At 42.2% G+C, this 139899-nt stretch overlaps 2 protein-coding genes and 1 long non-coding RNA gene across 4 annotated transcripts; 2 read left to right on the top strand and 1 right to left on the bottom strand.

The window, feature by feature from the left end:
• Positions 1 to 20705: 20705 nt before the first annotated feature.
• On the bottom strand, positions 20706 to 55059 carry dtl (denticleless E3 ubiquitin protein ligase homolog). 2 transcript variants are annotated; one of them, XM_033025304.1, is made up of 15 exons: positions 54952 to 55059; positions 42767 to 42889; positions 40652 to 40750; positions 39242 to 39303; positions 39029 to 39149; positions 38877 to 38942; positions 35673 to 35788; positions 35496 to 35569; positions 34624 to 34727; positions 33535 to 33639; positions 31398 to 31510; positions 28585 to 28674; positions 26770 to 26884; positions 23634 to 24463; positions 20706 to 22546 (listed from the first exon to the last, which is right to left on the bottom strand). In XM_033025304.1, the coding sequence occupies exons 1-15, from the start codon at positions 55004 to 55006 to the stop codon at positions 22490 to 22492; spliced, it is 2130 nt and encodes a 709-aa protein (XP_032881195.1). In that variant the 5' UTR covers positions 55007 to 55059; the 3' UTR covers positions 20706 to 22489. The 2 variants fall into 2 exon arrangements, with proteins under 2 accessions (XP_032881195.1, XP_032881196.1); XM_033025305.1 differs by having other exon boundaries at positions 40652 to 40747.
• Positions 55060 to 55252: 193 nt separating this feature from the next.
• ints7 (integrator complex subunit 7) lies at positions 55253 to 117753 on the top strand. The gene is made up of 20 exons (XM_033025303.1): positions 55253 to 55404; positions 63058 to 63187; positions 63293 to 63439; positions 64086 to 64223; positions 64548 to 64594; positions 70075 to 70274; positions 72501 to 72623; positions 76151 to 76268; positions 78705 to 78836; positions 89031 to 89128; positions 95903 to 96142; positions 97294 to 97431; positions 100264 to 100470; positions 102615 to 102809; positions 105556 to 105659; positions 106676 to 106744; positions 113477 to 113609; positions 115235 to 115333; positions 116238 to 116423; positions 116930 to 117753. The coding sequence occupies exons 1-20, from the start codon at positions 55311 to 55313 to the stop codon at positions 117218 to 117220; spliced, it is 2889 nt and encodes a 962-aa protein (XP_032881194.1). The 5' UTR covers positions 55253 to 55310; the 3' UTR covers positions 117221 to 117753.
• Positions 117754 to 119793: 2040 nt separating this feature from the next.
• On the top strand, positions 119794 to 121792 carry LOC116975916. The gene is made up of 2 exons (XR_004412810.1): positions 119794 to 119834; positions 120028 to 121792. It is a non-coding gene; the product is annotated as an uncharacterized LOC116975916 (long non-coding RNA).
• The last annotated feature ends 18107 nt before the right edge of the window (positions 121793 to 139899 follow it).

Below are 139899 nucleotides of genomic sequence, written 5' to 3'. Positions count from 1 at the left end.
CCTGTCCCCTTCATCAATGCTGTTTGTTACATCTTCACAGAAATTTCATCAGTCACAATGTGATTGATTTTTTGTTTTGGCTTTCATCAGTGTGAGTAGACTGCTTGGATTTTCTAAATGGTTTTTCTATGATGACCTTAATAATGGATTTCAGCAGCTTCCTGTAATTGGTGTTAGGACAACTTTCTGTTGTCTCCCTTCTTTCTTGTCTTATAGTATAAAGTGACATCCTAGTTTTGTAATTATGTTGGATTTGACTCATAACCGTTTCAATTTTGCCAAGTCTTTTAATAAATTACATATTAAAAATGTAGCATTAACTTCAATGGCTTCAGTTCTCTATTATTTCAAACACTTATTTTGGATATACATATTTCCTGTTGCAGAAAGCAATGTGTTTGAAATAAGATTTCTTTAAACCAGAGAGAAAAAAAAAAATATTTTAGTGGCACACAGCCCTTCTTCACCCATTATTTATTTATTTATTTATTTTTTCCAGGCTCTAGCCTTCATTGTCAATCCCAGTATTTATTGTCTGTCTGCCCACCATACAAAGGATGTGATTATGTAGAGGAGATTCACCAAGAATTGGGGACTTTGGTTGTGGGTTGAGCTTTTATTTTTCCTCTGGAATGAAGCAGGGTGAAGGAGTGACCTGGTGGAGGTGTGTAATTATGAGAGGCACATACGATAGATAGGGCTATTTAAAAACAAGGAAATATAGATACCAAGCTTTAAGCACGAGTTATTGTCTAAGCAATGGAAACTGGAAATGCTTATTCTCAAAAAACAATATCATGGGGAATGGTTTTTATTAGGAATCTTTATCACATTCTGAATCAAAATATGAAAAGATCTTAAATTTAACTCTTTGAAGGTGGCAAGTATATATGTCGAATTGAATAACTTGAAATTTAAAAGAAGAGTAGATAGTTTTTGGTAAAGAAGGAAATGAGATGTATGAGACCCTAGATAGACCCAAAATGCTGGAGTAACTCAGCATCTCTGGAGAGAAGGGATGGGTGACGTTTCAGGTCGAGTTCCTTCTTCAGACCCTTATGACCATGGTTCAAAAAAAAGGACATCCACCTATTTGAAAAGGCAGAAAATGCTGGAAACAATAGATTATCTGCAGAAATAAACTTTTGGGGGAGGGGGGTTAATTTCATTTCTGAACTTTAGCCTTAATGTTAAAGTTTAGTACATCTCCATATATCGTTGCATCGGTTAGGAAAGGGAATCAAGAATTTACATTTCAGTATCAACCCTATCTATTTTTGGAAAATGGTCTGTTTCATTTTCTCATTGTTGTACTGCCAGAGCAAACTGATTTCTATGGAAGTGATGGGCTTTGATGTGTAATGCCGTATGCAAATACATAAGCTAAACACAAAGTGCTAGAGGAACTCAGCGAATCACGCAGCATCTGTGAAGGGAATGGATAGGTGATGTTTTGTGTCGGGACCCTTCTTCAGACTCTACAATACATAAATCTGATTATTTGCAAATATTACATTGAAACCAATGGCCCTAATTAAAAGGCACATTTATGGTGTCACAGTTATGTTGACCTGACAATTAAAAGTTGTGACAATTAAAAGTTCAACAAAGAGATAGAGGAAAATGTGCCTGTAATCTACCAACAGTGTGAAGCAGAGAAAGATAATTTTAATATCTTTCATATCAAATTTGAGTGCAGAAAAAATGTTAGAGGTTTTGTAGATTATGCAGGGCATAAATAAAATGAATAGCTGCAGTCTTTTTGTCAGGGTACAGGAATCTAAAATTAAAAGGCTTGGGTTTAAGGTGAGAGGGGACCTGGGGAGCTACCTTCAATGAGAAGGGGTGTGCTTGGGGGATGGGAGGGTTCTTGCATGGAATAATTAGTAGATGTAATGAATTGAACATGTACATTAATAGGAAAAGTTAGATGTGGGTCTGACACAGGCAAGTGAGACGAGCTTGGTTAAGCTACTTTTCAGCATGGATACGTTGGGCCGACCAAGAGTTCTGTATCTATGCTGTTTAGCTCGATGACCACATTGCTGTAAACAACATAATGTTAAGTTGAGTACATGCCAAAATACCGTCAAGGATCAAGAGTGTTTAATGGTCATATGCACTGGGAACAGAACAATGAAATCTTACTTGCTGCAGCTCTGCAGACACAGTAATGCAACAACATGGTAAATAAATAACAAAATAGAAAATAATTAATAGTATAGTAAAGTAATATTAGGTAACCAGACCATAATACTGCAAATTGAAGTATGTAGTGCAACCTAAACAAAGTCCATAGTAGTTCATTGCTGAGTTAAGGGCCTGTCCCACTGTACGAGGTAATTCAAGAGTTCTCCCGAGTTCTCCCCTGATTCGAGCTCGTGTAATGTACATAGGGGCTCGTATGAGTAAAAAGTAACAATATTTTTCATCACAAGTTTTTTTTAACTTGAGGACATCTTTCACAGTGTTGAAAAAACATCACGAGTTTACCGGATTTCCTGAGTACCTACCGTTACTCGTACGAGCAGCTACGTGACATCCATGAGCTCCTACGTACCCACTACTTACATTACACGAGCTCGAACTCGGGAGAACTCTTGAATTACCTCGTACAGTGGGACAGGCCCTTTAGGGTTGTGTGGGATTGTTCAAGAATCTGATGGTGGATGGGAAGAAGTTATGCTTGAATATGGTGGTCATGGTTTTCATGCTTCTGTACCTTCTTTGTAACAGTGAGCTGAGAGCATGATCAGGGTGGTGTGGGTCTCTGATATTGGCTGCTTTTTTGAGATCAGTACGTGATGGGACTGGGCGATTTCCACCACTTTCTGCAGCCTCTTTTGTTCTTGAACGTTCAAGTTACCAAACCAGGCTGTGATGCAGCCAGTCAGTATGCTCTCTACCGTATATATGTATAATTTCAATGGCGTATTCAATGTCTGCAGCTCCATGTATGCACCACCCTCTGGGGAAAAAGTTGCCTCTCGGCTCCCTTTTAAATCTTTACTCTCTCTCGTCTTAAACTATGCACTTTAATTTTAGATTCCCATACCCTGGGTTAAAGACTATGGCTATTCACATTATCTATACCCTTCAAGATTTTATTCAAATAATGTCCACTGGCAAAAAATAATCTTAATTCGACCACTGGAAGTAAACGCTCATGGTGATGGACTCTCAAAAGCCGAAGGAAAGCTACAATGTTCATATGCATGTCCAGAAAATAGTGCAAATGCTGTAAATCTAAAATAAAAACAAGAAAATACAAGGTATTTCAAAACTATGAACATTGAAGTAAATGTTGGGGGTGGGAGGGTGGGGCATTATTACGAAACTTTTTTAAAGAAGCTAACAAGCCTGTGAATAATGGTAAGCTAATGATAGACTGAATAATGGTAAAGCTAAATAAAGCAAAATAACCTTTCCCTTTTCTCATCATTCATAGGTCTACCATGGTTATTGAAGTTAACAGGGTCTTGGATTCTTTGGCACATTTGGTACCCGAAGCAAAATCTGACCAATTTTCCCTTCGTGATGCAGGACAAGGCTCTACTAGTGGAGTCCATGTGGAATTCAGCAGCAAGCTCACAAGCTGGTCTAAAATCATATTTTGGATCAAGGTATCAAAAGTAATAAAGGCAATTAATTTAATTACAATTTTGTAATTGTCTTCCATTCAAGTCATTTCTACTGAAAACAATTCTAATTCAATGGTACTTTAGTGATCTTTCAGCTTCAATATTCCTTTACACATCTGGAAGTGAAATGCTCGTGGAATGGTTTCTCAAGCTGAAGGAAGTCTACAATGTTATGGGCATATCCATAATAATAATAATAAATTTTATTTTTATAGCGCTTTTCTAAGACTCAAAGTCGCTTTACAATAGTAACAGACAATAGCAAACGGAGAAGCGGCGAACAAACAGCGCCAGCGTCCTCTCCGTGCAGCACATAAAGAAAGAATACAGACATAACAATAATAGACATTTAATCGGAATAACATATAATCGGAATATAACAAATAATAAAGACATCACAGAGACACAAATTAAAAACAGAATTCAATCCAAAAACAGAAAATCAAAAACACAGTGTGAAGAGAGAGCAGCGGCAACCAATTCGTGCCAGCGTCCACTCTCCCTTCACGGCAGCCATCTTGGACACAGACATACAAGACTACAGTTAGACAAAAAAATCATCCCCCCACAGTGGATAGCACTGTGGGGGAAGGCACAATGTCCAGTCCCCACCCCATGTTCATCCCAAAGTCAGGCCTATTGAGGCCACCGCAATTGCCTCTACGGAGGCCCAATGTCCCTGGCCGTTCTCACCGGGTGGTCTTGCCCCGGCGTCGGGAGAGTCCTTTCGGCGGCTGGGCCACTTGGAACGGCCGCTTTCTGGTTGGAGCCCGCAGCTGCCGAAGCCGACAAGGCCGCGCCGGTTTGGAGCTCCCAGGCTCCAGATGACAAAGTCGGCGCCGCCTCTCCGCAGCCCGCAGCCCGGAGTTGTTGCTCTCGGCGGTCCAGCTCGCCAGAGCTCCAGCGCGTCGCTCCAGCGCGGCGACCCAGGCAAGGCATCGCCCGCTCCGCTCCGCTCCAGCGCTCCAATGCTGTGCCGCCGCCGAGGCCGAGGTGCTGGGCGGTTCCCGCCAGGAAACGGCGCTCCAAGCCCGCAGGTAGGCCACGAGGACGGATCGACGGGCAGCCCGGAGAAGAAGCTGCCACACCGACCAGGTAGGGACCTAGAAATTAGGTTTACACCTACCCCCCACATTAAAAAGACCATATCCCCTACAAACAAAAAACAGGACTCAGTAAAAACTATAAAAAAAACGGATTTAAAACGGACGGCTGCTGGCTAGCAGCCGTTCACCAAGATGGCTCCTCCTCCTCCCGTATATCCATGATATACATATGCCCAATTCAGTAAAATCACACTATATATAAGCACAATCATAAATAAATATAAAAATGCCATGATTATAGCTTAAGGATAGTAGCCTTCTGAGGCAGTACAGTCATCACATTTTCACCAGCATCTTGTAACATTCAAGTTCTTGGTCTTAAAGGACTCTTGGTTCTGGCAGCAATGCTGGGTCAGTGTTGCAGGCATCAGCCTGGCCTGGCAATGTTGTCCCATCGTCCACCACTGTGCCACTGTAGGCCTTGTCTGATCTGTGCGCACCTCCTCTGGAGCCCCCCGTGGTACCTAATCCATACGATTCCCTCAGCTGCTGCATGGCCCCCGGCGGCCCAACTCGTGGGCACATCGACCCATGAATGCACTGCCCCTCGCCTCCCACAGCCACCACTCAGCCTCCATATGCTGGGGTGCCTCCTGCAGTCAACCTCAATACGCTCACCGTGCCTCTGAGGGCACAGGAGGTGAGCACACAGCTTGCTCATGGGCACTGTTCCTCTTCTCTTCATTCAGGAATGCTTCTGGAAGATGGTACATCAGACTACTTGCACAGGAAGGCCAGTCTGAAACCATGCCTGCACTAGGCTTCTTTCTTTCTTTCCCACTCCACCGAGGATCTCTAGATCGCTCTCCAAAGACCTGCCGAACTCAATCGAGCACCGGCAGCGGTGTTCTGTGGTCTGTTCTTTAGATTTGAACACTCGTAAGTCCTGAGGCATGTGTATTTTCCATGGATATGCCCATGAACATTGTAGCTTTCTTTCATCTTCAATATTCCTTTACACATCTGGAAGTGAAATGCTCGTGGAATGGTTTCTCAAGGTGAAGGAAGTCTACAATGTTATGGGCATATCCATGATATACATTTGCCCATTGACCTATGAGTGTCCAAATCCTATGAGCAGACCATAGACCATTGGACCTCTGTCCCTATCTGTCTCCCCATTTCTTCTTTCCGAGTCTTGCAAAGCTATTTTCCTCCCCACTCAGAAATGTTTTAAATTGGGTCTCACTGCAATAATTTGCACTTGTATCTCATATTTAAAATCCCATGGTTAACAAAGAAACATTTTCAAACATTTGTCATTCTGCCATGTAATATGGCAGATATCTAAATCCTTGAACAAAGAGATCTGAGTGAAGAAGCTTCAAGGGAAAAGGGATGAGTTCCACTGAAAGATCTTCACAGTTGAATGCTTTGGCATTTGAATACCTGAATGCTAACAGAGAAATAAAAAAACCCAATAAGAATTGTAAGTAAGAGACCAGAAATGGAAGAATGGGGATACCTTGAAGGTTTGAAGCCACGAGGTTTGAAAAAGGGATGAGAATTTCAAAAGCAACATGTTCCTTAGCAGAAACCAATAGAGAAAGCAGAGGGCAAGTAGACAGATAGATGGTGAGAGAGAGAGAGAGAGAGGGAACAAAGATTGGCTTTTAAGCCCACTGAGTCTGAGCTGACCATCAACAGTCCTTTACTCAAATTGTTCATCAATTTTATTCAGATAAGATGTGGGCAGTGATGAACTCGATTTTGTACAGTGGAAGTGAGAATATGGAAGGTTAGTCCGGAGGGCATTGGAATGGTCAAGTGCAGAGATAACAAAGTCATGGGTGACAGCTTCAGCAACAGATGAGCAGAGCCTGGAGAGAATCAAGGAGTGTTGAAGGGATCTTCTTATCGAGTCCACACACAAGATTAGTTCAGCCAGAGCTGAACACACTTCTCGGTATCTGCATACAATGGTGTCTGTCTTGTCACTTCTTGTGCGTGGTGTTGGAAAGATTGGTGGAAACAGGGCCGCGACTTGAACGCTCTTTCCTTCACCCCGTGTTGAAGGGATGGAGGTAAGTGGTCTTAATGCTGGTATCAGCATGAAACCCAATAATGGATCAATGTTTGAACAATCTGATTCAGCCTCATGCAGTTTCCGGGGAGAGAGATGTGTGTGGCATGAACATGATGGCTGCAGTCTTTCCAATACTTAGCAGGAGGAAATCTTTACTGCTTCTTTAATGGGTATCGTACAAGCAGTTTAACAAGGTGTTAAAAGAGGTTGCGGTAGAATTGGGCGTCAATGCCTACGTGAAGTCTGATGTTTTAAATTATAACACTGATAATATTCATATTTCAGTTTACTCTGCATACCTCCTCTGGTGCCAATTATCTAGTTACTTGATAATACTTGAAAAGAAACAACGCCCGATGTTTGAATAGTTCTGATGACAGGTCATTGAGTTGAGGGTCAATTTTGTTTCCATTTCCACAGATGTTGGACTGGCTCAGTATTTCCAGTGTTTCTGTTTTGTACGTTTATATATATAATTTTTATGAACAATGCCACGTTGGTGTTGTCTAATATTGGTAGCCAAATTGGAAGCAATCAAGTTATAGATTTACTGACCATTGGAGTTTAAAGGTCAATAGTTACAGTGCCATAAATTCATCAGGTACATTCTAGCAATGGGACAAAAGATTTTAAACAAAAGTTAAAAAAAAAAAAAGGAACTTGTTGGTATTCATTGAGGAATTGAATTAAGTTGTGAATTATATATAACAAGAAGCAATGAAGGAAGTCATTGGATATTGATGGTAACTATAAAGAGAAGAAAAAATTGTGGAAGTAACTAGCTTTTCTCAATGGATTGGGATAACGACCGTAAAATAGATTATAATTTTATTTTACCAACGGAAAATTGTTTCATCAGCATTCTTTTTTTACATGCATTGCTGGAGAACAGCAGCTCATCACTTGTATATAATAAAAATAATATATAGATTTTAATTTTATTTTCCAGCAACAAAGTGACATTTTAATGCACCCAGATATTTTGTACAAAATAGATATACAAAGGCCACATGTGATCCAACACAAGTTCTTGTCCCAGACCTCTTGACAGTTAAGTTATGGAGGAAAAAAAACACTTTTTAAAAGGGGACTGGTGATTGTGGACAATAGATATAAATGGAGAAATATTGGTTTGTTGGAGAGGGGCAGGGAAGCGCAGGGGAAGAGCAGAGGAAATGCAAACATTAGGCTGGAAATTATCACTCACTTAAAATGAAATTATGTTGAGTTTTAAAAGTGGCATTGATATTTGGAGGAAATGGATGGGGAAGCTTGGTCACTGAAGGGAGATAAAAGGAAACTGGAAATTCCAGTGACAATGAAGTTGTGTGGAATTAAAGGCAGGATTTTATCTGTGTTTTTTTTTTCTAAGTTCCATATCTGGACAGATTGACTGGGTGGCTGGTTACCAGGTAGGGAAATCAGTGGAAAGAAGCCACGATTATGGGCGGCACGGTGGCGCAGCGTTAGAGTTGCTGCCTTATTGTACTTGCAGCACCAGTGACCCGGGTTCGATCCGGACTACGGGTGCTGTCTGCATGGAGTTTGTACGTTCATCCCGTGACCGCGTAGGTTTTCTCCGAGATCTTTGGTTTCCTCCCACACTCCAAAGACGTGCATGTTTGGAGGTTAATTGGCTTGGTATATGTGTAAATTGTTCCTAGTGTGTGTAGGATAGTGTTAACGTGTGGGGATCGCTGGTAGGTGCGGACTCCTTGGGCTGAAATGCCTGTTTCCGCACGGCATCTCTAAAACTCTAAATTAGGGCTGTTGGAACTGTTAGCCACAATCAACAACAATTTGTATCTATATACCAGCAAACGCCATAAACATTTCAAATAACTTTACAGGAGCGTTACTGAACAAAATTTGACACCAACTATTACACCACTACAGTCCACTTCACCAAGCAGGACCATTTGCACCATCAGTTGAGTCTATTTCCATGACTTAAATTGCTGGCATCACTCCAACTTCTCTCCTGCCTCTTTTTCAGTTAACATTAATCCCCAGGTATTTAATTGGTAATGAAATTCTGTCATTAATATCTCTTACTCCCAAATTCCCTCTTGTTCCTTCACTCATCTGTATTCATATTATTCTCGTATGTATAGCACTAATACGAACTTGATGAGGATGCCATTTTAACAGAATAGTAGGAAGTGGACAATGGAAAAAGGACAGAAGGATGTCTGTGGGCAGATTTATTCCAAATTATGTCGGATAAATCCATATTAAATTGGGAAAGCAAATGTGACAATAACATTTCAATAATAATTCTGTGTAACTGATTTATAAAGGGGTTCAGAGCTAGAGTCAATCACCACCCCAATTCATTATTCTGGGGGGGGGTGGGGGAGAAAGAAAGGTATCTCCAATTGCTCTTTTCTTGTTTATTTCCTTTCCTTTTACACTTCTTTGATAGCTTGGGGGTCTTTTTCTTGCTTTCTATTATTCTCTTTCTTCATTCTCTTCTTTCTTCTCCTTTTTCCTTTTAATTTTTTAAAAAATGTAGGTTTCAATGGTAAAAATGAACCTGTACAATAATTGTATAACTGTTATGTCGATCGCCATATCCCTGTACAATTGCTTCTAATAAAATTAATTTTAAAGAAAACCCCAAAAAACTTCCTTAGCCATTTCTCAGCCTCAAATAGAGGCATTAACCACCATTAACCACCCTCCTGTCATCCAGCTCCTCACCGTGTGGTTTGGTAAAGATGGGAAGAAATAATGGGATTAGACAGGAAATCAAAAGGACAATGAGGTTATAGGATTATTGAGAGTAACAATCTAGTGGGAGAAGATGACAGAGATTGAAAGGGGTGAGGGAAGGAAATCAGATATGAAGAGGACAAGATCAGAAGGAAGGATGGTGAGAGAAGAGGATAACAAGAAATGCACAACTAGCACATCTAAACAGACTCCAATGCACTGAACATTGGTCACTCTGCAGCACTGCATGACAGAGGTGCATGTGAGTCTGACCATTTCTATTAACTTTTTGTCCCCCCCCCCCCCCCACCATGCTGCAAAGCCTACATTTTCTATAATGTGTATCCAAGATTTAATTAAAAAAGTTGGAGAGACAAGAAGCTGCTTGACCCACTGTTCTCCAACAGTTTGTTTTTTGATTTAGACAATATTTTGATGCTACCCTAATAGGACAATGTTTACTATATGATATTCTTTAGTCCCTTTTCTTTGAACTTTTATACCTTGGCCTACATTATGTAATTTGAATGTTTGAAACTACTGCAATACTCCATATATTATTTTTACAAAGAAATTGCCAAGGCTTGAGGGTCCGAGCTATAGGGAGAGGTTCGGAAGCCAATGGTTTTTATTCCTTGGCGCACAGGAAGCTGAGGGGGGTGATCTTATAGAGGTGAATTAAAATGAGGAGAATAGATGGGGTAAACACATACGGTACTGCCTTTTACCCAGAGTAGAGGAAGCAAGAACCAGAGGAACTCAAAGGAGAGAAGGGAATGATTTAATAAGAAGCAGAGGGGCAACATTTTCACATAGACGGTGGTGGATTTATGGAACAAAGTGCCAGCAGAGGTAGCTGAGACAGATACTATAACAACATTGAAAAGTCATTTGGACAGGTACATGGATATGAAGGGTTTAGAGGGATATGGCCCAAACACGGGCAGGTGGGACTAGTGTAATTGGGGCATTGTGGTCGGCATGGGTAACTTGGGCTGAAGGGCCTGTTTCTGTGCTATGACTATTAATTAAATAATAAACCATATTTAGCATAGTTTAATATACTGGTAGTAATACAAAATGTCATTGCACCTTATGTCACTTTATGCTCTTTGCATTAAATTATGTTAAAGGAATTTATTCTCTGTAATATCCTTTGCTATGGACTTCCTAAATTAAAGCAAGACTTTCAATACCACAGTAGATATTCCTGTCTGCAATATGATGTTTCTGATGCACTAAACACTTTGTTTATCATTAGAAAGAGGCAGTGTCTTTTCATTACACCATTTTGCTGGAGGATGAAAACCTGAGAAAGACATACATTTGGTATTAGAATACAAAGTGGAGCAATTCAGCGGATCAGGTAGCGTCTCTGGAATACATGGATAGGAGCGGTTTCAAGTTGGGATCCTTCTTCAGACTTATTTTGTGCTGCAGGATTAAATCACCACCCTTAAATTCTGCAGGATTGACTGTAGAATAATAAATATCCTTAGAAATCACTGCTATCCAAGCTGCTGGTTCAAGGTGCCTTTTCAGATGGCTAAATGCAATAAGGCTGGATTTTACAAGATTAGTGGTTAATCCAGCAAATTACAGCTAACCTAAACCGACACTATAGTGTGACTCTTTAAAACAAGTGGTGTCAAGCTACTTTATGTGGATTGAAGTGGTGAGAAATAGAATTAGTGGCATTGTTGTTAAGTTTCTGTCCTTTAGAGCCCACGTTCTGGAAGATTGATCAAGAGAGTCAAGAGTGTTTAATTGTCATATGTACCGAAAATAGAACAATGAAATTCTTACTTGCAGCAGCATAATAGGTCTATAAACACAGTGCTCATATTTAACACAATAAACAAAAGAAAGTTCAATAAATTAAAAAAAAAAAAACAATATTGGTGCAAAACAAAAACCTGAAGTCCCTCAAGCAACCAAGACAGTTTGTAGTTTAGTTGGTGTTGTTCAGAGACTCGAGTACAAATCCCTCCATGATCTAAAAATAAATGTGAAACTTTTATTTATTTTTATTTTTTTTAAAGGCTTCACAAGTTCCCAAGTTATAGTAGAATTAGGCCATTCCGCCCATCGAGTCTACTCCGCCACTCAATCATGGCTGATATCTGCCTCCTAATCCCATTCTCCAGCCTTCTCCCCATAACCCTTGACGCCCATTCTTATCAAGAATTTGTCTCTCTGCCTTAAAAAAAATCCACTGACTTGGCCTCTGCAGCCCTCTGTGGCAATGAGTTCCACAGATTAACTACCCTCTAACTAAAGAAGTTCCTCCTCACCTCCTTTCCTAAAGAGCGCCCTTTAATTCTGGGGTCATGACCTCTGGTCCTAGACTCTCTCACCAGTGGAAACATCCTTTCCACAACCACTCCTTCTATGCCTTTCATTATTCTGTAAGGGAACAATGAGGTCCCCCCTCAAACTTCTAAACTCCAGCGACTAGAGGTCCAGTGCTGTCAAATGCTCACCATGGCTTTTTCATTAACGTGAACCATGAAACTACTGTGTTGTTGCAACAACCCCTCTAGTTCCAGGAAGACAACTTGCTGCCCGAGCTTGGTCTAGCGTATTTGTGGTTGCAGATTTGCCAGCGTGTTGGCTCCTACCTGTCCACTTAGTTCAGGGGTCAATAAACACTGGTGATAGCAGCAACATCCACATCCTGTGGACAATTTATAATAAACATGTATGTTGGATTTTCTCAAATTGGGAAGGATGCCCAGAAATTTATTACAGTAGTTCCTGTAATGTAACCAAATCTCAGGTGGGATTCATGCAAGAAGGACAGATTACAACTGAACTGGAATGGCAGATTGATTAGTAGGACTGGATATTACAATCCCTAATGTTTTTCACTACAATTGACATTTGATATTCTTGGGGGTGACCACTAGGTGATTTTGCTACCAATCAGACACATCTTCAGTTGTGTACCTCAACGTCACTGGGTGTTTCGGCCTTTTATCACAAGATGCCCTCAGTCGGGACAGGCCCACCGCAGGGTGATCAGACCTGGGTGTGTGTCTTATGGTTAGTCTCTAGATGGTCACGTGGCAGCCCAGACAGCATCTTTACTCTTCAGCCACAGCCAGTGACTGCTCCATTCTGCTTTTCCTTCCATCTTCCTCTCTACCGCTGACTGTGGCTGGTTGGGCCCATGGACTTGGTGGGACAGCACTTGGTTGAGCTTCGCCTGGGGTGCTGATACCTTGTGGACTGTGGTGGTTAACCTGCCACTGGGCTTCACTCGACTGATTTGGCCTACCTCTTTCTATCGGTGGTAGGGAAATTATTGGAGAAGATTCTTGGAGATAGGACTTGTGCGCATTTGAAAAAACATGGATTTATTAAGTCTATTAAGGTTAGTCATTTATTAAGGATATTTTATTAAATAAAGTTATTTATTTAATAAATAAAGTTATTTATTAAAGATAATCAGTCTGGCTTTTTGCTGGTAGGTCACATTTTTACAAACAAATGATGAAGATGACTGTAGAAGGTAGAGTAGTGTACATCATCTACACAAACACATTGATGTGCAGAAGGATCTTAGGATGAAAGCCCATAGTTCCTAGCTCCTTGAAATTGGCAATACAAGTAGATAGAGTGGTAAAAAGAGCATACAGCATGCGCGATTGGTTCGGGCACTGAGTATAAAAGTTGGGAAGACTTGTTGCATTTGTATAGAACTTCAGTTAGGCCACATTTGTGATGCTGTGTCCACTTCCTGGTTACCACAAAACAGGCTTTAGAGAGATTCCAGAAACGGTTCACCTTGATTAAAGAGTATTAGCTACAAGGAGAGGTAGGACAAACTTGGATTGCTTTCACTGGAGCGTCAGAGTAATAGAAGTTCATGAAATTATGCGAGGACAGATTTTGTAGACAGTCAGAACCTTGCTCCCAGAGTAAAAATATGTTTAAAGTGAGAGGAGGAAAGTTTCGCTAAGATTTGCAATGTCGTTCTTTTTTACAGAGTAGTGCCTGGAATGCACTGCCAGAGGAGTTGGTGGAAGTAGATTTGATCGGAACATTTGAGACTTTTAGACTGGTAAATGAATGCGTAGGGACATGAACCATGTAAAGGCAGGTGGGATTAGTTTAATTTTGCATCCTGGTCGGCATGCACATTGTGGGTCAACAGTCGTGTTCCTATGCTGTAATGTTCCATGAGTTAATAGTTTCTACATAATATCAGGCCTTGTTTTATTTATGCAATCATTACTAATTTACTTGCACATCAGTACATCTACATAAAAATGGGGAAAACGTGTCACAATGCAATTACATTAAAATTATAACTCGCAGAGAATAGGTTTTTAACGCAAGTGTTGAGGATGCAATTTCAGCTGAAACTAAGATATGTAGATGGTGCTGGACTGCCTCAGGCAGATGTAAATGCAACAGAAAGAGATTATGATGGGTAAATGATGTTTAATTTGACTAAATGCAGTGTTATACATGAGAACAGAGTAAATACTCGACTTTCACTTGCACGTCAAATAACACTAAAGAGAACTGAGGAATAAATCCTTGGACATTTTAGGATGGATATCTCAAAGTTTCATTTATTGTCTCGTGTACCGAGGTACATGTTTTGTTGCGTGCTAACCAGTCAGCAGAAAGATAATACATGATTACCATCGATCCATTTACAGTTTAGATACATGATAAGGGAATAGCGTTTTGTGCAAGGTAAAGTCAGCAAAGTCCGATCAAGGATAGGCCGAGGGCCATCAAAGAGGTAGATCGTAGTTCAGCACTGCTTTCTGGTTGTGGTAGGGTGATTCAGTTGCTGATAACAGCTGGGGGAAAAACTGTCCCCGAATCTGGGGGTGTGCATTTTCACACCTATACCTTTTGCCTGATGGGAGAGCGGAGAAGAGGGAGTGGCCAGGGTGCGACTCATCCTTGATTGTGCTGCTGGCCTTGCCGAGGCAGCGTGAGGTATGAATGGAGTCAATAGAAGGGAGGTTGGTCTGGGCTGCGTCCACAATTTGCTGCAATTTCTTCAAGATTCAAGAAGTTTATTGCCATGTCAACAAGTTGATAGGAATGTGTCTTGGTTCGCTCTCAGACAGATACAATACAGTACAATACAACCACCACATACACCACAATAAATAATACAGACAATACCGTACGAAGGACAATATATACAGGAAGGACAGTACCCAGCAGCGTCATGTTAAGCGTAAGTGCAAGTGCAAAAGAAAGTGCAAAGTGATTAGTGCAAATTCAAATATCTGATGGCTTGGAGGTAGGTGCTGTCTCTGAAGCGAGATGTTTTACTTTTAATGCTTCTATATCTCCTTCCTGATGGGAGGAGATTAAAGAGGTAATGTGCCGGGTGAAAGTGGTCTGCTATGATTTTTTTGGCCTTTCTGGTGAGTCTTGTTGAGTAAAGTGATGTCTTGCTGTCTTAGATGGAGCTGTTCACAAATCAAGCTGTGATGTATCTTGATAAAAGTACATGAAGAATGCTGTAAATCAACAGCTACAACATAAATGACATTTGTGGTGTCAAATTGATTTTAAAGAGGTTTATCATTTTGTGCTTTACAATATCCTGGTCAGACTTAATTTGCTACATTGTTTTAGCTGTGATCTTTTCAAGTCGTGATGTTGAGGCTATAGAAATGGTACGGAGAGAATCACTAAAATGGAATAAAATATCCTTGTTATCAAGTTCACCTAAGAGTCAAAACTTTACACATTAGAGCTGTGTAGAGTAAGTTACTTGGATAAGGGGAAAAAAAAGACAATGTGCTGGAGTAACAGCGGGTCGGGCAACATCTCTGGAGAATGTAGATAGGTGATGTCCTGGGTCAGGACCCTTCTTCCGACTGAATAATGTTGGAGACGGGACAAGGAGTCATCGCTGAGAGGCCAGGACTCCTTATCAGAGGAACAGGCTCGGAGACAGAGGCGATGTTGAAGACTAAACATCATGGTGGAACACCTTGCAGTGTGGGTGTGAAGGTACAAAGGTAAGGCCTCTGCTGAGGACTGACCATATCAGAAGGAGGGAGGTTGGGAGAGAATGTGTGTGGGGGGGTGGGGGGAAGATATGGGAGGTTCAGGAATATTGGATCTGATTGTCATTTACAAGATGAAGAAAATAGATTGACTCATTTGGCATTAAAAATCACCATTGAACCATAAAATTGTCAAAAACAATTGAGGACTTGCCTGTGTTCTGTAAGATAATATTCCTGACTGAGACCATCCAAGAGCTGAGCACCAATGAGCTGGACTGTACCAGAAGTTCTGCATCAGAATCAGGACACTCATGCATGCCTTTACAAGCTCTGCTTACAAAACTAATTTGCAAAAACATAGCAATTTTAAAACATTATTATCAAAACCTTGCAGCAACTTAAATAATTGTAGATAACTTTAAAAAAATGACTGCAAACAATTTAAAAGTAACTTGCTTTCCCTCTTGCTGTTCCAAGATTTCCTAGAAAATAATGGGATCTCAGTGCAAGCTTGCTAGGGTAAGATTAGTTTAGTTTAGATACAATGTACAAACAGGTCCTTTGGCTCACCGAGTGTGCCGACCAGCAATCCCCGTACACGAACACTATCCTACACACTAGGGACAATTTAAATAAAGCCAATGAACTTACAAACCTTAATGTCCGTGGAGCGTGGATGGAAACTGTAGCACCCGGAGAAAACCCACGCGGTCACGGGGAGAATGTACAGACAGCACCCGTAGTCAGGATTGAACCTGGGTCACTGTCAGGCAGCAACTCTACTGCTGCTCCACCGTGTCACTCTATGTGATGGTGAATTCCAGCAAGATGCTACTTACTTACTGCAGACCGAATACAGCTGGGAAATTGCTATTGGAGTTCGGCTGTTAACTTGAATGTTCTGAACATGTGGATCCTGATCTTGGCCATATTTATGCTAGGCAATTATATCTTGTGCTTTCTTCCCATCCCCCACATTTGAAAGTGAGGACTCTATCGCGCTTTCCTCTTTTAAAAAAATTCCATAAACTTCTGACACCACCTTTTTAACACCACTTCGTATATCTTAATATCAATTCTTTTTTCTTGATGTGTTTCTGTGACATTCTTTAGGATCATAGACACAAAATGCTGGAGCAACACAAAGGCCAGGCAGCATCTCGGAGAAAAATATGTGACGTTTCGGGTCGAGACCCTTCTTCATTCTTTGGGATGTTTTTTCTTCATTAAAGCTGTTTGGTTGATGGACATTGTTGCTGTTACCATTGTTAATACCATTGTCCGTTGCTTCATTAGTTCCACAGCAGCCCGAGACAGCAGCACATCAATGAACAATCTGCTTCAATTGCAGCAGTTAGCCTGTGGAGCACCTCCAATAGCCTGTTCATAAACTTGCAGCCTACAATGTTCCTCCTGTCTTGAATTTCACAGTCGTTGTGTGTAAGTTTATCCTGTTTTATTTATTTATTTTTAAATGGAATTAGATGAGGGCTGGCATTTAAAGAATGTCTCCCAGGTAGCCAACAGATAGGTGTTCTGGCAATGACACCCTGTTAAAGTGGAAGAACAAGTTGTAAAAGTCAATTTGTAATTATCAATGGAGGTAGCAACGTAAGGCTTAGGATATTTTTAAGGTGGAATTACTCCAGCATTTTGTGTCTATCAATGTAAACCAGTGTCTGCAGTTCCTCCTACACACACGCACACTAGTCACCTTCTAATGATGGTAACCAGGGCATCAACTGTTTCAAAAGCACACTAGGTGAATCACAACCAAACAGAAGAAAAATCAACACACGCAGACCCCATACAACAAATGCTATTTCATCAGATTTTGCAAGCCCATAGTTTTAGTGCAAACAGTGTCAAAATCCATTAATGTGGGATGGAGAAGATTTTAAATGTATGCAGTAGATAGGTATGACATGTAACTTCACATCTCAGAGCACCTCAAACTGTCACGGCAGCATCATCATCTGCTGCTTTAAGGGGTCATGCAGCACAATGAAGGAAAAACTTAAACTTGCCACTTAAGATGGAAACGAGAGTTGAAAGATATAGTATGGGAAGAGCTGGTTTAGCAATTAGTCAAGAAGGAATATAATACGGGAAAATGAGAGTTTAAATCAATGAGAGAGGTCTCGACAGCAGATAGAAACTGCTCCTAATGCCATTAGTCAAGAATACATAGCATGGTTGATGAACAAAAAAAGACACGAGAAACACGTTTCAACTGTGGTTAAGGTCTGGAATGTAGTACCAAGTATTGGTTGTGGCAGCTTCATTTATAAATCCCATATGGGAGCTGAATTAGTAGCTGGAAAGAATTTGCAGGGAAGCTGAATCACCGTTCAATAAAACTGCTATATGGAGTATAAAATATAAAACAGATAATTTTGAGATGGGAATAACTAATTTTCCAAGAGCTGTTTATCCCCTTACTAAGGACACAATTTCAGCTGTTTGTTGTGCAACATGCCACTTATCAGCCTGAGCCTGTATATTGTTCAGGCATGAATTCTGCTTTATCTGAGGAATTGCAAATGGAACTGAATATTATGCAATCATCTGCAAAAAATCCACTTCTGAAGGGAAAGTCATTAAAAGGTGTAGCTGAAGATAGCTGTGTTGAGGCTGCTGTGCTTGGAGCTTCAGCAGCAGATGCTTGTGGGTCCATTTGTTTGGCTTCACACAACCACAATTATTTATTTTAATGTTTAAAAAGCATTAGTGTGTTTAAATTGGTTCACACGGCTCTCTTGGGATTTTTGTTTTGCTGTTAAGTTTGACTTTGGGTAATGGAAGTTTCCCCCAGATTGCTATTTACATGCTGCCATACTTAAATGTAACACAAGGAACAGTGGCACATAGAAATAAACTCTGTTCAAGCTTTGAGCACTTTGTTAGCTCACTAACTCGTTGTTTTTTAAAACAGTCAACTAGAAACTGTATTGGTTTTGTAATTCACTTGTACAAAGAACTAATTTACAGTAGTCAATAAACCTACCTAGCATATTTAAGATGTGGGAGGAAAATTGATCACCATTAGTTTTAGGTACAAAGAAAACAAAACAGGACTATTTCTGTAAAAGGGAATTTTCAGCCAATAATTCACAATAATTTTATCAGATGTGGTGCTATTCCAACAAAACAATGGTAACTGTATCTACGTTGTTTCTCAATGGCACCTATGGCACTTCCATCAAAGTTGCAAGATTTGCCAAAGTATTACTGCTTAAAACAGTCTTACAAAAGTGTTATCCATGCAAGATAGAATCAGTATTGGTTTCAGAGAAGCCAAATTTGCAGATGCTGGAAATCTGAAAAAAAAAGAAGAAAAAAAATCAGAAACTGCTGGAAATACTTTGGGCCATGTTGGATCTGTAGGAGAACAGTTCAAGACTCTTCATCAGACTGGAAACGTTATCAACTTCTCCTTTCATAGATGCTGTCAGCATTTTCTGATACCATCTCAACATTTTGTTTTTTCCTCCCATACCACCAGCTTTTTTTTTGATACGGTTCACTACTTAATAAACAGACAACTCACAAAAACGTTATGTAAACCAACTCAAGCTTTACTGATCATCAGCCGGTTGAAGTGACGGGGATACACCAGTTAAGTAAACAACAGATACTTGACTTCCCCGTGCTACTACTTCAATGAACAAAGATGTGCATGGTGTTTTATACTGTGTGTGTGTCCCTTATAGTCACATTCCAAAGATATTAGTCATGGTCAAGATGTAGCCAATATACATCACAACATGACGCATCTGAGCTTGTCTCTTATCAATTAGTAGACACATTTCAAAGACATCTAATCAGTTGGCACTTCCAGGACAAGACATTTCAATGGCATCGGTCACTGTCTCAATATACTTCACCTGAGACAAGCCTGGGCTTGTCTCTCTCGGAATACAAGCTACAACCTAGTCAAGTATTCCACCATGTATCTTTGATATATTTGAAAGCATTTAACTATCATTTTAAGCCAGGAAGACAGACGAAAAAAGGTGTGCATCCTTTTGTGGGAAATTACATGGGCAAAGGAAGGGATGTATGCGTGAGATTTTCCAGTGCATGAGTGGTACTCAATAGATTTTCTCCAAATGATTATGTAAACATCTAGACGTTGCAGGAGAGGGTATGATCCTGGTGGTGGGTGTTGTAAATTTGTAGCAATATTCATGTTAGTTACATTACCATGAATTCTGCCCCAATATTCAATGCAACAGTATTAAATTGTGGGAATTAATTGAACTTCAAATATAGTTTAAACCCAATGAAGGAGAGTTCAACCTTTCAGTTCCATTAATACATTTCTAAAGTTTGGAAATACTTATGTTCAGTTACCTTCACTTCACACCATCAGTACTATACTTTACAGATGACTGCAAAAGGAATGGTGTTTTGCAAGATTGTTCCAATTTTCTTTTGCAAGTGACATTTTGTCTAACCACAAATACCTTGATCCAGCACCCGTCAGATGTTCAATGACTGAAATCCAAATCTTAATTGTGACAGCTAATGATCTGAAGCCATGGCGGTTATAGTACCCAATAATTCACTCTTGTTCAATGTTGATAGCACAGAATAGACTAAAATTGATTTGATAACCCGATTGAGGGTGAAACGTGAGCAAGCTTCTACAGTTATTCTCTACTTTCACATACTTTGCTGTATGCAATGGCATCTGAAAAGTAGTTTGGCGCAGATTAAGTTTTGAGAAACAGAAATTGCTTTTAAACAGTGTTGATTGAGGGGAATTATTTGCCCTACATTCTGGCTGTAGATTGATTATGCATGTTAACCAATCACACATAGTTAGCATCATTAACCCCACCCCGCTATAACGTTTATATTATACTGGCACTACTCAGTTCGAGCAGCAGTTGCCATGTTCTTACATCTAACCATCCTTCATGCTGTTAAAGTTTAAGTGCTGATTATAGATGATTTTGGATCACATAGCGTGCCTGGAGATTGTCTACATGGTGTCAGAAGTGGGATTCGAACCCACGCCTCCAATTGGAGACCAGTGTAGGCATGCTTCATAAAAATAACTACCCAGTTCAATGAAGAACAGTTGTTATGCTATGCTTTGTTGGTTCTCAATCTGATTTGTCATACATTACCCATAATGTAGTTTAACCTTAGTTTTAAAATGGAAACAAAATGGTACAATTCAATCCAATTTTAGACGACAAAGAATTCAGGCTTATTCCTCTTGCAACCAAGTGATATTTTATTGTGTTAAATAAACATTTTACAATGGCAGAGCTATTGCCCACACTGCCAATGTCCATCCCTCAGAAAGCCCTTTGGCAAAACTAGATAACGGAACAGGATATGCATCTTACAATTCTCAGATTTTGTTGGGAGTTTTGTTCAAAACCAAATCTGCCTCCCAAATGGCCTTGATGTAATACTTACTTGGATAATGTTCAAACCTTTGTACGCCTGAATCGACCAAAAGGTACGTGGTGCAACTTTAATTTCCAAACTCATACAAAACTTGAAGTTGTAACTTCTGCGTAGACTGACCAGTATATTATTTCAAAGATAATTGTGTTGCAACTGTATTATTGCTTTAGCAATTTAACCGGCTGCAATTAAAGTGCAATAGTACCACAATAAATGCAGAAAACAAACCAGGAAAATGTCATAGAACAATTCACCTGACAAATAATGGGGCTTTACCATTGCAGAAGTGCTATCAGTTGAGAATGCAACAGTTCCATTCAGAAATCAAATAGACAAGTCTGGACAAAGGCTGAGAGATTCTATTAAGTGTAACCTGAACATTGCTTTAGATAACATTATATGTTGGCCTGTTATTTGGTTATATCTTATAGTTTTAGATTGGAAAACAAAACTGAGCTTTTTAGTTCTATTCATAACTATTACAATGAACAAAAGGCAGTCTCCAAACAATGTACAGATAGTTTTGCTTCAAATTATTCCTATGCTTCCATATGACACGGTAAATTGGTCTATGCTAGATATCTAAGCAACCCCATTTCCCCACTCATTTCCTCATGTCTTATCTCACACCTGCCCATTAACACCAGTTTTTCTAGTTATCTATAGCAGGAGTATTTTACAGCATTTAATAATCCACTGACCAGAACATCGGAGGAAACTAAAGAGATCACAGGAAGAATATGCAAACTCTAGACAGCAATGGCGATCAGAATTGAGGCCAGATCACTGGAGCTAGGAGACAGCTACATTACCCGCAGTGTGTCATGCAGGTTGGTATCAAAGCAAAGTAAGGTTTAGTCAACGCCAAGACAAAAAATAAATTGACACCAAATGTTATTGAAGTAGGTAAAATCTAGCATGGTAAGCAATACGATCAAAAACAACCAGTAACACAATTAATAAATATAGCTGTAATCTTGAGCATTTAAAAAATAGGGGGAGTAAAATCCTGTTAGAAGACAGTTTAAAGTTAGATAAAATTCAAATGGATCACGGGTTTTAACATGTAAAAAAAATCTTACAATGAACTAAGTGATTATTACTTCAATGCTCAAAACCATCGATTAGTTAAATTTAGGGGTACAGTTTGTAGTCTGCATTTTTTCCCTATGATTTGATCTCTTCACACTACACAGCGAGCTGGTGTTGATGCGGGAGCAGTTCTCAGTCCTGTATTTGCCTGCATAATAAGGTGTTGTTGGCAGCCCTGTACATCGCTCCACAAACTACAGATCCAATACAAAATGTTATTGCTGGTACATAAATTATCATTAGATGTTAAATTAGTTGGCTGGCAAACAAGAGGAAATATACGGTCGAACAATAGTCAAAAAAGGCATCACATTTAAAAAAACGTCCTAAGCCTATTTCACAAGTAAATGAATTAATCCCATACACCATCACAGATGGCAGTCAGGAAATACTACTAAATGAAGGTAAGAAGTGTTTCATCAAGAGTGCTGCTAGATCTGAACGCTGCAATAGATTTTGCCAATAATCCCCAGCTGCACAATATGGTCAATCAGTCAACTTCCGCTGAAAATACGAAGAGATCTTGCGGTTTGAAGCGGCAGTCTGTAGAACAAACAGACAGCTTATTGTTAATTCAACTTTGCTACAGAATAAGTAAACCTGGAGGGGTATTAATGCAGAGAAGTTAATCAACACCTGCTTCACATTTAGTGGGTGGTAGGGATAATCCAATGGCTTCAACAAATTAACCCAACTGAGGTAATATATGCAGTTAGCAATTAAACACTGCCTCAGAGAGCTTTACATCATACATACACATGGTCATGCATAAACATGAATGCCATATAAACAGGGCATTTAATGAAGGCAAAGCAGCAAAAATAGACATTATTCTCCTTCTGATAGATCCAATAATGACAAGAATCCCAACCCGGACGGAGTCAATTAGTCTGGAGACAGGTCAGTAGATGGACAGTAGAAGAGGGAGATGATCTCTAGGGGCTAGTGGAATCAAGGGATATGGGGAGACGGCAGGCAAGGGTTATTGATTTGGGACGATCGGCCATCATCACAATGAATGGTGGTGCCGGCTCGAATGGCCTCCTCCTGCACCTATTTTCCATATTTCTATGAAATACTGCAAGTGGGAGACACAGCAATAACAATATTGATCGATTTTTAAAACAATAATGCATTACTGAGAGAATATTTAAAAAAATCAATAAAGTTAGAATCCATGTCTATAGAAAGCATTTGGAAAGAAGCAGAACTTCAGAAGGTGTTAAATATGGAAGAATAAAGATGATATTTCCAATGATAGACACAAAAAGCTGGAGTAACTCAGCAGGACTGGCAGCATCTTTGGAGAGAAGGAATGGGTGACGTTTCGGGTTGAGACCTGTATTTCGGATGAATGATTATTGGATTAGGAGTTTTAAATAGAATACTGAACATTGCAGAATAAACCGATTTGAGAATTTGAACCACTCAAGCAAAATTATTTATGAAATATTAATATGTCTATCCAATTGGTCATGTTTTTGATAAAGGCAATTGCGGCCTAATACATGGGATTACATTAGAAGGCAGGAGAATGGTGTTGAGAGGGAAAGATAGATCAGCCACGACGTGGACTCGATGGGCCGAATGGCCTAATTCGACTCCTATGACATATAAATAGATTACTTACCGGTGAAGTTGCTGGATTCAATTCTTCCTTCTTCCTCACAGCCAGATTGTGAGAGGCAGTCGGACTCGATGATAATCTCCGCACTCTGACACCCACTTCGAGTTTCTGTTTTTCTGCTAGGTCAGCAAGCCAGTTCAGATTTGGAGGAGAGTCGTTTTCTTTGTCCAGGATCTCAGCTCTCTGTTGGGACTTGCATGAAGTTGAGGAAGCTTCTAGGTCTGGACAGGGGAAAGGGCTAGCTAAAGGGAGGTTTTCTCCAAAGTTGTGGCCAGTGTTTTTCATCCCCTTTTCTTCTGTAGATAGGTTTTCCCTTTCCTGCACCTCTTCACAGCAGAAATCAACTTTACATTTTTTAGAAATAGGACTGAGTTGTGCTGCGAGACTGCTGTCGTCATGTTTGTTATTGTTTATTACTAACCCATCACAGCGGTCCAATCTCCTTTTGACCCTCTTCTCTGAAGTTGGAATGTTTATTGTTGTCAAGACGGCTTTTGATTGAATTTGTCCAACTGGGCTCAGCGCTGTCCTTGACGTGTTGTGGGCAACAAAGAGAGAGGAAGGAGGGCTGGGGCTTTTTACCATCCATTCCCTGATTGACATTTTCCCAGAGGAAGAACTTGGCGGTGAAGAGGAACTGGACTTGCCCAGCTGACGTGGTGTACTATTCTTGCCCAAGGAACTCTGGCTTACGGAGCTGGGGGTATTTGAAGAGCGAGGCAGGTCTCCACTAACATTAGGAGCACACGCAGCCTGCTGAGGCGATGGCAAATTGGGACCTTCCATCAGTGATGCTTTAGCTGGAGTACGATGTATTGACTGAATGATGACGTCTGTTAAAAGCATTGCAAGGAAGTTACTACTCCAAGGCTTACAACAGACAAATTAATATCTTTGTACAATTTTGATCAATTGGTAACAGAATTAATACTTTAAAACACGATTCTCCCCCCCTACAACGCACTGGAGTATACCAACTCATATTAATCGCTTCTAACTGCATATTGTTTAGTTCACATTTGGTTCATTTATACAGAACTGGCCACATCAAACCCTAAAATCAGCATCTCCATGAATCTATCCAAATGCATTAGATTCAAGACCTTATGACTCATACCACAAGCTGTTACAAGACTGAAATTGGGAAAATGTGATCCGTCAACTCAATCAACATGAAGAGATTTAATAGTCGCCAAAAGGAATATTTTAAATGCTAATTTTCTTCAGTAATTGGACAAACTGGAGAGGTGTAGTAGGTCTAAGATGATAAAAACAGGAATAAACTCCGCCCTCAGTACTTTCACGTTTGTAAGTCTAGAGTTCAATTGTCATATGCAGCAGAATGGAACTATTAAATTCTTACTTGCTGCAACTTAACAGGCCATTAGTACAGCAATCCAACAAATAAATATACAAGAATCAATAATACAATAAATTATGCTTAATACTTAGTAACCAGACTATAATAGTGCAACTGGGTACAATATTGTGTTCAGTTTTAGATAGGAAAGTTAAGATGAAAAGGATGCAGAGAAGATTTACGAGGATGTTGCCAGGACTCTAGGTACGGAGCAGGAGGGAGAGGTTGAGCAGGCTAGAAATTTATTCTTTAGGAGCGCAGGAGGATGAAGGGTGATCTTATAGAAGTGTATATGATCATGAGAGGAAGTAGATAGGGTAAATGCAGTCTTTTACCCAGAATAGGGGAATCAAGAACCAGAGGACATAGGTTCAAGACTAGGGGAGAAAAATTTAATAGGAACCAGAGGGGTAATTTTTTGTGTGAATACACAAAGAGTGGTAGATATATGGAACCAGTTGACAGGAGAGTTAGTTGAGTCAGCTACTATGACAATGTTTAAAAAACATTTTGACAAGTATATGGAAAGGATAGATTTAGAAGGATATGGGCCAAACACTGGCTGGTGGCATTAGTGTCGATGGGGCATGTTGGTCGTTGTGGGCAAATTGGGCCGAAGGGCCCGTTTCCACACTGTATGACTCTAGGCAGCCAGACGATAAAATTTGGTATAACTGAAAAGTTCACTGCAAATTCATTGAGGTTGCTTATCATTTCAGATACTGAATTACTCATTCAGGTTTAAGGATGTTTGAATACTGGATAACCCCACACAGGCATTACATAGGAAAAAAAATAAAGTCAATACTCCTTAGTGTATAGGATTGGATATATCCATATATAGTATATATATTTATCCTGTGGCTCCGGACTTTATAGTGGACTCTAATTATTTTAGTGAACCATATTATGTATGCAGATGATCTTGTGGTCTTTAGTCCATCTAGCGCTGGTCTCCAGCAGCTCCTTACTATATGTTCTGTGTATGGTGTGGAACATGACATTAAATATAATGCTAGTAAGAGTGCCGTTATGATCTGTAGAACCAAAGAGGATAAATGCCTAAAATATTTTGATTTTAAATTGTCTGACAACAATCTTAGTGTCTGTAATAAGATAAAATATCTAGGGCATATTATTGCAGAAGAAATGACAGATGATGATATTTATAGGCAACGACGCATGCTGTATGTACAGGCGAATATCCTCTTGTGTAAATTTGGTGCGTGTGCAGTTGTGGTGAAGATGTCGCTATTTAGAGCATACTGCACACCACTCTACACTGCGCACCTGTGGTCGAACTATGCGGAGTATGCAGAGACTAAAGGTGGCATATAACGATGCCATGAGAACACTGCTGAGGCAACCTAGATGGTGTAGTGCCAGTAATATCTTTGTGGCTGCAGGAGTCAGTACTTTAGAAGCTATCCTAAGACACCACATGTATAAATTCATTTGCAGGATAAATGGCTCTAAAAATGTGCTTATGGTGGCCTTGACAAACATAAGGGTTAGCACTACACGCTACAAATCCCAGCTGTGGAGACACTGGTATCGTTGTCTCGTTGTAGGACATTGATCATCTTTTAATCTGGATTTTTAACTTAAGTATTGTGTTTTAAAAAAATATATAAATTATGATGCTTTTATAAGTGATATACAAAGATTATATATATTTATGATATTTAATATGCAATGCATTTTTTAAATATAATGTTGCCTCTTGTCTGGACCTTGAGTCCGTAATAAAGTTCATTATTATTATTATTATTATTTTACCTTTTTCCAAATGCTTCTTTTGGCAGGCAGACCCCACCAATTCTGTCTTGGTCACATCCATTTTTCGATTTAGGCGCCAGATTCTCGTAGTATTATCATCAGAACAAGTGGCAATCTAAAAGGAGAGAAGCAACATTAGAAATGTCAAAACCCGCAAACATTAGCAACTTTGTGATGCACTGGGTTTAAAAAACAAGACAAAAAAAAAACGGCTGCAATTTTATCCAAAACATTACCACAAAAAAAATAAAATAAAATTCATTTTGTACCTCCAAGCTTATGATCATGTCAATATATCTTGACTTGTTGAACACAAATCTCTTTCAGCTATTATTCCTTTAGGACAGTACAAAAAGGCAAGCATTGACAGAGCAAATTATAGATCTGTCACAAAGCATAATTACATTTCCTTAAATACACCAATTATAATGCATCTACAAGTTCTGCTGCTGCCAGATATGATTCAATACTCTTAGGAATGTATTCTAGTAGTTCACATTCTTTATTGGAAGGGTTAATAAGATTACAGTGCATAACAGCAGTAAATGTTTGTGGAATTTAGCACAATTACTCATCTTTTCTCAACCATCTTATCAACTCAAATTTCAACAAAAACCTCCAACTACCTGTAAATCAAAACCAGAGACAGTTGTTACAATGTTATATTTGTTGCACTCTTGCAAAAAAAAAAAAAAAAAAGTTCAGTGTTTCTATAAGAAAAAGTAATATTCTTATTGTTCATATAAAGATAATATAATCCTTTCGAAGAGATTGATCGATTTTCCCACCAATATTTGCTTCTGGCACCTCCCACAGCTTTAACAGTTTCCTGTCCCATGTTTATCGTGGATATCCAATTCCATCCATCCATCCCTCATTCACATCAACCAACAGGCTTTATGCTTCTTCCCTCAACATAGCAATTTCAAACATCTCAAACCTGATACCAGTACTTCTCAGCACTTGTAAAGGACCACTCCCTCCAGGGTGCTCTGGTTCACCCCTTCATCTTCGACTGAAATCCACTCCTCTGCATGTGCAACCGCCCACCCTTTACCTCCTCACATCCTCCATGATCTCATTCTCTCCAGCTGAAGCTACAATTTACTTGAAATCGGAGCATCCACTTACCAATGCATTGCCCCTCAATGTAATTTTGATCTTAGTCCCTGGCTCCTGGTCCAACAATACTCAGAAGCCAGAGGGAAAAAAAAAATCATCTTTAGTCTCGGCACATTACTAGCCATGACCACTGAATTCAAGTATTGAATTCAACACTTTCAAATAGTCAGCACTTTTCTTTTCAGATTTCCAGCATTTAGTCAATTTCACATAATTATTATGGATTCCCTATTTAATCTCCCTCTAGACTGACCCGATCCGAACTGTTCCATCACCATCTGCTTTCATCAACCCTGCCACCATTACTCTCTATTTAATCCATTCTCTCTCACTCTTACTATTCATTCTTTTGTTTTTCTCTTCCTTTCCATCATTCTCCGCATCTTAGATGAATTTATTATCCCTCCCACTTTGAGAAATAGCAAAGACCTCAAATGTTAACGATTCTTCTGCCGAACTTGCTGAGTGTTTCCAGCATTTTTGATTTTTTTTTAATTAACACCAGTTTTCTTTATGCAAGTCCCCAATCCAGAGAGCCAATGAATCCCATGTACCAACAATCTGATTGGCATCAGTGCAGCAACAACAAGCTTCACTCAACGTCATGGAACAAATAAGATTCTCACTCAAAAAGATAATGATCTACCCATGAAATTCTGAAATCTCTCAGAACAGATCACAAACAAAACTGACCTTTGAGAAATCTGAAGGGCACCAGGATACAGACGTCACCTCTTGAGAGTGTCCCTGAAGCACTGTTGGGGGATGAAGAGGATCAGAGACCTGGTAACAAGGAATTTAAATAGTCAGTTTAAATGACAATTGGTTACAAGACAAACATTATGGTTTGCAGGATAGCAGCATCTATTTAGATCCGATGTTGTTGTTTATATGAAAGGGCATGAGAGGTTTTGTGTAATTGAAGTTATCATGACTGAGGTTGCTGCTATTTATTGAGTCTAATTTGGATCAGAACCATGCAAAAGCAGGCTGCAGGGAATGTTGGAATCACAGACTGTTATAATGTTAGCAGTGCAAAATCTGATTTAAACAATTCATGCTCCTGCTGAAATAAGCAATTTGAGTTGAAGGAAAGCAGCACAAGTGAGCTAGTTCCATGAACCTCAGTCTTTGAAGGTCTGATTACAGGATGCTTACTAACCTCCCAGAACTTCTTAGGCTTTCGGTTGCTTGGTGATAAGGCATCCTCTTTTTAACACAAACACAGATACGACAACTGCTAAAGATAGACACAAAGTGCTGGAGTAACTCAGTGAATCAGGCAGCATCTCTGGAGAAAAAGGGTAGGTGACGTTTCAGGTCAAGACCCTTCTGCGGGCGAACAGTCTAGAGCTGGAGTGTTCAAGAAGGAACTGCAGATGCAGGAAAATCGAAGGTACACAAAAATGCTGGAGAAACTCAGCGGGTGCAGCAGCATCTATGGAGCGAAGGAGATAGGTAACGTTTCGGGCCGAAACCCTTCTTCAGACTGATAGGGGGTGGCGTGGAGTAGGAAGGAAAAAGGGAGGAGGAGGAGCCCGAGGGCTGGGGTGTGGGAGGAGACAGCTCGAGGGCTAAGGAAGGGGAGGAGACATCAAGGGCTAACAAAATTCCGAGTCTAGAGCTGGAGGTGGGATTAAACAAGGACCAGACAAGGCTGGCAACAAATGACCTCAGGCAGGGTGGTGTTCTGCTAGGCTAATTGTTGGCTGGGGAAGGTTTGATCTCAAGAGGGATACAGTGTGGTGAACTGTGGAACTGTTTAAACGACTTAGGTGGAGGGAAAGGGCGGGGGGAGTGGAAGAGCGTAATGGTGGAAGTAACTTAAAATTAGAGAATCCAACATTGTAAGTTACCCAAGCGACAACTGGTAGATAGAAACTTCCAGTGAACAACCTTTGAGCAAGACATGAAAAAACTACCAGGACATTAAACAAATTCATAATACAAGAATGCTAGGAACCAAACAGAAGGGTCTTGACCCAAAAAGTTACCCATTCCTTCTTTCCAGGGAAGTCCCGCTGAGTCTCTCCAGCTTTGTGTCTATTTTCGGTTTAAACCAGCATCTGCAGTTCCTTCCTAAACATTTGGTGAGACACTGTAAAACCTCACTCAAAAGACAACACCCAAGGTTAATTTTGACCGTGTGACAATCCAGTGATTTCAATGTGAATGGAGTACCAGGAAGAGTTTAACGAACAGTGGATGAGAGTGTGAGACTTCCCCACTTCCTTGCAGTTAGCTACAAATAATTTGTAGAGAAAAGGAATAGGTGATGTTTCGGGTCAAGACCCTTCCTCAGACTGGGAGTCTCTTTATTTAAAGAAAGGTATTGACCCGAAACGTCACCTATTCCTTTTCTCCAGAAATGCTGCCTGATCTGCTGAATTTCTCCGGCATTTTGTGTCTATCCAGCGTAAACCAGCATCTGCAGTTCCTTCCAGAAATAATTTGTGGCTCTACGTCACATAAAAAATATGTATTGAGGAAATAATGGATCAGTCTGAAGAAAGGTCTCGATCCGAAACGTCACCCATTCCTTCTCTCCAGAGATGCTGCCTTGCCCCGCTTAGTTACTGCAGCATTGTGTGTCTACCATGCATTGAGGTACAGTTAGGTTTATCAATCCACATAGCTGCATAAACCAGCACATTTGCAAAAGCAGAAAAAGGGGCCAAAAAGCCCCCTTTTAAAATATTTGCAAGATCTTGATCCAGTAGGTGGACTTGATGGAGACAAAATAATGTCAGTTGGGGGCAGAAAAGAAACATACGACATGCAGAATGTGTATTTGTAATTGTAGTCTGTGTAAGTGTATCCCGGTCTTATGCAAGGATGATATTTGTGGTGTTACAAGCTTAATGATGGGCTAGGATAAGTTGGAGATAGGAGATAGGATGCTGGTGTTTACCATTTGTTAGAGTGAGCTTCCTTTCTTCAGTAGATACTGGTAGCATAGGTGGTGGAGCAAGTATTGAGGGAGGTGGGTCTGGGACACCAGAACCAACAGTTGAGCCTTCCCGAGGTGTTGTGGGCCTAACTCAACAAACACCAATGAAGGGAGGTGCCCACTTGATAACCTCAATGATATACTTGCATCTACAGGATACGTTTAAAAAAAATATATATAAGAGCTAGTTAATATGTAGGTAGCTGTTTTTTTTTACACTCAGTTATTTATTGCAAGTTGGTATATTTAGTTAGATAATACCTTAGCTTTGGGCTTGGCTTTCTTAGTTGAGCACTTATCCTGGAGTTATAGCACAAGTACTTGGTAATTTAAAACATGATAATCTTGTATCATTTGCTTTCTTTTAGTACACCTGCGGTCCAGTTCACCGCGACCAAGCAATATTAATCACATTTGATTATAAGAACAACTATTACTTAGCCTGAAGTACTTTTTGATGCAAACTTTTTAAACACATTTTTTTTTAAAGTACAGATTTAACAGACATGCTGACGGTGCAAGTGCTTCTAATTCTCAATTAATTGCATTCACTCACCTTCCAAATATATGCATTGTTATCAGTGGACCCACTGACAAGGAATTGATCATCTGGGCTAAGACTGGCCTTAACATAAAAGGTGCTATTCTGATGGCCAGTGAAGGTTGCAACTAGACAAAATAAAGAGACTAGTTAGAGGGCAAAGAAATGCCATTAAAAGCCCTGTCCCACGGTACGAGTTCATTTCAAGAGCTCTCCCGAGTTAAAAAAACAAAATCAAACTCGTGGTAAGCACGGAGAATGAACGTAGCGGGTACATCGGAGCTCGGGGACGTCTCTTAGCGCTAACGGCAGGTATTCGGGAAGACTCGCTAACGGCAGGTAAGCACGGGAAGACTTGTGAAGATTTTTCAACATGATGAAAAATGTCCACAAGAGCCCAGAGTACCGACGAGTGGCCATTACCATAAATCTCCGAGTTCGAATCAGGGCAAACTCGGGAGAGCTCTTGGAATGAACTCGTACCGTGGGACAGGGCTTTAACTCAGTGACATTACTTCAACAATGTTAATTTTATGGCATAATGATAATAAAACTTTATGTATGTATGGGAGGAGGATGATACAGCTCAAAATAGTAATATTTTGTATTTATTTTCTCCATGAGCTTATTTACTGTCAGTCAGTCAGTCATCTCAGTGGTAAATGGAGCACGGTTACATTCAAACCAATCCACAAAATTGATACGATGGAGTCAATATTGGTTATTTGAATGTTTGTATGACAGCCGTTTGTGCTGTGCCCAGGTTTTCTTTTACAGTTATGTTCCAATCTCATGCAGCTGCAATCCAAGCAAATAAAACATTCATTCCGTGAAAATTTACCAAACATAAAGTGTTTTTCATTCTTCCGATAAACTTCCAATCCTTCTAGTAATATATAGAACTAATGTAACATTTTAATTAATTCCCTTAGCCAGAGTACACGAGATATAGAAAGTGTTTTGAAAAGGCAACTTTTATTTAAACATTAAATAACAGGTAGATAGATCTAAAGATCATAAGCTGTTATCCCAGTCAACTTTTATTCTTCAACTAAAAATATTTATTTATTCTTTATTCTTCAAAGGGCAGCACAGTGGTAGAGTTGCTGCCTTACAGCACTGGAGGCCCGGGTTCAATCTGTACGGAGTTTGCACGTTCTCCCCGTTACCCGATTTCCTCTCACACTCCAGACATACAGGTTTGTAGGTTAATTGGCTTGGTTTCTGTGTAAATTGTCCCTAGTGCATGTAGGATAGTGTCAATGTGCAGACTCTGTAGGCCGAAGGGCCTGTTTCCGCACTGTGTCTCTAAAACTAAAAAAGATTATAGGAGACCAAGCCATGCCGTAGACTGGCTACATAATGTTCTTTTTGCTGCCATGCATATAGTTACATTTTAGAAAGCACTTGGGATATCCAGTGCTAATGAAAAGCCTTATGTTCATGCACCTTATCTAGATGTAAGGCCATTCAGCCCATCGAGTCCACGTCGCCATTCGATTATGTCTGATCTATTTTTCCCTCTAACCCCATTCTCCTGTGTTCTCCCCATAACCTTTGACACCCTTACTAATTCAGACGCTATCAATTTCTACTTAAAAATACCCAATGACTTGGCCTCCACCGCCCTCTGTGGAAGTGAATTCCACAGGTTCACCATTCTCTGGCTAAAGAAATTACTCATCTCCATTCTAAAGGTACGTTCTTTTATTCTGTGGCTGTGACCTCTTGTCCTAGACTCTCCCACGATTGGAAACATGCTCTCCTCATTCACTCTATCTTTGCCTTTCATTATTCAGTAGGTTTAAATTTCCCCCTCGCTCATTCTAAAAACCAGCGAGCACAAAAGCACCCCCATACATTGAACCCAATGTTATCGATCATTAAATCTCAGTGTTTATTATGTCCTCTAAAAATCATATTGGCACAGATTACAGACACATGCCTCAAAACCTAATCTACACCGATCATATCTTTAAAGCATATTTCACATTATATTATCTGGAAGTTATTGATACTATCAATTTAAGTACCAAGTTGGAAATATTAGAAGTTGTGGGTGTAGACGTTGTGTTGAATTTATTTTTAAGTGCCAGATGGTAACAGCAAACAGAATAATATGCCTTCCCTCAAGTGTAACAGACAGACTTACTTGGTGCAGTTTTCAAGCCAGTCAAATTGAACATGTAAATGATATCATCAGTGCAGTTTGCAAAAAGATTGGAGCCTGTCGAGTCCAAAATAACACTGGAGTATCCTGCAAGCAAAGAAATTGAAATTCTCCACTTCAGAATAAGGTTTGCAGATATAATCCACATGTAGATAAAAGCCAACTACACCACAACTACATCAACACGGCCACATTCACAACCAGGTTTAGCAATTCCAAATACTCAGACTCTCATAAAAGTGCTTCAATACTTGAATTTTGCTGCCACTGTTTGAAGATTGATATCTGATCAGATTAGGATAAAGTGTATTTCTTTGCTTTGAATTCAATGACAGGGATTTAACCACCAGGGGCGCCGCATGATTGGCAGCCCCGCCAACAGTCTGTGTGTTTTTTCGTCTTTTTTAATTTTTTTTAGTGTGTGTTAAAAGTCTGTGTAAATGTTCTCCGATTAGTTTTATGTGGAGGGTGGAGGGGAACTTCCCCCCCCCCCGTTTCTTACCTTGCCGGAGCTGCAATTAATTTTCGAGTCGTATCTCTGGTTGCTCTGCGACCTACCATTGATAGAGCTGGAGGCCACGTCGGACTGACTTTGGGCCCTTGCCTGGGACCGCTCGACCACGGCCTGCAGACTTAACATGAAGAGCTTCGCAGTCCCAGGAGAGGCTGGTCGGGAAGCTCCAACGACCAGCCCCGACCTGGGGTCCGATCATCTGGCACGGGGGAGTTAAAATCCCCCCGATGCAGGAGTTGATCGCCTCGATGCGGAGGGCTCAAACGCTGCCGGCTACAGGAGCCAAGATCGTCCCGTCAACGGAGGGCTCGAGGCCCCCGACCGCGGGAGAGCAAAGAAGGGAAGAGATTTGTTTTGGCCTTCCATCACAGTGAGGAATGTGGAGTCCTCACTGTGGTGGATGTTTATGTTAAAATGTATTTTGTGTTCCTTTCCTTTTTATTTGTATGACTGACTTGGCAAATGAAACTCCTCGTATGTTGCAAAACATACTTGGCTAATAAAGTATGATTGTGATTGGGTCACAGATGAGCGATCACACAGTGAAGAACATTTACCTAGCTTTCGTGCACTGGTGCCTGGATAAAGGAAGGACTGAACTGGCACAGGATCTTGGTGGAGAACAGTGTAGTTCTTTCTTAAATCCCACACTTTGATGACACTGGAATAGAAATAAAACACATTCTTTAAAACAAAAAATAAAACAGACCAGACATTAGATATATGCAACACCCTCAATGTTAACACCCTCAGGCATGCTGAAAATATTCTGCACGTTCCACTCGTGCAGCTACAATACCTGTAATACAAAATGCGGGAGGGCTCTCAAAACTTTTTAAGGAGACTTTAAAGTAAAGACACCACGTTTTTAATAGCATTATCTGGACTTAAATACTTTGGCCAAGTTGATTCCTTAACTAAATCATACAGCCAACTATGGCTATGCAGCAGATACACCTAGATAGATGCCATCAAGTGATCTGTCTGCTTTTATACATTCTCAAATAATCTGCACACATTTTATCCAATCTTTGTCCTTCTACTCCACTTAGGAATCGAGCTCTCAATTTTTACTCTGTCACTTCTCATTCTTCTCACCAAAATTAAAAACTTTACATTTCGCTTTGATAATTCTTCGAAAATTACTGGCCATCCTCGTGTTTTGTGTCGATTGCAAGTTTGGAAATAGTGCCTTGTACACCCAAGTTAAAATGCTTGAGAGAAACAACAATACCAGCAGAACCCCCAGGGTAATGGCCACTTCCACCCCATGCTAACATGCAACCATACACTTCCACTTTGCTGCCTGTTATTTAAATATGGTTTCATCCTGTTTTAGCCATGCGACGTGTCGATTCCAATCTCAATTTTTGTTGAAGTTTTATGAGAGAGAGAGAGAGAAATAAGGAGCCATTCCAAGTGCACTTACCCATCCACAGCCCCCGCAGAGATCAAGGTGTTCTCATCTCGAAAAATCACCACCGTCACACTCTGCTGCGAATCCTGGAGATTAAGAGACAGGTCAGCACCTGCAGCAAAACTGAAACCAGACTCACAATAACACCACAGTGAGATACAGAGATAGAATGTTTAAATATGGTCATACCACTGACGGAGCAAGTCCCCGGGCAGTAGGTCGCCGTTTCTTTTGCTTTGGGGGTGTCTGTTTGGCTTGTGAGTTATGAGCGCCAGCGATCTGCTTCACTTGCCTGTAAAATCCATCTAAAACAGAGGCAACGCGTCCATGAACATTAGCACAATTTATGCCTGCAACTTGACGACCACTTCCCCAAATGACCACTTATCAGACATCAGCCGAGGGAACTAAGATAGCCTTGAGATTGGAGAGGGTGAAATGATAGTGGCTTGTGGAGAGAACATCATTAGCAAATCAATATTGCACCTCACAAGACCAGGGGTCTGACCTTTTATATTATGTGCCACTCAGTCCATTGGACAACACAATGGCGCAGCTTCACACCTCAAGTGACCCAGGTTGTTTTTTTTAAAGAGATACAGCGCGGAAACAGGCCCTTCGGCCCACCAAGTCTGCGCCGACCAGCGATCCCCGCACATTAACACTATCCTACACACACTAGGGACAATTTGCACATACACCAAGCTAATTAACCTACAAACCTGTATGTCTTTGGAGTGTGGGAGGAAACTGAAGATCTTGGAGAAATGCCACGCGGTCATGGGGAGAACATATAAACTCCGTACAGACAGCAGCCGTAGTCAGGATCGAACCCGGGACTCCGGCGGTGCAAGGCAGCAAATCTACTGCTGCGGCATCGTGCCGCACCTTATTAAATTCTGATATCTGGCGCTGCCTGTGCTGAGTTTGCATGTTCTCCCCGTACCTACATTGGGCTCGCCAAAGTACTCTTTCACATCTGTTGGTAAATTAACTGGCCATCGTAAATTGCCCCTTGTGTCTAAGCGTGGTAGAATCTGGGGGGGGGGGGGGGGGGCAAGTGGGGGTGAAAAGAGTAGTAGGGAATGTGTGGAAATTGAAGCGGTATTAATGTAGGATTGGTGTAAGTAGATAATGGATAGTCTGTGTGGATGGACCAAAGGGCCCATTTCTCTGCTAAAACATTTGATGACTTCAATTTCACATTCATATACAATGCTACAATGCACAGAATATTTTGCATATTTAGATGGCAACCTACTTGGCAGGGTTACGTTTCTAAAACGATCCCTCTGAGAATTCTGCTAATAAATTGTTAAACATTATTCTTTGATTCGTGCAAGGATAAACTGATTTTGGATACCGACACAAAGGAAAGTGTGCCTGTTAAACTATGCAAATAAATGTTCTTTCCTGAAAGAACATTCAGGAAAGAACAAATTCTCTTTCAGGAAATACATAATATTTTTCATCAATATGCCAAAACTGACATTATAGTCAAAATCTCACTACAGTGAAAGACAGTACAATACAAAAAAACAAGCACGGTTAAGGTGACCATCCTTTCTGTATTTCTGCCAGTCAGCTATAGATTGTGAAGGTAGACAAAAGTGCTGGAGAAACTCAGTGGGTGCGGCAGCATCTATGGAGCGAAGGAAATAGGCAACGTTTCGGGTCGAAACCCTTCTTCAGACCAGTTTTGGCCCGAAATGTTGCCTATTTCCTTCGCTCCATAGATGCTGCCTCAACTGCTGAGTTTCTCCAGTACTTCTGTCTACCTTCGATTTTCCAGCATCTGCAGTTCCTTCTTGTACAGATTGTGAAGACCAAGTCCCATCCCAACTGCAAGACAGAATTTGAGGCCTCTCCCCATCTCATCTGGATTTACCCTGCACATCATTTATTGGGAACAATCAATTGCTGCTTTGGGATTGCCCATTGCCTAGCAGGTTGTGGGGTGAAGGATTGGGTTGATCATACTGATCCAGGTCAGTAGTAACACCGGCTGTCAAAATCAGGTTAATGGAATACACTCTGCAACACTGAGGCTGAGCAGCAAAGAAAGAAGGAACAGAAGAACCAGGGTTGGTCAATAATTAATTTTAATTACCACGATTAAATTTATACCACATCAGCTGATATTAAAAAAGGCACACTTCTGACCTTTAGATAGTCAGCCTATATAACATTTTATTTATGATTATTTTCTTTCCTGAATAAAGCTATGGTTCTGAACTATAAGAACATGCATGGTTTCCTGCTGTGTGCAGTCAGTGCGCAAAAATTACCCAAAATGTAAAGGAGGATTTTCAGCACACTTACAAATTCTGTTTAAATGTCAATATCCTATTTTAAGGAACACTTCAATAACCTTACTAATCAACACCTTGGAGTCTGAACATCAAGTTCTGTGCAAATGCTAGGATTACTGTTAAGCTAAGCCATGATGGCACAAGGCGAGAAACGAAATAAATACGAATAAAATAGGCGATTGAATAAACTCCCTCCTGCTCTCCTTCACTTATTCCTTTTTTTCCACTATTTTCTTTATCTGTTTTTCACTCACGCTCACTAGTCTATCCTTCATTCTATAACCTCTTTTTCCTTTTTCTCTTCTTACTTTTCTCTTTAAAAAAAAAAAAAAAAAGGAAGTTGTACAGAGAATGTAATATGTTAACATCATTTTTGTACCACTGTATTAAAAAATAAATAAATACAAAAAAATAAATAGGGTTTCTTGTTGCTACATACACAACCCCACATGGGGAGGATAAGGGCAGATGGAATGGGAAGTAGAAGAGTGCCAGTAGCGGGGCTGCAATATTAAAGATAAAGCAAGAGGTACTTGGACCCCAATCTGTGCAGCATAGAAAAGTGTTTTGGGCTGTTACCACCCATGCTGCCTCCTTGAAAGAAGTAATTAGTGCCCAGCATTTCCATTCTGAAACTCTGGGAACATTTAGCCGACTAAAATAAGTGTCTTATTCATACACTTCAACAGAATCCTACTTGCAAACCAGGAGGGAAGCAAACTGAACAATTAACCTGGAAACAAGAACAAACGACATGATCTAAAATATCAGCAATACATTAATTTGTAGAAGACAAGACACAAAATGCTGGGTAACTCAGTTAATCCAGCGTTTTGTGTCGATCTTCATTCCAATTGGGTTTGTTAGGGACTTGCATGAAGATACCTGTACAAAACAAAATAATACAAATGACAGGGCAATTCTGGGTTATAAAAGGAAAGTAAAAAGACAAGATTTAACGCAAGAGGTATTGCCGTAGGCCTTTAAAAATTCCAAAATAAGATTCATTGAATAACTTGAACTCTTTAAAAAAATAAATTAAAAAAATGCACCTAAGACACAATTTCTATAGAATTCATACCTTTCTTACTGCAACGAGTATCCCAGACCATTATATTGCCATCTCTTCCACCGGTACAAAACACAGCTTTATTTAAAAAAACAAAAATACAATTAGAACCACTTTTACATTATGAATAAAGCTCTACAGATCGATAATGTTGTATTGGGTACCTGTTTCCTGCTTCCCAAAGGCCACAGACTTGAGGCTGCACTGGTGGCCTTTAAACGTTCCGAGGAGCTCACTCACTCTCACGTCCCACAGCTTTGCAGTTTGATCTCCTGAAGCTGTAACCTTCAAAATAAAATAAACAGCATAGAATTTTATCAGCATCATCTCATTCTGGCTTATTTGAGGAACATACATTGAAAGGCTGGGGTACTTACTAATTTTGGTTCTCCCGGAACCCAAGCAAGGTCAAATACTGCATTGGTGTGAGCCAACCATGCTGAAAACAAAAAAGTGGGAGGACATTTTCAATTTAGAGGTTAAAGATCAGGTTAATAAACAGACTCGAGACATCATTTCGCTTTGTCTTGTCAGAGGTGATGGCATGTATTGCCTTTGGGATCTTGATAAAACAAAACTGTCCACTTAAATGTCAAAAAAGCAATTATGTCCTAACTAACAGAAGTCCCACTTGGAGCATTTAGATGTCACTTAGCATGACATACAAGTGATGTGGTGGGCGCTTTCACTGTCAGCTATTTTGTTATAAAGAATAGACAGCACAATTCTCACTCAGAAAGCATTATTAGCATTATTAGTATCATAATCCCATACAGCACAAGAGATAATCATGTCACCCATAGACATTTTACATGACACTTCAATAAAAATGACACAGGAGATGCTTTGACAGGGCTCAAGATAACACCATCACAGAGCACACCTCCCCAGGCAAAATGGGCATACAGTCTTGGCATCGAGTGATCTCTCAAAGACAAGGCTAAAGCTCCATTACACTGGTAATAAAAACTCACTGCAGGTAACAATGTAAACTAAAAGGTAGACACAAAATGCTGGAGTAACTCAGCGGGCCAGGCAGCATCTCGGGAGAGAAGGAATGGGTGACATTTCGGGTTGAGACCCTTCTTCAGACGGATGTAAACTAAAACTTTATTGTTCATAATAATTTGTGAATTAAGACATTTTCAACTGCTGGGTATTTTGCTTTATTGTTTGTATAAACAAACAATAAACAAACATATAAACAAACAATAAACATCTTGACACCACGTTTTTTTCAGAAGCAAAAGAAGCAGGTCATCCAACTTCCTTTGAGTTGGATTAGTTCTACAATTCAACACACATTCAGTGTATTCCCGAATAAATGCCATTCAACATGATCTATAATACTGTAGTCATACATGAATCACACAAGACTTTGACCTAATGAGTTGAGATCCCTCCCTCCCCACAGCCCATAATCTTTATGTTCTTAAAAGGGCCCACACTATTCTACCAGCATGGTAATTAGATTTTATATGCACAGCTAAACCATTTGTTTAAACAGGACATTATATCAAGATTTAACTGAACTTGGCAGCAATGCCAGAGTGGGAGAGGTGAGAGAAATGCTTTCCTTCCAATACAGGACACTAATAAAGGACGAGTAGGAACCTGGGCCCTGTCTATGATGAATAGAATGGCATTGCATTAAAATTGTTATGCGTTTACAATACATTTGTCTTTTGTTTAAACAAAGGAATGTCTCGTTTCTTCACATGACCAATATCTAGACACACCCCTTTCAAGAATGTGAAAGCAATGAAGCAAACAAAATCTTGGCACACCTCGAAAAATTGGATCCTTCTTCTTATGGCATTCTGTATTGTATAACCTGACTACACCTTCTTCATTTACAACTGCAAGGACCCACTGTAACTGCTCTGCTGTAAAGAAAGAAAGGTTACAGTAATCAGAATATTAACATTCACAAATACACAAAAACAAAATACTCTCTTACAATTTTATACCAACAGAAACTAAAAGTTTGTATTGCATTCTTCATGTAGGGCTGCCTTTATGCTATCTTAAGCTAGTTCTTCTGGCCAGGTGGTTGATGTAAGCTCCAATGTCAACCAAGTGTGGACTGTCCGTGGTATACCTGAACATTACCAGTGTAAAATTACAGTATCAAATAATGCCACAATTGCTCATCACGCCTCGAATCTGTAACTGCTTCATAAATTATATATTCCTCAGAGAAACTATAGGTTTTTGTGTACTTGATTTTAAATCAAATATTAACATTATGTAGTTTAATTCATCATTACCCTCAATATATTGAACCACATCTGATGCACTGGCTGTTTGCTTTGGATATCAAGGTTACGGCACAAGTTTTCAACTGCTGGACATTTTTGTTTTGTTGTTTGCATAAACATCCAATATACATCTTGCCAACGCATATATTTTCCAAAAAGAAAAAGAAGTATGTTATCCAACTTTGTGTTGGATAGATACAAAATGGTGGAGTAACTCAGAGGGTCAGACAGAATCTCTGGAGAAAATAAATAGGTGATATTTCAGGTTGGGATCTGTCTTTGAGTTGGATTAATTTTACAATTCAACTATTCAAGTTCAAAATTGCAGCTTCTCACATCTATAATTGTAAATTGCATGGAGACGTCTGATCAATGCTTTTCAAACTCTGAGCAAGATTTATTTGTACCATGTCCTATCGATGTACCATTCCTATCCATGCACAATATTCCTTTTATCCTTTGTCTAATTGTTTCCTAAATGTTGCAACAGTCCCTGCCTCAACTACCTCCTCTGGCAGCTTGTACCATACACCCACCATCCTGTGTGAGGAAAAAGTTGCCCCTCAGATTCATATTAAATTTTTCCCCCCTTCGCCTTAAACCTATATCCCCATCTTTCTGTGCTCCAAGGTATAAAGTCCCAGCCTGCTCAACCTCTCCCTGTAGCTCAGGCCCTCAAGTCCTGGTAACATCCCGTAAACTTTCTCTGTACCCTTTCCAACATGACATCTTTGCTGCAACATGGTGCCCAGAACTGAACATAATACTCAATAAGCAGCCTTACCATGTCTTACATAAATGCAATATGACCTCTCAACCTCCATACTCAATATCCTGACTGATGAAGGCCAATGTGCCAAAAGCCTTTTTGACCACACCATCTCCCTGTGACACCACCTTCAAGAAACTATGTGCCTGCACTCTTGGACCCCCCCTGCTCTACAACACTCCCCAGAGCTTTACCGTTCACTATGTAGGTCCTGCCCATGTTTCCAAAATGCAACACCTCACATTTCTCTGTATTAAATTCCATCAACCATTACCCAACCCACATCTATTAATGTTATGCCTTAAGAATAATAATAATAATAATATCTTTTATTGTCATTGCACATCAGTGAAACTAGATTTAGTATGCAGCTTCCAACCGATGTAAAGAAAAGTAAAATAAATAAATAAGCTGTGCGACGTGACCATCCGAGGGAGACAGTCCAGGGGGGATGGGGGGCACTCAGCTGGGCCGGTTCAGAGCCGCTATAGCTCTGGGAATAAAGCTGCTTCTGAGTCTGGAGGTTCGGGCGTAGAAGGCCTTGTAACGTCTGCCGGAGGGAAGTAGTTCGAACAGTCCGTTACAAGGGTGTGAGGAGTCTTTATGGATGCTGACGGCCTTCCTGAGGCACCGTGTGTGGTAGATGCCCTCCAAGGCTGGTAGCTGTGTCCCAACATAGAAACATAGAAAATAGGTGCAGGAGTAGGCCAATCGGCCCTTCGAGCCTGCACCGCCATTCGATATGATCATGGCTGATCATCCAACTCAGTATCCTGTACCTGCCTTCTCTCCATACCCCCTGATCCCTTTAGCCACAAGGACCACATCTAACTCCATATACATGACTACAAGCCCAGCACTGGCCAACCTACCTGTGGACCACGAGCAGCCAAAAGGAGGAACCGGCACCCCAAGGTCACCACTTGACGTGTGCTCATCATGTCGGTTGCACTGGTAATATTGCAGCAAAGTCTCCAAAGGGTAGTTGTGGGGCTCTAATGGCAAAGAGAAAAAACAAACATTGAAACTGATGCAGAGACACGTAGCAAATGTTTTAGTAATCCATCATTTATACTGTAAGTTTACATTCAAAATTAACAAAATTAACAGGCATTACCAGGAAAATAGTTGCAACCTGCTGAGTATTATTTTTATTTGTCCGCATTCCTCAGAGGGGCTGTGCAATGGTTATTACCTACAAGTGGGCTCAGGCGCATTGTCATAGACCACACAGATAGGATTAACGCATAAAGAAGGACTTCTATATCTAAATGCACATAATATCCAAAGATAAAAATCAATGAACAACCAGCACAAATTCCACAAAACCTCTGAATGCCATTGGAGACATTATTATACAGAAATCAAAGCTAGGAATTCAGAATTTTGGGGTATTTGACTTTAGGGAGGGCAGGCTGGAACCAAAAGAACCAAGGAGACAATAGAGGGTGAAAAGTTGTAGAATCCATTTGAGTGGTGGCAGAAAAGAACAAGGGAAAAATGACAGTGGTCAGACTGATGCACAGGGCCCTAAACTATAGGAAAAAGTAGAATTTGAAACAAAATGAGTAAGTTGTGGCGGCACCTGGTGGCAACCCAAGGGCACAACGCACCATCGGCTCTGGAGGGCGGTGTCTTGCTGTGGGAGGCGCTAGTCACGGGGTCGGTACCGGAGTCGGTATTGAAGGCCGGGCAACGCCCGTGACCTGGGAGAAGTAGGAAGCTGTATTGGAGAGAATAAACACGTCTAGTGCACGCAACTCATGTCCTATTAGTTTTTGGCTGGACTCCTTCGAGTCTCCGCCACACTGGTGATCCCGATGCCCAGGAGTGCAATCCTGGAAGGGAAATTTGAAAAGAAAATGCATTCTGCCGCTGCCGCCAACGAGGCCGACAAGGCTGAACTCAACGCAGTCTCCCTGAAGCTACCTACATTCTGGACCTCGCAGCCGGGGGTTGGGTTTCGACAGGCCGAGTCCCAGTTCTTCATCCGCGGAGTCACGGCCGACGAGACTCGTTACCACTATGTGGTAAGTGTCCCTGTCCAGCAGATGGCCGGTTGGGTCATTACTTACTTCGATAACCCACTGCGGTGGGTAAGTACACAGGCCTCAAGGAGCTGCTGCTCCGGATATACGGGCCGAGCCGAATGCAGCACGCCTGTCATGTCCTTAACATGGGCGGGCTCAACGACCGGAGTCCCTCGGCCCTCATGAGCGAGATGCTCACGCTCATGGGCGACCACCAGCCCTGCCTGCTGTTTGAATTTACTTGCTTGCAGCAGTTGCCGCGAGACATCCGCCGGCAGCTCGCGGGGAAGAGCTTCAAGGATCCGATCCGTCTAGCGGCCCGCGCTGACGAACTGTGGCTGTCCAACCAGCAGCATGTGGGCGCGCTGGAAGCCCCGGATCGATGCAGCGTCCTGGCAGGCCCAGCGACCCAGGAGCACGACCACAAGAGCCACAGACGAGACAAGTGGCACAGGAGAGGAGGATGGCCAAGCAGCACCCAGAAGATCCAAGGAAAAGGATATGGTGTTTTTACAACCAGCGCTGGGGTTCAGCAGCCGCTAATGCCGCCAGCTATGTTCGTTTCCGGGAAACGGCAGCACCTGCCGCCGATAGTCACCGCGGTGGCCAGCAGGATCCATCGACTATGTACACAAAAAAGCTGGAGAAACTCAGCGGGTGCAGCAGCATCTATGGAGCGAAGGAAATAGGCAACGTTTCGGGCCGAAACCCTTCTTCAGACTGATTGGGGGCTGCTCTAGATGTCAGCAGATCTATATCGGTGAGACCAAGCGGAGGTTGGGCGATCGTTTCGCCGTACACCTCCGCTCGGTCCGCAATAACCAACCTGACCTCCCGGTGGCTCAGCACTTCAACTCCCCTTCCCACTCCGTATCCGACCTCTCTGTCCTGGGTCTCCTCCATGGCCAGAGCGAGCAACACCAGAAATTGGAGGAATAGCACCTCATATTCTGCTTGGGGAGTCTGCATCCTGGGGGCATGAACATCGAATTCTCCCAATTTTGTTAGTCCTTGCTGTCTCCTCCCCTTCCTCAGCCCTCCTGCTGTCTCCTCCCATCCCCCAGCCTTCGGGCTCCTCCTCCTTTTTCCTTTCTTCTCCCTCCCCCCCCCCCCCACCCACCCCCACCCCCTATCAGTGTGAAGAAGGGTTTTGGCCCGAAACATTGCCTATTTCCTTCGCTCCATAGATGCTGCTGCACCCGCTGAGTTTCTCCAGCTTTTTTGTGTACCTTCGATTTTCCAGCATCTGCAGTTCCTTCTTAAACATTCCATCGACTGTATGGCTGGGACCGACGCTCGGGGCTCAGGTTCTTGGTGGACATCGGGGCGGAGGTCAGCGTATTGCCCCCATCAGGACTCGACCTTCATGCTGGTAAGAGCACCCCCCCCCCCCTCCCCCCCGTTAACTGCTGCGAATGGCAGTTCAATCCACACATGACGTCCACATGGTTCCTGACATTTTCGGCATGTGCCATTTGACCTGGCCATTCATCATCGCGGACATGGCAGATTTCTCGCTGGCGCAGTCGCTCCTCATGGACGTGAGGGGCCAACGTCTTGTCAAACTTTTGCAGCCGCTTTTCCAGTTGCTGACGGGCAAGCAACGGGAGATACAGTGGGAAGCTGTCGCCGCGGCAGCGTTTGAAGGGGCGACGGGCTCGGACGACTATGCGCGTGCATCCGTCGGCCGACGCCCCCCACAGACCTTACCGTGACTCTGCCTCGGATACTGCGGCCAGCGGCGTTTTGGAACAGTCGGTTAATGGCCGTTGGCAGCCTCTCGCCTTCTTTAGCCGTCACCTGAATGCTAAGGAGCAGCGCTATCGACCGGGAGTTGCTCGCCTTACACCTCGCAATGCGGCACTTCCGGTATTTCTCAAGGGCCGTTCCTTCGTAGCCTTCACGGACTGCAGGCCCCTCACGTTTGCTTTCACCAAGGTTTCGGATCCTTGGTCCGCCCGTCAGCAGCGCCAGCTGGCGGCTATATCAGAGTACACAATTGACGTCCGACACATCGTCGTGAAATGCAACCTCGTGGCGGATATCTTGTCCCGCCCGGCAATTGCAGCCGTGCTTAACCCGGCCTCGGGGATAATTACTCCGCCTTGGCGGCGGCCCAACTGGCGTACGATGAGATGCCGACGTACCGCACCGCGATGTCTGGTTTGGTGCTTGGGGAGAGAGTTGGGCCCCTCGGGTTCCATCCTCTGCGACGTATCCACGGTCAGCCGAGGTCCTATCGTTCCGGCGGCCTGGCGCCGTCGCGTCTTTGAGGTGATCCATGGGCTGACCCACCCATCCATCCAGGCCACGGTCGCTATAGTGGCCGCAAGGTTTATGTGGCACGGACTTCGGAAGCAGGTCGGTCGCTGGGCCCGGGCGTGCATCCCGTGCCAGACATCAAAGGTGCATCGACAAATCCAGGCGCCCGTTCAAGACTTTGCAGAGCCACGGCAGCGGTTCGATCACGTACATGTGGTCATCGTGGGGCCACTGCCTCCGTCCCAGGGTGTTTCACACCTGCTTACGGTGGTTGACCGTTTTACGCGGTGGCCGGAGGCCATCCCGCTCACGGACACTTCAACCCAGTCGTGCGCTCGTGCGCTCGTGGCAATTTGGATTGCCCGCTTTCGGGATCCACTTCACATCACATCCAACCAGGGCGCCCAGTTCACGTCTGAACTGTGGTCTGCCATGGCCCGCCTGTTTGGGACGCAGCGCCACCACGCGACAGTGTACCATCCCCAGTCAAATGGGTTGGTGGAGCGGTTCCACTGCTGTCTGAAGGCTCGTCTCACATGCCCTGGGTGGATGGACGAGTTGTCGTGGGTCCTGTTGGGGATTCGGACGGCCCCCAAGGAGGATCTGTCATCGTCCTACACGGAGCTGGTATATGGTGCTCCGTTCACCGTCCCCGAGGAGTTTGTCCCTGCTGATGGGTCCCAGGAGCCCCCGTCATCAGTGCTGATCCGCTTGCGGGAGAGGGTCAGCGCCCTGTCTCCCATCCCAACGTCGCGTCATGGAGTGGCCCCTTCCCATGTGCCACTATCACTGATGGGCTGCCCGTACGTTTTTCTTCGCCGTGACTCCCACAGGTCGCCCTTGCAGCGCCCGTATGAAGGTCCCGGAGATTCTTCCGAACCGAGCAAGCCCCCAGGGCATGGGATTGTATCTACAAGTTTGGGCATCCCATCCCGTTCGGTGCCTCTGGTTCTGGGGGGGGGGGGCATGTGGCGGCACCTGGTGGCAACCCACGGGCACAACGAACCATCGGCTCTGGAGGGCGGCGTCTTGTTGTGGGAGGTGCTAGTCACGGGGTCAGTACCCGAGTTGGTATTTAAGGCCGGGCAACACACGTGACCTGGGAGGAGTAGGGAGCTGTATTGGAGAGATTAAACACGTCTGGTGCACGCAACTCGTGTCCGATTAGTGTTTGGCTGGACTCCTTCGAGTCTCCGCCACAAAGTAAACAAGCAGTAGTACATTAAATCATTGATTACTTTAATTTTCAATGTAATCTGGTAATGGGAGCCAAAATAATTAATTCGGAATTCTTTCAGGCTAACATCCTAAAGCAAAACGATATGGATCTAACCTACAGTCCTACAGTAAGATTGTTACACCTAAGGTACTGGAAGAGAGAAGGTGGGAGACAGTGAGAAAGGGAGGGAAGCATGGAATGCAAACGTCCCCGGGTGTTGTACCTCTTGTGAACAGGTTCACTCACTTAGAAGCTGTCGGAACAGAAGACGTTTATACACTGAGCAGCAGACTGGCTTGCGATGCGAATAGGGCTGTCGAGCCAAAACCAAAAAGGTCAAAGTCGGGCAACGCCATTGTAGTGGGAGACTCCATTGTGAGAGGTACGGACAGGGGTTTCTGCGGCAACAGACGGGACTCGAGGATGGTGTGCTGCCTTCCTGGTGCCAGGATCCAGGATGTCACGGACAGAGTGCAGAAAATCCTCAAGGGCAAAGGTGAACAGCCGGAAGTGGTAGTGCATGTCGGCACAAACGATGTCGGAAAGAAGGGGATGAATATTCTGTAGCGTGACTTTAGAGAACTCGGAAAAATGCTGAAAAGCAGGACCTCCAGGGTTGTTATCTCCGGGTTGCTTCCAGTTCCTCGTGCTGGCGAGAGCAGGAACAGGGAGATACGGGACCTGAATGTGTGGCTGAGGAACTGGTGCACAGGGCAGGGATTTAGATTCTTAGATCACTGGGATCTGTTTTGAAGCAAGGGGGAACTCTACAAAAGGGACGGATTGCATCTTAACAGGTGGGGAACCAGCATTCTGGCAGGCAGGTTTGCCACTGCTACACGGGTGGTTTTAAACTGAATAAGGGGGGGTGGGGTGTCAAATGGGATAGTTGAGGATGGTGTTAAAGCGAAAGGGTTTCTTAAATGTGTGAGCGGAGAGACAGAGGGGTGTAAAATGGGGGTAGAAGCAATAGGTAGCAAGGTGAAAAGTAAAAGTGGCAGGCAGACAAATCCAGGGCAAAAATCAAAAAGGGCCACTTTTCAACATAATTGTATAAGGGGTAAGAGTGTTGTAAAAACAAGCCTGAAGGCTTTGTGTCTCAATACAAGGAGCATTCGTAATAAGGTGGATGAGTTGAATGTGCAGATAGCTATTAATGACTTTGATATAGTTGGGATCACGGAAACATGGCTCCAGGGTGACCAAGGCTGGGAGCTGAACATCCAGGGATATTCAATAATCAGGAGGGATAGACAGAAAGGGAAAGGAGGTGGGGTAGCGTTGCTGGTTAGAGAGCAGATTAACGCAATAGAAAGGAAGGACATTAGCTTGGAGGATGTGGAATCGATATGGGTAGAGCTGCGAAACACTAAGGGGCAGCAAACGCTAGTGGGAGTTGTGTACAGGCCACCTAACAGTAGTAGTGGAGTTGGGGATGGCATCAAACATGAAATTAGAAATGCATGCAACAAAGGTAAAAGTTATAATGGGTGACTTCAATCTACATATAGATTGGGTGAATCAAATTGGCAAGGGTGCTGAGGAAGAGGATTTCTTGGAATGTATGCGGGATAGTTTTCTAAACCAACATGTAGAGGAACCAACGAGAGAGCAGGCTATTCTAGATTGGGTATTGAGTAATGAGGAAGGGTTAGTTAGCAGTCTTGTTGTGCGTGGCCCCTTGGGTAAGAGTGACCATAATATGGTTGAGTTCTTCATTCGGATGGAGAGTGACATTGTTAATTCAGAAACAAGGGTCCTGAACTTAAACAACGGTAACTTTCAGGGTATGAGACGTGAATTGGCCAAGATAGACTGGCAATTGATTCTTAATGGAAGGCATTTAAAGACTGCATGGATGAACTACAACAATTGTTCATCCCAGTTTGGCAAAAAAATAAATCAGGGAAGGTAGTGCTTCCGTGGATAACAAGGGAAATCAGGGATAGTATCAAAACAAAAGATGAAGCGTACAAATTAGCCAGAAAAAGCAGCCTACCAGAGAACTGGGAGAAATTCAGAGTCCAGCAGAGGAGGACAAAGGGCTTAATTAGGAAAGGGAAAATAGATTATGAAAGAAAATTGGCAGGGAACATAAAAACTGACTGCAAAAGCTTTTATAGATATGTGAAGAGAAAAAGATTAGTTAAAACAAATGTAGGTCCCTTGCAGTCAGAAACAGGTGAATTGATCATGGGGAACAAGGACATGGCAGACCAATTGAATAACTACTTTGGTTCTGTCTTCACTAAGGAAGACATAAATAATCTGCCGGAAATAGCAGGGGACCGGGGGTCAAATGAGATGGAGGCACTGAGTGAAATCCAGGTTAGCCGGGAAGTGGTGTTAGGTAAATTGAATGGATTATAGGCCGATAAATCCACAGGGCCAGATAGGTTGCATTCCAGAGTACTTAAGGAAGTAGCCCCAGAAATAGTGGATGTATTAGTGATAATTTTTCAAAACTCTTTAGATTCTGGAGTAGTTCCTGAGGATTGGAGAGTAGCTAATGTAACCCCACTTTTAAAAAAGGGAGGGAGAGAGAAAACGGGGAATTACAGGCCAGTTAGTCTAACGTCAGTAGTGGGGAAACTGCTAGAATCAGTTATTAAAGATGATAGCAGCACATTTGGAAAGTGGTGAAATCATTGGACAGTCAGCATGGATTTATGAAAGGTAAATCATGTCTGACGAATCTTAGAGTTTTTCGAGGATGTAACTAGTAGAGTGGATAAGGGAGAACCAGTGGATGTGTTATATCTGGACTTTCAGAAGGCTTTCGACAAGGTTCCACATAAGAGATTAGTATACAAACTTAAAGCACATGGTATTGGGGGTTCAGTATTGATGTGGATAGAGAACTGGCTGGCAGACAGGAATTTTAGATTAGATTAGATTCCTTTATTGTCATTCAGACCTTTCGGTCTGAACGAAATGAAACGAAGCAAAGAGTAGGAGTAAACGGGTCCTTTTCACAATGGCAGGCAGTGACTAGTGGGGTACCGCAAGGCTCAGTGCTGGGACCCCAGCTATTAACGATATATATTAATGATTTGGACGAGGGAATTGAATGCAACATCTCCAAATTTGCGGATGACACGAAGCTGGGGGGCAGTGTTAGCTGTGAGGAGGATGCTAGAAGGCTGCAAGATGACTTGGATAGGCTGGGTGAGTGGGCAAATGCATGGCAGATGCAGTATAATGTGGATAAATGTTAGGTTATCCACTTTGATGGCAAAAACAGGAAAGTAGACTATTATCTGAATGGTGGCCGATTAGGAAAGGGGGAGATGCAACGAGACCTGGGTGTCATGGTACACCATTCATTAAAAGTAGACATGCAGGTGCAGCAGGCAGTGAAGAAGGCGAATGGTATGTTAGCATTCATAGCAAAAGGATTTGAGTATAGGAGCAGGGAGGTTCTACTGCAGTTGTACAAGGTCCTGGTGAGACCACACCTGGAGTATTGCGTACAGTTTTGGTCTCCTAATCTGAAGAAGGACATTCTTGCCATAGAGGGAGTACAGAGAAGGTTCACCAGACTGATACCTGGGATGTCAGGACTTTCATATGAAGAAAGACTGGATAGACTCGGTTTGTACTCGCTAGAATTTAGAAGATTGAGGGGGGATCTTATAGAAACTTACAAAATTCTTAAGGGGTTGGACAGGCTAGATGCAGGAAGATTGTTCCCGATGTTGGGGAAGTCCAGAACAAGGGGTCACAGTTTAAGGATAAGGGGGAAATCTTTTAGGACCGAGATGAGGAAAACATTTTTCACACAGAGTGGTGAATCTCTGGAATTCTCTGCCACAGAAGGTAGTTGAGGCCAGATCATTGGCTATATTTAAGAGGGAGTTAGACATGGCCCTTGTGGCTAAAGGGATCAGGGGGTATGGAGAGAAGGCAGGTACAGGATACTGAGTTGGATGATCAGCCATGATCATATTGAATGGCGGTGCAGGCTCGAAGGGCCGAATGGCCTACTCCTGCACCTATTTTCTATGTTTCTATGTTAACGAGGGACCAGGCCATTTGTAATCTGGTTTGATAACTATCTTAGAGCAAACAATCCCTTAAGATGTAACAATCAAAGCATGATAGAATTAGCATCCAGCTAGGGGGCAAGAAAGCTGGACTTACAATATGTGTGTTAAATTTAGGGAAATTAGATTAAAACAATTTTGTTGTCACTTTCATTGAGTGTTTTCATATTTTATCTTTTTAGGTTTTGTTTTTTTTTAAATATTAAGTCCTCTATGTTGAATTCTGAATTTGTTCCAACCTTCTGGCCCAACACTAACCTTTGCCACCTTGAATGTTATATTGTCAGACTCAACTTAATACCCTCTATACATTTAAAAACAATTTTTTAATAAAGAGTTGTCGAGCTATACAGCATAGGAACAGTACATTCAGCCCACATTGTCCATGCTGACCAAGGTGGCGGACTGGGCTGACGCCATTTGCCTGCATCTGGCACTAAAGCATGCCGCAAAATAATGGGGCTGAAGACTAATAAAATCCCCGAGACTTGATGGGCTGCTTTCTGGGATCTTAAAAGAAGTTGCTACAGATTTAGCAGATACACCAGTAACAAATCTTCCAAAGTCAGTAGTCTTTGTGGCAAAATACTGAAGGATTGGTGAACCACCAGTGAACCACCACCTAATTTGAAAAGAACTCAGAGGCAAAGGGCATGCCTCCATAAAAGCTGGTTTTCATAACATTGATTATCAGAATGTTCAAATCAAATCTGAAATTCATAATTTGATCAGTCAGATGGCTTCATGAAGGAAAGATCAAGTCTGACAAATCTAACTTCATTACAGAAAGTATCTGACAGCTGATGAAAGAATACCTATAGATTTAATATATCCAAATTTCTAAAAGGAATTCTATAAGATACCAATTGCAAGGTTAAAGTTCAGTGTTGAACATAATATATTAGCATGGCGAAAGGACTGATTAAGTAGAAGGAACAGAATGGGGAAAGAGGCATTTATAGGTTGGTAAACTAATCAGTGAGTATATCCATGTATTCCCAAGCAAAATATGAGGCAGCTTACAACCCAGCAGTATGAATATTGATTTATCTAACCCCAAGCAACTCTTGTATTCCCACTCACTCTGCCCTCCCGCACCCCAGTTCTCCAACTAGTTTCACTGTCCTCTTGATTAACTTTACTGATTGTATGCCTCGTTGTCACCTTCCCCTCAGCTAACAATGAACCATGTGCAGGAAGGAACTGCAGATACTAGTTTAAACCGAAGATAGGCACAAAAAAGCTGGAGTAACTCAAGTGGGTCAGACTTTGAGATGTTTGTTACAATGTAAATTAACTCTTATCTTAGTAAGGACCTGAACCCACTGTAATTCAACTACCACCACAGTAGAAGAATGCGAGATGCAATCATGACCGAAGCCTCCTCATGGCGATCCCTGGAAGCGACGACGCGATGCACTCTGACATGTCGGGCGACAATTCTGTCAACATGTTGGACGACAACAGCGAGCTACATCGTCTGACACACGAGCGAACAAACTAGCTCATCACTCTACACTGGACCATTTGGACAATAAAAACACGTACGCCAGGCTGTTGTTCATCAGCTACAGCTCTGCAATCAACACAATCATCTCCTCCCAACTTATCACCAAACTAGGACAACCAAGCCTCTGCTCATGTCTACATGATTGGCTCCTCGATTTCCTCATCAGCAGATGACAATCGGTAGAAATTAGCAACAGCAATTACTCCACAATAGCCAGCAACACTCTCTCCATGACTGTGTAGGCCAGGGGTTGGCAACCTTGTTCTACGCCAGGACACATGTCTGTGAGTGGATGGCGGGCCACATCCATCACATGTACACATGGATCCCGTCCCGGATGGCAGACATCAAATCACGTGTTCACAGAAGGTAGACAAAAATGCTGGAGAAACTCAGCGGGTGAGGCAGCCTCATGCAATCCTTGCATGTCTCAATGTCAGCAAGACCAAGGAGTTGATTGTGGATTTCATGAGGGGAAAACAGAGGATCAACAAACATGTCTTATTGTGTGGCAGGAACTTCAAGTTTCTGGGCGAGCATATCTCTGAAGATCCGTCCTGGGCCCAGCACATTGATGCAATCACAAAGGAAGAAGATCATCAACAAAAGCTTTTCACTGTACATTTGACAATAAACTAAACTGAGCAGAAAGCCTCTAATTCTTTTGAAGATCAAGGAGATTCTGTAAGTCATGATTGGTTGCATCACAGCCTGGCTTGGCAACTCGAACTCCCAGGAAAGAAGGAAATTAGTGTGATAAACACTGCCTGGTTTATCACAGGAACTGACCTCCCCACAATTGAAGGGATCTATAGGAGGCGCTATTTCAAAAAGGCAGCCAATATCTTTGCCCACACCCACCCTGGCCACGCTCACATTTCCTTCCTACTATTCGGAAGTTACAAGAGCCTGAAAACAGTGACCACTAGGTTCAAGAAAAATATTCTTTCCAGCAACGGTCAGGCTTTTGAAAACTGCACCACACTAGGCTCAGCAACTGTGAACTTGTATTTGTGTATCCGCGGTTACAGAAAGGTCTTTAGTTTCTTTTGCACTAATATTATGGCTATTAATTTATTGAATTATTGGAATATTATATGTATGTGTGTGTTGCGTTTAAGCCTGTAAAGCTGTACAATCATTTCATTGTTCCGGTTTCGTACTCATGACCATTAAATACTTTTGATCTCTCGAACAATTTTAGCTCCATCGTCTTTTTGATGAGCAGCGACAATGCAAAACTTTGCTAACTTATGTCTGTCTCAATTCAGTTAAAATGGTGAGAACACTATCCAATTTAGATTATTTTCATCATGCACTAAATTCAACTGCTTGAAAAAAAACAATAAACCTCATCTAATCTCAACGTAGTCAGAGAGTAAATGATCATAATAGTATCCGTTCTCTAACTTGCAGGTATTCTTGTCCCATAGAGCAGGCCCATTTACTTAATTCTCTACTTACACATTTTTCTCACTATAAAGTTCGTTTGTAATTATGATTTTTTTTTGTTTGCAAACACGACTCGTCTATAGTCTCACTTAAACTCAATTAACCACCACATTCCCGATCGCCCTCCCCTGCCCTCCACACCCCCCCTCACCACCACCATCACCACCACCACCACAAAACAACAGCTTAATTTTGCATTGCGTTACTGCTTACAGTTAAATTGAATATATAGACATCTGTTATATATCTGAATATATAAATGGATTAGGTTGAGATCTTTAGAGGGGAAAAGTTTATAGCCATTGGCTGAGAACTATCCCAAAAACTGAAGCGTGCGGGTAGAGTTATATAATATCTGAATATATGGATAGATGTCTATATAATTCAGATGTATAATAAAACCGTTAGTAGTAACGCAATAATGCAAATGTTGGGTTGACACAATGTAAACACGCCTAGACCCACACGTTACCCCGCTCATTTAAACAAATTATATAAATAGACTTCTTGAAAGAATAGCTTAATCACATCGTCTCACCCCTCTTTGTGTTGCAAACCCTGCTACTCAGCACAGTGCGGAACAGCATCCTCATCCACAAGAAATCCTGCTGCTGCTGTTACAAACTCCCGCGCGTTTCACACTGCTCCCAACCTCCCGCCAAATTGACGTCACGGGGCCTGATTGGTGCGCGCCGCGGGGCGGGACGTGGAGCGGAATGACGCAAGTGCCGGCGGGGCGGGACGTCCAGCGTGATGACGGAGACGCCGGCGGGGCGAGACCAATCATCTTTGGGCGAGACGAGAAAGAAGCATGAGGACGGAAATTACGGCGGGGCCGCGACGTCACGTCCGGTTCGCGGGGCATGACTGGGAGGTGTCGGTTGGAGCGGAGCTGCCATGGCGTTGACCATCGCCCGGCCTTTCCTCTCGGATGGCGGCTACGGCGAGCAGGAGATGGACGCCAACTCCGCCCTGATGGAGCTGGACAAAGGTACGAGACGACCGCGGCCTGGTGTCGACACAAAATGCCCGTGGAGTAACTCAGCGGGACAGGCAGCAGCATCTCTGGAGATTGATCCCTGGGATGGCGGGACTGTCATATGGGGAAAGATAATAATAATAATAATAATATCTTTTATTGTCATTGCACGTCAGTGCAACGAGATTTAGTGTGCAGCTCCACTGATGTACAAGAAAGGTAAATAAATACAATACATAAATAAGCAAGCTGAATTGATTAACGTGACCATCTGAGGGAGACTGTCCAAAGGGGGTGGGTGGGTGGGGGGGCACTCATTAGGGCCAGTTCAGAGCCGCTATAGCTCTTGGGATAAAACTGTTCCTGAGTCTGGAGGTTCGGGCGTAGAAGGCCTTGTAACGTCTGCCGGAGGGAAGTAGTTGAAACAGACCGTGGCAGGGGTGTGATGAGTCCTTATAGAAACATAGAAACATAGAAATTAGGTGCAGGAGTAGGCCATTCGGCCCTTCGAGCCTGCACCGCCATTCAATATGATCATGGCTGATCATCCAACTCAGTATCCCGTACCTGCCTTCTCTCCATACCCTCTGATCCCCTTAGCCACAAGGGCCACATCTAACTCCCTCTTAAATATAGCCAATGAACTGGCCTCGACTACCCTCTGTGGCAGGGAGTTCCAGAGATTCACCACTCTCTGTGTGAATCTCTGTGTGGTATCTCATGGATGCTGAGGGCCTTCCTGAGGCACCGCGTGTGGTAGATGCCCTCCAAGGCTGGTAGCTCTGTCCCGATGATCCGCTGCGCTCTGTTGACGACGCGCTGAAGAGCTCTCCTCTCCGCCTCCGTGCAGCTGAGATACCACACAGAGATGCCATACGTTAGTATGCTCTCTGTGGTGCAGCGGTAGAACGTTGTCAGCAGCTGTTGGGGCAGACCAGTCTTTTTTAATGTCCTCAGGAAGAACAGTCGTTGCTGTGCCTTCTTGACCAGCGCGGTGGTGTTTGTGGACCATGTGAGGTCTTCTGAAAAGTGAGTGCCCAGAAACTTAAAGCTGGACACTCTCTCCACACTTTCCCCGTAAATGGAGATTGGGGCGCATTCTCCAGATTGAAAAGACTAGGCTTGTATTCACTGGAGTTTAGAAGGATGAGGGGGATCTTATAGAAACATATAAAATTATAAAAGGACTGGACAAGCTAGATGCAGGAATAATGTTCCCAATGTTGGGCGAGTCCAGAACTAGGGGCCACAGTCTTAGGCTTAAAGGGAAGGTCATTTAAGACTGAGGTGAGAAAACACTTTTTCACCCAGAGAGATGTGAATTTGTGGAATTCCCTGCCACAGAGGGCAGTGGAGGCCAAGTCACTGGATGGATTTTAGAGAGAGTTAGATAGAGCTCTAGGAGCTAGTGGAGTCAAGGGATATGGGGAGAAGGCAGGCACGGGTTATTGATAGGGGACGAGCAGCCATGACCACAATGAATGGCGGTGATGGCTCGAAGGGCCGAATGGCCTCTTCCTGCACCTATTTTCTATGATTCTATGGAGGTGAAGGAATGGGTGGCTTTTTGGGTCGAGACCCTTCTGCCGCCGATGCCGGGCAGATGGAGGTGGTGCCTGAAGTGCGGTATCCGCGGCTCCCGGCTCCACGGCGCGGTTGTTGTAAATAAATCACCCGCCTGCCTTTCACTTCACTACAAGTGTTGTTGTGATCTTGTTCCCTCCATCCTCACGCTTCATTTTGTGAGACATTTCTCTGTCATCGGCCATAAACTCACTCCCCCACCCCCCTTAAGACAGGAATCCAAACCTAATCCTGGTTTGTCACTGTTTGAAACCTGTAATAGCCACTGTCTCCGTTATTGTATGGCAGCTCTTTTCAAATAAATAAAACAACTGAAATGTTTTGATCATAGAAGGACTGAAAACTTTCTACATCTGTCATACTCGAATTATTTATGCAATAATCAAATTGAATATGAACCAACGTGCAAAGTTTTATATGGATGGACATATTGGGATGGCTGGGAAGTGTCTGAAGAAGGTTCTCGAACCAAAACGTCACTCATTCCTTCTCACCGGAGATCCTGCCTGTCCCGCTGAGTTACCCCAGCTTTTTGTGTCTATCTTAGGTTTAAACCAGCATCTGCGATTCCATCCTACACATATGGATGGACACCTCTGCCTTTTGTCCCAACCACCAGCGTGTCAAAATAAACCCTCGTCTGTGTCGGCCTATAACTTGTCACGCTTTGTCCTGCCTCTCCCCTTTACCAGCTTTCTTCTTTTCACTCCAATCAGTCTGCAGCAGGGTCACGGCCCAAAACGTCACCTATTCTCCAGAGATGCTGCCTGACCTGCTGAGTTACTCCAGCATTTGGTGTCCTTTTCAGATTCAGATTCAAACTTTGTCATTGTGCAGTGTACAGTACAGAGACAATGAAATGCAGTTAGCATCTTCCTAGAAGAGCGACATAGAATATGAGCAATAATAAATATATTTACGTGCATACAGTCGTAGTAGTGCAATTTCTTCTGGTGGAAGGAGTGTGGGGGCGGGGGGGGATGACTGGCAATCACCGAGGTACAGTGTTGAGTAATGTAACAGCCGCAGAGAAGAAGCTGTTCCTGGACCTGCTGGTCCGGCAACGGAGAGACCTGTAGCGCCTCTCGGATGGTAGGAGGGTAAACAGTCTGTGGTTGGGTTGAGAGCAGTCCTTGACTTTGTGTATTAACCAGCATCTGCACTGCAGCAGGATGATTTGAATGTTGGGCTGGAAATACACTGCTCATGATTGTCAATGATACTCTGATCTGTGACTTGAAAATAAAGAAATTTGAATATTCTATATCCAGTTTAGTTTATTGTCACATGTACCGAGGATCAGTGAAAAGCTTTTGTTGTGCACTATCCAGTAAGTAGAAAGGCAACACATGATTACAATGCCGTCCATAATGTTCGGTACAAAGACCCATTATTTATTTATTTGCGTCTGTACGCCACAATTTGAGATTTGTAATAGAAAAAAAATCACATGCGGTTAAAGTGCACATTGTCAGATTTTAATAAAGGCCATTTTTATACATTTTGGTTTCACCATGTAGAAATTACAGCAGTGTTTATACATAGTCCCCCCATTTCAGGGCACCATTAATGTTTGTGCAGTTGTGCTTTCCAGCCTGCTCTATGGCTGTGAAACATGGACCTTGTATAGGAATCACATCCGTCAACTTGAGAAGTTCTATATATGCCTGTTACAGTCCATCATGGGCATTCGCTGGCAGGACAAAGTGCCCAACCTAGAAGTATTGGATAGATCCAGCTTCACAAGCATCGAGGCAATGATCATCAAAGCACAGCTCCGATGAACTGGGCACGTCACCAAGTTGGATGAAACCCGCATGCCTTGACAGGCCTTCCACAGCATGCTCTCCCAGTGACAAAGGAACCGTGGGCGTCTCAGGAAGCGGTACAAAGATTGCGTCCAGCAGCTTCGAGGAGCGTCGCCTAGAGTGACTTACGAAAGCCAGGGAGAGGAGGAAGGCTGCCGCCCCAAACTCACAAGCGATGACCTTCATCTGACCCCACTGCCCTCAAGTGTGCGGTTCACGAATTGGACTTGTGATCCATGTCAGAACTCACCGGAATTGAGACTGCACATCTCGGCACCGACGGGCCACCACTAATGTTTGGGACACGGCAATGTCATGTAAATTAAAGTAGTCATGTTTAGTATTTTGTTGCATATCCATTGCATGCAATGATTGCTTGAAGTGTGCGATTCATGGACATCATCAGTTGATGGGTGCCTTCTCTGGTGATACTCTGCCAGGCTTGTATGGCAGACATCTTTAGCTTATGCTTGTTTTGGGGGCGTCCTCTTCAGTTTTCTCTTCAGCATATAAAAGGCATGCTCAATTGGTTTCGGATCGGGTGATTGACTTGGCCACTCAAGAATTAACCGTTTTTTAGCTTTGAAAAACTCCTTTGTTGCTTTATCAGTATGTTTGGGATCATTGTCTTGCTGTAGAATGAACCACCGGCCAATGAGTTTTGAGGCATTTGTTTGAACTTGAGCAGATAGGATGTGTCTGTAAACTTCGGAAATAATTATACTACTATCATCAGCAGTTGTATCATCAATGAAGATAAGTGAGCCAGTACCTTCAGCAGCCATACATTCCCAGGCCATAACATCCCCACCACCGTGTTTCACAAATGAGGTGGTATGCTTTGGATCTTGGGCAGTTCCTTCTCTCCTCCATACTTTGTTCTTGCCCTCACTCTGATATAAGATAATCTTCGTCTCATCTGTCCACAAGACCTTTTTCCAGAACTGTGGTTGCTCTTTTAAATACTTCTTGGCAAACTGTAACCCGACCATCCTATTTTTGCAGCTAACCAGTGGTTTGCATCTTGCAGTGAGCCTCTGTATTTCTGTTCGTGAAGTCTTCTGCGGACAATGGTCATTTACAAACCCACACCTGACTCCAGCAGAGTGTTTCTGATCTGTCGGACAGGTGTTTGGGCATTTTTCCTTAATTATAGATTCTTCTGTCATCAGCTGTGGAGGTCTTCCTTGGCCAGCCTTGCAATTTCAGTAAGCTCACCAGTGCTCTCTTTCTTCTTAATGATGTTCCATACAGTTGATTTTGGTAAGCCTAAGGTTTGGCTAATATCTCTAGCAGTTTTAGTCTTGTTTCTCAGTCTCATAATGGCTTCTTTGACTTTCATTTGCACAATTTTGGTCCTCATGTTGATAAACAGCAATAAAAGTTTCCAAAGGTGATGGAAAGAATGGAGGAAAGACTAGGTGCTGAGAGCTCTCTGATACCTGCATTAAGGAGGCAATTAAACACACCTGAGCAATTACAAATGCCTGTGAAGTCAATCAATCAGAATAGAATAGAATAGCCTTTTATTTGTCATCCAGACCGAAGTCTGAACGAAATTTAAGCAGTCATACATATAATACAATACAATAAAAAACAACAATAAACACATATTAACATCCACCACAGTGAGTCCACCCAACATCTCCTCACTGTGATGGAGGCAAAAGTCTTAGGGCTGCAGTCTCTTCCCTCCTCTTCTCCTTCTGCGCTGAGGCGATACCCCCCGGGCGATGTTAAAACCTGTCCTGCGGCTCAAACACCGCGGCCCGGGGTAGTCGAAGCTGCCGCTCACCAGACCTGCTGACGCAGCCGCTGGCCCGCGGCCGAACCCCCGGTCTCAGGCCACCACCACCAGAACTGCCGTCCCAGCCCCCGGAGCATCGTTCCAGCCCCGAGCCGGATCGCCCTCACGTGAGTACTGCCACCGTCTCAGCCTCGCGCCAGGCCGCCGCTCCTCCCTCGCGCCAGGCCGCCCCGACCGGGCACCGCTCCTCCCTCAGGCTGGGCCGCCCCGACTGGGCGCCGCTCCTCCCTCAGGCTGGGAACGCCGTACCTCCCCGAGCTCGGCTACTCCGACGGGAGCACCGTTCCTTCCTCGGGCCGGCCGTCACAGCCCCTCACGAAAGCCCTGTTCCAGCCCCGAGCCGGGCCGTCCTCACGGGAGCGAGCTCAGTGCGAGTCCTGGCGGGCTCTGCCTCCTGAGCCTCGAGGTCGCCAGCTCCGCCATTAGGCCTCAGCGCAGACGGAGGCAGAGAAGGGGAATACGACAAAAAAGTCGCATTCCCCCGCAGGGAGAGACAGCAAGCCCCGTTTCAACCCCCCCCCCCCCCAAAACACAAACTAAAAACCAAAACTAGACTAACCAAAACGAAAATAAACAACCCAAAAAACACAAAACAAACAGGACTGCCGGAGAGCCGCTGCAGCCAGAGCCGCGCCGCCACTAGGGACCTATAAAGCTCAATCAGATTTATTAATCACATACAATTTAAAAAAAACACACAATACACAATAAATATTTAACACAAACATCCACCACAGCATTCTTCACTGTGGTGGAAGGCACAAAGTACAGTCAGTCCTCCTCCATTGTTCCCCCGTGGTCGAGGCCAATACCTCCGCAGTCGCCGCTGCGGTCGGGCAGATGTACAGGCCCTCTCGTCTGAAAGGTAAGTCCTGAATCGGTGCTTCCCTACTGGAGACCGAGGCTTCAAGATGAAGTAGGCCGGCGGTCGGAGCTCTTCTCCAGGGATCCCCGGCGAGGGATCCCGCTCCAGATGGTAAGTAAATCCGTAAGTCCCAGCCGCACCCGCGGCTAGAAGCTCCACAGTCCGCGCCTTCAGATGTAGGCTGGCGGGTCGGAGCTCTTCTTCTCCAGGGATCCCCAATGAGGGGTCCCAGGCACCGGATGCCGTGTCCGCAGCTAGACGCTCCGCAGACCGCGGCTTCAGATGTTGTAGGCCGTGGGCCAGCGTTTGGGAAATGTTCACGCTGCGCCCGCTGCTGAAGCTCCGGGCCTGACTCCGGGAAGGGCCGCACCAATCCTTGGTGTTAGGCCACGAGGGAGGCGACATGGAAAAAGTCGCCTCTGTGGAGGAGGCGACCAAAAGCGGTTTCCCCCTTACCCCCCCACACCACCCCCCACACAAGACACACCAAGATTCATTAAAACACACATTTGGACATACTAAAAAACAAAAAAAGTAGAAATGACTAACATGCTGCTGGCAGGGCAGCCGTCTCGCAGCACCCCCACCGACCAAATGTCATGTGTCCCAAACATATTGGTGTCCTGAAATGGGGGGGGGGACTATGTATGAACACAGCTGTTATTTCTACATGGTGAAACCAAAAAGTATAAATATAGCCTTTATTAAAATCTGTAACATTCAGGTTTATTAATAAATAACTGGGCAATGTCTACCACTCTTTAATCTCTTTTGTTCCTGGGTGTCTGAGTTGCCAAAAAGGCCAAGATTAAACCATTAAAGAGAGTTTAGAGAGAGAGTATTTAGAGAGTATGCTCTCTACCGAACATCTACAGAAGTTCAAAAACTATTCATTGACATGCTGAATCTCCTTGATTTTCTTTAGAAGTTGAGCTGTCCAGCACAGATCTTCAGAGATATGCAGAGCCCAGAAACTTGAAGCTGGTGACTTTCGTGTGTGTGTGTGTGTTTTTTTTAAATCAATTTCAAATACCACACTTTTATTACTGCCACTGTATGTATCATCTGCATTAGAGTCAGCTCATCAAATATTCTGCACAAAATATATTCAGATGGCATGTTTGCCTTTTTTCTTGAAGAATTACACACAATGCCCCTGTGAATCCTTTATCACCTATCTATGTCGCGGAGATTTACTATAACTGAACAACTAGCATGTCTTTGGTATGCGGATGGAAACTATAACAGCCAGGGGAGACCTATGTGAACACAGGGAAAATGTGCAACCTCCGCACTGACAGCTCTTGGGTCAGTTGAACCTGGTTCGTAGCAACTGTGAGACAACTGCAGCGCCACTATACTATGCCTTCTATTACGGTTCCTAAGAAATACCCACTAATGGTCAAATGGTATCACTCAAAGGTACTTTATTGTCTAGTGTACCTAGGTACAGTGAAATTCTTTATTTGCATATAGTTCAGTGCCAATATGACAATGAACCATACAATACAAAAATGTTTTGATTCCAACCTGCATTATCTTTAAAATGCGAAGCTGAGAAATGATGTTGAAATGCAGTGTTTTGTATTCTTTCTCTTCAGGGCTAAGGTCAGGAAAACTTGGTGAGCAGTGTGAGGCAGTTGTTCGTTTTCCTCGACTGTTCCAGAAGTACCCATTTCCAATTCTTATAAATTCAGCTTTTTTGAAACTGGCAGACATCTTCAGAGTTGGGTAAGTGTTACGATCACTTGAAAGAATAATGCTGATTGCTATTTTTAACATTTTAATTTCGGTAGGGGAAAGAGTTGCATTAATTTGGCCACTTTTCATCTTTAGAAACAACTTTTTGAGACTATGTGTACTGAAGGTGACTCAGCAGAGTGAAAAGCATCTGGAGAAAATCTTAAATGTTGATGAGTTTGTGAAAAGGGTCTTCTCAGTTATCCATAGCAATGATCCAGTGGCTAGAGCCATCACTCTCAGGTAAGATAATTTAAGTGAAGATACGCATTGAGGCACTTGTATTGGTTGTGATTTATGAATAATTTGTCAAAATAAGACAGCCAAACTAACATTAGACATTAAATAACACTGTTCATTTATACTCCTGTTAAGTATGCTGTGTTTCAAGAGATGTATGATATATTGTCGGTACACAAAAAAGCTGGAGAAACTCAGCGGGTGCAGCAGCATCAATGGAGCGAAGGAAATAGGCAACGTTTCGGGCCGAAACCCTTCTTCAGACTCTATTGTCACTGGATGTTGAAGAAATAACTGTAAATTAATTCTGAATAAACTCGTAATAACAGGCCCTGATTTAAAGAAAATATTGTTATCAAACGGAATAAAAAGTGGATATTTAAAGGGGCCATTGGAAATTTGATTTTTCAGTGGACCTTGCAAGTCTTGCTATTATAGCACATATCATCTCCACTATTTGATTGATTTTTATTCTAGTTGACATACTTGGCACTGAGTTTTTTGTGAGGGCAATTTGAATCAAATGCAGTTCCCTGGTTTATCAATACAAAGTGGCTGCAGTTTATTTTCCATATCAGTAGTTATATTTTTGTTCATGTATGTGCCATGACAATGAAAATATAATTCAAGGAATTGTTTCCTTATGCAGAATGCTGGGAAGTATGGCTTCCATTATTCCTGACAGAAAAAATGCTCATCACAGTATTCGGCAAAGTTTGGATTCGCATGATAATATTGAAGTGGAAGCTGCCATTTTTGCTGCCGCACATTTTTCTGCACAATCCAAGTGAGTACAAGAACTGTTAGAGGAAGCTCTGGCAGCAGGTATAGTTGCCTTGTAAAAACCGGTCGGTACACGGATAGAAAGGGTTTGGAGTGATATGGGTCAAACATAGGCAAATGGGAGTAGCCCAGATAAATCTTGGATTAGTCTCAGATTAGACTCGGACATCTTCGACAGCATGAATGAGCTAGGCAGATGGGTCTGTTTTGATATAGTATCATTCTATAACTACTATCACAGAATTTTATTTATGAATTTTGTTAAATCACTGTGGTTTATGATTGTGAATTTACGATTAATGATTATTTGCTTTGTACTTCCCATTAGGGATTTTGCTACTGGAATTTGTAACAAAATTGGCGAAATGATTGAAGGTAAGTTTTCGTAAACTCATTTTTTAGAGTATCTATCGTCTTTCATTGTATTATACCAGTACTTTAAAACAAGTATTATGCATTTCGTGCTAGAGGTTTAAATGGGGATTAATTTGTTAGGTGCATCAGGAAAGGTTTCTTGACACTGTGTGGATAATTTGTGTTGGGAAATGAGCCTGGCCAGATGATCTGAGTTTCGGTGGGAGAACATTTTGAGGGGAGCAGTGATCATAATTCTGTAAATTCTCAGATAGTTGGGTATTGAGATAAAACTGGAACTTGGGAGAAAATGCTAAATTAGTGAAAGCTGATTACATTAGTGTCAGGTAGAAGCTGGTTGGGAGTAGCTGTTATTGGGCCATATTTGACATGGAAAAAGGAAACAAACTGCTGGAGGAACTCAGTAGGTCAGGCAGCATTTGTGAAAGGAAATGGACAGGCATCGTTTTGGGTCAAGACCCTTCTTCAGACTGAGTCGTGGAGCGATAGCTCGTAGAATAATATGAGGGAACGGGTTGATAGGTGGGTCCAGGTGAGTTGGATGGGGGTGAGGAAGGTAGTGATTGTAACCAGGGCTGCCAACTCTCACGCATTGAGCGTGAGACTCACGCATTTGTCGAAATTCTCACGCTGATGACAGAAGTTGTCACGCTCAAAAAAACATCTTAAAAAATAAACAAACAAACACATAAATAAATAAATAAATAAATAAAGTCACACTCCACACTCACCAATGAGAATAGTTTTCTGTCGATGGGTTTCCCGTAAAGAACGAGCATTTGGCTTAAGCCCATCGCACACTATTTAAAATGGCAATGTAGACAATAATGCTGGAGAAACTCAGCGGGTGAGGCAGCGTCTATGTCTGCGTTTGACCCTTCTTCAGACTCAAGCATTTCTCCAGCAATTTTGTCTACCGCTCCATAGATGCTGCCTCACCCGCATTCACATTCCCGTGCAGATGGTGTGATAGGTGAGACATGGCGGTGTTCCCAGCACCGACACATGAGGCACCGCTCACACCTCCCACCCTCACCTCTGGCGGCTATGTGTCCGGCGGCTGCTCTGTCCACACTACACGGAGTTTTAACCCCGGCCCGGAGCCAGGAGCGAACCGGGTGAGTGGGGGCGTCGGTGCCGCCTCCGGAGCTGCGGGGATGAATCTCGGGCTATTGCTCCGCTCTGATGCCCGACCCCCAGGTCACTGTCCCTCACCTCCCCCGGAGCCCCGGGTCACTGACCCTCACCTCCCCCGGACCCCAGCTGGACACAGAGCACCTGGGCCGGCCCGCATTCCCGGGGGGGGGGGGGGTAGAGAGGGAAATGCTCCCCGGACATCGCCAAGTCTCCGCTCACTCCGGGTGTTGTCGCCGCTTAACTGACACACACTCTAACACACACCCTTACACACACACTGGGACACACAAGGTTTAAAGGGATATGGGACAAATGCAGATAAATAGTTTAGATGGGGCATCTTGATCTGCATGGACAAGTTGGGATGAAGGGCATGTTTCCATGCTGTAAGACTATGACACACTGTAGAAAGGGTGCAATTGCTCTGGAGAGGATCCAGGGGTGATTTATGAACATATTGGCAGGGCTGGTATTTTTTTTTCACTTTGATGAATGATTTGATAACTGGGATTGTATTCTCTGCAGCAACGGAGGTGAAGAAAATACTTAGTTGTGTTGAATAATATTATGAGAATAAGACCTGTTTCGCTTAACAAAGAGTGTAGGAAGCACCTGCAGATGGTGGTTTAAATTGAAGATCGACACTAAAAGCTGGAATAACTCAGCAGAACAGGCAGCATCTCTGGAGAGAAAGAATAGGTGATGTTTCAGGTTGAGACCTTCAGACTGAAGAGATTGAAAAGCAGCCATAAAACACAATGACGAGATGGGTGTTATCCAACCATGGGCAGAAATCAGAATCACGTGTTCATCTTTATTGACGTGACACCACAATAAATATATTACAGAAAAAAGAATTTAAAGGGGTGGCACAGCAGTAGAGTCGTTGCCTTGCAGCACCACAGACCCAGATTTGATCCTGACTATGGTACATTGTATATTCTCCTTATGGTTTTCTCTGGATATTCCAGTTTCTCCCACACTCAAAAGAAGTGCAGGTTTTAGGTTAATTGGCTTCTGTAAATTGTCCCTGGCATGTAGGATACAACTGGTGTATGGTAGATTGCTGGTCGGTGTGGACTTGGTGGGCCAAAGGGCCTGTTTCCATATATATGTTTTACATATATATCTTAATTTCATTGAACCATATACGGTTGAATATGTGGCATTATTAATGTCTTGTTTCTATAGTCAAAGGGTAAGGTTGATTGATTTATTTGTTCACAACAGTGATGGAAGTCTGACTCCTCTTGCCTTGTTTCTATGTTTTTGTTTCTCTATATATATGTATCAGCATGAATTATAATCTGGTTTCCAAACATGAATATACAAAGTCATTCATGTGCACCTGTTGATCAGAGCCTGGGTCTACCGTGCAATGTAATTAGGAATAATTTAGCCTGACCTTATTCATACCTAATCCAGTTTGAAGCATAATTGTTGCATTCAAGTGTAAGTTAAAAGACTTGCGACAGTATGCACCAGATTGCGCAAATTCAAGCTGAAAAATGTAAAAGCTCCCTACCCCCGTCGGTCGCTAAGCTCCCTCGCAATTTCTCACTCTCAACTCTCACCCAATGTTGGCAGCCCTGTTGTAACTGATGTAAGAAATAATGGAAATTATAAGGACACTTGTCAGTTTGTAATATGCAGCGCCCTCCATAATGTTTGGGCCAAAGACTCATCATTTATTTATTTGTCTGTACTCCACAATTTGAGATTTGTAATATTAAAAAATCACATGTGATTAAAGTGCACAATGTCAGATTTTAATAAAGGCCATTTTTATATATTTTGGTTTCACCATATAGAAATTACAGCAGTGTTTATACATAGACCCCCCATTTCAGGGCACCACAATGTTTGGGGCACAGCAATGTCATGCAAATGAAAGTAGTCATGTTAGTATTTTGTTGCATATCCTTTGCATGCAATGACTGCTTGAAGTCTGTGATTCATGGACATCACCAGTTGCTGGGTGTCTTCTCTGGTGATGCTCAGCCAGGCCTGTATTAATAATAATAATAATAATAATAATATCTTTTATTGTCATTGCACATCAGTGCAACGAGATTTAGTATGCAGCTTCCAACCGATGTAAAGAAAAGTAACATAAATAAATAAGCTGTGTGACGTGACCATCCGAGGGAGACAGTCCAGGGGGGATGGGGGGCACTCAGCAGGTCCGGTTCAGAGCCGCTATAGCTCTGGGAATGAAGCTGTTTCTGAGTCTGGAGGTTCGGGCGTAGAAGGCCTTGTAACTATTAGGTAAAGATATTGCAGCTATCTTTAGTTTATGCTTGTTTTGGGGACTAGTCCCCTTCAGTTTTCTCTTCAGCATATAAAAAGCATGCTCAACTGGGTTCAGATCGAGGAGATGACTTGGCCACGCAAGAATTGACCGTTTTTTAGCTTTGAGAAACTCCTTTGTTGCTTTAGCAGTATGTTTGGGACCATTGTCTTGCTGTAGAATGAACTGCTGGCCAATGAATTTTGAGGCATTTGTTTGAACTTGCGCAGATAGGATGTGTCTATACACTTCAGAATTTATTATGCTACTACCATCAGCAGATGTATCATCAATGAAGATAAGTGAGTCAGTACCTTCAGCAGCCATACATGCCCAGGCCATAACACTCCCACCACTGTGCCCTGAAATGGGGGGACTATGTATAAACACTGCTGTAATTTCTACATGGTGACACCAAAATGTATAAAAATGGCCTTTAATAAAATCTGACAATGTGCACTTTAACCACATGTGATTTTTTTTTTCTATTACTAATCTCAAATTGTGGAGTACAGAGGCAAAATAAATGATGGGTCTTTGTCCCAAACATGCTGGAGGACACTGTATATAACCCAAGCCCATACATGCTGGAGGACACTGTATATAACCCAAGCCCATACATGCTGGAGGACACTGTATATAACCCAAGCCCATACATGCTGGGTAGCATGATGGGAGAAAAGACCAACAGAGTGAAGGTAATTTGAGGTCATGTTAGGTGAGGCAATAGATAGATTGGGGTGTTTAGACAACAAGGCATGGCTAGTTAGAGTAAAGTTAAACACAGAATGATGTACTCCAGGCTAATAAAACTAATCATGAGATTAGAAGGGTTCTTTATTGCACCCTTTTGTCAAACAAATAGGAGAATGTTTTATTATTAAATTAATTAAGAGGAGGCAGAAAGTTGGTTACTCTTAAGAGAAGGAATACTAGAATGAATGATTACAAAGAAAGGCTGATAACTGATGAATTATTTCATAAATGTAAGATCCACATGTAACAATTGAAACACCGAATATAAGAGTATGCAGATGCTGTGAATCTTTGAAACATTTTGTGTTCTCTCAGAGTGTTACAGTGCATACTGTTGAGGCCTTGAATAAACTGACCTGTTTGAAAACCTCACCACTGCCCTACGAGATGAGATGTTCTTTGTGCCTGCCTGATCTGGGCCTTTGTTGAGAAGGCAACTGGGTCCCATGTGAAAACCAGATTCAAAACACTGGTTAAACACACAATTACCTCCAACAGTAACCAAGGTTATAGATGGAAAGGATAAAAGTGATAGAATCTGATAAGAAGGAAGGTGGGTGGTGAAATGTAGAACCAGAGGGAGGGGTGATGAGTAGAACAGAAGAGGGGGAGGTGATGGCTGAGAAGGAAAAAAGGAGGGCCAGGAGTAGGGTGGGGTAGTTTTTGGACAAAAATTAGTAGCTTCACATTAGGCTACTTGTAGTTTTGTTTTTTTTCTGATTCACAGGAACTCGACTATCTTATAAAGAACGTTCCCTATCAGCTTGAAGTAATTTCCAACAGAAATTACAGTCTGACATTTTGTGTATCCAGTGTGAAGAATAATCCTGCATTCGCATTAATAAGCTCAATTTATTCTGTGCTGTGTGGATCTCTTAAATAGAAGGACACAACACTTTTTAAAAATAATTTTTAAACTGTGAGCCAGATTTGACCAGTTGTATGTGTGAAGCAAAGGGAAAAGCAAACTGATTAACACCAAAATAGATTAATTAGTTTTAGGATTGCAGTTTGCATAACATTTTGTGCAAAGCAACTGTTTTATTCAATGGACTTTGAGATAGACATGAACAGATGTATACGACAATATATATCTACAACTCTGCTGTTGTTAACCCCTCCGTTTCTGTATCCAAAGTGTGACATTGGTTTTCCGATTCTGGTATTCTATAGATACCTTCCCCTTATAGTGACCCTACCCCTGCCCATTGGTCAAAAATGTTTTGCAGTTACTGAATTTAAGGAGAACTAAAAGTAGGGATGAATAACAAAACTCATTTTAAGCCTTGTTTTTCAGGACTAGCAACACCTGTGGATCTGAAGTTAAAACTGATACCAATTCTGCAGTACATGCATCATGATGCCACCCTTGCCTCCAGCACCCGTGTTCTCCTTCAGCAACTAGTGGCACTGTACCCTTCCACCAAGATGGTGATTGTCACCCTGCATACGTTTACACAACTAGCTGCTTCGTCACTGGTTGACATCCCAAAGCAGGTAAAAGTTATCAGAGCAATCTTTCAAATACCTTATATTTACCAGAAAATCACCAGTGCAGTTCACTTTGATATTTAAATTGATTATATATATAATTTGTTTAATTCTGAGTGGTTATTGCTGGGTAATCACAAATAGATAACCTGATATTTCTGTCCTTTTACTATTTGTTAGTGCAGCTGTCCACTGGGGATGTAAGAACAATAAATTACACATTATAAAGTCAATCCTTGGGTTACTTCTTGCTTTCAACTTTCGTAATCCAGCAAGGTTATGTTGCTGGCAACGCAGATGACACATAAGTTATTCATGTTTAGTTTATGGCATTGAATATGATGGGGGTGTCTCTCACGCTATAATATGCATGGGGCTTGGTTTGGAAAAGAAACGATTGTTGGACCGGGATGCCACACTTTATAATTTCAAATAACTGAAAGACTGAATTAAAAAGGAAAGCAAGCTTTGTTCTAAAAATGAGAGTAAAACATATGTAAAATGTAAAAGTATTAAAACTTTAATGAAAGATCATCGACCTGCAGTGTACTTACTATTGCAACCTGCAATTTAGTTACTGCATCTCCACTGCTGCTTGACCTGAATTTCCAGCACTTTCTGGTTTTTAAATATTTTTGTAATTTTATTACATGCAGTGAAGAGCAGTGATGAGAAAATGTTCCTTGGAATTCATTGTAATGAACTTTAAAAAAATAACTAGACCAAGTGGGACCCGTTGGGTCCCTGTCACACGGGAGGCCTGGTTCCCCAACGCAATATTCCACCACTCACCCATAGCCCCCAATTGTGCTGACGTGGCAATAACTTGTAAAAAATAAGATCAAAGTGAACGCATCTCACTCTCCCTCTTCAGTCCCCTATTTGCCTCCACCATTATCCTCCCTGTCCTCCCCTCACCCCCTTACTCTCTTCCCCCTCCCCTCCACCATTACCTCGCCATCCCTCTTCCTACCCCAATCCTCATCCCTCAGGACTCTCTCCCCCTCCTCTTCACCCTCTCTCTTTTTTCCCTTCTCCTTCTCCCCTCCCCCACTCCCTCCCTTACCTCTCTCTCCCTCTCCTTTCCCTACCCTCCCTCCCTCCATAACTCATTCCCTCCCTGCTCCCGCACTCCTCACCTCCGCCTATCCCACCCCACCCCACCCCCCCCCCCACAATGAAAATGTCCTTGCCCCAGGTGTCGCTGCTCTCCCTCCCCGCACTCTCCCTCCCCGCGGGCCCGAAGCCGCTCCTCATGGCGGCCGCTATCGGGTACGCGGAACCGGGGGAGGGAGAGGCCGAGTCTGCGGGTGCCGCTCCTCTCCCTGCCAGCGCTCTCCCTCCCAGTGGGCGGGTCGCCGGCCTGGCCTCTCGCCGCCCCCGGACCCGGGTGCCTTTCCTCTCCCTCCCCACGGGCGGGTCGCTGGCACGGCCTCTCCCAGACCCCGGAGTTCCAACTCCATGCACAGGATCCCGCCCCTCTCCCTCCGCACAGGCACGGAGCAGCAACAGCCCCGGTTAGCGCTCCTCCCTCCCCGCGGGCCCCGAGCAGCAGTAAAGTGGAAGGCAGCGTACCCGTACAACGGTTGTGGCCCAAGGAAAAAAAGATGGTGGTTTGAAATTGTGCAAAGGCCGCACTGAGGACCCGTTTGGGTGTCCTTTGTGAAGTCAGTCTAGGACGGCAAGTGGGGGCGCTGTTTTAAATTATTTAAGGTTTAAAACGTGAATAACTTGTAAAATATGGCATAAATCTGAACAAAACTATTTTTTTTGCACATTACAGGACAATGGTGAGTAAGGTGGTGCAAAAATTGTAGCGCTATGGTGTACCGTTTTGCGCAAATATAGGTACAAAGGCCCAAACAATCCAGGCAAATATAGAAACAAGATGTGAGTTTTAGTAACATAGACAGACAGACAGACAGACAGACAGACTTTGTACCAAAGAAAGACACAAAATTGCTCGAGTAACTCAATGGATCAGGCTGCATCTCTGGAGAACATGGATAGGTGACATTGCATCCACCTCCCTTGCAATTATTCTGAAGAATGGTCCTAACCCGAAACATTCCCTATCCATCCATGTTCTTCAGAGATACTGCCTGTCCCACCGAGTTACTCCAGCATTTTGTCTTCCTTTTTATAATGATTTTGGATTGTAAATTGCTAATTTGTCTATTTAAATACTGTAACTAATTTTCTTGTTTTCTTTCGTCGCCTTTGTTGGAAAAGATTCAGCTTTTGCTGCAGTATTTGAAAGAAGACCCCAGAAAAGCTGTGAAGAGGCTTTCTTTTCAGGACCTAAAAATGTTAGCTAATAAAACACCACACATGTGGAGCAGAGATAACATTCAGGTAACTTCAATATTAAGTCCTATTATACTGTTATTCATACAGTGTCTAATAGCTACTGTTATTCATATAGTTTCTAATTAGTTTGGTATAGAAATATATATTTTAAATGGTATGACTTCTTGGTGGTTTGCAACATCTTCAATCAGGGTTTTGATGTGCTTTGAACGGGCACATTTCATGTCCAGGAATAACAAGATAATTCTTGGACCATAACATTGATGTTGAGAACCAGCTTTAGAGAGCCTTGGAAAGAATGCATAATGGCTTCCTCTTTCCTGCCTATCTGTCTCAAACATGTTTTTTTGCAATTTCTATTCATAAATTGACAATTAATAAGCTTATTCTGGACAATTTGATTTTGCGCTTTGTCAACTAACTAATATTTCTTTGTGTCCATGTTGTCAGTCTGGTCATAAAATCGTACGGTACAAAGAAGGTGTGCACCACCTCACTATCTACCCACCCATCTGCCTCATCTGGCACCTGTACTATCTGGGGGTGGGGGGGGGGGGGGTATCTGTGTTCCCACTCCAGCCTCATTCGTCACCTCAGAACCCACAGAACTGAATAGAAACAAATCATTCTTGATCTTAAGAATTCTTCATGGGCTGAAGAAGGACAGTAGAAAAGGGCCATTTGTGTATTTTCCAACTCCTAGAATTTCACAATAGGACTTTCCCCATGATCGATCTTTTACTTTCCAATAATAAATCCCCTTTTTGAAACTACTGTTTAAATTTGCTTCCTTCATCCGTTCAAATTGTGAACTCTAGATCAAATCAACGGGCTTTAAAATAACTTTTGTTCTAATTCAATTTTCTTTTTGCTGGTTTCAACTGTAAATCTATGCCTTCTGGTCACCATTCATTCCACCAATTAATATAGTTTCCATCTACATTATCAATTATTTTGGACAAACTTGCTTAAATTTTCCTTTTTGGTACGGTTCTCTGAGAGGACCTGCTGATCTTGCCATGACTTCTCTCATTTCTCTGATACCATTTTTAATAATTCAAAAATTGGACACTATTCCAGTTGGTTCTTATCAGTTCCATAATAATTTTCCAGCAGAGCTTTTCTTTAACACTTATCATATCTTATCTTATAACTATTAAACATCTGATCTTGGATGTGTGTGCGTGTGTGTGTATAATTAGAGCATTATAATTAGAGTATAACAAAGCATTACAAACGCTCAACTGCCCTCCTTGGATGATATATATAGGGCCCGATGCTTGCGCCGGGCCACAAACATCAAGCAGGACACATCCCACCCTGCCAACCACCTTTTCACTCTGCTACCCTCTGGGAGGCGATTCAGGTCTCTGAAGGCTCTGTAGACTAAAAAATAGTTTCTACCCATGTGCGTTAAAATAACTTAATTCCAACAGAGAACACTGGGGAAGCAAAATGTAATTCTAAGAAATGCAACATTCTTTTAAAATTCTTTTAAAATACTTATTTATTATTTTTACTAATAAGTGTACATATGTGTCAATGGTTGTCGTGTTTGTATTTTTTTAACCGGAGGAGATGCAATGGAATTTCGTTGCACAGTATTGTGCAATGACAATAAACGTATTCATTCATTCATTCATTCAATCACATCTGCTCCGAAAAACAATGCTCTTACCTTAAAATGTTCACATATTTTTGCAGAGTTTTATCTGGTGGAGTCCAAAATTGTCTTACCTGAAAAATTCATTCTTTATTTCATGAGATATTTATGAAAATGTTCAAAAATTTAAAATAACTTTAGAAATTGAAAACCGATGAAGTGATGACGTCACAATGGCTGCACGTTGTGTTCAAGCGCTGCGAGTCACGTCGCCCGGCCGCGCCGCTCGCAAGACCTTTGAATAAAACCCGCTGTATTTTTGCTCGCGCTGCGAGTGCCCTCTCTCTCTCTCCCGGTCTCTGCCCTCTCTCTCCCTGTCTGCCCTCTCTCTCCCTATATCTGCCCTCTCCCTGTCTCTGCCCTCTCTCTCTCTCTCTGCCCTCTGTATTTTTGCTCGCGCTGCGAGTGCCCTCTCTCTCTCCCTGTCTGCCCTCTCTCTCCCTCTCTCTGCCCTCTCTCTCCCTGCCTCTGCCCTCTCTATCCTTGTCTCTGCCCTCTCTATCCCTGTCTCTGCGCTCTCTATCCCTGTCTCTGCGCTCTCTATCCCTGTCTCTGCACTCTCTATCCCTGTCTCTGCGCTCTCTCTCCCTGTCTCTGCCCCCTCTCTCCCTGTCTCTGCCCTCTCTCTCTCTGCCCTCTCTCCCTGTCTGCCCTCTCTCTCTCTCCCCCTGTCTCTGCCCTCTCTCTCCCTGTCTCTGCCCTCTCTCTCTCCCTGTCTCTGCCCTCTCTCCCCTCTCTCTCTCCCTGTCTCTGCCCTCTCTCTCTCTCTCTCTCTCTCTCGCTCTCGCTCTCGCTCTCGCTCTCTCGCTCTCTCGCTCTCTCTCTCCGAGCTCTCTCTCTCTTTCCCTCTCCCTCGCTCTCTCTCTGCACACTCTCTCTCTCTGCCCTCTCTCTCTCTCTGCCCTCTCTCTAGCCGCGCCTGCGCAGTTGGGGGCTATGCGTGAGTGGATAGGGCGGGGGATGGGGTAAAAAGAGCTTATTAATATAATATCAGGACGGGGGGGTTAGTGTGTGTGTGTGTGTGGGGGGTGGTTAGTGTGTGTGACGCCGCAGCCCCCCCCACCCGCAAACGAGCGTTGAGGGGACAGGACCCAACGGGTCTCAATTTGTCTAGTCTCTCTCAACATACTTTACTTTCCTCATCAACCACCTCCTCAGTGGCGACCTTTATCTTACTACAGTAAATTAAAAATCCTTGCCTGTTTCCCATGAAGTAGCTCCTCTGTTTTTGCTTCTCCTATTGTCACCATCTTCTTCAACTTTGTGTTTCCTCTCGCACATTTGTTCTGATCTTCAATGCATCCATCCTCCCTTTTCCACACTTTCCACAGAATTCTCAGCAGCCTTATTTATAGACTTCTAAATTTACTGTTCTAAGTCCTCCTGATGCAATTTGTTAAACATTTGTTTTGAATATCCATCCTGAACACCCACTGGTTTAGAGCTCTGAAGAGAATTGGGGTATTTCTTAATGCCAAAGTTACTTTATAAATGCTATTTCTAAATATTTACAGGTGATTGGAAAAGAACCGTTTTACTTCATAAAATGTAAACAATAGATCAGTAAGGGCAAAGATTTGTAATTAACCAGTTATTTTGACAACTTATAATAAAAGTAATTCAATGCTTAAATTGTTTAATGTATTTGAGGTTGGTTGTTCATTTTAGGTGTATTCATTGTGTAGTTCTTTCTAAGAGGTTGAAAAAGCAGGGGTGGCCTATTTATGATCTTTATGATTCTATATGTAATCAGACTACTCCAAGGCAAAGTTTTGTGGAACTGATGCTGCATCTGGTCCTGTGTCTTAAAAATACTAAATCTGTTTAATTCTCATTACAATGTCTAACTATTTATTTACTTATCTTTCCGAGAACATAATTATAACATGCTTTTCTTTTCTCTGTTAAGTCGCTGTGTGAATGTGCCCTTCAGAGCCCTTACGACAGTTTGAAATTGGGCACACTTTCAGTTTTGTCCACGCTATCGGGAACTATAGCATTGAAACAGTACTACTATAATTCACAAGGTAAGGCCAGTGACTAGTGTTGCTTAACTTTTCATTAGCTTAATCAACGGCGTGAAATTGCATTCTTACACATGAAAAAGTGGCAAAGTCTGAAACAATGAATGGAGTCCATGTTTCATTGTAAATCTTTTGGGACCCATTGTTTTAAACCATCAGCCAATAAGTCATACCACTTTATACTGGCCACTATATTGTTAACAGGACAATTGTGATTGTTGGAGCATAGCCTACAGGTGATGGAGGCTGTACTGTTAAATGCAGTGCCCAGGTTCTTGTATATACGTTTTTTTTGGGTGCTTATGTATTCTCCTGTATGCTGACGGGGCCCTTACTCAGTAGTCTTGGGATGAAGTCCAATATTCTTGTGGTATATCTAATTATAGCCTGGAGTACTATAGTATCAACAAAATGTTGTTTTAGTCTTTGGGTTGTTTTATTGATGAATGTATTGTTAGATATAGGACTCCCTTGTGCAGGGAGTCCTATATCTTGTAAGGTCTCTGGTTTAATCCCAGTTTTGAACTAAAGGGCACTGCAGGATGGTAGCAGGGATGCTGCACTATATTAATCTTGGACTAGAAACAGAAAAAATCACCATGTTTCGCCCTCTTCATGACTGATCTACCTCAGCCCAATGTCCAGAGACCTATCAACTTCTGTCTAGGGAAGAGAATTGTGAAGATTTACCACACTCCAATATTGAAATGACTACTCAACTTAGTCATGAAAACCTACCTTTTATTCTCAAACTGTGCCTCTTGAGTCTACACTCATCCTCCCTGCATCTGACTGGCAAGCTCTCAAAAGAATTGTGGTTGTTTCGATGAGATCCCTTCTCATTCGTCCAAATTCTAAAGAATACAGTAGCACCCCCTTCCATCTCTCGTATGGCATCTGTCATCCCTGGAAGCATTCTAATGATCTTCACTGAACTCCCTTTATTAGATAAGGAGATCAAAACTGCACACAATATTCCAGAGATAGAGCTTGATAGTCTGGGTCTGAAGAAGGATCTCAACCCAAAATGTCACCTGTTTCTTGTCTCCAGAGATGCTGTGGGATCTGCTGAATTAATCTAGCTTTTTGTCTCTATTTTTGGTTTAAACCAACATCTGCAGTTCCTTCCCACACAATATTCTAGATTCAGTCTCAATAATGCTGTATCTAATAGCTGTAAATCATCTTTACTATTGTACTCGAATCCTCTTGCAATAAAGGCTGTGTACCATTTGCCCTTCAATTGTTTGCTCGCCTACGTAGTGGCCTTCAGTAACTCGTGTATAAACACGCCAAGGTCCCTTTGAACCAAAATGGATGACGTTGTAATTTTCTACATTATTATCCATGTCATGTTTCATCCACTCAATATTCCTCAAAAACCTCTTCATCCACCTGCATACTCACAATGCTACCTAGTTTAGTGTGGAAGTATTATCTTTTTGCCTCAGCCAAATTGTTGATGTAAATTGTGAATAGCTGGGCATCCAAACACTGATTGAGAGCATCCGCATAGAAAGGATCAATAGGAGGTTCTGCTTCAAAAAGTCAGCCATCATCATCAAAGACTCACAAACCCAGGCTATGCTTTCACTTCCCTCCTACCATTAGGAAGAATAGCTTCTTCCTAACAACCATCAGGTTCCTGAACACTACACAACACCATGGAACCCAGGAGTGTCTTTGGTTGCACTAAGATCTTCAGGCATTTTATTTGCACTAATACTGGGGATATTCATTTTCAGTTTTTTATATATTACATGCAATGTGTTAAGGTCCTGTTAGGTTGCTGCAAGTATGAATGTCATTGTTCTGTTGTTATTATATGCCAATTAAACAGTCTTGACTCTTGATTCACTGTGGTACCCATTTGTCCAGCCATTTCGGGAGTCACTCTAATGCACTTCTGTTGAACTCCATCTGAGACAAATATATTCTTTCTTGTGCCAAATAGGCACTCCATATTTCCAGGTATGAACTCAGCAGAGTGCTGCATAATTCTAGCCCAATATCATTGTTCCTGAACTCTTGCTGTGAAGGTCTATGTACTATTTGTCACCATAACTGTTTGCTATTTATGTATGTTGCTTTAAAGCAAGCGTTCTATGCTTCACACAAATACCTATAGAATCCTTTTGGACCTAAAGGATAATTTCAACATTTCAGTTTTTACAGCATTTCTATCAAATAATTTTTATCCAGGAGTCAGTCGTATGTTGATAAAATATCCTTGAAATGAGTAGTTACTTTGGGTTTAATCAAATATTTGATGATTACATTGTAATGGATTTGATTCTCGGATGCAGTTGGCACAAAAAGCACTCAATTGGTTAACTTTATCTTTGATATAAATACATGATTGAACTGCCTGATTTTCAAGTTGTGTGGCAGAAATATACATATAGCTGATACTGCTTGTATTTTTTTGTTGTTTAAAAGGAACCTCAACTGCTCCAGCACATTCTGACGACCTGATAAAACTTGCACAAGAGTGCTGTTACCATAGCAACTGTGCTATTGCAGCTCATGGTGTTACTGTTCTAACAAACATCACATCCTGTTTGGAGAAAGGTAACCCAGAAAAGATGATTGTCGCCCTTTTTTCTTTTGATTGATTGCAACGATTTGGAGGTCTTTGTTCCAAATCTAGATAACAGAAATATATTTTGTATCAATATACAATCGCAAACAGATATTAAGTAGATTCTGAAATTCAATTTTAAATAATTCACAAAGCTATGATTAAATAGGGGATTCTAAAGAATTATAGTTTGTAATGGATGGAGCCCATTAGTACTGTGCCATTTATAACAACGTTTTCACAGTTGACAACCACAGAATCTAAATTTTGTACAACGAGTGCGAGGGAAGAAGGAAATAATTCATGAGTACTAGCAGCCAAATTGAACAGCGCAGGCTGTTATAAATTGTGGAATTTATTTTGTAATGAATATTTTGTTTATACTTCAGATCTAAAATAAAATTTATTTTGTATTTGATATTTATGGTAACTTTAACTAAAATATTACTTTTGCAGACAGACGAGGTGCTTTAATGATAGTCACAATTTTATTATGTTTTCATTAGGCATGGATTATTATGTTTTCATTAGGCATCAGTTATACAGCATGGAAACGTGGTTTGCAGCCCACCATGTTCATGCTGGCCATCAAATATACGTACACTAACTCCTAACATTTGCCCTCTTGCCTTCTCTACCGTGCCAATTCAAGTGCTAACCTAGGCACTTTTTGAATGTTGCTTGTTTCTGCGTCTGTTGTCCACTCGGACAAGATGTAACAGATTCCAATACCAATTGGTGAAAAGAACTTTGCATCAGATTCCCTTTAATCCCACAATTGCCTTCCTTTAAACTTATGCCGAACTTCTTACTCACAATTGTGCATACTTCACAGTCTCCCTTAGCCTCTTCCGCGCCTCAAAAATAAATTCACTGTCCACCACTCCTCATAATTGAAACTCTCCTCCTCCAAACAACTTTCTGATGAATATCCCTCGAATATTATTTTGACAATTTCTAACAACCTTATATTTAAATATCCTTTAACGGAGGATGTTTAAATTTCTAGCTCAGTGAGTCACTGGCACTTGAGACTATGAATAAGCTTGGATTGGTAAAGTGCCAACAAAGGAATGAGCTTAATTACCTACCCTGACCTTGTTTGTTTTAAACATTTTGTTACTCCAGGAGGGGAAAATAAGCACATTTCTTGTGGGATTTTTACTTTTAAAATAATACAGTAATTTAAAAAATCACTAATTTTCTCCATTTAAAACGTCTTCAATATTTAGCTTTCAATTCACAGTGTGCTTTTGCATTGAATTAATTTCTTTCCGTCTTTGTGGTTCCATTATTTTTCAGAATGTTTATTTGAGAATGTCTTCCACTTTGTTCATAAATTACACATTCACCCATCAAAGGCTTTAATTCTGATTCAAAATTGCATTTTTTTAATTTAAAGGAACTTTTTTAACGAAACATAAGCAAGATCATTTTGCCAGATCTGACATTGACTCTGGATCTTGATATTGTGATGTTTATTTCCAAAAGCTGTAATCTAGCATCTTGGTAACATTGCATTCGCCTTTATGTGAAAGCTCCATTGTTGGTTTCAAAATCCATTAAATATTCTATTGTCACGGATGTTACAAACGTGGAGCAATGATGTCTGTGTCGAAAATAATACCAAATCGAACTAATGCCTTCTGCCTGCATGTGAGCTACAGTGCCCTCTATAATGTTTGGGACAAAGACCTATAATTTATTTATTTGCCTCTGTACTCCACAATTTGAGATTTGTAATAGAAAAAATCACATGTGGTTAAAGGGCACATTGTCAGATTATAATAAAGGCCATTTTTCTACATTTTGGTTTCACCATGTAGAAATAACAGCAGTGTTTATACATAGTCCCCCCATTTCAGGGCACTATACTGTTTGGGACACAGCAATGTCATGTAAATGAAAGTAGTCATGTTTAGTATTTTGTTGCATATCCTTTGCATGCAATGACTGCTTGAAGTCTGTGATTCATGGACATCACCAGTTGCTGGGTGTCTTCTCAGATGATGCTCTGTCAGGCCTGTAGAAAATAGCATTCTTCAGCTTATGCTTGTTTTGGGGGCTAGTCCCCTTCAGTTTTCTCTTCAGCATATAAAAGGCATGCTCAATTGGGTTCAGATCGGGCGATTGACCTGGCCAATTAAGAATTGACAATTTTTTTTGCTTTGAAAAACTCCTTTGTTGCTTTAGCAGTATGTTTAGGATCATTGTCTTGCTGTAGAATGAACTGCCGGCCAATGAGTTTTGAGGCATTTGTTTGAACTTGAGCAGATAGGATGCGTCTATACACTTCAGAATTCATTTAGCTACTACCATCACCAGTTGTACAATCAATGAAGATATGTGAGCAAGTACCACCGTGTTTCACAGATGAGGTGGTATGCTTATGATCTTGGGCAGTTCCTTCTCTCCTCCATACCTTGCTCTTGCCATCACTCTGATAGAAGTTAATCTTCATCTCTTCTGTCCACAAGACCTTTTTCCTGAACTGCGGTTGCTCTTTTAAGTACTTCTTGGCAAACCTGGTCATTCTATTTTTGCGGCTAACCAGTAGTTTGCATCTTGCCTTTGTATTTCTGTTCATGAAGACTTCTACGGACAGTGGTCATTGACAAATCCACACCTGACTCCTGAAGAGTGTTTCTGATCTGTCGGACAGATGTTTGGGGATTTTTCTTTATTATAGAGAGAATTCTTCTCCATGATGGATTCTTAGAGCAGCTGGTACTGGAGCCAACCACGGAGAAGGCAATTCTGGATTTAGTGTTGTATAATGAACCAGATTTGATAAGAGAACTTGATGTTAAGTTTTAATCTACAATTTGAGATGGAGACGGGTAAATCGGAGGTGTCAGTATTACAGTTGAACAAAGGGGACTATGGAGCCATGAGGGAGGAGCTGGCCAAAGTTGACTGGAAAGATACCCTAGCAGGGATGACAGTGGAACAACAATGGCAGGTATTTCTGGGAATAGTACAGAAGGTGCAGGATCAGTTCATTTCCAAAGAGGAAGAAATATTCCAAGGGGAGTAAGGGGCGACCGTGGCTGACAAGGGAAGTCAGGGACAGTATAAAAATAAAAGAGAAGAAGTACAACCTAGCAAAGATGAGCGGGAAGCAAGAGGATTGGGTAACGATTAAAGAACAACAGAAGATAACTAAAACGGCAATACGGGAGAAAAGATGAGGTATGAAGGTCAGCTAGCCAAGAATATAAAAGGAGGATAGTAAAAATGTATTTAGGTATGTGAAGAGGAAAAAATTTGTTACGACCAAAGTTGGACCTTTAAAGACTGAAAAGGGTGAATTTATTATGGGGAACAAGGAAGTGGCAGATGAGTTGAACAGGTACTTTGGATCTGTCTTCACTAAGGAGGACACAAACAATCTTCCTGATGTACTATCTGGAGTGACGTAGGAACTGAAGGAAATCCACATTAGGCAGGAAATGGTGTTGGGTAGACTGATGGGACTGAAGGCTGATAAATCCCCAGGGCCAAATGGTCTGCATCCTAGGGTACTTAAGGAAGTGGCTCTAGAAATCGTGGACGCAATGGTGATAATTTTCCAATATTCTATAGATTCAGGATCAGTTCCTGTGGATTGGAGGGTAGCTAATGTTATCCCACTTTTTAAGAAAGGCAGGAGAGAGAAAATAGGGAATTATAGACCAGTTAGCCTGACATCGGTGGTGGGGAAGATGCTGGAGTCAATTTAAAAGTTGAAATAGCGGCACATTTGGATAGCAGTAACAGGATCGGTCCGAGTCAGCATGGATTTACGAAGGGGAAATCATGCTTGACTAATCTTCTGGAATTTTTGGAGGATGTAACTATGAAAATGGACATGGGAGAGCCAGTGGATGTAGTGTACCAAGACTTTCAGAAAGCATTTGATAAGGTCCCACATAGGAGATTAGTGGGCAAAATTAAGGCACATGGTATCGGGGGTAGAGTGCTGACATGGATAGAAAATTGGTTGGCAGACAGGAAACAAAGAGTAGGGATTAACGGGTCCCTTTCAGAATGGCAGGCAGTAACTAGTGGGGTACCGCAAGGCTCGGTGCTGGGACCGCAGCTATTTACATTGTATATTAATGATTTAGATGAAGGGATTACAAGTAACATTAGCAAATTGGCAGATGACACAAAGCTGGGTGGCAGTGTGAACTGTGAGGAGGATGCTGTGAGAATGCAGGGTGACTTGGACAGGTTGGGTGAGTGGGCAGATGCATGGCAGATGCAGTTTAATGTGGATAAATGTGAGGTTATCCACTTTGGTGGCAAAAACAGGAAGGAAGGTTATCTAAATGGTGTCAAGCTGGGAAAAGGGGAAGTACAACGGGATCTGGGGGTCCTTGTTCTTCAGTCAATGAAAGTAAGCATGCAGGTACAGCAGGCAGTGAAGAAAACGAATGGCATGTTGGCCTTCATAACCAGGGGAGTTGAGTATAGAAGCAAAGAGGTCCTGCAGCTGTACAGGGCCCTCGTGAGACCACACCTGGAGTATTGTGTGCAGTTTTGATCTCCAAATTTGAGAAAGGACATTCTTCCTATTGAGGGAGTGCAGCGTAGGTTCACAAGGTTAATTCCCAGAATGGCGGGACTGTCATATGCTGAGAGAATGGAGCGTCTGGGGTTGTATACTCTGTAATGTAGAAGGATGAGAGGGTATCTTATTGAAACATATAAGATGATTAAGGGTTTGGACACGCTAGAGGCAGGAAACATGTTCACGATGTTGGGGGAGTCCAGAACCAGGGGCCACAGTTTAAGAATAAGGGGTAAGCCATTTAGAACGGAGATGAGGAAACACTTTTTCACACCGAGAGTTTAAGTCTGTGGAGTTCTCTGCCTCAGAGGGCGGTAGAGGCCGGTTCTCTGGATACTTTCAAGAGAGAGCTAGATAGGGCTCTTAAAGATAGCGGAGAGAGGGTTTCAAAGCTTGTCTCTTAAAAAGAAGACAGCAACAAAATTGTTAAAGGTAAACCAAGCCAATCCTTTACACAAGTGGTCATACCTTCGCTGTCTGCTTCTGAGGATCTTGGCTGGGAACCAGATCAACCTCAGATCGAGGGATCACAATATGTTCCCGGCAACTTCTTCGGGAGGTTGGTCACAAAGGGTCCGACAAGTGCACTCTTCTCCCCTTCTGATCCCGGTCAACTGCACCCTCTTACTCAGTCATCTGTTGCTGGTCCCAGCGAGGTCCCTGCCGACTAACGGCAAATGTCAAAGTTCGAGTGGAGCCCGGGGACAGACTGAGCAACGTTTGTGCTCTTTGTACTTCCCGCCACTACCAGCTGATAAACGATTAAAGATTGCCTTGGTTTACCTTTAACAATTATGTTGCTGTCTGCTTTTTTAAGAGACGAACTTTGACAAGGGGATATGGGGAGAAGGCAGGAACGGGGTACTGATTGTGGATGTTCAGCCATGATCACATTGAATGGTGGTGCTGGCTTGCAGGGCCGAATGGCCTACTCCTGCACCTATTATCTATTGTCTATCAACTGTGAAGGTCTTCCTTGGCCTGCCAGTCCCTTTGCGATTAGTAAGCTCGCCAGTGCTCTCTTTCTTCTTCATGATGTTCCAAACAGTTGATTTTGATAAGCCTAAGATTTGGTTAATGTCTCTAACAGTTTTATTCTAGTTTCTCAGTCTCATAATGGCTTCTTTGACTTTCTTTGGCACAACTTTGGTCCTCATGTTGATAAACAGCAATGAAAGTTTCCAAATGTGATGGAAAGACTGGAGGAAAGACTAGGTGCTGAGAGCTCTCTTATACCTGCATTAAGAAAGCATTTAAACACATCTGAGCAATTACAAATGCCTGTGAAACCATGTGTCCCAAACATTGTGGTGCCCTGAAATGGGGGACTATGTATAAACACAGCTGTAATTTCTACATGGTGAAATAAAAATGTATAAAAATACCCTTTAATAAAATCTGACAATATGCAATTTAACCACGTGATTTTTTCTATTACAAATCTCAAATTGTGGAGTACAGAGGCAAATAAATAAATGATGGGTCTTTGTCCCAAACATTATGGAGGGCACTGTATATCCCTCCATTTCCTGCATATTCATTGTGCATATTTATAAGCCACAGTTATTTCCGCTTCTATCACCATCTCAGGCAACTAACTGTTTCTTTACCCGAATCAAACACTGCAAAAATAAATGAATAAATTTGCTCTGCACATCTTTATACTTTGTGGAAACGTTTCTGACTGTCTATCCTATCTATGCCCCACAACCTTTTTATAGCTCATATCCTTAAATCTAGACAGCACCTTGTAAATCTCTTCTGTACGTTCTACAAAGCCTCCACATAACAGGGGATCAGAAGTGCACATAGTAATACAAATGTAGCCTAACCAAAGTTTTATAAAGCTGCATTGTGACTACCTGACTCGTATCCAATGCCCTGACTAATGTAGGCAAGCATACCAAACAGCTCCTTTGTTACTCTTTCTCTTTATGTTATTATTTGCAGGGAGCTAAGAACTTGGACCCCAAGTTCTCTCTGAACACCAGTGTTGTTAAGTGTCCTGCCATTAACTTTCTCTTTACATTTGATCTCCAAAGTGCAAAAATGTCTAGATTTAACGCCATCTGCCAGTTCTCTGTCCATATCCGTAACTGATATTTATAAGTTATAGGATTAGAATTAGGCCATTCAGCCCATCAAGGCTACTCTGCCATTCACTCATGGCTGATCTATCTTTCCCTCTCTAACCCATTCACCTGCCTTGTCCCCACAACTCTGACACCTGTACTAATCAAGAATCTATTCTCTGCCTTAAAAATTAAATATCCACCTTAATGACCTAGATCCTGCTGTACTCTCTGTCAGCCACCTTCTACTGTATGAACTCTACCAATTTTTGTGTCTAATTCAAAGTAACTAACCAACCCATCTGCCCTTTTCGCCCAATTTAAAAAAAAAGAATCACAAATGAGTGTGAAGAGGTACTCCAAGAATCACAGTGTGGCTTCCGCCCATCCAGAGGTAATGCAGACATGATATTCACAGCACGCCAACTCCAGGAAAAATGCCGTGAACAAAGGCAGCCTTTGTACATGGCCTTCATTGACCTGTCAAAGGCTTTTGACTTGGTAGACCGCTAGGCTCTTTGGAGCATACTATCAATGTATGGTTGTCACGACAAGTACATCAGAATATTGAGGCTTCTACATGATGGCATGTCGGTCTCTGAGTCCGAGCCCTTCACTGTGGAAACGGGGGTCAAACAGGGATGCATCATCGTACCCACCCTGTTTGTCGTCTTCATTGCTACCATACTTCACCTCATTGGTGAAGAGCTGCCACAGGGGATCCCGATCCTCTACAGAACTGATGGTGGACTCTTCAACCTTAATAGGTTGAAGGCCAAGAGAGAAGTCAGTAACACCGCCATCATGGAGCTTCAATACGCAGACGACTGTGCCATTGCAGCACACTCTGCAGAAGACCTCCAGGGCAACCTGAATGCCTTTGCCAAGGCATACAGAGCCATAGGCCTAGCCTTAAATATCAAGAAGACCCAGGTCCTACATCAACCTCCACCCAACCAGCTGTCTACCCAGCCCACTATAAAAGTGGACGACACCACTCTGAAAACATTGATCACTTCCCCTACTTTGGCAGCATTCTTTCCTCAAAAGCTGACATCGACTGAGGCCAACCATCGCCTGAGTTGTGCCAGCGGAGCCTACGCCAGACTCAGGAAAATAGTTTTTGAAGACCGAGACCTAAAGGCTCAAACAAAACTGCTGGTCTACAGAGCCGTTGTCCTCCCCACCCTGTTGTATGGAGCCGAGCCATGAACCACCTACAGCAGGCACCTGAGAGCCCTGGAACAATACCATCAAAGATTCTGAGGATCAGCTGGGAGGACAAACGCACCAACATCAGCGTTTTGGAGGAAGCCAACATGACCAGCATCACCAGCACAATAATGCAGCACCAACTTCGATGGACTGGCCATGTATTCCGCATGTCCAACACATGTCTCCCTAAAATCCTGTACACTCAATTGAAGAAAGGTCGGCAAGCACCCGGCGGGCCAAAGAAACGCTTCAAGGACAACATCAAGAACAGTCTGAAGAAATTCCACATCACATCGAGCAACTAGGAGCACATTGCACTGGACAGGCGCTTCTGGAGGAAATCCGTGCAGGAAGGAGCTGCACTTCACAAAATGGAACTACGCCGTGTCGCAGAAACAAAGCGACAGCACCGTAAGGAGAGAGAGAACGGGGCTTGACGACTATCAACCACCGCCAGTCTCCACTGCCCACGTTGCACCAAGGTGTGTGGATCGCGGATCGGCCTCTACAGACATCTGCAGATCCACAAGTAGACGACCCTATGGAGAAGAGAGGACAGTCATACTCGTTTCAAGTGACCGCCGATGAATCCCAAACGAGGTCCCAGCACTGATCCTGTGAACACCACTGGTGCAGACTTTCACATTCTTTCACCACTATCCTCTGAATCCAAACTATCATGTCACCATAGGTCCAATGCATCTAAATCTTCTGGATCAGCCTATCATGAGGGGCTTTACTGAAATCCATATAGTGAACATCCACTGCCTACCCTTATCAATTACCTTTGACGCCACCTCAAAAAAAACAGTCACGTTTCTTAGACATGACATGCCCTGAACAAAGCCGTGCTGAGTGTCCCTAATTAGATGATTCCCTGCCTATTGTGAGGCCTATAGTATAACCCCATTAGAGTGATTGTACCTTTCCTATTATGAGCTTCCTTCACATTACCTCAGTGGAGGAACCCTCCAGTATGTCCTCTCTGAGTGCAGCTGATATACCCCCCAATCGGTAATGCAATTACCTCTTTATCATGTCTGAAACATTAAAATCCTGGAACATTGAGCTCTCAGTCCTGTCCCTCTCAGAACCAAGTCTCCGTATAGGCGACAACTTCAAAGTTCCATGCACAGATCCAAGCTCTACATCTACCCATAATACGGGCATTAAACTGCCCATAAGTCTCACCATCTTCTTGAAATAGAAATTAAATTTACAATTCCTGTGCCATTGGGGTGAAGTGTTTAAGAAGGAACTGCAGATGCTGGAAAATCGAAGGTAGACAAAAATGCTGGAGAAACTCAGCGGGTGCAGCAGCATCTACGGAGCGAAGGAAATAGGCAACGTTTCTGGCCGAAACGTTGCCTATTTCCTTCGCTCCATAGATGCTGCTGCACCCGCTGAGTTTCTCCAGCATTTTTGTCTACCGTTGGGGTGAAGGCTGGATGAAGTTTAGTTTGGAGATACGGCGCAGAAAAAGGCCCTTTGGCCCACCATGTCCGCGCCGACCAGCGATCCCCAGACTCTTACCCTATCCTACACGCTAGGGACAATTTACAATTTTTACCTAAGTCAATGAACCTACAAACCTGTACGCCTTTGGAGTGTGGGAGGAAACCGGAGCACCCGTAAAAAACCCACACGACCACAGGGAGAACGTATCTCCGTCCAGGCAGCACCCGTAGTCAGGATCAAACCCAGGTCTCGGGTGCTGTAAGGCACCAACTCCACCGCTTCGTCACTATGTCATCCTGTTTTTGGAACTTTTACTAGTTTTTAAAACATTAGTTTGCCAATATGTAATTGTAAGGTGGGGTGCTAAAATTCACAGAGCAATGGTTTTGCACTAATAAATTACTTGTAATAAATAAAATAGCAATAAATAAATAAATGTTGCACTAATAATAATAAATGTAGTGGTAGTTAATTTAACCAGCTGGGTGGCAGTTGACCCATGTCACGTATTCCTTTTTGGTAATTAAAGCATGCATTTTTCTCGACTGGCCAAATCAAAGTGTATGTTATAAAATATGCTAACTCTGCTATGTGTCTCTAATTGAGTTGTTCACAGAGTCAATTTCTGTACGGAAATGTTCAGAGTTTTATTTCTATTGATATGGCATTATCTTGAAGAAAAGGGAATTGCAAAGGCAGGTTTCTCAAAAACCTGGCCTGCTTCTGCTTCTGACCCAGTCTCTCTGAGTGGCCTTATTTCTTATTTCAGTTTGGGGCATAATGAGAGAATGAAATGCATGACAGCCAGGCAAAACATTTAGCAAGATCATGTTTTTTCTACCAAAACAAAATTGAATCATGTTTGGAATTGTTTCACTTTGCAGATATTTTGGCTTTGGAACAAGATGCAGTTTTTGCTCTGGAATCCCTGCTTGTTCTTTGTAGCCAGGAAAGCAGTGTAGGAGCTCAGAATGCTTTAAAGGTAAGGAACAGGATCTGCTCTGAATGAATTGATGACCATTATGAGAAATTGTTTTATCGTAAATGGGCTCATTTTACCTTTCTGTTTGAAATGACAATTTTTGCCATCTGTTTGTGTTTTACAAGATGATGTGACGCAGGAGGCCATTCAGCTTGTTAAGATCAGCAGCCCATCTAGCTCTACTTACCACCCTTGACCCATGACCCTGTAAATTCTGTCTTCAATGTTGATTTAATTTCCTTTCTGACTGCTATATTTGAATTAATCTGCACTATTATTCCTGGCAGTGCATTTCAGATTCTTACCATTGATTAGTTGCTGTCAATGTTAGTTTCTTTGGCAGTCATCACTCTGCCTTTCTTTGTTCTTATCTCTCCTTCCAACGGGACCAATTTCCTTCCACCTAATCTGTTCATACCCTTCACGATTTTACATTACTGTTGAATCTCCTCACAACCTCGTCCATTACATAGATAAAAATGTTAGCTTCAGTTTATCCACTGACAGTCTCTGGTTGTTGATATTTTTGAGGTTTGAGTATTTTATTGCACAGATAGTTTTTGTTTTGCCTTGGCAGCACTTTCCATTGTGCTGAGAGAACATGTTGCTTGGCCTGATCCAAGGATGTGCAAATATTGATGACAAGAGGGTTGCTGATATTATTTCCCCTACCTTATGAATGGGCAACTTGCCCTCTAGTTATTTAAAAATAAATTTCAATAAAATAAATACACTATGAAGAATGTACGGTTAGAAGCTTCTTTCAAGCCTTCATTCAAGATTAGTAATGTTATCTGCCTTAATCACAGCTGAATCACTGCATATTTATAGTCTAGAAAGTAATCTGGGGCTAGGTGAAAAGGATCTTTAAAATTGAAAATATTTCCTCGGGTTTAGTGGTTGCAGATATTAAATAATTGCTGGAATGCGAGACTAATTTTTACAGCTTTTTGAACAGAAGAGTTCAGGCGTGAGGTAAGACCATCTGCTGCGCTATAATTGTATCAAAAACTGTCAGAAAGAAAAAAAATACACGGTATGGAATGATAGGATATTAAAGATATGGAAACCTAGAAAAAATGTAAGGTTAACAAACCTGGATGCATCATCAAACTGGTAGTAAGCCATTTCCATATTATCAAACTTCAAAAATAAACCTTGGATCTTCTCTTTCCTCTGGTGATACAGGCACAGAATCCTTGTAATTTCCCAATCAGCCATTACTAATTAGCTGCCAATTTACTCTCAGCATTAATTGTTCTACTATAAATTGGCCATCTGAGGGCATAACAATTCTAGTATGGAGTCCCATCTGTTTTGTTTGCACTGCATCTGGCTGTACTGTTTATATAGGTATCTGAAATTGGGAAGAGAATGTTAATTTGACAACTAAAGACCATAACATACTTCCTTCCCTGTTGTTTAAGAATAATAAGACTCTGCAGTGGTAGTCATACATTCACCAAGTCTAGCGTCAGAAGATCCTCCATGAGGGTGAACCCTCGGAAAGCATCCAGCTCCAATGGTGTACCTGGCAGTGTTCTTAAAACCTGCGCTGACTGACTTGCGGACATTTTCAACCACTCATTACTAAGTTCCACAGTTCCCACTGCTTTAAAAGGACATCAATAATACCAGTACCAAAGACACGTAAGATGACCTGTGTCAATGGCTACCTGCCAGTGGCATTAATGTCCACTACACAACGCTAGCTTAAGAAACTATTATCTTTTATGGACTGCATCTTTGGTTGCACTGTGGACTTTGGTTTTGCACTATTATGGTTACCTCATACTATGGTTATTTATAGTAATGGTATTTATAATTCATCTGTGTATATTGAGTTTACGAACCTGTTAAGCTGCAGCAAGTAAGAATTTTGTTGTTTCATTGCTGGTACATATGACACTTTAATGCTCTATTCACTCTTGATAAAGATAAGACAGTGCTCAAAAGCTCATCAAAGAAATTTGAATTGCACTGAATTATCATGTAAACCTCTTCCTTTTTTAATGAAGACCCTATTTAGAAAATCAAATACATAGAGCTTGTTAAGATTTCACACCAATTCGCAACAATTTGTTTGATATAATGTATAGATTGAGCAAAACACACCATGTAGTTGACACGATTTCCATTTATTTTCCACTCTGATCCTTTTTGATACATTTTTCTTTTGGATCCTTTCAATTGGTTCTCTTTTCATCCTTCCCTTTCTTCTTTCTGCATTATTTTCACTACTCGCTCATCTTTAGTCCACATGATTAGGTAGTCTCTCACTCCAATTAGCTTTCCATGCCTCGCACTCAGGAATTAATTGGAATGCAAAATTCAAGAGCATGCGAGTGAAGTGACTGAGAAGAATGGAAATAAATCTCAGCAATGAGCCGCAATGAGCGCAAATTAGATGGGGCTCAGATGCCTCCGCAATCCCACTTTGAATCTGGAGTAAATGGACGAAGATCAGGAGGTTGGGCCTAGGAAGACTCCCGTTGCTTTGAGCAAGGAATGGAGATGCTCCAGCAAGGCAAGAGAGCATCAGTGACACCAGCATCTACGATGAGCTGGGAAGAACTCCAAGTATAAGAAAGAACCAGTAGATAGAGAGAGAGAGAGAGAGAAAGTGAAAAATTATTGTTAAAACACAAAGTACGTGCTTTAACACCAGGATAAGCGCTCAACCAAGAAAACCATGCCGAATGCCAAAGTAGTATCCAAACTGCTTAAGCACATTTATGCTATAGAACAAGAACTAACTCTATATTCAGTAATAAGCTTTCTACATGTTAACAAACATGCAAGCTAATTGGTTAACCAAGAAACCCAATCCCAATGCCACAAGAGAATCTAAGATGCCTTTACACAGTTGAACTATGAGACAACAAAAACTAGGTGTGTAAATGCCAGTATATCATTGGGGTTATCAAGTGGGCACCTCCCCCCGCACTGATGTTTCATTAAGTTAGGTCCACAACACTTTGGGAAGGCTCAACAATTAGCTCTGGCACCCCAGAACCTGCACCCCAGAAACTTCAAAACCTGCTTCCACCACCTAGGCTACCAGTATGCACTACAAAGCAGCTAACGATGTAAATATCTGCTAAGCAAAAGAAACTACAGACAATTAATTCAGCACTCAAACCAATGCTACACAATCGTGTCCTGTCTTACACTTAACCTTATCCTAACTCTCCCATCAAACAATCGTAGTGCCACTAATATCAACCTCGCATCTAAAACCAGAAGGGATATACTTACCACGCGTTATATATTCCCTTTCTGCCCCAACTGACACTGTTTCTTCTCCACCAAATCCATTTGCTGCCTTGCTCTGATGCCTCTGACATCACCTTTATGGCTTGACACAAGCTCTGCCTGCAAATTTCTAGCTCTCCAAATAGTGACATGGTCGATCGCATTATGAAACCTCTACAACCCACCTCTACAGGACGTACACCTGCCTTCCATCCTCGCTAATTAACTTCTGCTTCCAAATCTACATATCTATGCTTTTTCCCTTCATAAGCCTCAATCACTGTTCTCTCAAGGCACCGTCAGTTCTATAAAAGACACTATCTGCTGACTAACTGACCAAACACTATATCTGGCCTCAAACTAGTATTCATTATTTTCTGCGGAATAACAAGACTTCTTCCCATATCGGCTTGCATCTCCCAATCATTGGCCCCTTAGCTGGGATATACAATATAGATATGTTTATAACTTTAAATGTGACAGAGCTGGTTGAGAATGCGATTAGAAAAAAACCCAATCTGTCCTGAGGACAGCATGATTAAAAGCATACAGCATGTAATGGAAATTTGCACTGAACTTTTGTCGAACAATGGTTAGGCCACAACTGGAATATTGTGTAGGAAAGAATTGCAGATGCTAGCATCAGAGATGTCCTCATTCTTTAGGAAACGGGGGTTCCCATCTTCCACTATAGATGAGACTCTCACTAGGGTCTCCTCGATATCCCATAGCTCCACTCTTGTTCCCCCTCCCTCCATTCGTAACAAGGATAGAAGTCCCCCTTGTCCTCACCTTCCACCCCATCAGCTGTCGCAAACAGCATATAATCCTCCAACATTTCCGCTACCTCCAACGGGATCCCACTTCTGGCCACATCTTCCCATCTCCACTCCTTTCCGCAGAGACCGTTCCTCCGGAACTCCCTGCTCAACTCATCCCTTACCACAAAAACCACCTCCTCCTCACGTACTTTCCCCTGCAACCGCAGGAGATGCAACACTGTCTCTTTACCTCCCTGCACGACTCCATCCAAGGACCCCGACAGTCTTTTCAGGTGGGGCAGAGGTTCACTTGCACCTCCTCCAACCTCATCTACTATATCCACTGTTCCAGCTGTCCGTAATGGCCGCCTCGCTAGCAGTATTTGTCCCTTCTCCGTTTTCATTATTTTAAGTATTTCTTGAATGTTTGTTCTAATCTCTCTTGGTATGTTTTATGTGGGGGGTGGAGGAGGGGGGGATCGGGGGAAACTTTTTCCAGTCACTTACCTCGACGGAGATGCGATTTTTCTCTGGATCTCTGCCTGGGATTTTTCTCTGGATCTCCTCCTGGGATCTTTTGCGGAGGATCGCCAGTGTTGGAGCTCCGACCGCGGGGCCTGTGGACTTTAACACCGTGAAGCAGCGGTCTCCGGTAAAAAGCAGCCGACTCGGGAGTTCCATGCCGTGGAGTGTTCCGATCCGTCCCGACGCCGGAGTTTCGTTCATCCCGACGAGAGGGCTTGAACATCGGGCCGTCGGCAGCGGCACTGCGGAGGGTTCAATGCCCCGACCATGGGTGAACAAAGGAGGAAGATGACTGAATTTTATTGCCTTTCATCACAGTGAGGAATTTTGATTCCAATGTGGTGGATGTTTATGTGAAACTTTATTTTATGTGCTGTGTGTATTTTTGCTTTTTTGCTTAGTATGACTGTATGGTAACTCAAGTTTCACTGTATCTTAATTGGTACATGTGACAATTAAATCGAATCTTGAACTCCTGTACATCGGCGAGATCAAGCGCAGGCTTGACGATCGTTACGCTGAACACCTCCGCTCAGTCCGCCTTAACCTACCTGATCTACCGGTTGCTCAGCACTTTAACTCCCCCTCACATTCCCAATCTGACCTTTCTGTCCTGGGCCTCCTCCATTGTCAGAGTGAGTCCCAGCGCAAATTGGAGGAACAGCACCTCATATTTCGCTTGGATAGCTTACACCACAGTGGTATGAACATTGACTTCTCTAACTTCAAATAGCTCTTGCTTTCCCTCTCTCTCCATTGCCTCCCCATCCCAGTTCTCCCACCAGTCTTACTGTCTCCGACTATATTCCCACCCACTCCCATGACATCAGTCTGAAGAAGGGTGTGGACCCGAAACGTCACCCATTCCTTCTCTCTCGCTGAGTTACTCCAACATTTTGTGTCTACTGGAATATTGTCTCCTTTCCTGATCAGTACACGCTTTGGGAATGACGTTAAAGCTGTGAAAGTGGATATATAAATGATTTAATGAATAGTTCAATGTACAAGGAACATGCATTATGTGGTTCAACTGGAAAAGTTGGTCTTGTTCTCCTTGGAGCAGAAAAGGATGAGTGTTGTTGGATGTGTTCAAAATAAAGAGGTCTAGACAGAATAAAAATGAATTTTCCCCATGAGTGGGTAGGTTGAGAGCCAGGGGATACCTGATTTGAAACAAAAACATATGTTGAGGAAAAAAAATGTGTTTTATTTTAAACGCAAATTTTTCACTTAAATTGGTTTGCTTGACACTGGAAGCTTTCAAGGGGGATTGGGATCAGTAGACAAGAAAAAAAAATTGGGAAAAGTGGGATTACTAGATTTCTTTAGCAAAGAGTTGGTTGGACATGGAATGGCAAAGATGCACAAATCCAGGCGTAGCAGAAGAATCTCATCATTATTTTGTGGATTCAGCCCTGTGACATCCTGTCCAATTTTGGAGATCTTGCCCCGGTTTTGGTTCAAAGACAGGATAACCATGGTAGTGTCGGGATTGGGCATTGCAGACTGGGGCTTGGGGGAAGAAAGATTAGGACATGGTGGATATGGGTGAGGGATAGGACAGGCTAATAATAATAATAATGGATGGGATTTATATAGCGCCTTTCTAATACTCAAGGCGCTTTACATCGCATTATTCATTCACTCCTCAGTCACACTCGGTGGTGGTAAGCTACTTCTGTAGCCACAGCTGCCCTGGGGCAGACTGACGGAAGCGTGGCTGCCAATCTGCGCCTACGGCCCCTCCGACCACCACCAATCACTCACACACATTCACACACATTCACACACATTCACACACACATAATACTACCTTGATGGTGAGGATGAGGGAGGAATTCTGGTGGAATTGTGGTAGTACATGTCCAGAAGCCAGTAATCTTGCACTGAAGGGAATCCTGCACAGCAGTCATGGATTTATGTTGGAATCCCACTGCACTGTGAGAACTTAATGCAAATTGATTTGTCATTCTGTGTTGGAAATCTAAGGCCACACTATCCTCCACTGCAAAAATGGCTGTGCAAGATTTAAATGGTCCTTCTCTGGTCCCTTCCAGTCTGTGCTGGGAATTAAAGTGCCAATTTATGCTGATGATTTTGAAAATTATGTTATAAATAGGCTAGGCATCTGTACTGTTGATGTTTTTATTGACACTCATACGGAAATCTAGAATCTAAGGAATCAGAATTATTTATGGCTTTCAAACTATTGGTCTTTTTCACTCTTGCACAGACTGCGTTTACCTGCATGGTGAAGCTCATGTGTAGTCGCCCTCATCTAAGCCAGCCAGTGGTGGAATCTCTGCTGACTCAACTACATAATGCCCAGGACATCGCTCGCATCCCAATGTGCCACTGCCTTGCTGCTATAGCAGTGCAATTGCCCGTCCTGGGAGAGGGAATGCTGGGAGAGCTCATGGAATTATACAAGATGATTGGATCGTCATCTACGGACAAACAGCAAGAGCTTATGGTAAAAATCCTTAGGATTATTTTCTGTGGATGTTTTATTTGTAAAGAACAGTACCTGGTTTGGTGATACTCATTTCCTAGAAGGAAATAATGCATCCGTTATGAAGTTGATGGCAATTAGGAGCATGATAATCATAAAGGTTTGCAGCGCAGAAAGTGACCATTTAGCCAAGTACATCTGAGCCAATCTCTGAAGAAGTTCCAAATGACAACTGACCAAATATATTATGAATGACCACAGAGAACATCTACTATCTCTCCTTTTATATTATTTTATCAGAACCTTTACTTTTTTTTAATAAATCCATCCTAAAGGACAAATTAATCAACGATTTTCGAAGTGTTTCATGTAGTCTGGAGATTCAGAATGTATTCACGATTGAGTTAATTGACATTAAGTAATAAATGATTATTTAGTTAATCAATCCACATTTAATTAAAAAAATATTAAGATAGGGTTTGTTTTCAAAACAATGATAAAGGATTTTTAATGGAGTCAGATTTTGCTCTTTATAAAGAGAGCATAATGAGCCTTCAGTTTACAGTTCTCATGCAGCACATCACAGCCCAGGCCGTTTGGTCCACAATGCCTCTGCCTGCATGTGATTCTTATCTCTCCTTTCCATGCATACCCACGTGCCTACATAAAAGCTTCTTAAATGCCACTATTGTAACTTCCAATCCCATCTCCCTGGGCAGTGCCATTTAGACACCCATCATCCATTTAAAAAAAAACTTGCACATCTCCTTTAAGCTTTCTTCCTCTAACCTTAAAGCTATAAAGTCTAAGTAATTAGACAAGTAAGTACGACTTTTCTTAATTATCCCAAGCAGGTATTTTCACTTCAAATGTTATTTTTTTCAAAACTAATGGCTAATTGTGTTTATGTATCTAAACTCTTTGCAAAGTAATCACTGCCACATAATATTCAGACTATTTGGACGTCTTCAGATTAGCAATGATTTCATCTTTTGGTTACTTAGTGTAAATTATCCATAATGGTTTGTATTAAGTTATGCTTGATGCATTCTTGTTTTGTGCACTGGGAAGTTTGACGTTGAAAGTTTATATGTAAATTAAAATGAATTGCATTTTTTAAAATGTTACTTCCATATTTTTAATCCACAAATTCCCTTTCCTCTGCCCATCAGGTGGCATTGGCTACAGTTATTTTTGTAGCCAATCAGAAAACTATGTCTGCTGATGTTAAAAGTGTGATAAAACAACAATTGGAAAATGGAGCCAATGGCTGGACCGTTTACAAGATTGCCCGTCAAGCATCCCGCATGGTGAGCATTTGGAAAAAAAAAATGTCAACACTTTTTCTACAAATTAATTGATTATATCTAAAGAGTAAATATTGTTACCAATGTTTAATCTTTCAAACTCTAACTTTGAGAAGTATCCAAGCTTTCTCCCAAAAATAATTTGGAACCTGGAGAAGACTCCCTCGGCAGATCATGTGTTTGCCTGGAAACAAAAAATTCTGTCAATGTTATTCTACACATTATCCCAAGAGGTACAGGCGAACTGTTCAGGCTGTAGGAGGTTTTTTTTCTCCACATTATGAACTGAATTTGTACTGGTACAGTGGAAATAGCGTAAGTACATCTTTACTTATGCATTGTCAAAATCTCCATCACTATTCTCTTTCCACGTCACTCCTAAAATCAGTAACATCTGTCCCTAACGGTCAGGCGGTGGGATTAAAAATTCAGCGTGAAGAGAATTAGCTTCTATAAAATTGACTTTTTTCTCTCTCAAACTTTGGGTTTAACGTCAAAGCCATTATTTTCCATGTCCATGTTCATTCATTTTAAAACACCTGCTCTAACTTGCACATCCCTACAGTCCTGCTTTATCCTCTCTCTGGAAACTCTTCTATCCTTGTGTACATCCTACCATTTGTCCATCCTCTGATATATTTTGTGCATCATTCCTCCTTTTACCCATCATTGATGAATTCATTTGTCCACTTCAGTTCACTGTAACACTGCCACCTCTCCTCATTGCCTTCCAGAATCCTGTGCCAAGCTGTTGTGTTTTCTGCTAATCGATTTGACCATGGCTCAAGCCTCAATTCCATAGTTTTTTGATGAAGCAGATAAGACTACTTTGTATTGCAATGGTTAATGTTGTGCTGCATGCCCATTCTTGAATTGTATCTTTCCACTTTTGCCTCTGAACATAACTGCAGATAATTCCTGGATTACATAAAGGTTCTATTCCTCAGAACTGTCTGTCGATTTCGTTCGAGAACCAGAAATGTCTGTTTTCTGTCGTAATTTGTTGTATCGCTCAACATATTCTTGCTATAACTTTTTCATTTCATTAAATAATCAGCCTAACACTACCCATAATTAAACCAATGGAATATATATTGTGTCCAGTAATACAGAATACAACAAAACATTTAACTATTACTACCATGAAAATACTTGAAAAATGTATGGGAAAATGTGGAAAACCCAGTTAACGTTAGCCATGTCATTTGTAACCCAGTGAGCTCCTGTATTACCTTCATAGAAGCTTATAACTAGAGTCAGTGACATTTTAATGAAATAGATTGTGGACATTATATTTGATTAGGCAACACCTGGATTACCTCTTCTTAGATTTCTATAAAATTTGAGGAGTGTGATATCCTGATTGGAATTAATCTGGAAAAGACGGTATTATTCATTTGCTTTACCCATGTAAGTGGATACCCGGGATAAACCACCTGCTGATGTTTCAGTTCATGATTTTATCTTCACTATTGTAGCAGAAGGTTCATGCTGGATTTTAGATAGTGTGTTCTTTAATTAGGTTCTACGTAATAGTTACATCCAGGAAGAGCAGGAGAGTTCCTGAGATTTAATTTTAGCCACAAAGCAAATTAATTGTTCCTTTCTTTTTGCAGAGCATTTTGACTGCACATCTGCTACAGGAAATATGTTTATTGCATGTACAGTGCTGACTGGCCATCATGAAAGCATACGAATAGGGACAATGTTTATGATTTGTTAAATTTCCATCATATATTTATTAGCCTCTTTGTACCATTTATTTATGGATCAGATCGTGGGCAAACAATGAAAATTAATTGTATCCCTAATAAATGCTGTGTAAAACCTTCTGGTTATTAATTAAGAATCAGTGACTTCTAATTTGTTTATAGTATGAGATCAGTATACTGTGTGGATATTTGTTCTGATTGTGTGCTTTGTTGTTCCAGGCCTGGAAGCTGTAAAGGTTAAAGTGTAATTAATTTGTCACTGTTGTATTCTCCATTGTGGTGACAAGTTTCGTTTTGCCTGTAAACGTTTACCACAGTTTACTTGCAGCCTCTAGTGGTAGGTCCCAACCACTGCAGTATTTTTATAGACAGATCTAAATAATTTCATCAAATGCTAGTCTCTTTGTTGCTTTGGTACAATGCAGAACGTTTTGGTTCATAGTCTTCCACGCCTTGGTAATTTCAGGATTTGTCCAGATACTCACTCAAGCATTGCATTTCAAATTCCAACCACTCTCTACACAGGGAAACAAGCAGTAATTATTATTTGCTTCATATTGCATGAAGGTTGATTATGTAACATTGTTCTATAACAGAATAGCTTGCTAAATCAAACCTATAATTGACCACCTATAAAGGACAACTGCCTTTTCTTCAAAAGACAAAGTACTGTAGGAACTCGATGGGTGAGGCAACATTTAAGGAGGGAATGACGGTTCGGGTCGGGACCCATCTTCAGACTGAAACGTCATCTATCAGACGGAAGAAGTGTCTCGATCTAATTCGTAGTCCAACCATTTCCTCCACAGATGCTGCCTCACCCACTGTGTTCCTCCAGCACTTAACTCAATATTCCAGCGTCTGCAGTGTCTTGTGTCTCGGCCTTTTCTTATTGGCAGGTTGCAGATTTGAGCCTTGGGTCCACCACATTCTTAGATTCCCAATTTGATCACATTGACGACATGAAGTCGTTTACTTTCCATGGCAGAACGAAGAAAAATCATAAGTTTCAGCTCTGAAATTAAGGGCAACAGGAACATTTGAACAGGAGTCACTTCTACCAGTTTGCAGACCTGCATTTTGACTGATATTCTTTTTAATATTTTGGTTCTGGTGTTTTCAGGGAAACCACAACATGGCAGGAGAGCTTTATCATGGCCTGTTAACTCAAGTGGCCTCTGAGCATTTTTACTTCTGGCTAAACAGCTTAAAGGAATTCTCAAAAGCAGAGGAAGGTTTGACAGGCCTACAAGACAGCGAATCTAGTGTTGCACTGGCTCGTATAGCTGAAGCGTTGAAACATTACCAGAGGGGCATCGCTTCTTTGACAGTAGGTTTAACATTTTGCATTTTTCTCAGTGGTCCTAATTATTTAGGAAATTTGTTCAAAGGAGCTGGCAGCTGATCCATGTTAGTCAATATTGAAGGCAATATTGAATTTAGAAATCAAATTCAAAAAACAACAACAAAAAGTGACAAAAATATTTTGCAGGGGATTTTTATATATCAGAAAATTCTACATGAAACACTGCTGGTAATTTGGAAAATTTAATTTTAATGGAATATGATTGGATTTTAGCTGGGATAATGGTAAGTATTGGCAAGAATCCCAAATAAAAATTAGTAAACTCAAAAGCATCCCCATGACATTCTAGATTACTGAGGAAAGCCCAAGGGCAAATGGAGAATCTAACTATCTTTTAAATCTCTTATGACAGATAAGCTAACCTGATAACTCAAGGTCACTCGTGTTAGAAATTGTTTTTGCCAGCGTCATCATGGGTTTAATGATGCTGGTTACTCCTGTAGGCTGACTCAGGATCTTTTGTGCCCTTAACAGAACTACCTCTAAGGAAGTTCAAGTTATAACACGTTTCCAGAAAGCAAATTGGATATAATGTGCTTGATGAATAAGGGAACACTATTTGTATTAAGCAGTCTGAATTGATTATAAGGTGATTTCAACCAGGAACTAAAGAACCACTTTAAGGTTACTTTGGAAATTGATCGGGAACAAAAAAGCTGTTTTATAAGAATAACCGTCCAGGGGGGAAAAAATTGACACATAACTTCCCCACAGTAATCAGACATCATAATAAGAACATAATCTGGCAGTTCTACCGCAGGTGGCCATTGAAATTAATGTGCAGTCACTTCAACTTGGTGCACAGGTGTTTCAGGATAGCGATTAAAAAGCTATAATAAAAAACTATTAGCTTGCCAAAAATAAAAGTAGATAGCATAGATATTTTAAAAAGGCAGTGAGAGGAAAAAAAATCAAGATGATTAATCAACATGGTTTTCTCTGAAAGGGAAATCTTGTTCGTTTAATACAGCACCTTATAATAATATGCACTGTGGATAAAAGGGGATGGGTGGAGGTACTATTTAAATTTCTAAAAGGCATTGAACAGGTGCCACATCAAAAGATTATTGCAGAAAATAATTTATGGAGGTAAAGTTGACGTGGATAGAAAATTGTCTGCTTAAGAGGAAATGGTAGGCAAAATGGGTTATTTTATAGTTAGCAGGTGCAGCACAGCGATTGATGCTGAATTCTCAACTTCACAATTTATATAAATGTATGTAAACGTCTTGAACAAAGACACTGGTGCTAAATTTACTTATGATAAAAATAGATAGGAAAGTAAGTTGCAAAGAGGACCTAAGTAGACCACAGACAGATAGATGAATGGGTGAATTGAGTGGGCAAAGATCTGGCAAATGGAATATATTGTGGTAAAAGTGTTGATGTTTTAATTTTTTTACTCTGCCAAAATGGACAACTTGGTTAAATGAGCGATTGCTAAGCTCTGAGAGGAAACAACATGTTTTTATGTATGATTTACAAATGGCTTGCATGCAAGTATGTCAAGTAAATAGGAAAGTTATCAACGTGTTGTTTATTGCTAGAGGTGTCAAATATCGGAGTAGAAAGTTATATAGCACATATATAACATATATATAGAAAGTTGTATAGAAACAGAATGCAGGGTTGTGTTTGCAATAGGATCAGCCATGAAGGCATAGCTTTGAGGTCAGAGGGGCATTACTTAAAAGAGATGTGCGCGGCAATTTTTTTCTTACAGAGAGTGATGGGTGCCTGGAGCGTGCTGCCATGGGTGGTGATGGAAACAGATACAATAATGGTGTTTAAGATGCTTCTATATAGTCTCGTGGATATGTATAGAATGGAAGGATATGGATCACATGCAGGCAGAAGTGATAGAGCAAGCTTTTGGCACTGATTGACTTTCTGCTGCTCATAATTCATGTTCAGTACCCTCCCTTGTACAGACTACATCTTCAGACATCAAATCCCTAGTCTCCAAAGAAACCCTTGCTGTTTGATTTTCTATAAATAATGATTCTACATTGTCCCAAATGATAGTTATATGAAAGGTAAGGCAGGTTTTTAAATTTAAAAAGAAAATGATTTGACACCATAAATACACTTTTAAATGTTTCTTCCAGGCTGCAAGCACACCTACCAATCCCCTAACATTTCAATGTGAATTTGTTAAACTACGCATTGACATGCTCCAGGCATTCTCCCAACTGATCTGTACCTGTAACAGCTTGAAGACCAGCCCACCACCTGCTATTGCCACAGCAATTGCTATGGCATCAGGAAATGACTTGCAGAGATGTGGCCGTATTACCAACCAGGTTTGTATATGTTTACCATATGTATTGGATCAGGACTATATTAGGGATGGTCCTGATGGTTTGGAGGTTAGCCGTCGAAGATTGAAATTATATCCCAAATCCAAAGCAGGGGTTGGAAATAGTTGAATCATTTCTGAGCCCCTTGCCTATGAGTTAACTTATTCTCTACTTCTACTCTCATTGTTATCTGTATACGTTTACTATTTTCACATTTCTCTAAATGTCGAAAACAAAAGCAAAATGCTGGATACACTTAACAGGTTGAACCTCATCTATGGGGGGGAAAACTGAGTTAATATTTCAGCTTCTGTCCTTCATCAGAACTTTGACCTAAAATGTTGACTCTTGTTGAATATTTCCAGTTTTTGTCTTTGATTTCCAGCATCTGTAGTTTTATATTTTCCTGGATTATATTATTGATTATAGATTATAGATATTGATTATAGTGACCCCACAAGCAAGATATTTGTACAAAAGCAGATAATTAATGTTTTTATTTTCATTACATTTTAAAAATGTGTTTAATATGGTAAGAAGCAATTGGAAATTGGATATGAATCTAAAGATTCAGCAGTTGATTAGGAACTGGTTTTGAACATAGAACTGCACAGGAATGGGACCATCTGCCCACAATGTTTGTACCGAACAAATTGGTCTCATCTGCCTGTAAGGGACCCATATCCCCCTATTCCCTGCACTTCCATGTGCCAATCCAAATCTCTCAAACGCCGCCTCCACCACCAACCCTGACAAGGTGTTCCAGGCCCTCGCCACTGTGTTTAAAAAAAAATCTGCAAATTTCTATTAAACTTCCCATATTACCTGAGAGCTATGCCCTCTAGTGTTGGACATTTCTACCCTGAGGAAAAGGGTTCTGACTGTATATCCTATCTACGCCCCTCATAAAGTTATTTACTTCTCTCAAGTCTCCCTTCAACTTTTAACGTTGCAGAGAAAACAACCCACCTATCCAACCTCTCCTTCTAGTTCAAACCCTGTAATCCAAGCAGCATTCTGATAAACCTCCTCTGCATCCTCTCCAAAGCCCCCATCTTTCCTGTAATGGGACGACCAGAATTGTATGCAATACTCTAAACACAGCTTAACCAAAGTCCTGTCGAACTGCATCATGACTTCCTGACTCCTATATTCAATGTCCCTAGCAATGAAGCGTAGCATACACTTTCTTAAACATCCTATCTACTATGCTGCCATCTTCAGTGAGCTATGAGCCTGGACTCCAAGATCCCTCTACCCATCAATACAGTTAAGGGTCTTGCCATTAACTGTATCCTCCCTCCTTACATTCAACGTCCCAAAATGCATCACCTCGCACTCATCGGGTTAAACTCCATCTACAATTTCTCCGCCCATTTCTGCAACAGGTCTATATCCTGTTGTATCTTCTGATAGCATTCCCTACTGCCTCCAATTTTGATGTTGTCAGCAAACATACTCACCAACCTATCTACATTTATGTGTAGGTCATTTATATATATATCACAAGTAACAGAAGTCCCAACACAGATCCCTGCGAAGTTCCACTGGTCACAGACCTCCACCACAACTACCTTCCACCACAACCCTCTGTCTTCTATGAATAAGCCATACAATCAAGTAATTGTGAATTCCGTACATCTTAATCTTCTGGATCAGCCTACCATGAGGCACCTTATTAAAAGCCTTACTAAAATCCATGTATACACTATCTTCATCGATCTCCATCAGCTCCTCAAAAACCTCTCCGATTAATGAGACACAACCTGTTATGTCCAAAGTCGTGCTGGCTATCCCTAATTAACCCAATCTCTTCCAAATGGGAGTAAATCCTATCTAGAAGAATTCTCTCCAATAGTTTCACTACAACTGGTGTGAGGCTCACTCTCCTATAGTTCCCTGTCCTATAGTTTTCTCCACTTTCTTTCTTAAACAAAGGAACAACATTGGCCATTCTCCAGTTCTCCTGATCGTCACCTGTGGCAAGAGAAGAAACAAAAATCCTTGTCAAGGCCCTGCAATATCCTTTCTTGCCTCCCTCAATAAACTGGATAGACCCCATCCGATCAGGAAGACTGGAGGATTGAAGGGGCTTATCCATCTTGATGTTCTTCAAAGCTTCAGCATCACTTCCTTCTCAATCTCAAACTGCCCTATCGTATTTTAATTATACACTGCCCTCCAGTCCTTCTCCTCAGAGAATAATAGGTGCAGAGTACTCGTTAGTACCTAACCTACATCTTCCAACTCCAAACATCGATTACCTTCATTATCTTTGAGCTGCCCTACCTTCTTCCTGGTCATCCACTTATTTTTAACGTACGTATAAAAAGATGGGATTTTCCTTAATCTGACTCGCCAATGACATTTATGGCCCCTTTTGGCTCTTTAATCACCCTTCAAAAAGTTTAAGTAATGTCAAAATTACCGTTGACATTCCAGTGCAGGAATGCTGCAGTGGTTGTTATTTAGTTTTGAATCTTGTTCCAAATTCTTTCAAAATTTCTCTTATCTTGGCGTACAATATACCAGACAATTTCAATATCTTTTTGAAATCAAAATGTAAAGAAGCCATTCTTAAGTATTAAGATGTTAATTATAAAGATCAAAATACAAAGTGCTGGAATGTCACCGCGAGTCAGGCAGCATCTGTGGAGAGAATGGGGTGGGCGATATTTTGAGTGGATCCTTCTTCAGAATAATTATCACGATGTTCTCTTCTCATCTAAATTATATGTGCATCATTTAGATGAAGATATCAATGGAGGAGTTCAGAAGTCTAGCAACACGCTACCATGACCTGTATCAATCTTCCTTTGATGCTGATTCTGCCACCTTGAGAAATGTGGAGCTGTATCCTTTTCTGCCCAGCTGGAAGTTCCTGTTTAGTTTATCAATCTACGTAACTATTATGGATTTGTCTTTCATCACCAATTTTAAAGTAGATATTGTTGCTGTAGTATTTTAGCAGAGTATCAATAGGATTTTAAAGTGTTACATATATATAGTGCAAATTATTTTGGGGGCAAAGAGATGCAGTTTTTAAAGTTCGTTAAAAAGTCTTTCATTTTGTTCAAATGCTTTGCTGCCTCTGAGGCCAGTAGATTGCTGCATTTTGCATTGATTTGAGATGAGGTGGGATGAATTTCAACGTTGGAGTTGTAAATGCTCTGTTAATGATTGGCCAACTTTCAGACCTACCAAATTCTCCCACCCCCCCACCCCCCCCCCCCCCCCCACCACAAAAAAACAAAATGGCAGGGATCCATAAATCGTGGCCAAGTCAACCATTGTCTTTTAAGATTACAATAGAGTAAGCAAGTTTCAGTGGCATAACATGTTTCTGCTATTATAACCATTTTTGCTGGCTTGAGTTGCTCTCCTACCTTCTCAGTCCACATTTATCCAGAACAGGTCTTCCAGCGGCAATTCCTGATTAGAGAGTCTCTGAGCAGTGCAGGGTTTTCCAATTCGTGTTTTTTTCATGTCCACGTACATTCACAGAAGTAAATGAAAATTTCCACATCTGGTTAATCAGTTTATTTCTCGACAAAATTGCTGGAGTTTGTCACTCCATCCCTGGATTAGTAGTACAGATAAAATCACAACACTGAGGACCTGTCAAAGTTTACTCACATCTATGCATGTGTACTGGATGCCCTGACGCACATCTATGCATGTGTACTGGATGCCCTGATGGTCACATAAGGTCATCCAACAGTTCCTTGGGGAAGTTCCTTTGCTCAGGAAAATGTAATCTATTTGTTTTCAAAATAATAACACCAAGTCAGCAAATTAACAGGAATTTGGGACCAAGGTTAAGTTCAGATGCGTGAATTGATCTCTGTGGCCTTTAACTTTATCCATAGACAACAACAAAGTTGTCTCCTGATTTCTCACTCTATTGAAGCACTAATCCTGGATCCAGATTCTGCCAGGTAAAAACCTTTAGTTTGTGCTTTAATTGTATGGCGATTTGTATGATTTAATTGTGTGAATTGGTATCCTCATCAGGAACATGTTATGAAGGAAACAGCCATTTGTCCAATGGGTTAGCAGACTACTTTTTGCTGATCATACTAAGCAAATCTTTGGAGGTGTGGGCTGACACATCTCTGGTTCCAAACAGACCTCATCCTGGTGTTTCAAGAGTGGCTTGTAGCGTAGTTGATGTATTTTTATTAGTTTTGCAAAAAACTCCCTCTACTCAAGGAAGATGATTCAATTCAATTATTTAAAAGATAGCAAATTTAACTCCTTTGTTCAAAATGGAAAGAACTCATAAAGTAGAAAACTTTGCGCCAGTTAGTTTACTTCTGTTATAGAGAAAATGTTAGAAGCTTAAATTAAAGACGCATCAGGAAGCTCCAAAAAGTTCAAGGTAGTCAAGCAATGTCAACAAGAGTTTATGAGTTTAATGGAATTATGTGACAGTAAAAGGAAGTTACTGCGCATAGATTTCCAAAAGGCATTTGATAAAGGTGCCACATCAAAGGTTACTGAGAAGATAAAAACATGAGGAAGGAGATAATATTGGTCGACAGAAAATTGGCCAGCTAACAGGAAACAAGGTGTATTTGGATTTTTTCTGGTTAGCAAGATATAATGAATGATATGCTACAGGCATATAACTTTTTGGGGCAGCTTTACAATTATATAAAATGAACTGGTTGTAGGAACTGAGGTAGTTATGAGGAGGAAAAAAGAATGTAAGTGCTAGAGGGTCCGACGTGTCTTCACAGAATATTCATAGCTGATATTTTGGGTCGAGAGCCTTTTTCAGACTGATTATAGTAGGGGGAAGAAAGCTAGAAGGTTTCAAGGTCAAGGTTTCAAGGTCAGTTTATTGTCACATGTACCAATTAAGGTACAGTGAAATTCGAATTACCATACAGCCATACTTTAAAAAAGCAATAAGACATATAAGAAATAAAGTAGACGAGCTTGAGGCTCAGTTAGAAATTGGCAAGTATGATGCTGTGGGAATTATAGAGACATGGATGCCAGAGAGCCAAGGCTGGGAACTGAATATTCAAGGGTATCGAAAAGACAGATGGGTGGGCAGGGGTGGGGTAGCTCTGTTGGTGAGGAATGAAATTCAGTCCCTTGCAAGGGATGACATTGAAACAAGAGATGTGGAGTCAGTATGGATAGAACTAAGGAATTGTAAGGGTAAAAAGACCCTAATGGGAATAATCTACAGGCCCCCAAACAGTAGTCTGGATATCGGGTGCAAGTTGAATCAGGAGTTAAAAATGGCATGTAGTAAAGGTAATGCTACTGTTGTTATGGGATATTTCAACATGCAGATAGACTGGGAAAATCAGGTTGGTACTGGACCCCAAGAAAGGGAGTTTGTGGAGTGCCTCCGTGATGGATTCTTAAAACAGCTTGTATTGGAGCCTACCAGGGAGAAGGCAATTCTGGATTTAATGTTATGTAATGAACCAGATTTGATAAAGGAACTTGAGGTTAAGGAGCCATTAGGAGGCAGTGATCATAATATGGTCAAGTTTAATCTACAATTGGAGAGGGAGAAGGGTAAATTGGAGGTGTCATTGTTACAGTTGAATAAAGGGGACTATGGAGCCATGAGGGAGGAGCTGGCCAAAGTTGACTGGAAATATACCCTAGCAGGGATGACAGTGGAACAACAATGGCAGGTATTTCTAGGAATATGAAGAAGAAAGATTAAAGGGGAGTAAGGGGCGACCGTGGCTGACAAGGGATGTCAGGGACAGTATAAAAATAAAAGTACAAGGTAGCAAAGATGAGTGGGAAGCAAGAGGATTGGGTAATGTTTAAAGAACAACAGTAGATAACTAAAAAGGCAATACGGGGAGAAAAGATGAATTACGAAGATAAGCTAACCAAGAATATAAAGTAGGATAGTAAAAGCTTCTTTAGGTATGTAAAGAGGAAAACATTAGGTAAGACGAAAGTTGGACCCTTGAAGACTGAAAAAGGTGAATTTATTATGGGAACAATGAAATGGCAGATGAATTGAACAGGTACTTTGGATCCGTCTTCACTAAATATTCCTGATATACTAGTGGCCAGAGAATCTGGGGTGACGGAGGAACTGAAGGAAATCCACATTAGGCAGGAAATGGTGCTGGGCAGACTGATAGGACTGAAGGCTGATAAATCCTCAGGGCCTGATGGTCTGCATCCCAGGGTTCTTAAGGAAGAGGTTCTAGAAATCGTGGACGCATTGGTGATCATTTTCCAATGTTCTATAGATTCAGGATCAGTTCCTGTGGATTGGAGGGTAGCTAATGTTAAACCACTTTTTAAGAAAGGCGGGAGAGAGAAAACAGGGAATTATAGACCAGTTAGCCTGACATCGGTGGTGGGGAAAATGCTGGAGTCAATTACAAAAGATGAATTAGCGGCACATTTGGATAGCAGTAACAGGATCGGTCTGAGTCAGCATGGATTTATGAAGGGGAAATCATGCTTGACTAATCTGGAATTTTTTGAGGATGTAATGAGGAAAATGGAAAAGGGAGAGCCAGTGGATGTAGTATACCTGGACTTTCAGAAAGCATTTGATAAGGTCCCACATAGGAGATTAGTGGACAAAATGAGGGCACATCGTATTGGGGGTAGAGTGCTGACATGGATAGAAAATTGGTTGGCCGATAGGAAACAAAGAGTAGGGATTAACGGGTCTCTTGCAGAATGGCAGGCAGTGACTAGTGTGGTACCGCAAGGCGCGGTGCTGGGACCGCAGCTATTTACAATATACATCAATGATTTAGATGAATGGATTCAAAGTAACATTAGCAAATTGGCAGATGACACAACGCTGGGTGGCAGTGTGAACTGTGAGGAGGATGCTATGAGAATGCAGGGTGACTCGGACAGGTTGGGTGAGTGGGCAGATGCAAGGCAAATGCAGTTTAATGTGGATACATGTGAGGTTATCCACTTTGGTAGCAAAAACAGGAAGGCAGATTACTATCTAAATGGTGTTGGGAAAAGGGGAAGTACAACGGGATCTGGAGGTCCTTGTTCATCAGTCAATGAAAGTAAGCATGCAGGCACAGCAGGCAGTGAAGAAAGCAAATGGCATGTTGGCCTTTATAACAAGAGGAGTTGAGTATAGGAACAAAGAGGCCCTTCTGCAGTTGTATAGGGCCCTAGTGAGACCACACCACAGTTTTGGTCCCCTAATTTGAGGAAGGACATTCTTGCAATTGAGGGAGTGCAGTGTAGGTTTACAAGGTTAATTCCCAGGATGGTGGGACTGTCGTATGCTGAGAGAATGTAGTAGCTGGGCTTGTATACTCTGGTGTTTAGAAGGATGAGAGGGGAGCTTATTGAAACATATAAGATTATTAAGGGTTTGGACACGCTAGTGGCAGGAAACATGTTCCCGATGTTGGGGGAAATCCAGAACCAGGGGCCACTGTTTAAGAATAAGGGGTAAGCCATTTAGAACGGAGATAGGAAACACTTTTTCTCACAGAGGGTTGTGAGTCTGTGGAATTCTCTGCATCAGAGGGCGGTGGAAGCCGGTTCTCTGGATACTTTCAAGAGAGAGCTAGATAGGGCTCTTAAAGATAGCGGAGTCTGAGGATATGGGGAGAAGGCAGGAATGGGGTACCGATTGGAGATGATCAGCCATGATCACATTGAATGGGCCGTATGGCCTACTCCTGCACCTATTGTCTATTGTCTATTGACACACAACCACATAAAAGTTACCATAAACATCCACCACAGTGGATTCCCCACGTTCCTCACTGTGATGGAAGGCAATAAAGTCTAATCTTCTTTTTATTCTCCCGCGGTCAGGGCAGTCGAACCCTCCGCAGTCGGGGCGATCGAAGCTCCTGCAGCTCCAACAGCCTGAGGTTGAAGCTCCCGTAGCCGGCTGTCGAAGCCCCCGCGTCGGGGCGATCTAAGCTCCCGTGTGGGGCGATTAAAGCGCCTGCGGCTTATGTTCCCGATGTCGGTTTCTAGCCAGAGACCGCGAGCGCCACGATGTTAAAGTCCGCAGGCACCCGCGGTGGAGATCTGATGTGAAGTGTCACGTTGTAACTGCAGGAAACACATGGTGCAATCATATTTATCTTTTAGTCAAGTGTTTTATTAAGGTTAACAGAACAGTGAAGGGTGGGTTCAACTCTACAGTTTAACTGGAAATGTTCTCAGTTTTTCAGGAAGTGCCGCTTGTTAGTTTTGGTCTTAGCAGCATAGTGATTTTTCTTGTGAAGAATGTGTTCTCTGCTGTGCCAGGAAGTTTGTGGTGGCAGCTCCTCGAGAAAGGTATAAACTCATGCAGAGGAATCTAATCTCAGTGAAGTTGAACTTCAAATTAGTGCCTGCCCTGGGAAAGTTTGATGGGAAAGTGTTAAAGGCGCTGATCCCTGTATCTAATCTGTACAGTAACTTCCCACAAGCTTGTTGAAATAGTGCAATGCAAGCTTTATTCATGGGTCCAAGATGTAAACTTCGAATGAGAGAAGAGGCAATTGTCCAGTTTGTGAAACAAACTACGTCCAATGTATTACAGCAGACATTTTCTAGCTACATCTAGTGAATTCCCTGGCGTGAGTCATGCATGAGTAAGCCTATGAGGGGAGATAAAGCATCAACATACCCAACTATCAGCCAACAAAATGAGATAGACTTTAAAAAACAAATAAAGGATTACATTCTATCTTTGTCCCACCCCCTCCCCTGACATCAGTCTGAAGAAGGGTCTCGACCAGAAACGTCACCCATTCCTTCTCTCCAGAGATGCTGCCTGATCCGCTGAGTTACTCCAGCATTTTGTGTCTACCTAAAGGATGCCAGGGCTGAGTGAGGTCACTAAAATATTGCACAAAAAGGTCTGGGAGCGGCAAGGCTTTTCAGTCGTGAATGGAACAGGGTATATAACCTCATTTTATCCAGCAAGGAAGCAAATAAGTAAAAATGTCTTGGATAAGTTAGAAGCTGAAAGAAATTAAAGAGTTTATCAGTAAAATCGCTCCCATCTCCAATAACTGCTGTTCCTTCCACCATAGCCACTGCTCCATCATGACCAAATTGCCCCCTTCTCATCATTCCCTTTAACCTCCTTTACCCATTTACGCCTGTTTCTCAGTTGGTTACCCTTTACAGCTTTAGACTTTGGGGGTACAGCGCCGAAACAGGCCCTTTGGCCCACCGAGTCCGCACCGACCAGCGATCACTCCATACACTAGCACTATCCTATTACAATTTACAGAATCCAATTAACCTTTAAATTGCATGTCTTTGAGATGTCGGAGGAAGCCAGAACACCTGGAGAGGACCCACGCGTGATGGGGGGAAAGCGTGGGCTCCATACAGGCAGCACCCGTAGTCGGGATCGAGCTCCATCTGGTTAGTTGTGTTGAGTTTCTTCACCAGACACTGCCTTGTTGCTCACTGCCTCTGGCTAAGTCGGTGAAAAAGGTCTAAGGCCAATTCTAAATAAATTCTGAACAAGAAATGCTCCAGAAATTTGACATCAATCTTCTGGGCACTGCGTATGATGACCTTTAGTACATTCTGGATAATGCAGTTGCAGACAAAGAAGGCGGAACATTTCAAAAGAAAGAAAAACTTTCATATATATGATTCTTTGTTACAACCGTTGATATGAATCAAACCTTTTTTTCAACAAGCGAAGCACATTTTTAAAATGCAAACGCTATTCTATTAGAAAATATACTTATAACTCGCAGAGCCCACAGAAGCAGCGAGATCCTCTGATAGAGTGATGTTGATTGTGGGATAACAATGATTAAGATGGAGTTTCCTTCATTTCCTTCGACTGGGCTTATATTCACTGGAATTTAGAAGGATGAGAGGGCATCTTATAGAAACATATATAATTCTTAAGGGATTAGACAGGTTAGATGCAGGAAAAATGTTCCTGATGTTGGGGGAGTCCAGAACCAGGGGTCACAGTTTAAGAATAAAGGGTGGGCCATTTAGGACTGAGATGAGGAAAATCATTTTCATCCAGACAGTTATGAATCTGTGGAATTCTCTGCCACAGAAGGCAGTGGAGGCCAATTCACTGGATGTATTCAAGTGAGAGTTAGATATAGCTCTTAGGACTAATGGAAGCAAGGGTTATGGGGAGAAAGCAGGAACCGGGTACTGATTTTGGATGATCAGCCATGACCATATTGAATGGCGGTGCTGACTTGAAGGGTCGAATGGCCTACTCCTACACCTATTTTCTGTTTCTAACCCCACCCCCAACATAAAACAAGCTAAAGACCACTAAAACCATACATTTAATACATACAAACAACAAAAGAAGGAAGGAACAGACAGACTGTTGGCGAGGCAGCCATTGCTGGCGCCACCCAGTGATAAAATAGAAGAGAGGTGGGGGTGGGACAGGGCCTGACATATGATGGGTAGATACAGGTGAGGGGTGTTTAGAGTGGTATATGGGTGGACTAAGGCCAGAGATGGGTATGCAGACTTGAGGTTACAATCAAAACAGTTGTTACATCACTAAATGGTGAAGCAGGCTTGAAGGGCTGAGTGATCTCCTCATTTGATGGTATTCCAATCAATTGTTATTTGCATATAAAAATCTTTACTATAGTGGGATGTAGTATGTATAAACTGGTATAACTAAGATTTAAATATGTTACCACTTAGTGATTTTGTTTATTGACTCTCCTGTGCAGTTTCCAAGAGTATGGATGCAGTGGGAATGTCCATGCTGAAAGCGAGTATGAAAGAAGCATGCTGTCTGTATTTACTCGGGTGCTGGAGGATGTAGAGTCTCTTAGCAGAAAGTATCCACCTGTTTCCTATCTGGTAAGTAGAGATAGCAGAATGTAAATGTCTTCGATTATGCACCAATAAATTGTGACAAGATTGATTTTTCACAAAATGTTTTTTTTTGTGTGTACGTATGTATATGTGTGTGTATATATATATATGCATATGTCTGTATATATGTGTATTTGTGAGTATGTGTATATATTCACACACTGAACTTTTTTTTCTTGTTTATTATATTGTTTACAGTATACTATGTTTACATATTCTGTTGTGTTGCTGGAAGTAAGAATTTAATTGTTCTATCTAGGACATATGACAATAAAACATTCTTGACTCTTGAAGACTATATGTAAGACAAGTTAAACTTCTACTGGTCCTATCTGCTTTTTCCCTTCCATACATTTCCTTTTGTGAAATCTGCTGACTTAGCCAGGGTATTAGTTTTGTTGATGCTTTACCTCAAACAGGTAGCTTTTATTAATATTTCTGACCATTGATTATTAGATTTGTGGGTGCTCTGTTTTGTCTGAACTCTAGATTACCAACAGAAGTATCTGACACTGCATGTGAATAGCCTTGATGTTCCCGGGATGGCGGGATTGTCATATGCTGAGAGAATGGAGCGGCTGGGCTTGTATAGTCTGCGATTTAGAAGGATGAGAGGGGTTCTTATTGAAACATAAGATTATTAATGTTTGGACACGCTAGAGGCAGGAAACATGTTCCCGATGTTGGGGGAGTCCAGAACTATGGGCCACAGTTTAAGAATAAAGGGTAAGCCATTTAGAACGGAGATGAGGAAAAACTTTTTCACAAAGAGAGTTGTGAGTCTGTGGAATTCTCTGCCTCAGAGGGCGGTGGAGGCAGGTTCTCTGGATACTTTCAAGAGGGAGCTAGATAGGGCTCTTAAAAATAGCGGAGTTAGACGATATGGGGAGAAGGCAGGAACGAGGTACTGATTGTGGATGATCATCCATGATCACATTGAATGGTGGTGCTGGCTCGAAGGGCCAAATGGCCTACTCCTGCACCTATTGTCTATTGTCTATTGATCCCCCACCCACCCCCCAGGAAAATTGGATTAGGAGGGAGAGTTAGACCAGCCATGATGGAGTAGACTTGATGGGCCGAATGGCTTAATTCTGTTCCTGTCACTTATGACCTTATGACCCACCCCCACCCCACCTTGTTGCTACCATCTGACTTTTTTTAGTCTGCAGAAGGGTCCTGACCTGAAACTTCACATATTCATGTTCCCCGGAAATGCTGCCTGACCTGCTGAGTTACTCCAACATTTTGTGTCTTTCCTTGGTAAACTAACCTCTGCAGTTCCTTGTTCCTGCATGCATATATAATATATTACCGGCTGCCTATGTGAGGTCGAGTATACTCCTTGGATTAATTAGTATTTAGTTGGCAACTGAATAAATTAGCTGAAGGGAAGAGGAAAAAAAACAATTCTCAGCCGGGAGGGAGTGGAGGCAAAGTATTCCTGTGATCTGTTTATATAGAAAAGCCTTTTGGATAGACTTGACATTAAAAAAAAAACTATTTAATGCTGCACGCAGATTCTATGTACCTCCTGTTATTATTGTTATGCACTGAATTAATACTTCAGGGGTCACGCTTACTGATTTAATCTTGTGACTTTATTCTAGCATACCATGTGCCTCTGTGGGGCTGTGATTTCGTTGCTGAAAGTCCCCTTATCTTTTCAGAGGTATTTCTTCCAAAAGCTTCAGTCTACCAGCATCAAGGTATGTCAGTTTCTCCCCAGATTTTTCAATAGTACAACTCATGCACCATGTTTTTAACTTTTTCAATTCATATAATATGTTCATGTTGTGAGCAACTCATGCCTTCTCAATTTCCAATCCATTACTTACACTTCCTCTGTCCACATTAGCCAGCTTACTGTGTTCAAATGTTATTTGAGTAATTTTGTGAGTTTAGGCACTGCTTTTGGCCTTGCATTTAAGTCATTGATGTACGCAATGAAGAAAAGCAGTCTTAGAAAGAGCCTTGTGGGAAGCATTTATAACCTCTGCAAAAATCGTAATAAAACCGATAGAATCAAATAATTAATTATTATTTTCTACCTTATGTTTTTTTTAAGTTAATTATGATTAGAACATGGAACTAAAGCAGAGGAACAGGCCTTTCGGCCAATAATGTCTGTGCCTAAAATGATGCCAGGATAAACTAATATCATCTGCCTGCACGTGATCCGTCCCACCATTCCCTGGATGAATGCCCATCTAAAAGCCTCTTAAATATCACTTTCATATTCGCCACCACTACCTCTGGCACAGGCACCTACCAGCTTCTTTATTTAAAAATAAGAGAACATCGCCTTCACTTCTCCTTTAAATTTTGTCCCTCTCACTTTAAAGCTCTGCCCGCATCTTTGGTATTTCCAGACTTGGAAAAATGTTCTGGCTGTCTACCTTATCTCTCATAATTTTGTGTACTTCAAACAGGTCTCTCCTCAACCTCCAGTTTTCCAGAGAAAACAATCCAAGTTTGATTATCAAAAGTTAATTTATCAAAAATCACCTTGAAGTAACATTGACCACATTTCCTACATCAAGCATATCTTATCCAAGCTTCAAGTGTTACCCACAGTGGTAGTTAATGCATGATCTACTATTGTCATTGCAGTTGGCACTGTCACCTTCACCTCGCACCCCAACAGAACCAATCATAGTGCAGAATAACCAGCAACTGGCTCTCAAGGTGGAAGGAGTTATCCAGCATGGCTCAAAACCTGGGTTCTTCAGGAAGATTCAAGCAGTTTGTCTGAATGTTTCCTCCTTACTGCAGAGCAAAGGGGTACAAGATTATAAGGTAATTTGTGCACAAGTTTCAGAACCCGCATTTATTCCAAATAAGTTCTGATGCGGTATCAATAATTGAATATTTATATACTTCATACATGACCAGTTGCAGACATTCACCATTATTTTTAGTAAAGGTATGTGATAATTGCTGGCTGTGTGTGTGTGTGTGTGTGTGTGTAGATTATATGAGTGAGAGTGGAAAGTGTTTGAGAGTAGAACAATTCAGTTTACATCTTGATTAACGATTAATCTACTGAGCAGGTTGGAGCATAATTTGATCTCTGACTATTCTGATGTCTGATGGATTCATAGCTGATGTTTAAAGTTTGGTCCATAAAAAACTGAATAGTGGTTATTACGACACAGTATATAGGTTGTTCACACTGGGGTAGTAATTGCCTGTTATCTCAAAGCTCGATGAATAATACTGCCTGTTTGACGGCAGTAGATTCTAAGTTGATCCAAAGTTGGAGTTTGGTGACACTTGTTGTTCATTTTGTATCCATTCCCTAGGTATTGATGGAGAATATGGCTGATGAAATGGAGCAGCGAGTGGAGCCCCATAATGATTACTTCAGCACACAGTTCCTGTTGTGTTTTGTTTCACTTGGGAATCACATTGTCACTGTTGAAGCTTCGGTTGTTGACTCAAATGGTATAATTTGGAAAACGGGACCAAAAACTACCATTGCTATCAAATCCATGGAGGATCCATTCTCTCAGCAATTGCGCCTGCAGCAGCAGCAGCAACAGCAGTCACAGCAGCAATCGCAGCTGCAGAGGAATGCACTTTGTCGCTTTTAATGTGAAACGCTTCATGCAAAACCATTTGAAGATGCTCAAGACTTGCCAGTTACTCGCTGTGCTGCATCATGATGTTGCAGAACACAGTATTGGGTGAAACCCCATTCTTTGTCATTACATTATGAAACTTAATGGGATTCTGCTTTTTTGAACCAACCTTGTGCCCTATCCACTAAAATATAAATCAAAACCTCTGTTTATTACGGTGGCTCAGTGGCACAGCACTAGAGTTCCTGCTTCGCAGCATCAGAGACCCGGGCTCTATCCTGATTACAGTGCAGTCTTGTATGGGTCTTGCACGTTCTCACTGTGTCCTCCGGGTGCTCCGGTTTGCTCCCACATTCCAAAGCTGTGCAGGTTTGTGCAAATTGGCTTCTGTAAATTGCCCCTAGTGTGTAGGATGTAAAATTGGGAATACCTAGAAATAGTTGAATACATGATTGATCATCTGTGTGGACTTGGTGGCTTAAAGCACCTGTTTCCACGCAGTATCTCTAAACTAAACTAGATTATTACCAGTGCTGTTCTATGAATGAGTTCGTACATTTTATTCTCTAGTTTTATAATTAACTGGACCAAGGGGGACCCGTTGGGTCCCATCCCCTCAACGTGTGGTTGCGGGGGGGGGGGGGGGGGGGGGGGGGGGGGGCTGCGGCGTCACACACACACTAACCACCCCACACACACGGGGGGGGGGTGGGGGAGGGAGGGAAAGGAGGGGGTAGGGAGGGGAGTGGGGGGGGGGGGAAGGGGGAGAGAGAGGAGGGGGGAAGGATGGAGGAGCAGAGAGGGGAGGAAAGGGAGAGAGGAGGGGGGGAAAGGGAAGGGGGTGGGGGAGGGAGAGAGGGGGAGTGAGAGGGGAGGGGGGGGAGAGTGGGTCCCGACCCCTCTGCGGGGGGGGGCTGCAGCGTCACACACACTAACTACCCCCCCCCCCACACACAGGGGGGGAGGGGGGGTGGGAGGGGGAGAGAGAGGGGGGAGAGGGGGAGAGAGGAGGGGGTGGAGGAGGGGGGAGGGTTTAGTGGGGTGGGGGGCAGAGGGGGGAGAGAGAGTAGAGGGGAGAGAGGAGGGGAGAGGGAGCGAGCGGGCTGCGAAAAGCGGAGAGAGCCAGGGAAGAGAGAGAGAGAGCTCTAGTACAGGGCCCGATTCTGCATCTCTCGTGTTCTCTCGGGAAACCCGAGTCAGGGCGGATAGCAGCAGGAGGGAGCGGGTATCAGCGGGCGGGAAGCGGGGAGGAGCGGTTAGCCGCGGGGGGAAGGGGCGGGGGAGGGGGGGTGACTTCACTCGCTGCGTGTGGAACATGGTGCAGCAGGCCGCGAGGAGAAAGTTCTTGAAAAGCAAGCTGGGAAACTCGTGAGTGCTCGTGAGCGCCCTTGACCGTGGGTGCCCAGCAGGCATCCCGATAAAAACTGCAGCGGGCCGTTAACTTCAAAAAAGATCTCTGATTGGTGAACAATTTTAGTAAAAAAACACGGGAAATAATTAATCAAATTTTCAGATGAGGCTGTTTTCGAGATCATGAGGTAAATCTCTACCGGAATATGTAAAAATTTCACCGTTAGCGCGTCGGGTTTTCGAGGAGATGTGAATCACATACAAACACATACATCCACACACAAATAAATACATCCATATCCAAGATCAGAGTTTTACTAGACTAAGTGGGACCTGTTGGGTCCCAGCATCACAAGGGAGGGCTGGTCCCCCAATGCAATATTCCACCTCTCCACCAATTCCAATATTGGTGACCAGTGGGGGGGGCGCTTTCTGGAGCGCTAGTATGGGTGTTGTGCGCTGAACGGACTGGTTTCCAGAGAACTAGTATGGACATTGTGGGCCGAATGGATTATTGTGCTGGCGGCTCAGTCACTCAAGCCTGTTGTGCTGGCAGCTCACTCACGGCTGGTGGGCTCGCAGTTGACTCACGGTTATTCTTTGAAATTCCATTTCAAGAAGGGTGCAAGGGCACCAAATTCAAGAGCAGTTTCATATCATTTCAAGCAGGGTGCAAGGCCACCACAGACAGCGAGTCGTGACCTCCCCCATCTTGCAGAGACTGAGCCACGCCCACACTTCAGAGTTTTATAGTTCCTCCCACCAGAAGGGGCGTGGGCCTTCATGGTGTGATTGACAGGCGAGAGAATCTCAACATTTTTTCAACACTAATAACTCTTATTTTTCATAGATGGGAAACATCCTCGGCACCTGATGAGTGGAGGGGGACTCTGAGAAGACAGCTCTAATTATGCAAGGCAGCTTGCTTTAGCACTTTCAAAACCAAAGGCAAGGCAACTTGCTTTAGCACTTTCAAAACCAAAGGCAAGGCAGGTCGCTTGAGCACTTTCAAAACCAAAGACAACACAGCTTTAGCACTTTCAAACCAAACACACCTTTGCATTTTCATACTACATTTTCAAACCATATTAACAATTTTAATTAAAAAAGTCGCGAAAATAATGTACCAAATGTACAGAGGAGTGGATTTCTAAAATCACAAGGAAAATCTCTACTGAAATATGTAAAAATATCCCCGTTTTGGCATCTGGTTTTCGAGCAGACGAAATCACAGGCAAAATCACACACACACAGAGTTTTAAAAGTAGGTAGGTAGGTAGGTAGATAGGTAGATAGGTAGATAGGTAGGTAGATAGATAGGTAGGTAGATAGATAGATAGATAGATAGATAGATAGATAGATAGATAGATAGATAGATAGATAGATAGATAGATAGATAGATAGATAGATAGATAGATAGATAGATAGATAGATAGATAGATAGATAGATAGATAGATAGATGTGGTAGATAGATGTGGTAGATGTGGTAGATTAACTGGTTAATAAAGTTAAATTTGTTAGAAAATGGGCTTGATGGCAAAATTGCTAAAACCCAGCAATGTGAACCGGTTAATTTTATTCTACACTTTTTATCAATTATCTCTCGGCTAACTTTGAATTAAGAAAACTTGGAACAAGCAGTAACTACCTTAAATGAGGTGTTTGCAATACAATACCAGTTTTTTTATTACGAATTGATATACATGTGGTGCATAGTCCCACTCGTATCAAAAGAACATCCAAAGGCAATAAACATGATGATAACAAAACTGATTTCCATGACCAGTAGAAAATGGGGAGGAAGGAAGGAGAGGCAATAAAATATGATCACAAGCAGGCAATCTGATCGTTAAACCTGCCTAATTCTTCAGATGGTTCATGACTGATTTGTACTTCAACCCATTTCTATACGCTAACCCTTGACACGTCTAGTTAATGAAAGAGTATCTATCCATCTTAAATTACAATTAACCCACATCCATAGTTATTTGAAGACTCTCGGATTTCCTCCAAGTTTTTGTGTCCTCCTAAAAGGCTTCTAATTTTTATCTACAACCACTTACTTTCCCCTTCACTGCAGTACCTTGCCCAACCTCGGGATTAAATCTTCTATCTTTCTTTAAAAAGCGATTGCCCACCCACTTTATAAATTTGAAAGAATAGAATCAAATGTTATCACACGTTTGCATAATTTAGCTTTTAAAACCAGTAGCAAGGCATCTGTTGCTCTTCAGAAGCAGGCGGTGGGCCACTGTCTTTAACACTAGAATCATGTGAACATTCTGTTCTCCCTGTGCTATTAGGTAGGAGTGTTCCAGGTCTTTGACCTGGCAACAATGAAGGGCTGATATGGGACATGGAGGATAATTTGCAAATGGTGATGGAGGCCACAAGCAGCTGGAGGAGCAAGTAACTAGTGCATTTCGTAGATGGTGCTATTCTGCGCACTGTACACAGGTGGTGCTTGGAATGAAAGTCGAGGCTGGTGGACAACGGGCTAATCAAGTGGGCTGCAAAGTGCTGATAGTGTTTTGCTATTTTTATATAATTGCATTCATCCAGAGAAATTGAAATGTTCCATCCCACTGTCAATTCGTTCCTTGTTATATTAGGAGATGAGCCACAGGATATGCCAACTTTAACCAGCTGTGGTAGTCACAGTATTTATATGGCTGGTCTCTAAAGTCTGAAATCTAAATTGGATTGAATGACTTTGCTAGAGGAACAGCTTGTTCTGAAGTGCACATATTCAGCACTACAGCAATGCTGTTGGCTGGATCCATAGCTGTATGGTGTGCTCTTGATATCATAGATCTAAAGCCTAACTTTTGTGATGTGGGGACCACAGGTGGACCATTTATTTTGCACTGTTTACTGACCATGATCACGATTGCTTCAATCTTCCACTTTCTCTCCAAGTCTCACATCATCCTGAGTTTAAAAATATAAAATCACTGGTCATTTTCTTCATCTATGGCATAATATTTCAGACCGTTAGCAATATAAGCAGTGCTATACTGCAGCTTCAGTAGGCTGACATCTTATTTTTTGGTATATCTATTGCTGGTCCCAACATGCTCTTCTTGTTCCCACCAATCCCCAGTTTGAAAGAAATGGTAGAGGGATGTCACAGATTGTGATATTGTTCATTACTGCTTCTGCTGACGATCTCCAGTAACTCCTGCATTCTGCCAGGTCTGAGTTTATTGCATTAGCATGGATAGCTATTATTTTAAAAAATGAATAAAGAAAAATAACATTTGTTCTTGGGTTTTGATACCAAATTTCAAAGATCTCTGTCCTCAAACGTATTTCTGCCACCGACTAGGTAATTCTAATAGATTGACAGTGCAGTGACATTTTAGAAATTAGTTTGGGTCATTGCAGATTCTGGAACAAAAAAAATTAAATTTCAGTTCAGTTTCTGTATCCATTTGAGATAATGGGTTATTGTTTCATGCACAGACCATTTGTTATTTCTGGTGATGAAATACATAAGACATCAATTACAGATGGATGCAGTACTTAGTATTGCTCTGCACCCTAGGTCAGGATTAAATCTCAAATTGCTTGAACTGCAATGTAGCTGCACCATCCTGTCGACCCTAACAAATTCATTTAAAATGGTCCATTACTCTGAACCCAGGTTTTATCCTAACCGTGGGTGAGAAATTTGCACATTCTCTTTGTAACTGCTTGGGCTTTGTTGGATATTCGCCCACATCCAAAGATATGCCAATTGATTCAATGCTCACTGTAAATTATCCCCCAATGTCATTAAGTGATTAAAATTGGGATTCACCAGAGCAAGTTTCAGCACAATAAGAGAATTAGTTGAGGTGGAATGGAAATGATCTGGACATCAATGTGCAGTTTGCATGTGATCACAGATTTCCTTTGGGTGCTTTGGTTTCCTTCCACATCCCAAAGCTGTGCAGGTTGGAAGGTTAATGTGAGGATTATGGATAGAATCTGAAGGGAGTTAAAGATCCTGTTTTCATGCTACAATGCCTGAATTTTGCCTACAACTCTGAATACTGTTACATACAGCTCCAATTGGTGCAGTTTGTTTAAGAAGGAACTGCAGTTGCTGGAAAAATCGAAAGTAGACAAAAAATGCTGGAGGAACTCAGCGAGTGAGGCAGCATCTATGGAGAAAAGGATTAGGCGACTCAGGTCGAGATCTTGATGTGGAGTTGCCTGTCATAAATATTGCATTGCAAATTCTTCCAACTCGGATCAGCTAGTTATGTATTAAAAATCTTGCATCTGCAGACTTTAAATGTTTTCAATTATAAATGCTCCTGGTCTTAAATTATAATGGAAACCATCTACATAAAGTTGACCACCCTTTGTATCTTCAAATTGATGCTTTAAAAAGTACACATTTAAAAATACCGTAACAGTGCAACATGTTGAAAGCAAAAACTAAAGTTATTGTTAATACACTTATCGTAATGTCCATATTAAAAATTTATATTCTGAGGGATTTTCCAATAGGTGATTATAGGAGTATTTGTGAATTTCAAAACACTATAAATCCATGTTGTCCACTTATGCACTTACACATCCTAAAGCTGTGCATGAATGTAGATGAATGTTTAGGTGAGGGATGGAATCTGAAGGGAGTTAGTGGGAATGCGGGGAGTCTGTGGGATGTCAGCATGGATTCAGTGGGTCAAAGAGTTTGTTTTCAAGCTACAATGCCTGACTACAGCTAACAACTCTTACAATTCTTGAATACTGTTACATGCTGCCCCAAATTGGTGCAGCATCATATTGTATATTTACAGCAAATGACAGATGATTGTTGGATTGGATTCCAGATGAACACATTTAAGTATTGAAACTACAACTGGAACTACAACAGGCCATTAGAGGTGCCGCATTGATGGCAGCCTCTGCCTACAGTCTCTGTTTTTCTGTCTTTTTTTTATTTTTAGTCAGTTTCAAAAGTTTGTTTTGGAGATTTATTTAGCTTTTCTATGTGGGGCAGGGGGGGTAGGGTAAGGGGGAAACCGTTTCCCAGTCACTTCCTGGTGAGGACGCGACTATTCTCCGAGTCGCGTCCTCGCCCCCTCCTCGCGGCCTACCACCTGGATTGGAGCGGCCTTTCCTGCTGGGGACCCGGACCAGAGCTTCAGCAGCGGTGGCGCATCGCTGGATACATCGCGGAGCAGGCGATTGCTTACCTGGATCGCCGTTGAAGCTCCAGAGTGTTGGGCCTGCTGCTTCAACATTGGAGCTGTGGTTCGTAGAGCTTCCAGCGTGGGCGGCGCTGACTTCAACATCTTGGAGTCCTGGGGCCCTTTGCCGAGGGCCGCCATGTTGAAACTCCGCCCAGCGTGGCCTGAGGACTTCGGGAGCCGCGGAGGTGGCCGATTCGGATGTCCAAGCTGCTGAGGATGTCCTCCAGTCCCGACGTCGGACTTCCATCACCCCGGCGAGCGGGCCTGAACATCAGGCCGCCCGTAGCGGCGACAGTGGGGGGGTTCGGGAACCCCCCCGACCATGGGAGGACAACAGAGGAGGATGACTGAATTTTGGAGCCTTCCCTCACAGTGGGAAACTTTGATCCCGCTGTGTGGGGATGTCTGTGTTAAAGACTATCCTGTTCTGTGCTCTTTATTATTCGTATGGCTGTATGGCGACCACACACAAATAAATGTATCTTGAAGAGTAAAAGAAGGTAGACCATTGTTCTCATGTGATTCCAACATTTGTTGAAAAGGATGGTTTATGAACTGGAAATATGATTTAATTAAATCTGAGGGGAATGATAATCTTAAACCATGAAATGTATCTGTTTTATATACATTCAGCAACATTCATGGTCTTTTGAAATACAGTTTTGTTTAATATAGAATCTAACAGGTTGTATATTAAATCCCCAATGTGTACGAATGGTTTTCAAACATTGTCTACTGTTTTGTGTATAAATCTAATAAAGAATACGTTGTATATTATTAACTTTGCCTGACATTCAAGTTCAGGTAAAATGATCTGTTTTGAAAATAATCCAAATATTATAAATTCCTTTTCTGCTTTCTACAATGGTGTAATTGTATTTATAATAAAACATTTGTATTTTGCATATCTGACTGCTTTTAACCATCGTAGCATTTCAAAAAACACCTTTTTTTAATTTGGAACCTACTTCTGAATAATTGGTTGCCGAGCATAATATTCGTGAACCAGGAAAAACTGAGCTATAAACATTTCTCAAAGTTGGTTTTGCCTCAAAATTATGGGGTCTGTCTGCTTAGGGCTGATGTTCTACTTTAGCAGATGCTGTGGAAAATACAAATTGAATTGGATGGGTTTGATTAAATTAAAATCCAAATAGCTCTCGCTAATGGTAGCAATTTCAAGATCTAATAATGCTTCAATTAAATGTACTCATTTCTATTGAATTAGAAAAGCTTCTATATGTTTATTGGACAAGTTAATATTTGATTAGTTTTATATTTTCCAGTCTTCTAGTTGACCTAGTTTTGCTGAGCAGAATGGGAGTGTGCAACAACACTGCAGAGCCATCATGTTTTACATGCTGCCTGTACTGCTTGAAGGATACAGAAATTGGGGCTTACAGTAGACACAACTCATTCCAATCAAAGCAAATTAAGCGTCTAAGTTTCAAATCAAAACATTGCTGGAGTGCAGTTATTGAAAAGGATAGGAATAGTGAACAAGCAAAAAAATTACTATTATCCCAAAAAATCAACAAGATATATGCCTACAAGTTTATCCACAGTGGCTTCAGTGATTTTGCTCAGGACAGCACTAGTGCATGATGCCTTGTATCAACAAACGAATCAACTGAATACAACTGATTCCACAAGCATATTGAATGTAAACAATTGCTGTGCAAAGAGTCAACGACATCAAAATCCCAGTTCCAATTTATAGTTGTCAGAGAACAATTTATTGGCAAAAGGTGTTAAAAAAAATATTCTCCACTTTATATACTTTGATCTAGTACATAGTATACAAAGGTTTAGAAGAATATGGGTTAAATGCTGGCAAATGGGACTAGCTTATATGCACCATCTTGGTCGCAATGGACAAGTTGGACCGAAGGGTCAGTTTCTGTGTTATATGACTCCATGACTCTTAAGTCAGGATGTTACTTTGAAGATATACAAGATGTTGTTATGGTTGCACATGGAGCATTGTGTTTAGTTTTGGTCACCCTGCTCTAGGAAAGATACCATTAAGCTGGAGAGAGTGCTGAAAAGATTTACAAGGATTTTGCTGGGACTTGAGACAGGTTGGGTAGGCTGGGGCTTTATACTTGGAGCGTAGAAGGCCGAGTGTTTTAGTTTAGAGATACAGCACAGAAACAGGACCTTCGGCCCACTGGGTCCGCACCAACCAGAGATTCCCACATTCTAACACTATCCTACACACACTAGGGACAATTTACATTTATACCAAGTCAATTAACCTACAAACCTGTACGTCTTTGGAGTGTGGGAGGAAACCAAAGATATCGGAAAAAACCCACGCAGGTCACGGGGAGAACGTACAAACTCCGTACAGACAGCACCCATAGTCAGGATCGAACCCAGGTCTCTGACGCTGTAAGGTAGTAACTCTACCGCTACGCCACTGTGCTGCCTGTGTTCATTTTTATTTTGTTCTGGAGAGGTTGTTGTTTAGTTTTTGAGTGGTTTAAGTTTAGTTTAATGTCACGTGTACTGAGGTACAGTGAAAAGCCTTAGAGGTGCATAAAATGAGGCTCATAGATAGCATGAATGCACGCAGCTTATGTGGCATCTTGGTCAGCATGGGTGAGTTGGGCCGAGGGGCCTGCTTCTGTGCTGTATGGCTTTATAATTCTAAATGCATCGAGGAGCGCTTTTTGTGCAGGTACATAGTCCTACTGGGAATGTTGCAATGCTGGAATTAACCCTTAGAGAATAAAACCAGAGAAGTGCTTGAAGTGTAAGTGGGCGAAAACTTTGGAGACAGTGATTAGACGTCAAAGTTTTTAAAGTTGTTCGGGAAAGAAATAAGGATAATTAAGAAATGAAGCATCTGATTTGGATGGGGAGGAAAGTGGGTCCAATTTCAAATGGAATGCAAATGCAAATGGAATTGCATGCTGGCAAGTGTGAAGTGCTGTATTTTGTAGGGTATAATAAGGGTAGAAGATACACCATGAATAGTACGGCCCAAGGGAATATCGAGGAATTAAACAATCCACATCCAAAGATCCCTGAAGGTGGCAGCACAGGTAGAGCATTTGGTGAAGGAGGCACTTGTGCTTGCCTTCATTAGCCAAGGCTTAGAGTATGCCTATAAAACATTGGACAGACTACAGTAGAAATATGGTGTGTATTTCTGGTTGCCACATGACAGGAAGGACATGATTACACTAGAGAGGGTGCAGAGGAGATTTACCAGGATGTTGCCTGGGAAGGAATGTTTCAGCTACAAGGAGTGGCTATATAGGCTGCTTTTGTTTCCTCAGAGCAGAGACAGAGATGGAATTGATAGAGATGTATAATATGATCAAAATATTAATTAGTGTAGAAAGCAAGAAGGCTTTTTCCATTTCCAGAGGTGACTAAGATCTTAAGGTTTAAGATGAGGAGTAAGAGGTTTAGAAGGGATCTGAAGCGTGTTTTCCTCATTCAGAGGGTGATTGCAATCTGAAACACACTGCCTCCAAGTGTTCTCAGAGAATCATTTGGAAAAGTAGTTGAATCATTGAGATACAGTAGGCTATGGACCAAACACTGATCAGTGGCAGATACAAAGAACTGCAGGCAACTGCAGACAAAAAATGAGTGCAAGAGAAACGCAGCAGGTCAGGCAGCATCTCTGTAAGACATGGATAGATCAAGTTTCGGGTCGGGATCCTTCTTCAGTTTGAGGAAGGATCCTGTCCAGAAACGTCACCTGTTCTTGTCATCCAGAGATGCTGTCTGACCCGCTGAGTTACTCCAGCACTTTTAAACTGATAAATGGGATTGGTATAGATAGGGACTTGATGGCCAGCGGAGATATGTTGGCTGGAGACCTGTTTTTGCGCTGTATTAACTGTAAGAGATTAACTTCTTTTTTTGCATCAAGCATAAACCATTGTCATTCAATGGCAGGTTTGAAAAAAATATTTGTCCACAAAACCATCAGCCCAATAAGTAAGCTGACTTTACAGTTGGATCAAACATTCTTTACACACTGCAATGTGTGCTGATTGAAAATTACTCTTTACATTCTTAATCATCAAGAAACAAACTGGTAGAGGACACATAGGGCCCAGAAACAGATTTGCTCTTATCAAAGTCACAAATCACATCCTGTGTGATAAAGATAAATGCTGTTCATATTTCCTGAGCTGTCAACAGTTAACAACACCACCCAAAACCACATTGGACATCATGCAGATTGTAGCATTGTACTCGTTGGGTTATTTCTTTTGTCTAGCTCTTGTCAAATATCAAAATGATATTGTCAAATATAACATCATCCAACACCAACTCTCCTCTCATAGAGAACTCGTCACCCCTCTGTCCTCACAAACTATTGCACAATCTCCATCTCTTTCCACCTGAAATCTATAACTATATTTTGCAATTCTCCAAATTCATGCCCATTTTATGTACAACATTTGAATTCCTCCAATTCCTTAAGTTGGAAAGGGGGCAGAGTAGATTTACAAGGATGTTAGCATGTCTCGAGGGCCTGAGCTATAGGGAGAGGTTGAGCAGGCTGGGCCCGCCTGGAGCGCAGGAGGATGAGGGGTGATCTTATAGAGGTGTATAAAATAATGAGTGGAATAGATCGGGTAGTCGTACAGAGTCTCTTGCCCAGAGTAGGAGAATCGGGAACCTGAGGACATAGGTTTAAGGTGAAGGGGGAAAGATTTTATAGGAATCTGAGGGGGTAACTTTTTCACACAATGGAACGAACAATAAAAATATATTAAAAGCAGTTCTTTACCAGAATTGAAGTCTTAGTTGTAGAAAGCCAGCAACTAAAATGTCACTAAAAACTATTAGAATTATGTATCGAAGACAGACAAAAAAGCTGGAGTAACTCAGAGAGAGGAGGAATGCGTGACGATTCGGGTCGAGACCCTTCTTCAGACTGCTTAGGGATAAGGGAAACAAGAGATATAGACATTGATGTGGAGAGATAAAGAACAATGAATGAAAGATATGCAAAAAAGTAATGATGATAAAGGAAACGGGCCATTGTTAGCTGTTTGTAGGGTGCAAATGAGAAGCTAGTTCGACTTGGGTGGGGGAGGGATGGAGAGAGAGGGAATGCCGGGGCTACCTGAAGTGAGAGAAATCAATATTCATATCACTGGGCTGTAAGCTGCCCAAGCGAAATATGAGATGCTGTTCCTCAAATTTGCATTTAGCCTCACTCTGACAATGGAGAAGACTGAGGACAGAAAAGTCTGTGTAGGAATGGGAAGGAGAATTAAAGTGTCCAGCAACCGGGAGATCAGGTTGGTTCACGCGGGCGGAGCGAAGGTGTTCCGTGAAACGATCGCCCAATCTGCGTTTGGTGTCACCGATGTATAAGAGTCCACATCTTGAACAACGGATACAGTAGATAAACCTCTGCCTAACCTGAAAGGACTGTCGGGGTCCCTGGACCGAGTCGAGGGAGGAGGTATAGCGACAGGTGTTGCATCTTCAGCGGTTGCAGGGGAAGGTACCTGGGGAGGGGGTGGTTTGGGTGGGAAGAGTTGTTAATCAGGGAGTTGCGGAGGGGATGGTCTCTGCGGAAGGCGAAAGGAGTGGAGATGGGAAAATGTGGCTAGTGGTGGGATCCATTGGAGGTGGCGGAAATTTCAGAGGATTATGTGTTGTATGCGACGGCTGATGGAGTGGATGGTAAGGATTAGGGGTCTCAGTCTCTGTTGCGACTAGGGGGAGGGGGGGAGCAAGGGCAGAGCTGAGAGGTACCGAGGAATCACGAGTGAGGGCCTCATCTATGATGGTAGAGGGAAACCCCTATTCCCTTAAGAATGAGGACATCTCGGATATTCTAGTATGGAACACCTCATCTTGGGCGCAGTTGCAGCGTAGATGGAGGAATTGGGAGTAGGGGGTGGAGCCTTTGCAGGAAGCAGCATGGGAAGAAGTGTAGTCGAGATAGTTGTGGAGGTCAGTGGGTTTGTAATAGATGTCAGTCAATAGTCTATTTCTTGTGATGGAGACTGTGAGATCAAGAAAGGGGAGGGAGGTGTCGGAGATGGTCTAACTAAATATGAGTGCAGGATGAATATTGGTAGTGAAGTTGATGAAGTCCATGAGTTCTGCATGGGTGCAGGAGGTAGCACCGATGCAGTCATCAATGTAACGGAGATAGAGTTCGGAGATAGGGCCAGTGTATGCCTGGAACAGGGATTGTTCAACGTACCCTACAAAGAGGCAGGCATAGCTGGGATAATAAAAATATCCATTGACTTGGCCTCCACAACCGTCTGTGTAAATCCTGGCCAAAATGGATCCAGAATAGAACAAAAATATAGCAAAGGATTCATGCATTACATGACCATTTTGGTCAAGTTTGTATTTCAGTATAAAAGGCCACAAGCTGCTGGTTGGTGCCAGGATGTCTAGGTCCCAGATCAATGTTGCAGATAAGAAATGTATAGGTATCTCTTCAATTGTTAGTATGAATGAGATTCTTGCAGAAGACCTCCAAAGTATTGTAAATGCATGAGTTTGATTGGATTGCTGCAAAATAATTGTAAATAATGTTGCAAGACAGTTACCTTGCTGTTTGTTAATTGGCCAAAGTGTTAAGCCCTGGCAGGATTGTTTTGAGTTCCAGGGTAAATGTTGCATTATTCAGTTAGTTAGCTTCCTTCCAGAAGCTTCTGCAAGAAACATTGTTGTAGATGCTCTGCAATTTGTTTGGAGGAACTGTCAATAATGTATTGATGTAATTAATATGTTTGATTGGACTGTAAAGAGACCACCCCTATGTAGTTCGGCCCCTCAAGGTTCGAGGAGCTATAAAAGATAGCCCCATTTTAGATCGGTGTCGATCTTCTGGAAGGGCGCTTAGGACCATATAACCATATAACCATATAACCATATAACAATTACAGCACGGAAACAGGCCATCTCGGCCCTACAAGTCCGCGCCGAACAATTTTTTTTCCCTTAGTCCCACCTGCCTGCACTCATACCATAACCCTCCATTCCCTTCTCATCCATATGCCTATCCATTTTATTCTTAAATGATACCAACGAACCTGCCGCCACCACTTCCACTGGAAGCTCATTCCACACCGCTACCACTCTCTGAGTAAAGAAGTTCCCCCTCATGTTACCCCTAAACTTCTGTCCCTTAATTCTGAAGTCATGTCCTCTTGTTTGAATCTTCCCTATTCTCAAAGGGAAAAGCTTGATCACATCAACTCTGTCTATCCCTCTCATCATCTTAAAGACCTCTATCAAGTCCCCCCTTAACCTTCTGCGCTCCAGAGAATAAAGACCTAACTTATTCAACCTATCTCTGTAACTTAGTTGTTGAAACCCAGGCAACATTCTAGTAAATCTCCTCTGTACTCTCTCTATTTTGTTGACATCCTTCCTATAATTGGGCGACCAAAATTGTACACCATACTCCAGATCTGGTCTCACCAATGCCTTGTACAATTTTAACATTACATCCCAGCTTCTATACTCAATGCTCTGATTTATAAAGGCTAGCATACCAAAAGCTTTCTTTACCACCCTATCTATATGAGATTCCACCTTCAAGGAACTATGCACGGTTATTCCCAGATCCCTCTGTTCAACTGTATTCTTCAATTCCCTACCATTTATCATGTACGTCCTATTTTGATTTGTCCTGCCAAGGTGTAACACCTCACATTTATCAGCATTAAACTCCATCTGCCATCTTTCAGCCCATTTTTCCAAATGGCCTAAATCACTCTGTAGACTTTGGAAATCCTCTTCATTATCCACAACACCCCCTATCTTGGTATCATCTGCATACTTACTAATCCAATTTACCACCCCTTCATCCAGATCATTGATGTACATGACAAACAACAAAGGACCCAACACAGATCCCTGAGGCACCCCACTAGTCACCTGCCTCCAACCCGACAAACAGCCATCCACCATTACCCTCTGGCTTCTCCCATTCAGCCACTGCTGAATCCATCTTGCTATTCCTGCATTTATACCCAACAGTTTAACCTTCTTAACCAACCTTCCATGAGGAACCTTGTCAAAGGCCTTACTAAAGTCCATATAGACAACATCCACTGCTTTACCCTCGTCAATTTCCCAAGTAACCTCTTCAAAAAATTCAAGAAGATTAGTCAAACATGACCTTCCAGGCACAAATCCATGTTGACTGTTCCTAATCAGACCCTGTTTATCCAGATGCTTATATATATTATCTTTAAGTATCTTTTCCATTAATTTGCCCACCACTGAAGTCAAACTAACAGGTCTATAATTGCTAGGTTTACTCTTAGAACCCTTTTTAAACAATGGAACAACATGCGCAGTACGCCAATCCTCGGGGACTATTCCCGTTTCTAATGACATTTGAAATATTTCTGTCATAGCCCCGGCTATTTCTACACTAACTTCCCTCAATGTCCTAGGGAATATCCTGTCAGGACCTGGAGACTTATCCACTTTTATATTTTTCAAAAGTGTCAGTACTTCTTTTACTTTGAAACTCATAGTATCCATAACTACTCTACTCGTTTCCCTTACCTCACATAATTCAATATCCTTCTCCTTGGTGAATACCGAAGAAAAGAAATTGTTCAATATCTCCCCCATCTCTTTTGGCTCTGCAGGTAGCTGCCCACTCTGTTTCTCCAATGGACCAATTTTATCCCTTGTTATCCTTTTGCTATTAATATAGCTGTAGAAACCCTTTGGATTTACTTTCACCTTACTTGCCAAAGCAACCTCATATCTTCTTTTAGCTTTTCTAATTTCTTTCTTAAGATTCTTTTTACATTCCTTATACTCCACAAGCACCTCATTTACTTCATGCTGCCTATAATTATTGTAGATCTCCCTCTTTTTCCGAACAAGATGTCCAATTTCCCTTGAAAACCAGCTCCCCACCTCCGCCACCTGTCCCGTCTCATTTCCTAACAGGAGGTCCAGCACTGCCCCTCCTCTAGTAGGTACCTCTATGTATTGCTGCAAAAACTATCCTGCACACATTTTACAAACTCCAAACCATCCAGCCCATTTACAGAATGTGTTTCCCAGTCTATGTGTGGAAAGTTGAAATCTCCCACAATCACTACCTTGTGCTTACTACTAATATCTGCTATCTCCTTACATATTTGCTCTTCCAATTCTCGTTCCCCATTTGGCGGTCTATAATACACCCCTATAAGTGTTGCTACACCTTTCCCACTTCTCAGTTCCACCCAAATAGCCTCCCTAGATGAGCCCTCCAATCTATCCTGCCAAAGCACTGCTGTAATATCTTCCCTGATAAGCAATGCAACACCACCACCTCTTGCCCCTCCACTTCTATCACACCTGAAGCAACGAAATCCTGGAATATTTAGTTTCCAATCACAGCCCTCCTGCAACCATGTTTCACTGATCGCCACAACATCATACTTCCAGGTGTCTATCCAGACTCTAAGCTCATCCACCTTTCTTACAATGCTCCTAGCATTAAAATATGCACATTTAAGAAACCCCCCGTCTCTTCTTCTCTGTTTATTTCCTTTTTTTTCTTTCTCCTCTTGTGTCCGAGTGCTTCCCTTTTCTGCTTCCTGCCTCCCATTCTGTCTACTAGCTTTCTCTATTTGAGTCCCTCAAATAGTGACCTTTTGGGTAGTGTCTGCTTGTACGAGGCTGAAGGGCTTGGCCAGGCAGAGATAGGGATTGAATCTGCGGTGGTTTAGGTATCGTATAGGGGAATTTGCTATTCATTCTAAAAATAAAGTTTAGTTGGTCCAGTGCTTGAGTCAGTGTTTTTTACTGAACTAGAATAGGGGGGTAAGCTTTAAAGAGCGTATTTACATCTGTGGTAATAAATTCCACAGATTCACCAACCTCTGACTAAAGAAATTCCTTCTCAACTTCTTTCTAACGGTACATTCTTTTATTCTAAAGCTATAGCTTCTGGTCAGACTCTCCCACGAGTGGAAACATCCTCTCCACATAAATTCTATTCAGGCCTTTGACTATTCGGTAAGTTTCAATGAGGTCCTCCCTCATCCTTCTGAACTCCAACGAGTACAGGCCTAGTTAAGTTAACCCAATCATTCCTGGGATTATTCGCGTAAACATCCTCCAGATGCTCTCCAACGCCAACACATCCTTTTTCAGATATGGGGCCCAAAATTGCTCACTATACTCCAAATGCTGTCTGACCAGTGCCTTATAAAGCCTCAGCATGACATCACTATTTTTGTATTCTAGCCCTCTTGAAATAAATGTATTGCATTCACCTTCCTTACTATCGATTCAACTTGCAAATTAACTTTTTGGGAATCCTGCACCTACTCCCATTGCACCTCTGATTTCTGGATTCTCTCCCCATTTAGAAAATAGTCTACACCTTTATTCTTACTACCAAAATGTATGACTCCACACTTAGCTACACTATATTACATCTGCCACTTCTCTGCTCACTCTCCCAACCTGTCTAAGTCCTTCTGCAGAGTCCGTGCTTTCTCTACACTACCTGCCCCTCCACCTATCTTCATATCATCACAAACTTAGCCACAAAGCCATTTACTCAAAAAATTGAGCGAAATTTAGCTTAAAAATGGAGAGGCATTAGAATCTTTCTAAATGATTGTGTTTAAGAACATGAGGTAAGAATGCAACTTTAAACAAGATCAAAGCTGAATGAATCTCATTCCGGATGTGAGCAATAAATGCAATGTTCAGAGGCAGACAGGATAGAGAGGCTGGAAATAAAGACTGATGACCAGAGCCAATACCCCACTCACTATAGATATATGTCCCCTGGTTCTTGCTAAAAGATTCTACCCTGGTAAAAGACTGTGCATTCATCCTATCTATTCCATCGTGATTTTATACAGCTCGATAAGATCACCCCTGAGCCTCCTGCACTCTGATGAATAAAGTCCTAGCTCAACTTCAGGAATCAGAACAGTTGAAATTTAAAGGGGCATGTTATGAAAAATCTGCTCCATTCTTCCTCTGCTCTTTTAAAGGAACATTAGACCCATTAACCCACGTTTAAAAATATTAAAATAGAAAGGGCTCACTCTAGACTGCTCGTCAGTACTGGAAACGAACTGTGTGTACATCTGCCTGTGGAAGAGAAACCTAACTCAGTTATTACCAAATTCCAATTAGTGGTTGTAATGCACAAAATATTCCTGTTTTTAAATTAAGAAATGGGACCAGAATTCAGCATAAAAATACACTGGAAAACAATTTAATTGAACATTATAATTTGGCAAGGTTATTGTTTAATTAGTTTCTATGGTGACTCTGTTCCTTAATCCTGCTAATCCCAAATCTATGTAGAGTAATGTGTTTGTGGTCAGATATATAGTGACAGATGTTAACATCGATGGTAAGCATTGCACATCTGCCATAAGAATACAATTTGATATGGATCCTTTGATAAAATATCCTGGAGACGGAGCGCTTAACTTTCGTAAAAACAACTTAAAGCTGTAGAGAGAAGATGGAGCTTGAAAAGCATTCAGGACAGAACCAGAACTGGGGGATGGAAAACCAATGTGCACAGATAAGAGGAGAAATGAGACATCTTGGAATCAGTAGATTAGGAAATCCCCTAAAACTGTAAACTGTTACATGATGTCGTCAAAGACTGAATCCAGAAAATATTCTCATTCTGAAATAAATAAAACATTGCTCAGCTTGCAAGAAGATTAGATAATGCGCACCAGCCCCATATATATGTCATCATGCTGAATCTTCCCCAGCAACATCATTTTTTTTTGTTTAGAATCAGTAAAATACACATTTTGAAAACCCATTTAATCTTCCTTAACAACTGGCTTTATGTAAATCAGCAAAGCATGTAAATTAGTGATTAAAGGGCATTCAGCAATGCGTGAAGATTAACTTATAGGGTGACGTAGCCACCTTTATCATGATAGTACTGTTGACTGTGTGGAGTCGGCTAGATTGTCCATCATTTGTACTCAAGACCAGCGACGAACAATCTAGCCGACTGCCTATGAAACGGAGTCCCCCAAGGCTCGGTACTGGCTCCCATGCTCTTCAATCTCTATATCAGCGATCTGCCACGCACGGCCTCGCGCTAGTATGTATACGCAGATGACCTGGCCCTGTTGGATTCGGACAGGAGTTGGCCAAACGTGGAGGATGTGCTCTCGGCGGATATGGAACTTGTCGCAGGCTACCTTAAGACGTGGAGACTAAAACTGAGTGTGACAAAAACCACCACAACGGCCTTTCACCTGAACAACAAGGAAGCTCAACGCCAGCTAACCGTCACCCTCAATGGGTCACCCCCTACCCTATAACACATTTCCTACATACCTCAGGGTGAAACTAGATCGGCAGCTGACCTACAAGCAACACCTTGAAGCTCTCCGTGCTAAAGTCTCGGCGCGGAACAACCTCCTGCGTTGCTTGGCTGGATCGTCATGGGGCGCCAGGACATCTACTCTCTGAACCAGTGCTCTTGCACTCGTGTACAGCGCAGCTGAGTACGCCGCCCAGCATGATGCCGCAGCGCTCATACTAGCAAGCTCGACGCCATCCTCAACGACACCATGTGGATCATCACCGGCTGCCTACGTCCTACTCCAGCGGATTTTCTGCCGATGCTCGCAGGTATTACACCCGCCAAGCTTCACAGAGAGTACTTCACTCACAGGTTGGTGTGCAAGGCCCCAACGGATGCCAAACATCCTTTGCACCACCTCGCCCAGGACTCACAGCAACTGGGACCTCAACGCCTGTCATCTCGTCGCCCCTTCTCCCGTCACGCAGCAACCCTCAGTGGCTCCGGTTTCAACACACTAGGAGCTTGGAGAACCAGCTGGGAACAAACTTCATGACCTCCGCAATTCACTGTTGCACCGAACACCACAGCCCCACCCGGCTCGGACCTGCCCCGCAAAGAGTGGGTCGCCCTGAACCGGCTCCGTACAGGGGTCGGCCGGTTCAACGCCAACATGAATCGCAGGGGGCTGCGTTCATCAGCAGCCTGCATGTGTGGAGCCGACCAGCAAACAGCGCAGCAGCACGTCATTTTCAACTCCGCTGTCCTCCGTCCCCTGGTGGAGGGGTAGACCTCCCGGCCGTCGACAACAGCACATTGAACTGGCTACAGGGCCTGGAGGCCGTTACATAACCTCTGCTGCCTCAAAGGTAGCAGAGGTAGCAAGAAGAAGACTGTGTGGAGTGAAGCACTGAGGCAATGAGCAAGGACTGGCTGCCTGTGAAGGCTGGAATAGGCAAAGCAGACACTCGGGGATGGTCAGGAGTTTAGCACACACACACAAGGGGATTGCACGCCCTGATTTTCAGAGAAAACTGATCAAATTGAGTGTGACATCATGCACTTCAGTAAGAGGATTGAAAAGATGGATTATCGCCTGCAGAAAGGGAGACTGCAAACGAGGGCAGGTCAGAATGAGCTGGGTTGTCTAGTGCATGAAAAACGAGAAGGACAACAGGCATGTCTAAGAGTAGAAACAAGGAACTGCAGATACCGGTTTACACAAAAGGACACAAAGTGCTGGAGTAACCCAGCGGGTCAGGCAGCATCTCTGGGAAACATGATTAGGTGACTTTTCGGGTCAGGATCCTCCTACAACATGCCTAACAAGTAGTAGAGAAGGGAAAAGACATGTTGGCCTTTTATTGTAAAGTGGTCAGAGTTTAAGAAGGCGGAGGTTTTGTTACCATTATGGTGAGACCTGGTCTTGGATCCTTTGCCTAAAAACAAATATAGTAACATTGGAGGCAGCCCCCATGGAGATTCAGCAGGTTGAATGGGATGTGATAGTTTCCATATCAAGAGAGGCTAGATAGCTTGGTATTCCTTGAAACATAGAAACATAGAAAATAGGTGCAGGAGTAGGCCATTCGGCCCTTCGAGCCTGCATCGCCATTCGATATGATCATGGCTGATCATCCAACTCAGTATCCCATCCCTGCCTTCTCTCCATACCCCCTGATCCCTTTAGCCACAAGGGCCACATCTAACTCCCTCTTAAATATAGCCAATGAACTGGCCTCAACTACCTTCTGTGGCAGAGAATTCCACAGATTCACCACTCTCTGTGTGAAAAATGATTTTCTCATCTCGGTCCTAAAAGACTTCCCTCTTATCCTTAAACTGTAACCCCAAGTTCTGGACTTCCCCAACATCGGGAATAATCTTCCTGCATCTAGCCTGTCCAACCCCTTAAGAATTTTGTAAGTTTCTATAAGATCCCCCCTCAATCTTCTGAATTCTAGCGTGTACAAGCCGAGTCTATCCAGTCTTTCTTCATATGAAAGTCCTGGCATCCCAGGAATCAGTCTAGTGAACCTTCTCTGTACTCCCTCTATGGCAAGAATGTCTTTCCTCAGATTGGGAGACCAAAACTGTACGCAATACTCCAGGTGTGGTCTCACCAAGACCCTGTACAACAGCAGTAGAACCTCCCTGCTCTTATACTCAAATCCTTTTGCTATGAATGCTAACATACCATTTGCTTTCTTCACTGCCTGCTGCACCTGCATACCTACTTTCAATGACTGGTGTACCATGACACCCAGGTCTCGTTGCATCTCCCCTTTTCCTAATCGGCCACCATTCAGATAATAGTCTACTTTCCTGTTTTTGCCACCAAAGTGGATAACCTCACATTTATCCACATTATACTGCATCTGCCATGCATTTGCCCACCCACCCAACCTATTCAAGTCACCTTGCAGCCTCCTAGCATCCTCCTCACAGCTAACACTGCCCCCCAGCTTAGTGTCATCCGCAAACTTGGAGATGTTGCATTCAAGTTTGGAAGTTTGTCCCTATTGAAATATATAAGATCCCAAGGGGGCTTGACAACTGAGATGTTTTCACTAGATAGTGAGATGGTCATTAACAAGGGGACATAACTACAAGGTATGGGGTGAATCATTTTGAAACTGAGGTACGTAGAAATTATTTCTCTGCCCCTGACAGTGGAGCCTGGGATCTTTCGCCGAGGTCGCCAGAGTTGGAGCTCCACCCAGCGGACTTTGGGAGTCACGGTCTCCGGTAGGAAGCGGCCGATTCGGAACTCTAAGCCGCTGTGAGTGTTCTTCTGACGCCGGAGTTCCATCATCCGGCGAGAGGGCCTGAAACATCGGGCCGTCGTTGTGGCGACTGCGGAGGCCTCAATAGGCCCCAACCACGGGTGAACAATAGGAAGAGGACTGAACTTTGTTGCCTTCCCTCACAGTGGGAAACGTTGATTCCGCTGCGGGGGGATGTTTTTATGTTTAATGTTAAATTCTATAGTGTTGTGTTTATCTTATTTGTGTGCTGCATGGTATCTCAAATTTCACTGCACCAGTTGGTGTATGTGACAATAAATGTCCTTTGTCCTTTGGGGGAAAACAGATCATTCGGGTTAGAGTGGCTGAATGGCCTACTTCAGTACTTTTTTCTTGTGTTCTCTCTCTATCTAAACTTTGCTGAAATTGCTGCACCTTCTTTGTTGTTAAAGGAAAAGATGGGAACAAGATCAAAGAACTCAACAGGCATTTTACATATCAAACAATCTCGTTCACTGAGGTTCAAAGGGTAAGCACACTGATAGATTCAATAAATGTTACACATATCAAGAATCAATGATGAAGTCAACATCTATGACATTGCAAGTACGGGATTGTGAAATATTACACCCACATTAGTAATTCAGCTCAATGGCAGCAAGATCACGGAGTGTGAAAACTGGACACTCCATTTACATCTAATAACTGCACTTTGAAAATAATTTGTAGTAAACCTACCCCCAGAAGGTGGGATATAAAATGAAATTATAGAACTTGCAACTTCAGTTTAATTCATTTCAGTAAATTCCATTACTTGGCCCATGAGGAAAGGGGGGCTCTCCTCTGACACCAGGACCTGCAGATGCTGATTTACAAAAAAAGACACAAAGTGCTGGAGTAACTCAACGAATAAGGCAGCATCTCTGGAGAACATGGATAGATTATGTTTTGGATAGGGAATCCTTCTTCACACTCCTTTGTGTGCAATGGCTGCCTCGCCAACAGTCAGTCTGTCCCTTCCTTTGTTGTTTTAATAGTATGTGTTAAATGCATGTTTTTAGTGTTCTTTAGCTTGTTTTATGTGGGGGAAGGGGTTGGGGGAAACTTTTTTTAATCTCTTACCTCGA

This window comes from Amblyraja radiata, chromosome 8 (genome assembly GCF_010909765.2).
Source record: "Amblyraja radiata isolate CabotCenter1 chromosome 8, sAmbRad1.1.pri, whole genome shotgun sequence".
Classification (NCBI taxonomy): Eukaryota; Metazoa; Chordata; class Chondrichthyes; order Rajiformes; family Rajidae; genus Amblyraja; species Amblyraja radiata.
The sequence above is the reverse complement of the archived record's forward strand: the minus strand, read 5'-3'. Positions and strand labels throughout refer to the sequence as shown.

Excerpts from the sequence above, each read along its gene's own strand:
- dtl (XM_033025304.1), bottom strand. The coding sequence starts at position 55,006 with ATGAGGATGCTGTTCCGCACTGTGCTGAGTAGCAGGGTTTGCAACACA. Across the intron at positions 38,943-39,028 it reads CTTTGGGAAGCAGGAAACAG|CTGTGTTTTGTACCGGTGGA; the intron begins GTACCCAATACA and ends TTTTAAATAAAG. Across the intron at positions 28,675-31,397 it reads ACAATGCATATATTTGGAAG|GTCTCTGATCCTCTTCATCC; the intron begins GTGAGTGAATGC and ends CCTTGTTACCAG.
- ints7 (XM_033025303.1), top strand. The coding sequence starts at position 55,311 with ATGGCGTTGACCATCGCCCGGCCTTTCCTCTCGGATGGCGGCTACGGC. Across the intron at positions 64,595-70,074 it reads AATTGGCGAAATGATTGAAG|GACTAGCAACACCTGTGGAT; the intron begins GTAAGTTTTCGT and ends CTTGTTTTTCAG. Across the intron at positions 106,745-113,476 it reads CTGGATCCAGATTCTGCCAG|TTTCCAAGAGTATGGATGCA; the intron begins GTAAAAACCTTT and ends TCTCCTGTGCAG.